We start from the raw sequence: 144,179 nt of genomic DNA, 5'->3' as shown, positions 1-144,179 counted from the left end.
AGTAGTAATTATAGTCTTGGATTAAATATATTACCTTAGTAAGAAGTATGGAATTAAGACTAATGATTTCCTGTCCTCAATTTACGTCACACATTTTACTTTTTCAAACCACGGTGTCACTTATTATGTCATTGGTGATGGCAGGATATCTCATCACCTATGCCATTGATGATGTCAATCAAGAGGTAATTAGGGATGCCATATGTGCAATCACTGTCAGTGCCTGATAGGAAGAACAAATTATGGTTTGGGTAGCTTGTGAATTTTCAGGGCTTTACAGATTTTGTATTGGAACAATACATTGTTAGATGCTAAAGTGAGGCGCTTCCCAGTTCCACACAAAAAGACATGAAATGATGTGATGCCGAAGCCGCTCATAGGCAGGCCCACTGAACACTGATAATTGCTGCATTAGTGCATTTCACTGTTTAAACAGTAGCCAGGAGGCCACTTCCTTCCTTGCATTAGGACCCATGATACTGGTTACCTTTGTCCCTGTATTTTAAAACAAACAAGCTGCAACTAGTGAAACTCCATGCTGTCCATCATAATCACCAGTCCACGTGCTGGGCACATTAACTGCACGGGAATTAAGTAAAAAAGATACGAAATTGTATAGTAAATCTAAATGTAGAAGTGATCATTATGTTTGTATGACAATGTTAATGTTTTCAGATGAGCACTACTATATTGTACGTCTCCTCAGTCATTGAAAACCTCATAGGCGTCCAAGAGTGCGTATGCGTTCATCAGTTAAAGTATCGACATTTGGTACTCAAAGCCTTGGAGTACCAAATGCCGATAGTCCGGTTTAATTGAGTCCAAGCTCCAAGGTAGAGCCCCTCCAGTTACCAACCCCCCTTGCTGCGGTTGTGTGTTTCCAGTTATTGTGAGGACCCCGCCCCCGCCCACCGAGCCCCCACTAGCACTACACTGTAGTGACACCCACGAGCATGTGTGTGTATGTATCAGTATCTGCGTTTTATTTAAAAAAAAATCTGTTATACATATCGCGATGTAGGTAATGGTATACTCATGCATTACAAATAAATGCGGATTTAAATTGGAATTTACATTACAACCTTTGTGTTCACCAAGGCCCTTTCCATTAGCCAAATATGTTTTATTACTACTGTCGATCAATCGCTCGCATAGATGTTGAGTGTTTCCATGTCATGAGAGTACATTTTAATCAGTCCTGAGTTTTCAACAACTAGCATGCGGGGGCTTGACGCTTCTCATGCCCCATTACAACCACTGGCCTACATGTGCTCGTATGCTAAGAGCTGTGGACTAAAAACACAGGACTGGCTAAAATTCACCCAGATGGCCAGGGGTCAATGGCCAGCTGTGCATGCCCTCACTCACCACTCATCATGGAACATCTAGTTGGGGATCTTGCACTCACCTTTGTTGCTGGAGTCAGCTTTCTGGCTGCCAAACATCCTCAGGGAGAATTTATTTTGACCCCCACTTGGAGCAAATGACGTAAATAGGTCGGTGAGTGACTGCTTTTGTCAGAGAGATCCTTTTGTTACTTGCAGTTTGTAAGTTACAATCCTAACATGCAACAGCGAACTATTAACTGTCATCTAAGAGCTGGATGCAAACTGCAAGGAAAAAATTGGAGCATTATGTTTTTTCCCCACCGTCTGTTTGATTACCCTACTGTTTCAAAAATAAATTGTTATCTTTTCATTTTCAGCACCTGACAACCTGAAACATTACCGCATTTTGGTGCCATTTCTCAGCAAACAACAAGAGGACCCCAACCTCCTTTGCTGCTCTTTCACCCCGGCTACCACCCAGCAAACACCAGTGTTAAAGGTAAGAAAACTGATGCTATACTTTTTTACATGGGAGTTAGGCCTACCTATGTATGTGGTCACTCTCAAGGCCCTCAAGCAGTGTCTTTCAGTGCCTCCAGCAACCACTATGGCAGGAGCGAGTACGGCTCTATTTTTAGAAGTCATTTGAGATGTATTAGGATAATGCACAAGATATATGTATAATGTATTTATACTGAAATTTGATATTATTGCACTGCACATTATACGTTGTACTTTGATTATTGACAGGTTTCTTTAATATATATATATTGGTAAGGCCAGCAACACACCATCATAAATACAGTACAAGAGCTGATTGCAAGGTCATTCCAGTCACGGCCACTTGAACAAAAACTACAGATAAAGCAATTAGGACCTCATCAGCCTGAAATAAACCTACAGCAAACTACCCAGGACAGAGGAAAAATGTCAAAACGTACATTCTCAAATGCATGGTACACAAAAGCTGATTGGCTTACAGGGTGCCCTATAAAAAAAGCTCTGTTCTGCTTCCCCTGCCTGCTGTTTGGCGGTGACTTTTCTTGGACACGGCAAGGATTGGTTGACCTGAAGCACATTCCTGAAAAAATAAAGAAGCATGCGCTCACAAGAAATCATCTGGAAAACCGGACAAGACTGGGAATGTTGGGGGAAGACGCACCAATTGAGCAGCAGATAAATGATGCGTATCGCAAATCCATTCAAAAACACAATGAAGCTGTTGATAAGAACAGACAAAATCTATCCAAGATCATTAATTGCATTCGTTTCTGTGGTGCATTCGAACTGGCATTGCGAGGCCATGACGAATCAGAAACTTCCTCAAAACCTGGGATCTTCCGAGGCCTAGTGGATTTAATGTCAACCATAGACCAGGATTTGGAAAGACATTTAGCACGTGCTACAGTCTTTAAGGGCACCTCTAATACAATACAAAATGAACTCCTTGACTGTATGCTCGAAATTATAAGAAGCCATATTGTGCAAGAGTTGCGAAACACAGACTTTGTGGCTATTCAGGCTGATGACACCACTGATGTGTCCACTAAAACACAGTCCACAGTGTTTCGGTACCTTGACAGTGACCGAAACGTTGTGGAGAGGTTTTATGGCTTCACGCATTTAAGAGACTCTAGTGCAGCAACCATCACTGAAGCTACACTGTGTCAACTGGACTTAATTTTCCCGGACCTGACTCAAAAACAAAAACTTATCGCACAAAGCTATGATGGTGCGTCCGTAATGAGGTTAAGCCTTAGTGGAGTACAGAAACGAATTAGAGATGTGTACCCTAATGCTCATTTTGTGCACTGTTACGCCCACCAACTCAATCTTACTATGCAACAGGCGGTATCAAAGATCTAGAGAGACACAAGTTTTCTTTCAGGATATCGGAGGCATAGCAGCATTCTTCACACATTCCCCCAAAAGAACAGAAGCCCTTCATGAGTTTGTGGACAAAAGCGTACCAAGGGGATCCTCAACTCGTTGGAACTTTCACATTCGTACAGTCAACTTAATCTTTGAACAGAGGGAGGGCCTTGAGAAATGTTTTGTCGCCATAGCATCCAGAGAAGACTTTGATCACACAAGTCAGAATGAAGCCCATGGCTTTATTAGAACACTACAAGACAAAGAGTTTCAGTTCTTACTGTTTTTATTTCATGACATAATGAGTCCTGTTGATGTGTTATATGATCAGTTGCAAAGAAAAGACATAGATACTGTCTCTGTGAAAGCCAATACATCTGCATTTGTACAAAAGATTATGAAAGTGAGAGATGGGGTTGACGATTTAGAGAGCAAACTGCCGGAGCATTCTGTTTTTGCAAACCGCAGACAAAACTTCACCTCTCTGGTTCGAATTGGAAAGGAGGTATGTGACATTGTAATTGTGCAGGCAAAAGAACGTTTTTCATTCACAAAACATTTGGTGAGTGCCACATTATTGCAAAGTAAAGAGTTTGCAAAATATGATGAATCCTTCCGGGAGCGTGCTCTGAATCAGGCTGTGGAAGCATATCCTATGCTCAAAAAAGAGCAGCTGAGAACTGAGCTATCTGTACTCTACGGAATGCCTGTGTACCGGAAGGCCACAAGCGCCTTGACTTTGATGAGTTTAATTCATAAACTCCATATGGAAAACTCACTTTCAGAGACAGTGACTTTACTAAAAATTGTGATTATGATGCCTATGACCACAGTAGAAGCTGAACGATGTTTTTCAGCCTTAAAGCGAATAAAGACATTCCTCAGGAACACCATGCCTGAGGAAAGACTTAATGCTTTGGCGATGCTCTCTGTAGAGAGCAAGCTGGTTTAAAAAATACCGGACTTCAACCTGAAAGTAATTGATAAGTGTGCTACACTGAAAGACAGACATGCGGATTTCATTTACAAAAAGTGAATGCTGCTACTTGTTTGATGATTAAAAAAAATACTGATTGAGGTACTCAGAAATGCATTGTTATCTCTGTTTTTAAAAGTTTTGTAGTGTTTGTTCTATTTGGAGACTACACAGATTTTACTGATCAAATGGCATAATAAGTCTCCCTCCGACCGGAGTGGAATGGGCTGGAGGGAAGTCACTGCTTACTAGCGGGGGAGGTGCGAGTGTTGTTGTTACCTCAACCTCTCCCTTTGTTGTTACTTTCCCAGTATCCACCTCTAAAATATCCCCTACTGGGAGATGTTTGTGTGGTGTTTTTGTATGAAGAGGAAGTAGTGTCTGTACCAATGTTCTTGGATTATCCTCTGTAGAAAGAGCGGCGAAAGGAACCACGTGTGGATGGAGACTGTTATGTTCCCATGGATTTAGCAGGCTCCGTGTCCTTTTTTATTTTGTCCAGAGTGGTGTCTACAGGCGGTCCAATAAGTTGTTGCTGATTGAACACCTGGTTGAGGATAGTTGTTTGTACCTCCTGTTTGAAGCCAGAAATGTGCAACAAAGCATGTTGTCATACTAGTGTTAAAGGCCCTAGAGGCGGTGTCTGCTGCATCAAGGGCACACTTGATTGATGCATTGGTAATTAATTTACCCTCTTGGATGAGATCATTGGCCTTGGTCTTGTATTGATCTGGTAAATGTTGCAATAGGGTTTCCAGTTGGTCATAGTGAGCATATCTAGCAAGTAATGCTTGTGTGCTGGCTATCCGCCAGGGATTAGCTGCTTGAGTAGCAACTCGTTTGCCGGAAGCATCTAATAATTTATACTTCTTGTCCGGAGGTGGTGCCTCACCAGAGGTCTGAGAATTAGCCCGTTTTCTAGCATTAGCTACCACCAGGGAATCCTAAGGGAGTTGACCTTTGATGTAGGTGGGATCATTGAGAGGAGGTTTATATTTTTTGTTAATTCTCGGATTGAGAATTCTAGCCCTAACAGGGTCTTTAAATATGTCAGGGGCATGTTTAATGACACCTTTTAACATTGGCAGGGTTTGTACAGTCTTTAGTGACTGCTCAAAAGTGTCTGAATGCATTGAAACACCATGGTATGTAGCTGCGCTATTTACCAACTTACTAAAACCAATATTGTCATCTGGGGGAGATGGCTTTGTTGGGTATGCCTGGGGATCAGGGAGGTCTGGAGGGTCGACCGAGTCATCATAATCGTCCAAGTCGTCCTGTGGTACGTCTGTTGGTATCAGGGTCTGTAAAAGGGTCATTGTTGCCTCCCCAACCCCTAAATCATCATCAACCTGTGGTAATGGTGAGTTTGGTGGAAGTATCGGAGAGTGTAGGAAGAAAAGGAGAAGAGGGTTGTATAGGTTTAGTAGCACCGTTTGTTTTCTTAACAGGCACTGCAGGAATGCCTGGTGTATCCAGTTTCCTCTTCTTGTGTGGAACAGTAGACACATGTCCGGTTTTAGGGTCTATGTGGAGTGTTTTTTTATTCGGATCGATAGGGTCCAGTCGAAAAAGTTCTTCCTCTACGGTAGACGCTTTCGGTGTCGATCTTTTCGGGTCCAAGCGAGGTTTGGATTTCTGCTCCGGAGCCTTGGAAAGTATTTTTGGAACCTTCAGCTTCGATTTGGAGGCGGAAATCTTTTTCGGTTCCGAATGTGTTGATTTCGGATCAGATGCCTTTTCTTTCGGCGTCGGGGTGGTCGATGCTTATTTCTTTCTGGGAGTAGGCTGTGCTCCCGACTTCAGTGCTGATGGAGCCTGTGGGACACTAACATGTGGCTTGCTCGGTCACGAGCAGCCTGAAGGCTTGTCCTTTGTCTTTGGAGCTGAGCCTGGGGGCGGGGCTTCTGAATATTGTTTTCGGTCAACAGGCAAAGTCTTGACCAGGGCCTTCTTTTTTGCAGGTGGGGTTGGGGTTGCGGCGGTGGTACTCACTCGTTGATCTGGAGGGATGGGGTGGTCCGAGTTGGAGTCGTCTGTTGCGGACACGATTTCCAGTTCCTCCGAATCTTCTTCCGGGACATCGGGCCTTCATCAAAAATGTCCACTGGTACCAGAGCTGCTTGCTGCGCCATGATTTGTCGTCGGGCCCGGCAATCATGGATGGTCTTTTTGAATCGAAAGGAGGCGCAGGCATGGCAATTATTCTCGTCGTGCTCTGTCGAGAGACCCAGATTACAGACCTTGTGGTGGTCACTGTGTGGAGTCCTTTCCATGAGCTGTAGGCCCGAATGGTGTCGATAGGCCCAGCGGCCCGTATCGACGACCGGAATGGGATATTTGAGGAGCGCGTTGAAGGTCACGCGATCGAGAAACAATACCGTCGAATTTTATGATGGTTGGCGCGTCGAAAAGGTTTGGAGATATGGTGCCGAACCGGAGCGCAGAAGTTACATCTGAACCCGATGGCAGAAAAAAACAATCTGAGAATGGAGTTGATGCCCATGCACACTATCGTCCAAGGGAGGAGTCACCTATCTCGTGACTACAAAAGACTTCTTCAAAGAAAACAAGGTGCAAGCATCCAAACCCAACACCAGATGGCGATCTATGCACAGAGTGTGAATTCTGCAGCTCATATGCCTCGAACAGTGGGTTTCTGTTGCAGTAACTTGGTGCAGAACAAAGTGAAGAGTCGACAAGGCACACATCCTTGTGTGCCATGCCCACAAACCACTGCCCTGGCATACATCAGTCACCTCTCTAGCTGGGTGCCCTATGCCAGTGGTGAGTGTACAGGTGCATGAGCCCTATATCCCTACAGTGCCCAAGTCTATTCCTGGGCATTGTAAGTGCAGTGCTGCCATTAAGTATATATGGTGCTGGGAGCTTGTCATTACGAACTCATCAGCACCATAATGGCTACACTGAAGACTGGGAAGTTTGGTATCAAACTTCTCAGCACATTAAACCCACACTGATGCCAGTATGGTATTTAATGTAAAATGCACAACAGAGGGCATCTTAGAGATGCCCCCTGAAACTCGACCAACTCCTAGTGACCTGACTGAGTGGCTGCTTAGGCTGCCAACACCAGACATGTTTATGGACGCCTGGGTCGAGAGCTTGCTGCTCTCGGGGGCCTGAAACAATGCACATCCTGGGAAGAGGTGCCAAGCTTCCTCCCCCAGGATAGGCAGGGTTCACGAAGGGGAAGCTTCAAAGGCATGCCACCTTTCTGAGACTCTCCAGACCATTTGCCGCTTTCAGCAATGGGTCCCCAGTGGTTCTACCCCCCACTTTGGGCGGGAGAACCAGCGGAAAAAACAAGTGCGGAAGAGAGGTGTGCCCACCTCTGCCAACTCCACCCCTAAGGTGGGGGAGGGGAGGTGAAGCACATCCTCCAGTCCCCACCATCTTGAGGATGGGGGGACCCAGCGAACCAGGGACAGGCTCCTACCCCCCTCCCACTGGAGAGTGACAGAATAAGGGGTGTACCCACCCCAGGGAAGGGACCCATTGGTCCCTGCCCTTCACCTACCTGTAACGCCCCTAAATATAGTATTTAGGGGCAGCCTGAATCTTCCTTCCTCAGGTCCAGCAACAACAAGAAAAGAAGAGAAGAAGGATGAGAAGCCGTGCAGAGCTAACAAGAGGACGAAGTAATTGTAATTGTAATTGTAAAAATTATTTATAGAGCGCTCGGACACCACTGGTTTCATGGCGCTGTAGGACAAGGAACTCAGAAGAAGGAGAAGGAGACAGGGAGAAGGAGCATGTGATCAGTCCTTATATGCTTGTCGGAACAGGTGGGGTTTTAGTAGTTTCCTGAAGGGCATGTAATAGGTGGTTGATCGAATTTCGTGAGGGAAGGTATTCCAAGTTTTAGGGGCCAGAAAAGAAAACCCGAGGCCGCCGTGTTTTTTCCGCTTAAAGGAAGGGACTGACAGGAGGTTGTGATGCAAGGAGCGCAAGTTACGAGAGGGAACATAGCGATGGATACTGGAAGTTATTAAGCCCGGACCATGGCTAGTCAAGGATTTGAAGACGGTGCAACCAAGTTTGAAAAGACCACGTTTCATCACTGGTAACCAATGGAGCTTTTTCAGTATAGGGGAGACATGTTAATGTCTAGGTTGATGAAATATGAGTCTCGCCGCTTGATTCTGCACCAGTTGTAATTGGCGGAAGTCCACTGACTTGGCCCCAGCCCTACAACCCTGTCTCCCCTTGAACCTGCTCCTGCAAAACCCCGGCCTTTCCAGCAGCCAGCACCCTCACAGACCCCAGAGGACCTGCCTGCCTTCACTTTCAAGACTGTTTCTCCTGTGAACACCTGACGTATTTAAACTGCAGCTTCTGGTGCTAGCCGGAAACCGAGAATCCAGCCCACTCCACACCCGCCGAACCCGACCCAAGCTCGAGTGGAAAAACACCACAAGGAGGTCCCCCTGGCGATCCTGACCCGAGATCCGGCGACCCATGACTTGCTTCAAGCCTCCAGAAGACGTCTGTAGCCTCAATCCAGAGGGCTCTCTCTACTGTGACCGGAGCGGGTAAGAAAATCCGACGTCCAAAGGCACCCCTACATCCGACGTCCCACGGCCTTGTGTGCCCAACCCAGCGGTGCCTAACCAACCTACAAGATCCCAACTTACCACTCGAAGTGGTGGTCGCTCCTGGAAGATCCTCGTCCACAAGCCTGCAGTGTTTCTTTGTCCCGGAGAATCTCCATTGAAATCAACAGGGGACCCGACCTCAAAACAGCCCCTGCGCCCGGCCGCCCTAGTGCCGCTGAGGGTGCACCTTTGGTCCCCAACTTGCCCTGAGCTAAACCCTAGGAGCTTTGCACCCACAATCCTGTGGCCTGCTTGCCAGCGGCCACCAAACGAAGCCCCCCTATACTCCATAGGATAACATTGGGCCTCAACACTCTGCACCCGTCCGTCCTAGTGCCGCTGAGGGTGCAACAACAGTGCATCACTGACCCTGGGAGACCCCCTGAGTCTAACCCCAGAACCTTAACTCCGACAGTCAATTACTTACCTGAGAACCGTTAACCTGTTTTCCCTCCATAGGATAACATGGACACTTTTTCTCCAAAATGTTTTGAAGTGTGGAGTTTTGAAATCTAAAAATATTTTTTTAAACTGCACAAATAACCAAAACGTGTTTACTTACCTGTTTCAAGGGAATGTCCCAGTGCTGAATCTAGGTATCCAAAGCGATACAAAAGGGGATGATGGACGGAGCGTTTGAGCAAATCAAACACTCACCCCCAGTCAACTGATCTGGGTGTAATCCATCACCATTCTTTAGCTCACTCCGCTAACCCAGTTCAGACATGGCCATACGCTAATCAGTCTGACCCTGTGCCTCATGGGAACAGTCCAGCCCGAACTGCCAAGCCATGTCTTCCCTGGAACGGAAACAAGCATCCTGGGACGGGTTTCGGGTTCATAACCCTCATCAGCCAGGCTATCTTGAATCCAGTGGCAAAGTGAGCATACCCTGCCAACTTAGGGTGAACAACGCGATACAAAAGGGGATGATGGACGGAGCGTTTGAGCAAACCAAACACTAACCCCCAGTCAACTGATCTGGGTGTAATCCATCACCATTCTTTAGCTCACTCCGCTACCCCAGTTCAGACATGGCCATATGCAAATCAGTCTGACCCTGTGCCTCATGGGAACAGTCCAGCCCGAACTGCCAAGCCATGTCTTCCCTGGACCGGAAACAAGTATCCTGGGACCGGTTTCGGGTTCATAACCCTCATCAGCCAGGCTATCTTGAATCAAGTGGCAAAGTGAGCAAGGGACTCATGTCCAAGCATACCATGCCAACTTAGGGCAAACAAAGCGATACAAAAGGGGATGATGGACGGAATCTAGGCATCCAGCACTGAGTTAGAAAAGTAACACGAAAAGTAACTTACCTTCAATTTATTGTAGAAGCCCATTCATTTCAATGTACTGCTCAAAAAAGTGTGGAGTTTTGAAAACTGAAAATATTCTTTAAAAATCATGCAAATAACCAAAACGTAATTACTTAGCTGTTTCTAGGAAATGTACCAGTGCTGAATCTAGGCATCCAGCACTGAGTTAGAAAAGTAAAGCAAACTTACCTGCAATTTAGTGAAAAAGCCTATTCATATCAATGTACTGTATTTGCTAAGTGTTGCATACTACTTCTCCCCTGTAAATCAAACAAAGTACAATTTCTACTGCATAATTGAACTTTGTTCATACAAGTAAATGATTACTGCAAAGTATTTTTATGCTTACCTGTGCCAGGCTTGCTTGGTTCTAGAAATAAAACAACAGTATATTTTTTTATACAAAAACAATTGGCCTAGAGTTCAGTTCTTGAGTGTGTGAATTCATTTGCTGACTGAGTGTGTACATCAAATGCTTAACACTGTCCTCTGATACTGCCTCACTGCTCGACCAAGCTACCACTTTAGAGAGTAAGGTTCTATCTAACTTTAACCTCTGCCGACCTCTGGAGACCCTTGGACTCTATGCACACTATACCTCACTTTGGTGCAGTATACAGAGCCAGTTTCTTACAATACCTCACTGTTATGTCTCTCTCAATTTACATGTGATGTTGTTGCCCAGTGGAAGGAGCAAGCTGCTCTGGTATTTTTTTCAACGCTGGAGTTACACAGGGAAATATAACTCTGCTGGGGTCTGTACTTCAGCATAGCATCTTGAAAGGTCAGAGTTATCACAAAATGTTTTTAACAGGGGATTTTAACACACATGTGTAGGGACATCATGCAAGGAGGAGTGGAAGCTATGGGCTGTGTACGACAAGCAGGCTTACACATGGAACATACTCCCAAGGGTGTTGAGCTTAACTCCATTTTGCTTGAATTTGATCTAACATCTGTAATAATAAGCTGCCTCCGGGGAAAACAGACATTACTCCCACCTTTATTGGGAGAGAGTGTTAGACCGTTTTTGATTTCACCTTTGTATCTACCCCCTTTTACTCTCTGGTTACCGATTTTTCTGTGCAGGCGAGTGAATGCAGTGACCACAACCCCATTTGTGTCTCAACAGGCTGACCTGAACACTCGGACACACCAAGGTGGGCGGGGGCTGGTGTCCTCCTTAAAGAGGTGGAAGCGGGAAGGAGCGTAAAGTGGGGGTGTATTGTCCCAAAGCTACTCCACGAGTCCCTTTTAACTCGGTGTCGCAGCGAGTTTGCCACCTGTCTCGACGATGAGGCAAGTGCTACGGACATCATGGGTGCATTTGGATCCATGTCTACTGTCATAAGGAACTTTCTACGGGACCTGTTAGCAACCAGGTCCAAGATGGTTTGACTCTGCGTGCTCCCAGGCTTCCAGGAACCTGAGACAGGCCTTGGGTGTTAAGCCCCGAGACCGGGTGGCAGTCAACGGACTACGAAGAGCATATAAGGATGCTCTAGCAACTCGCGAGTCTGTCCTGAAGGAGGAGGCCTTGATCAATTTGGTGGAGGCTAGTACACTGCATAATAGCTCAAAGTTCTGGGGCATTATTAACAGCCCACTTCTATCTGGAAATAATGCTAATTTACTGGATGCCCAAATCACAGAGGACGATTGGGTACATAATTTCGAGGGTATATTCCAGTCGGATACCCCTCCAATTGAGGGGCAGGAAAGGGTGGAAGGCAAGTCGGAACTTATTTTCACCATGCAAGAGGTGAGTGCCGGTATTCTGGGTCTATCTAAAAACAAGGCCCCCACGCCAGATGGGATCCCAACAGATCTCTACATCGCCCATTTAAAAACCTGGCTGCCTGTCCTCACAGCTGTTATCAATACTGCAGTCCAGATTGGCCGCACAAATTCTTGGGCTTGATCGATTCTAGTCCCGGCATTTAAAAAAGGATAACAGGACAGTACCTATTGTTATAGGCCCATTTCTCTGCTGGACTCTGTGGTGAAGATGGTGGGCCGCATGGTACTTGACACACTTGTATCATGGGTTGAGGAAAATAACTTTTTATCCGATATCCAAAACAGCATTCGCCCAGGTCGTTCCACTGTGGAACAGTGTTTAAACCTGTACATGGTTCTGAACAAATACACCGTGGCTCGTTCCAGCCCCATATACCTAGCTTTTATGGACTAGTCCTCAGCATTCGACTGTGTCAATAGGTCCAAGCTGTGCCAGTTGATGTCCTCCATTGGCATTGACAGTTACATCATTTTATTTCTGAGGGATCTTCACCGCGATAATAATCACTAGGGAAATCATTTACAGGGTAGCATAGTATCCCTCACAATAACTCCAGGAGTCACAGTCCACACAATGTACATGCGTTATTCCCCCTACTTCCATCTTTACATGTATCCCCAATCACCTGCCCAAACCTCTCCCTGCTGATGCCAATGTGGTCCTCCGTCAACCCGCAGACCATATTTTTGGCCCCTTTGAAAGTGCCCATACAATAAAAATGCTGCAGTTGTAAATACATATTAACTACCATTTGTTGTGTTTGAAACATTTTATTGAATAATAAAACCTAATAAACATAAGCAGATTATTAAAGCAAAACAGAACATCAGTTGCCATACACATAAGAGACGAAAGTTGCACATAAAAATCAACTACTGTAACACAGCAAAGTTATGTAGAGCACAATTCTTAATTTCAGGCAATCTTTAAAGTTCAACAACAGAAACATTCATAAAGAACAGGAAAGGAAAGAAAGAAGGTGGGATACAGTGGTTTCATTAATGTAATGCTTCCTACATATAGAAAAACAAAAAATAATTATGTTCCTTAAGCAATAAAGTCCTCACATTAAAATACTGAGAGAAATATATTGAACATTTCATGTGTAATTAGAATTCAATTTGAATATTTTAACCTCCTCAGCATTATTTGACTCATGAATACAACCTGAATGCTTTCTGGAAAGGAACCACCTCATGGGGTTCAAAATCACATATTTTCCAACAATAGGATTACAATGATAAATTTGAATTTGAATTCAATTTATGGATTTAGGCCTTTTTGGAGATCAACAATTTTAACCCTCGCTCGAACCTGATCCCCGGCGCACACGAATAGGTGTGGACGCCCCCGGAGACAGGGTTACAGCCGCCATCTTAGTGGAGGAAAGGGTGGCGGTCCAGTAGTTGGACGCCCCCCACCCTCCTCAGGGTTGTATATAAGAACCATGCCATTTCGTCCGCGCAGCGGGCGGGCACAGCGGGCGAGCCGGCGGCGCGCCAAAGCCAAGCCCGTCTGCGCCCGTCCACGCCGGGACCGGCCTAGGGCCACAACCCCGGGAGGATTACAGGTCGGCAACTCCTTTTCTAGGACAGATTTATTAAAATGAAGACCTCCCATACAAGGCTGTTGCTTACGACACGGATACTATCTCCCTGCTATCTAACAGTATTTGCCCCGATTGTAAATCCACTCTCCCATTTATTACAAAGTATGCCCAGTTCAATAAAATGAGGGATAAAAGAAAAACGAATATTCAGATAGGACTGATCAACGCACGATCTTTGGTTAAACTTCGACAGGAAATAGCAGACCTTATTAATGATAGGAACCTAGATATTCTGTTTGTTACAGAGACCTGGATGGACAATACCTCAGACCCTGATTTAGTGGTTGCAATTCCTATGGGATACAAGGTCTACAGACAGGATAGACAAAGAATGAAAGGTGGTGGTTTGGCAATAATTGCTCGTAACAACTTTACGGTAACAGTAACGCCCACATTGTCACCTACTTGTGAATCAATTTTGTTCACAATTTTACTTACACCTTCACATAATTTTAAAGGAGTGCTTTTGTACAGACCACCTGGATCACGCACCGGCTTTCTGACAGACTTGAATACTATGCTGGAGTCGGTAGCAATTGAGGACTCCTACACAATCTTAGGTGATTTTAATTATCACCTGGATAAGCAAGATGATAGAGAAACCTCGGACCTAATCTCAGATATGAAAGTATTAGGACTTTCCCAGTTAGTTGGTTCTCCCACGCATGAGGCTGGTCATACTTTAGATGGCCTTTTTTCCAACTACAACGGGATATCTGTACAGGATGTCCTTCCAGTCTCATGGTCAGATCATCATGTCATTCTATGTTCCGTTCCTATTAATGAGGTATTAGCAGGCAGGCCATCAGATACTTGTCGTACATCCTTTAAAGCCTGGAAGGAACTAAATACTGAAGACTTTAGAGCACTGCTTAACAACACTTGCCCGATGATTTCATCTGATCCCAACATAGCTACGAATCAATATGCTGAGTGGTTGGGTGAGGCTGTTAATGCTCTGGTACCCCTAAAAACTATATCTAGGAATAGAAAAGTCCCCTCCGCCCCTTGGTTCTCGGAAGATCTTAGGAGACAAAAACAGATTTGTAGGAATGCTGTAAGAATTTGGCGAACAAATTATGATCAAGGAAACAAACTTCGCTACAAGGAAACGCTTGGCATCTATAAGAAAATGATTACTATAGCTAAAAAACAGTTTTTTAGTAATCAAATAGAAAAGACCAAAAACTCTAGTAAACAGCTTTATGAAGTAGTGAAGAGACTAGTGGGGAAAACTTCTGATCTGGCCCCACCTCCGTCACAATCCTTTTGTGATGAACTAGCCAATTTTTTCTACATGAAGGTCAATGATATTTATATGGCCTTCTCCTCCAAGCAAACTCCCCCCTCAACCAGTACGATATCTAGGGAATGTACTCTAACTCATTTTAGAGAGGTGACAGAGCAAAAAATCCTGGCTAATATTAACACCATAAAATCAGGATCTGCCCTGGATCCATGTCCCCCAAAAATCCTCCCACCGGTCTTGGATCTGTTAATCCCTGTGGTTACACAAATTTGCAACACCATTTTTAAATCAGCAACGTTTCCCACCACCTTGAAAAATACTCTTTTAAAACCCCTCCTGGAAAAACCTCACCTGGCAAAAGATGACTTAAAAAACTATCGACCTATAGCCAGCCTCCCCTTCCTGGCTAAGGTGGTAGAGAAAGCTATGAATCACCAACTATCAGAGTATATTGAAGAACATGCCTTGCTGGATAATACCCAGTTTGAGTTCCGCAAACATCACGGCACAGAAACAGCTTTGATAAAAGCCGCTGACGATATCAGAACCATCAAAGATCAGGGAGGTACGGTAGTACTTGTACTTTTGGATTTATCCGCCGCCTTCGACACGGTCGATCATTCCATCTTGATCGACCGTGTCGGAAAGATGGGAATCCAGCAGCGAGCGAAGAATCTACTGAATTCTTTCTTGTCTGATAGGACCCAGGCAGTTACCTTGGGCCTTTTCAAATCTAGTGAGCTTTCTCTACCTTGTGGGGTGCCGCAAGGCTCATCCCTGAGTCCGACACTTTTTAATATCTATGTGTCGGACCTAGCTACTGTCATCAAGCAATATGGGATGGGCCTTACCTCTTACGCAGACGACACCCAATTGGTCATCGCCATTAATAATGATGGAGAAAATGTGGCGAAACGTTTTCAGGAGGGTATGCTGGCTATTGGGGACTGGAGGTCCGCCAGTTCCCTTAAATTAAACTCCCAAAAGACCGAGGTTGTAATTTTTGGAAACCTCTCCCCCTGCTGGTCTCCTGAGTGGTGGCCTTCATCCTTTGGAACTCCGCCACGTCCTGTCCCAAAGGTTAGGAATTTGGGAGTGGTATTTGATGATAATCTCAATTTTTCGGCTCATGCAAATCAAGTTGCAGCCACAGCTTTTCATAAGCTGAAACTCGTCAAAAAAATGACTCCATTCTTACCTGACGCTGCAGGTAAAACCCTGGGAAGTGCATTGGTATTATCGTCACTCGATTATTGTAATGGACTGTTTACTAGTGCACAAACCAGAGTCATCAATAAAATGCAATCGGTGCAGTATGCAGCAGCGAGACTGTTGACCAGAACCCCAAAATTCAAACCCATTGCTCAAACTATTCGCAACCTTCACTGGTTGACTATCAAAAATCGAGTAAAATTCAAAGCAATGTGCCTGGTTTTTAAGACTCTTCAGAACTCAGGTCCACAGTTTCTTAGGAATCAGATAACTCCATACCGTCCACTAAGACAACTGAGATCAGCCACCTTGTTTCATCTAAACGTTCCCTGCACAAGAACAGTCTCTTGGGGAGATAGACGGTTCACAGTTGCAGCATCCAGACTTTGGAATTCCCTTCCTCTGTCAATTCGGATGAGTCATACGCTGTTGTCATTCAGAAAGAACTTAAAAACGTGGCTGTTTAACCAATGAATTGGTCGATAACCTCAGTAGGGAATCATGAATTGAATTTTTAGCGCCAAGACGCCCTTGGGCATATGTTCGCGCTCTATAAATTTTAAAAATAAATAATAAATAAATAAATTTTAAATCAAGCGCACGATTACCAAAAAGGCATCCTGGCACTAGTGTCATTTGAAACCTGACAGTACGGGATATAAAATACCTAAACATTTGCCTAGCAGTTAGATGAGAACATTAAACTATGGGCTGAAAAGAAAAGGCTTAAGTTCCTTCCTGAACTTCAATAGTTTAGGCTGACCTCAAATGATTGGATAGAGTTCCACCATCTGGAGGTAGAGTAGGAGAAACGTCTCCCTCCCCAATGGACACTTTTTATTCTGGGTACACATACATGCCTAGTATTGCTGGACCATAGAGTACGTGAAGGGGCATGTCATTTGAGCATCTTGTAGGAAGCGAGGGCCAACCTGATGCAGTGTCTTATGGGCACAGCATAAGGCTTTGAATTTAAATATTTCCCTAATAGGCAGCCATTGGAGGTCTGAAATGGCTTCAAAGGCAGAGCAGAATTTGGGGAGGTTCTTCAGCACTCTTGCTGCCACATTTTGGACTGTTTGCAACTTATTGAGAAGACAAATGGGAGCCCATATAAAGATCAATAAAATAATCCATTTTAGATACAACAAGAGCCAGGATAACACTTTTCCTAAGCTTCATGGGAAGGAAGGGCAAGATTTTCATTGAGTGTTTTAACATAAGGAAACAGGAAGAGGTTACCTGATTGTAGTGGTCAATAAAAGTGAGGTTTGAGTAAAGACGACTACCCAAATTTCTAGCCTTCTGGACTGGGAGTGGAAGGGGCTAGAGACTGTGTGGCCACCAAAAGGTGATCCAGAAGGAGGAATCCTAACCAAATAGCATCCAATTAGCGATGCTAGTCATACTCGTTCTTAAATCTTTTGCCACTTTTTCAGGTTCTACAGTGACCAATACCACTATTTGAGTATAACTGGCATAAAAGAATGTAGAGAACCAACAGGATCGAACTAGTTAAATAAATTAAGTTATGTATGCATTAGGCAAAGTCAGCTTTATTGAAGATCCCCGAAACCCCACAATTAAGTGAAAAAGGAGCAGAGGTCAAATCTTCCAAAGATACCAATTGCTCTCTGTTTGACAAAAAGAACCTGGTCAGTTTGAGAGCAGTACCGTTAATGCTTACACTTTCTAAACTTCTTACCAAAGAGAAATGGTAACCGTATCAAATGTGTCCGAAAGATCCAATAGGATCAAGGCTGTATTAATCTCCTCTATCCACAATGGATCTGTTCTCTTAAGTTACTGCCGCTAAGGTTGACTCTGTACAGTAGTAGGGTCTAAACTCTACTGTTGAGTAGGATCCAGACAGTCAGTATTTTCAAAAAAGGTGGTGATCTCCTGATTCATGGCCTTTTCTTTAATTTCATAAGGAAGTGGAAAGACCGATTTGGATCTGTAGTTCTTTACATCTGAGGGATCGAGGGAAAGAGTCTTTAGAAGTGGCAAAATCGATGCCTTTTTCCAAGCTTCTGGAAAAAAGATGGACTTGAGCACCACTGTAATAACAAAGTGAGATGAGCAGAAATGGTAGCTGAAACTGAATGGAGGGCAAGAATCTGCAGGGCTCCAAATTTCATAGTGTTGATAAGATTAGAGACTTTGTCTTCAGAAAGTGGGGTGAATGTACTCATTACCAGGAAATGGTAAGTTAGTTTATTCACCGTACGTTACTCCACTGTATTTGTCCCTAAAGATTATCTGGTGTTATCTTAACATTCAGGAATATTTTATTTACTTTGGAAAAAAGAATTTGGTTAGTTCATCACAGCTTTTTGGCTAGGAGTTGCTAAATGTTTATAAGCAAATGATGAAAGTGATTTAACTGTGTTGAACAACAGACTGTAACTCTTCCTCCAAAATTGTTATTGGTGCCTACATTTTCTTTTACATTTCTTGAGATCATAGGAGTACCATGGCGTGGAAGGCGCAGACATATGGTTAGTCTTCGATCTAAAAGGCCCTACTTCACAAACTGTCTGATAACAATGCGCGAGATGATTAGCCTTGAGTAGCTCAAGATTTTCACTGATCAGAAGTAGCTCTCACTACAGAAAAGGTTGAAGATCCCTGTTGTAAACACTTAATATCCCCAAAATCAAATAATTTGAAAAATGCAAAAAAAAAAGAAATGTGCTACAAAACAAAGAGTTTCCGTTGGGCCAGTCCTGTGAAAGGGGGCTTGTTTTTACACTTGCAATAATTGTCTAGGATAGATAGGACAGGCATGATGCAAATTGTGAAAGGGAGATGGGCACACGTTACTTACACCCTTTTCAAGTGGGAGTTCAAAAATATGGATCCAGCCCACAAGGTTAGGAGTTTCCCAGAAGTGTACTGAACCTTAAAGCAGCAAGAGTATTTTGTAGATACCAGACAGCCCAAGAGCTCTAGAACCAGCAGAATCTACCCTCCAAGACTCTACACAAGAACAACAAGCACTGAAAATGCAATAGGTCTCGGATTTATTTGAGTTAGAGCAAATGGCATTGTAAATGGCAATGTCTTTTAGCCATGCGTTATGGAGTGTATGCATGTGGTGTGTAGTGGAATTATGTGGGTTGGATTGGAATTGTTACTTGTGGAATTGTGTGGCGTGAAATTGGTTCATTGCGTACAAACCATTTCAGTATGGCATCTGTGTCCACAATTTTGATGAAGTGCAATTTGTATAAGCAGGTTAGTCAAAAAGTCCACCCAGGTGTGGATATCCGATTATCAAGTAGTTACATTCCTAAAGGCAGGGGAGAGTTCACCTCGTGCAATGCAATAGGTCTCGCATTAAGTTTGAGCTATTGGCATTGCAAAATATTGCAACACCAATTGCAACAAAAGTCTATAAATTGTAGGCCAAAAAAATGTGTATTTATTTTTGTAGCAATGGTGGCATGCTGCGGAGAGCACTCCTATTATCCTTGGATTAATCCTTGTATTCTATTGTTGCTGAGACTGATAAGGGGCGTCAATCCTTGAAATTGTATGGGTTTTAGACCAACTGGAGTGTTGGTCCAGTCTCGCACTGTTCATATAGTGTTAACCACACCTTGTGTTTTTGTCAATATAAACTCCAATTAATCAAATACTTTTCTTTGATTTATTTAACATTCTGTTTTTGCGATCAAATTCATGTTATATATCACATGATATTTCCAAAAAACATTTGTTATTCAATACATTTCTTATATTCTCTCTGATAATCACATTTACTATGAATAAATCACATGCACATTTTCGGCACCTTAAGTGCCTTCCTCAGGGGCTGCCTCTACAAGAAGAAATAAAAAAGGAAAACCAATTGTTTATCATGTATGCACATGGATGCTAGAGTTTTTGAATTATAATATTATGTGCTCATACCTCCTGACTGTGTTGGGTCAACGTCTGCTATCTGTAACAAATGTATGTAAAAGTATGAATTATATGTGCCTTTTGATTTCACTGTGGAGCAATAATCACCAGTTGGTCCTAATCTTACCGTTATTATTTCGGTGAATCTGCTTATATGCTGTAACGAAAAAACATATATAGGCCGTATAGTGATAACTTGCGCTGGGTTTACAATGTTTTTATTCAAGGAATTGTTCCATGAAGGTGTATAAACATACCTGTGATTATGCGTCGTTTCTTTTTAACCTGGACAATAAAATGAATATGCGGAGTGACTCATGGATGTTTGTAAATCTCCATGTTATGTAGCAACAGGGTTATATTTTTATTCTTCACATACCTGTGATCGAATTAGTAGAATGTATCTGAAAAAGATACAAAGGAGATTCGTTTAGCTAATAACCGCCTTTCTATGTGTAATGACCGCAAATGCGCCATTTGCACGATGTTAAAGCGCTCTATGTTCGTAGTTAAAACGAACCCATATTAGTTAAACTGCGAGCGTGATGGTCTCCGCTAAAAGTAAAGTGCGCCATACCGCGATTGCTACAATAGTTACTTGTGGATGTGTTAACAAATGATGTGTGCACGGATGGCTGGTGGTAGGTGTACCTGTAGAAATTGTGCACTGATGGCTGGTGGTGTGTGTGCCTGGTGGAAGTGTGCACTGCCGGCTGATGCTGTGCGTGCCTGGTGGAAGCGTGCACTGACGGCTGGTGGCGTGTGTGCCTGGTGAAAGCGAGCATTGATGGCTGGTGGTGTGTGTGCCAGGTGAAAGCGTGCATGGACGGCTGGTGGTGTGTGCCTGGTGGAACTGTGCACTGACGTGTGGTGGTGTTTGTGCCCGGTGAAAGCGTGCACTGACGGCTGGTGGTATTTGTGCCCGATGAAAGCGTGCACTGACAACTGGTGGTGTGTATGTCTGGTGAAAGCATGCAGTGACGGATAGTGGAGTGTGTCTGGTGAAAGTGTGCACTGACGGCTGGAGGACTGTGCCTGCTGAAAATGTGCACCGCCTAGAGCACCACTCAACCCCCAAAGCCTACATCACCACTCAACCCCGACCGCGTTCAGCACCGCTCAACTTCCAACACCTACAGCACCGCTCAACCCCACCGCATACAGCACCAGTCAACACGCAACGCCTACATCACCACTCAACCCACAACGCCTACAGCGCCACTCAATCCCCACTGCGTACAGCACCACTCAACAAACAACGCCTACATCACCGCTCAATGTCAAGTCAAGTCAAGTCAAATAATTTATATAGCGCACTACATACCCAGAGGGTCTCAAGGCGCTTGATGGGGTGGGGAATTACTTGTCGAATATCCAGGTTTTCAGTTGCTTTCTGAATGCTAGATGGTTCTGAGTGAGGCGCAGAGCTCCTTCCAGACCCTCCCTGGCCACCCTCCACTGGCTGCCTATCAGTAAGAGGATACTATTCAAAGCACTCCTCTGGTGCCACAGGATTATTCACCAAAAAGCCCCCTCCTACATGTCCGATCTGGCTTTACTGTATGAGCCCAACAGATCCCTCTGATCCAAGGGAATGGGTCTGCTTAAAACATCGCTCCCAAAAAAAGCTAGAATGGGAGGTAGGTCCTTCCGCACTCTTGCAGCTAAGAAGTGGAATACCCTCCCCATGAACATCAGACAAGAAAAAAATGAGGCATCTTTCAGAAAATTGCTGAAAACCTATCTATTCACTCTCTAGTTGCGTGTCTCTCTGTCTCCACCCTCCTACAACTCTCTCTCCACAGCGCGGGGACACGCCGGGAGGCGTCACCAGGCGCTTTACAAACCCCTTTAATAATAATAATAATAATAAAGTGAGTTCCATGTTTTAGCTGCCAGGTAGGAGAAAGATCTTCCTCCCATATAGGTCTTGTTGATGCGAGGTACAGTCGCAAGGGCTTGGTTGGAGGAGCGAAGCTGGCGGGGGGGGAGGGGTGTAGAAGGAAAGTCGAGTGTTGAGGCATTCGGGTCCAAGTTCGTAGAGTGCTTTGTGTGCGTGGGTTAAGAGGCGGAATGTTATCCTCTTATTGACGGGGAGCCAGTGGAGGTCTTTCAGGTGACCAGATATGTGGTCGTTACGCGGGATGTCTAGTATGAGTCTGGCTGATGCATTCTGGATGCGTTAGAGTTTTTTCTGAAGTTTTGCGGTGGTGCCGGCGTACAGGGTGTTCCCGTAGTCTAGGCGACTCGTGACCAGTGCGTGGGTGACCGTTTTTCTGGTTTCGGTGGGGATCCAGCGAAATGTTTTTTTGAGCATGCGAAGAATGTTGAAGCAGGATGATGAAACGGCGTTGACTTGTCTGTTCATTGAGAGAGAGGAGTCCAGGATGACTCCTAGGTTCCGTGCGTGGTCCGTCGGGATGGGTGCTTTTCCAAGGGCCTCTGGCCACCAAGAGCCGTCCCAGGCGGAGGGAGAGGTACCTAAGATAAGGACTTCTGTTTTGTCTGAGTTCACTTTCAGACGGCTGTGCTTCATCCACTCGGCAACTTCTTTCATTCCTTCATGTAGGTTGGTTTTGGCGGTGGACGGGTCTTTGGTGAGTGAGAGGATCAGTTGAGTGTCATCAGCATAGGAGATGATGTTGAGGTTGTGTTGGCGTGCGATGGTCGCGAGGGGGCTCATGTATACGTTGAAGAGGGTGGGGCTGAGTGAGGATCCTTGTGGGACTCCGCAAGTGACTTCAGTGGCCTCTGACTTGAATGGTGGGAGGCGGACTTTTTGAGTTCTTCCGGCGAGGAACGAGGATATCCATTCCAGTGCTTTTCCTTGGATTCCGATGTTTCTGAGGCATTGTAGGAGGGTGCTATGACAGACTGTGTCGAAGGCTGCGGAGAGGTCAAGGAGGATGAGGGCGACTGTGTCTCCATTGTCCAGTAGAGTACGAATGTCGTCTGTAGCTGCGATGAGGGCGGTCTCAGTGCTGTGTTTGGCTCGGAAGCCGGACTGTGAGGAGTCGAGGGATTTGTTAGTTTCGAGGAAGGCGGCGAGCTGGGTGTTGACAGCTTTCTCGATGACTTTGGCCGGGAACGGTAGTAGCGAGATGGGGCGGTAGTTTTTGAGTTCGGTGGGGTCGGCTGTGGGTTTTTTCAGGAGGGCGCTGAGTTCGGCGTGTTTCCAGCTTTCCGGGAAGGTGGCGGAGTTGAAGGAGCAGTTGATGACGTTCCGGAGGTGAGGTGCTATGATGGAGTCTACTTTGTTGAAGATGTGGTGAGGGCATGGGTCTGTAGGGGAGCCAGAGTGAATGGTGTTCATCAGGCGGATGGTGTCCTCGGTGGAGATAGGGATCCACTCGTTGAGGATGTTCGAGGGGGGTGAGGGTACGGCAGAAGGTTGTGAGGGTTGGTCTCTGGGTAGGTTGTCGAAGCTGTTGTGGATGTCTGCGATTTTGTCATGGAAGAACGAGGCTAGGGAGTCGCAAAGGGTTCGCAGCGGCTAAGCTGTGGAACAGTATGCCTCTCGAAATCCGTCAAATCCCACAACTCCTCCCCTTTCGGAAACATATCAAAACCTGGTTATTCCCTTAAAATACCTAACCCTTAGCTGCTCTCTTCCGCCAGTTCCCCTTAGTCTAGAGTATTTGCTAAGCGCCAGGAAACCTGCAAGGTGTCAGCCGCGCTATACAAATGTTTTAAATAAATAAAATAAATAAATAGGGTTTGAGAGGGAGTGATGTCGGTGGAGTTGGCAGAGGGGTTGGTAAACTCTTTGACGATGTTGAAAAGTTCCTTGCTGTTGTGGGCTTTGTTGTCTAGTCGGTCTTTAAGTGCAGCTTTCTTGGCAGTCAGGATCAGATGGTGGTGTGTGTGGGTGGCGTTTTTGAAGGCATCCTTGGTGCTGGTGCTCGGGTCTTTTTTCCAGGCCTTCTCTAGGGAGCGACAGAGTTTCTTGGATTTCTTAAGATCCTCGTTGAACCAGGGAGCGTTTTTGCGGTCTGGCTTGTTTTGACGTTTTTTCAGAGGTGCTAGGTTGTCGGCGCTGTTGGTTAGCCATTGAGTGAAGTTAATGGCTGCTTGGTTGGGGTTCGAAGAGTGGGCAGGGGGGTTTTGAAGAAGCGAGGAGGAGATCTGGTCGATGGTGATTTTGTTTCAGTTTCTTCGTAGAGTGGGTTGAGGATAGTTATGGGTTGTGGCCTTTTTGTAAGCAAAGTGAACGCAGCTGTGGTCCGTCCATTGGAGAGCTGTGGTGTGACTGAAGGAGATATGTTTCCTGGAGGTGAAAATGGGGTCAAGTGTGTGGCCTGCGTGATGAGTGGGGGTGTTAACAAGTTGTTTGAGTCCAAGGTTGGCGAGGTTGTCCAGTAAGGTGGTGGTGTTGCTGTCGTTGCTCTTTTCTAGATGAAAGTTGAGGTCTCCCAGTAGAATGTAGTCCTCGGAGGGGAGGGCGTGAGGGGTGATAAAGTCAGTGATGTCTTCACTGAATTGTGCACGGGGTCCTGGTGGCCTGTAGAGGAGGGTGCCTCTGAGAGTGGTCTTGGGGTCAGTGTGGATCTGGCAGTGAAGGTGTTCGGCGCTAGTGAGGTTGACGTCTGAGCTGGTTGAGATGCGGATTGAATTCTTATGGACGATGGCGATGCCTCCTCCCGGAGCTTGAGTCAATTTAAACTTGATACAAAGTAGACAAAGAAACGCTTCACCCCACCGCGTACAGCACCACTCAACCCGCAACGCCTACATCACCACTCAACCCGCAACGCCTACAGCACCACTCAATTACCACCGCGTACAGCACCACTCAATCCCCACCGCGTATAGCACTTCTCAACCCGCATTGCCTACATCACCACTCAACCCGCAAAGCCTACAGCACCACTCAATCCCCACCACGTACAGCACCACTCAACCCGCAACGCCTACATCCCCACTCAACCGGCAATGCCTACAGCACTACTCAATCCCTACCGCGTACAGCACCACTGACACTTTGGAGGACACCTGTTCTTTCCTGCTCGAGGGTCTGGACAAAACCAATACATCACTAGACAGCGTCTCTGGGCTGTTATCTTACACTGTGTACACAAAAATGAAAGCGGAATATTGGTTTCTCCCATGCTCTCCAGACCGCCATCTTTAGTTGGGTTACGTTTCAAATGCTGTTATGCTAAGATGAGAAACATGATGAGCAAAACAATGAAGAGCAAAAAGATGGCACTGCGAAAGTCACATAATAAGGCACAGGGAGGCTATTCCTAGCTATGATTTGACTGCATTGCCCTCTCTGACTCCAACAGCTTAAACAACATTGCATCACTTGGCTAGCATCAGTCATTGAAGCTCTGCCCTGTATAATGTTAGGTTACAGTGATTCATACAGCACACATTCTGGTATTTTCAATTTAGGGAAACAACGGCTAATCTGTATCGAGAAGTGAACTGCTATGATCCACAGACAATTAAAACCCAATAGCAAAGAATAACTAAACAGAGAATATATTTTTACGTTTATATATATATTCACTGAAAAAACCATAGGTTTCACACCAGTTATAGTTAGGAATTAGCATTTAAAAAACCTATAAAATTCACTGAAAAAACCATAGGTTTCACACCAGTTATAGTTAGCTGGAAATTTTACTGATATAAAACCATTGAAATTCCCACGTTATAGTTAGTCGGACTCACTATAACTTGCGCGTGCAATGCACTGCTGATGACATCACATATTACATCACTCATGACATGGTCAGTGACATCACTCATGACATCACTGATGACATCTCAAATGACATCACTGATGACATCGTCCAGTGAATGTGTATCTTTCTGAAAAATAAATATATTTTATATATGTATATGTTAAGGTCGATGGAAGAATAAATTTTTAAATAAGTGTCTAAATGGATGTTTTTAAAAAAAAAATTGATTGGTTAACTGGCTTATTAAGTGTATCTTAGTGAATACATATATTAGCGAGTAATGTTTAAATATTTAAATATATGTATCAGTGTTTTACTTTGTGTATAAGTGGCTGCATGGGTTGGTGAGTAGCTACATGTGTGTGTATATGGGTTATTAGATGTTTTTTTAGTATCAGTATTAGTGTCTGTATGGTTTGGTGGGGCTGTTACTTAGCACATAGATGCATCAATGACTGACTCACTGTTTGTATGTGTTTTGAAGACAACATTTGTGTAGGATTGTATGGGTGGATGAGTGTGTATATGTGTGTGTTAGAGAGTGAATGCCTCTCTCACTAGTGTCTTTATGAGTAACTACATATGTTTTAATCTTGTATATATGAGCATTGATGTATATAAGTAAGTATATGTGAGAGTGAGAGATTGAAAGAGTTCCTGCTTAAATAAGTATGTGTTTCTATAAGTGATTGTTTAAGAGAGTAAGTATGTGTAAGTTTCCTTAGAAGTAATGTGCTAATGTGTGTATAGTTGTATATGCAAATAAATGGATGTTTATTAGTTTATTTGCATGTGTGAGTATATGTATGAGTAAGTTTTTGATGACTGTCGGTGTGTAACAGAATGAATAGGGGTATCACTACATATGATGAGTGAGTATATGTATGAGTGAATACATAAAACTGTTGGTGAATGTGTGAATTTGTATATAGATGGTGAAATTACTGAATTGGTTGTTGTAACTGGTATGGGTATATCCACTTTTTTGTTAATGTTAGTTTCTATTTTTGAATATGTGTTTCAAAGGTTACTTTACAGTGAAAGGAGGTCTGTCACTGTGTCACAAGGATGGTGTCATCAGTGATGTCATGAGTGATGTCACTGACCATGTCATGAGTGATGTAATATGTGATGTCATCAGCAGTGCATTGCACGCGCAAGTTATAGTGAGTCCGACTAACTATAACGTGGGAATTTCAATGGTTTTATATCAGTAAAATTTCCAGCTAACTATAACTGGTGTGAAACCTATGGTTTTTTCAGTGAATTTAATAGGTTTTTTAAATGCTAATTCCTAACTATAACCGGTGTGAAACCTATGTTTTTTTCAGTGAATTTCATAGGTTTTTTAAATGCTAATTCCTAACTATAACTGGTGTGAAACCTATGGTTTTTTCAGTGAATTTCATAGGTTTTTTAAATGCTAATTCCTAACTATAACTGGTGTGAAACCTATGGTTTTTTCAGTGAATTTCATAGGTTTTTTAAATGCTAATTCCTAACTATAAGTCTCACTTTATAAATAAGACTGTTAGACTGTTCTGGAAATGCTCTTAAAGGACACCTTTGATCAATTAATGACACTTTTTCCACAAACTGCCTTGGTATATTCCAATATATGTCAAAGACAGAAATGGAACTGGTCCAACCAATTTTGTCCACAATTTGAGAAAGCACGGAAACATGTGAATAATTCTGTTTCTGCTTACATGAGAGACTATGGAATGGGTTCAATATACAACAATAACTTGCGTTACAACATGCAAGATATTTACAGAGGAGATGGTGTGCACTTCTCAGATGAGGGGAATAGAATATTCCTCCTGAATTTAAGACTGTGTATTGGAACCTACTTGTAGGTACCTAACTCAACCACAGAACCCAAAAGCTCTTTTCAGAGCTACCCTACCTCTGATCATTCAAAACGTTTATCTTTTTCTAACTTTTTTCACTATTTTTCACCAAAGTACGCTTTCCGGTACGCTTAACGGTGCGCGTACCAGGCGCTTCCCCCGTGGAAAATTAAAGATTTTTTTTTTTTTTTTACGTTTATGAGCCTCCTAAGCCCCCCTCAGAAAACCTAGAGGGTCAAGAAGTCTCTACCGTGCCCCCTTCTACCCATACCGAACATTGTTTACCCTCCATCTTGTGTCTCGATTGTACCGAAACACAAAATGGAGGACTCCCGTAACGCTGCCGGTGCGCGTAACGGAGCGCGCACCGGTAAGCACTCGATAAAAAAAGGTGGGAAAGCAATTTACAAAAAAAAACACTGGAGACACTTTCATCAAATATAGAATAGGCCCTACTACATAGCAGTCCCTACCATTTACCCAAACTTGGTGGAATTCCATTGAGACATTTAGGCTACAGGCCTGTCTAAATATCCTGAGGTAAATTACATGACAAAAACACATATGAAATGTTAGAATTTACAACCAATTAAAAAGTTTCTCTCATTTTCTACGATTATTTCCTGACGTTTAATTGGTTAAGTACAAGAATATATATAAAAGAAGAGAGGGCAACACAGCCATTTTGACTACTGCTTCCAGAAGTACATTTGAGAACAAATTACACTGACAACTTCAACTGATTTCTCCAAGGTAAATTGTTATTATGGAAGTATATTGTACACTTTATGTTAATTTCTAAAAAAATATTCTGTTAGTTATATACTATCCCTCTGTAATAGTTATAGATTGAGATAGACTTCTCTGTAATAGTTATGGATTGAGTTAGGCTTCTCTGGTATACAGTACCCTAACTCTACTAATATAGTTAATTTGTATGCAATTTTCAGAAAGAAAATGGAAGGAGAAAATCAAGCAAATGTTACTTCTATCAAAATAAAGGTGGAAAAACCAGAAGAGCAAAAAGATGAAGTAGATTTCATGGATGACTCTTTGGATCAACAGTTAATAGAATGTTTGGAACAAATGGAATCATGTACTTATAATTATGAGGAAATTCCGGACAATATTATGTTAGAAATTTTATTAAATTATGAAAAAGAATCAGAGGAATAAATTTATATTTAATCATTTTAAATAGTTTGAGACAATATTCATTTTTATATGTAATTCATAAAGTATTACCAAAAATGTTTAAAATATAAAGTGAGACTTATAGTATACTGTTCAACTATTTTTCTGTTACATAGTAAGTTTACTCATAGTTACTACCTTTCTCCCACTATATTATCTCCTATGTATATTTTACACCTCATTTTCATAAGGGAGCAGGATAGACTACTCATGATCCCCTAGAAATTCTCAGGGAGTGCTTAAAAGATCTGTTTCTGCTTTCCAGACAGACTATGTTATGAATTCCATATACCACAAAAAATACAATAACAACATGCAAGAGGTCTACAAAGGAGATGGTGTACATTAAATTTAAGTCTCTGCATTGGTACCTACATGTAGGTACTTACATAAAATAAAATAAAAATAAAAAAACAATTAATAAACATACAATTTTTTGAAGTGATTATTTTTCCATAGTACCCTCCTTGATACGCTCCCCGGTGCGCGTACCAGGCGCTTCCCCCGCGAAAATCGAAAAAAAAAAAAAAGGTGAGACCCCGCGGGGCCCTTTATTGGCCCCCACATCAAACCTAGGGGTAAAGGGGGTGTCTACTCTGCCCCCTTATGGTCATTTCCCCCTTTGTTTTGGCCACCTCTCGTGTCTCGATCCTACCGAGAAACAAGATGGCGGCCGCTCCGGACTGTTTAGAATGTTTACAGACAACTGAGAGCCAATCAGTTTTCTGCGCGCAAGTCGCGTGGCGCGCCTGGAGCGCTCTCCGGTGCGCGCACCGGAGAGCGCCTATAGATATATATATTTTTTTGAACCTAAATTACTCAAAATCCACTGGAGCACATATCTTGAGACATAGCAAAGGCACATCGGGCTACCAGTCCCTACAATTTTGCCAAGTTTGGTGGAAATCCATTCAGCCGTTCGGGCTAAAAGTGAAATCGACCGCCCTATGGAAATTAACATGGGGAAAACGCGTTTTGGGACCCCCCGTTTATCTCGGCCCCCGCTTGACGTATCCCCCCCAAACTTTCAGGGAAGGACCGGAGCTCGACGAGGCCATTTTCAGGAAATTTTCAGGCAGATTCGTCAACCGGTGCCAAAGTTATTCCAAATAGAATTTTGATATTTAACATTGAAAAAAATCCTAACTATAACTACCTACTGGCGACCGCCAGTAGGTAATATATATATATATATATATAACCTACTGGCAGTCGCCAGTAGGTAGTTATAGTTAGGATCTACTTTCCATAGGAAATCCGCAACATTCTATTGGGAATAACTTTGGCGCCGGTGGACGAATCTTCGCGAATTTCTCACATTTGGTGGCCCGCTCCGCTCTGCTCTTTCCCTGAAAATGTGGGGGGGATTCATCAAGTGGGGGCCGAGATAAAAGGGGGGTCCCAAAACGTGTTTTCTCCATGTTAATTTCCATAGGGCGGTCAAACTCACTTTTAGCCCGAACGGCTGAATGGATTTCCACCAAACTTGGCAAAATTGTAGGGACTGGTAGCCCGATGTGCCTTTGCTATGTCTCAAGATATATGCTCCAGTGGTTTTTACGAAAATTAACTTTGAAAAAATATATATTGGGCTACATTGGGCTATATATATGTTAGAGCCCAAATGTAGCCCAAAGATGGCCACCAGAGACAAAAAAAAACAAATGTAGCCCAAATATCAGCCATATATAGCCCAACTATAGCCCAATGACAGAATGTCCCAGAGTGTTCTAAAGAACAACTAGAGCGCTAACAGTCTTACTTATAAAGTGAGACTTATAGTTAGGAATTAGCATTTAAAAAACCTTTGAAATTCACTGGGGAGAAGTGTGGCTCACCGGTTAGAGGAGGCAGACCCAGAAGCAGAGGTCGGCCCGGGACCAGGGTTTAATTCCCGACGAGGCAGGGTTTGGAGCCCAAATGTCCACGGACCTGATAATTCCCGCTTCGGTGCCTACTTGAATCAGGGGTTCACGCTCTGCAACTCTGGGCAATAGCTTGCTCAATCTCCACTACGGCCCCCGCGGCGGGATGCCTGGCTTTCACCTTGGGGGTGCCCAGCTGGGCTATCCCACAGGGAAATACCAGGACGGGTTCCCAAAGCAAGCGCAGAGATACCCTTTGTGGTGATATGTGCGCTATATAAGAAACTACATTACATTACATTACTGAAAAAACCATAGGTTTCACAACAGTTATAGTTAGGAATTAGCATTTAAAAAACTTTTGAAATTCACTGAAAAAACCATAGGTTTCACACCAGTTATAGTTAGGAATTAGCATTTAAAAAAACTATTAAATTCACTGAAAAAACCATAGGTTTCACACCAGTTATAGTTACCTGGAAATTTTACTGACATAAAACCATTGAAATTCCCACTATTAGTTAGTTGGACTCACTATAACTTGCGCGCCTGCAATGCACTGCTGATGACGTCACATATTACATCACTCATGACATGGTCAGTGACATCACTCATGACATTACTGATGACACCATCCTTGTGAGAAAGTGACAGATATCCTTTCAGTGTAATGTAACCCTTGAAACACATATTCAAAAATAGAAACTAACATTTTCAAAAAAATGGAGATACCCATACCAGTTACAACAACCAATTCAGTAATTCCACCATCTATATACACATCCACTCATTCACCAACAGTTCTATATAGTCACTCATACATATACTCACTCCTCATATGTAGTGACACACCTATACATCCTGTTACACACCGACAGTCATCCAAAAGTTACTCACACATGCAAATAAACTATTGAACATCCATTTATTTGCATATACAACTATACACACACTACCACCTTACTTCTAAGGAAACTTACACATACTTACTCACTTAAACAATCACTTATAGAAACACATACTTATTTAAACAAGAACTCTTACAATCTCTCACTCTCTCATTTACTCACTTATATACATCAATACTCACATATACTAGATTAAAACATATCTTGTTACTTATAAAGACACTAGTGAGACAGTCATTCACTCACTAACACACACATACACACTCATCCACCCATACAGTCCTGCACATATGCTGTCTTCAAAACATATACAAACCGTGAGTCAGTCACCAACCCATGCAGCCACTTATACACAAAGTGAAACACTGATATTACAATATTTAAAAGTTACTCGCTAATATATGTATTCACTAAGATACACTTAATAAGGCAGTTAACCAATCAATTCTTTAAAAAAAACATCCATTTACACACTTATTTAACCATTTATTCTTCCATTGCCCTTTACAAATACATATATAAAACATATTTATTTTTCAGAAAGACACCCATTCACTGGATGGTGTCATCAGTGATGTCATGAGTGATGTCACTGACCATGTCATGAGTGATGTAATATGTGACGTCATCAGCAGTGCATTGCAGGCGCTCAAGTTATAGTGAGTCCAACTAACTATAACGTGGGAATTTCAATGGTTTTATGTCAGTAAAATTTCCAGGTAACTATAACTGGTGTGAAACCTATGATTTTTTCAGTGAATTTAATAGGTTTTTTAAATGCTAATTCCTAACTATAACTGGTGTGAAACCTATGGTTTTTTCAGTGAATTTCTTAGGTTTTTTTAAATGCTAATTCCTAACTATAACTGGTGTGAAACCTATGGTTTTTTCAGTGAATATATATATATATATATATATATATATATATACATATATATATATATATATATATATATATATATATATATATATATATATATATATATATTGAAAAATTGGCGTCTGCTGTGAAGAGTGCTGAAAATAACATGTCACACAAATAGATATATTTTATGAAACACAGATGCCACATTCACAACCACGTGGTGCTCTGATTCCAAAGTCGAAGATAAAAAATAATTAACTACTAAAACGCTTTGTGAATCAACAAACCTGAAGAGTGTTATTTTCAGCTTCGTTATAACTTAAAGAGTTTTTAAAGGGTACTGAATTAAAGAAGGCAGGGCACAAGGATATGGGTTCCTTTCTCAACATAGCAAATTGTTGTGTGCCACAAACCCATACAATACCGGGGGGAGGAATTTCCGAAGTACAGGCTTAGTAACATTTTCACAGAATGTTTCAAAAAATGACAGGCCAGTAGGCAAGTTTCATGTTCTATGACAGTCCACACCACACTGGATGATGAAAAGATATTTTGAATCGGCACAGGTTTGTTTACAAAAATGTAAATAAACTGATGCCCTGGTCTGGTTTCAGGGACCGAGGAATGCTGACAGACCCCTACAGGTAAGCAATAGATTAGCAAATCATGGTGGGACCCACGAAACCTGCACCTGCTACACCGAAGACAAGATTCCCATCACTCCTCCCCCCAACCCACCCAGCGCAGTTGGATCCGGACTATTTTGTTACAGCCAGAATTGACAAGTCTCTCATTATTAGCATATATATGCCTTGGTAGAATAAACTAATGTATACACTACTAAATACAATAATACATCTGTAACCATAAAAAGGATATTTAAAATCAAATAGCAGCCCTTCCGTTCATTTGATGTCAACAGGTTCCATATTTCAGAATACAGGTTCAGCCACCTACAAAAGCTTTCAAATACAAAAGGCAACACTTCCGCTGATTACATGACAATATACGGGACAATGGGCGTATGCCTGGGGCAGGGAAGAGTCAGCATAATGTGGGTTACTGTCCCCTGCCCTCCGAACTCACAATCACAGAAATCAGTCCTACGGCGGCAGCTAGCAGCAAACTTGGCCAGGAATACTCTGGTAGGGAGTATGCCCAAGCAAAAAAGCAGCCAGCAGTCGGAACCGAAAAGAGCCTGGACCCTAGCAAACCAGGAACAGGTACAGTAGTTTTATCTCTGCAGTGGGAGGGGCTATCTTCCAAAACCCACGGGTTCAAATCTAGTCGGGTGGTGCGGACCCTGCAGTGTTTTTGCTATTTCGGTTTCATCCCAGAGTATATATTCCAATTGCACATCAGGCGCGTGACATCCTCTGCAGTGCCACTGTACTAGCATGATGTAAAATCTAAAACGCATTTTTAAGTCCTATAACGCACGAGAGAATCTCTCACTTTGAGCGACGGACAGAAGCTGCCACCCAGCACGGCCGGAGTGGAGAAGCTCACACGAGTCAGCCCAAGCCGGGCCTCCGCCTCCCTCCAGCGCAGCAGCCATCTGAACCCATCAAACCTCGTACAGTCACAGCAGCTTAATAAACACAGACAGGCAGTAAAAGCTACCATCTTGGCTGCCAGCAGCTGCCATCAAGACAGAACTGTTTGTTTAACCCGGCTGGGACCCCCGAGAGCTCTGACAGCCCGCTTTAGATCAGAGCCACTGCACTCCCTGCACTGCAGCGCAGAACCAGGTCACTGGACGTCGGTGCTTCTGCACCGACCCTCCACACACTGTCCACATCACAGACATCTTAAACAAGCAGCAGTGAAAGCAATCGCTTTCCCGATCGCTATTGTAAAAAAAAAAAGCGAAGCATATGTCTTCAATTATCTCGGCTGTGTTTGGCAGTGATAATTGAAGATATATGGCCTTTGGTGCGCGTAACAGACACCAATAGGCCATGGGCGGAGCTACGTGACCGCCTATTGCGTGTTCTGTTTTAAAAATACACGCACACAAAGGCCAATGAAAATGAACCTAGGAAATAACACACAGGAGCTAATTTGAATTTCCAGGTCCATTTTCAAACCCCCCGAGAAAAGGACTCTGGCTGCGTGACACTGCTGTGCAGTGTACGCTAGGCCGAAACCTAAAAAGGACTTAGACTAGCCTAGCCCTTTTCCATGTCACCCTACCCCACCCCACAGCGCTGCCACCAACCCCACCACAAAAGCCTTGAAAACCACAGCCCCTTTCCCCAAAACACTGCCATCATCTGTTCCCACAAACCACTGGCCCTTTCTGCTTGCCCTAAAGCTACTCCCCCAACACTGCAACCTACCCTCAAAACACTACATGGCTACACTGAGATCTCCTTTAGTGAGATCTCCTTCCTGAGTAAAACGTTTCTGGCTTTCCCCTACTGTATAAGGCTTTAGTCCAGTGTAAATTCTCTCATGTGAAGTAACATAGTATTCGAGACTAAACCTTATCTGACATTCAGAACACACATAAGGCTTTTTCCCCCCGTGTGAGTTCGCTCATGTCATGTGAGAAGTAATTTGTAACCAAAACTTTGCTTGCATTTCGAGCACTCATAAGGTTTTTCTCCAGAGTGGGATCTCTCATGAAGCATAACACTGTCTTTCAGATTCAAGCTTTTATGGCATAAGGATTTTCTCTAGTGTGGAGTTTCTCATGGTGAAATGGCGTTTTTCTCTGCACCAGTTATAGTTAGGAATTAGCATTTAAAAAACCTATGAAATTCACTGAAAAAACCATAGGTTTCACACCAGTTATAGTTAGGAATTAGCATTTAAAAAAACCTAAGAAATTCACTGAAAAAACCATAGGTTTCACACCAGTTATAGTTAGGAATTAGCATTTAAAAAACCTATTAAATTCACTGAAAAAATCATAGGTTTCACACCAGTTATAGTTACCTGGAAATTTTACTGACATAAAACCATTGAAATTCCCACGTTATAGTTAGTTGGACTCACTATAACTTGCGCGCCTGCAATGCACTGCTGATGACGTCACATATTACATCACTCATGACATGGTCAGTGACATCACTCATGACATTACTGATGACACCATCCTTGTGAGAAAGTGACAGATATCCTTTCAGTGTAATGTAACCCTTGAAACACATATTCAAAAATAGAAACTAACATTTTCAAAAAAATGGAGATACCCATACCAGTTACAACAACCAATTCAGTAATTCCACCATCTATATACACATCCACTCATTCACCAACAGTTCTATATAGTCACTCATACATATACTCACTCCTCATATGTAGTGACACACCTATACATCCTGTTACACACCGACAGTCATCCAAAAGTTACTCACACATGCAAATAAACTATTGAACATCCATTTATTTGCATATACAACTATACACACACTACCACCTTACTTCTAAGGAAACTTACACATACTTACTCACTTAAACAATCACTTATAGAAACACATACTTATTTAAACAAGAACTCTTACAATCTCTCACTCTCTCATTTACTCACTTATATACATCAATACTCACATATACTAGATTAAAACATATCTTGTTACTTATAAAGACACTAGTGAGACAGTCATTCACTCACTAACACACACATACACACTCATCCACCCATACAGTCCTGCACATATGCTGTCTTCAAAACATATACAAACCGTGAGTCAGTCACCAACCCATGCAGCCACTTATACACAAAGTGAAACACTGATATTACAATATTTAAAAGTTACTCGCTAATATATGTATTCACTAAGATACACTTAATAAGGCAGTTAACCAATCAATTCTTTAAAAAAACCATCCATTTACACACTTATTTAACCATTTATTCTTCCATTGCCCTTTACAAATACATATATAAAACATATTTATTTTTCAGAAAGACACCCATTCACTGGATGGTGTCATCAGTGATGTCATGAGTGATGTCACTGACCATGTCATGAGTGATGTAATATGTGACGTCATCAGCAGTGCATTGCAGGCGCTCAAGTTATAGTGAGTCCAACTAACTATAACGTGGGAATTTCAATGGTTTTATGTCAGTAAAATTTCCAGGTAACTATAACTGGTGTGAAACCTATGATTTTTTCAGTGAATTTAATAGGTTTTTTAAATGCTAATTCCTAACTATAACTGGTGTGAAACCTATGGTTTTTTCAGTGAATTTCTTAGGTTTTTTTAAATGCTAATTCCTAACTATAACTGGTGTGAAACCTATGGTTTTTTCAGTGAATATATATATATATATTTAACTGTGTTCTGTTTGGGCTCTCCCCCCCCTCATACCTGCACTTAATTCTGGAATCTTCACCACCGTTTTCGGTGGGCCCGGGTTCTGTGGGTGGTCCGGGGACTGTGAGTCGATCGGCGACCAGCGCCATCTTGGCTTGGGAACTGGCTTTCTTCGGCGGGCGCCATTTTGGAGCGTCCACGCGCTCCTCCCTCCATTCGGCGCCTATTTAAGGCATTCTTAGGCATTTTGCCGATCTGGCTAGGTGGCATTTTACCGCGCTGCGGTTTTAAGCGCTGAAACTTTTTATCTCTTATTATTGGACGCATTTAGCGCGTTTTTGCTTCGCTTTTATTTTGGCTGCATTTTTAACTGTGTTCTGTTTGGGCTCTCCCCCCCCTCATACCTGCACTTAATTCTGGAATCTTCACCACCGTTTTCGGTGGGCCCGGGTTCTGTGGGTGGTCCGGGGACTGTGAGTCGATCGGCGACCAGCGCCATCTTGGCTTGGGAACTGGCTTTCTTCGGCGGGCGCCATTTTGGAGCGTCCACGCGCTCCTCCCTCCATTCGGCGCCTATTTAAAGTGGCTCTTCCCCGCGCAGCGGGAACGCGCAGCTGGGACGCCGTCGCATGCCGGAGTCGTGCCTGAGTCCTGCCCGTCTGCGCCCGTCCGCGCCTGGACGCGCTGGGCGTTGCGGGCAGTCGGGATCCTGGTGAGTTGGTTCTGGCTCTCGTTACCATGCTGGTGTACTCTGGCGATACTCTGCGGGGTATAGGACGCTCAATTGGGAGTTGTACCCTTCCCCCAATACACCCACTAGCGGGCCCCTTTCACTGTTCATGTGGAAGGTGGTCTTTGGATCCCCCTACCCTGAGCTCACACGAAAATCCTGCGGTTTCCCTTAGTAGAAACCTCGCCGGGCACTCCCTCCGCATCTTTAGCCTGAACGCCAGGTCTCTGGTGCTGCATTACCAGGCCGTATTTGACCTGATACAGGAAGAGGCCCCGGACATCGTAGCCATCACCGAGACGTGGTTGAAGGATGACGATGTGGGCATTATCAACTTGGCTTTTCCCGCTGATTTTTCGGTTTTTACCCTTAATCGATCTACCAGAGGAGGGGGTATTGCGTTGGCCTTGCGACCTGGCCTTACTGGTAGTTGGTCTGGTCTGACCATTGCGGGATGTGAAAGTGCGGTGTTTAAAATCTCGGTCACCCCTCAGTTCACACTCTCGGGGATGGTGGTCTATCGCCCCCCTGGGAGTGATGTGGCGTTTAGAGCGGCCCTCCCCGACATGGTTAGCTCCTTGGCAGTAGGCTGCCCCAATTTTTCGATCTTGGGAGACCTCAATTTACACTTTGAGAACCTCACCTCCCCCTCGGTTAGCGGTATTCTCGCTGACCTGGAGGCCCTTCAACTGGTGCAATTGGTCCGACAGCCTACTCATACAGGCGGCCATACCTTAGATCCTTTCTTCACTAATTTGGCAGACGCTGCTGTCTCCGCCGTCACACCTCTTGGCTGGACGGACCACTCTCTGGTTTCCATTTGTACCCCTCTGCCGGGAATGATTGTTGTTCCCCCGGCTAAGATGGTTATTAGGCGGCAATGGAGTAAACTACGGCTGGAGGACCTACATCGTGCCCTCGCCGAGGAGCCTTTACATCTTCCGCTGCTGGTGGACTCAGGCTATGAGAAGTTCTGCTCCTGGATTTCCAAGGCGCTCGACGCCCTTATTCCACTTACCGCTTGCAAAGTTAGCTCCAGGGACTCCAGCCCATGGTACGATGGCGCCCTACGTTCACTCAAGGGTAGTTGTAGGCGAGCAGAGAGGGCTTGGCGGAAGGCGTACGATACCGGGAAAAAGGCTATTTATCTCGCCTCCGTCAAAGTGTACCATCGGGCTGTTTGCCAAGCTCGGGCAGCTTATTATGCTACTGAATTCGGCAACAGCTCTAACCCCTCTAAAACCATCTTTAAAGTGATGAAGGATCTCCTGGCAAAGCGTGCCTGTACCACTACGACTGGCTCCACCACTCACTGTGAGGCTCTTGCTTGTTTCTTTTTGGAAAAGGTCCAAAACATCTATCGGACGTTCCCTTGTACAGAGCCTCCAGTTGAGACCCCGATTAACATCTATGGTGATTCCACCCTGCACGTGCTGCCCCCGCTGACATCTGAGGGGTTTGACCTTCTGGCTCTGCAGGTCAAATCAGGGTCCCCCGCTGACCCACTTACTGCGACTCTCTTTAGGGAGCCGTCGTTTGTGGGACGGGCCGTGGTTCACTCCCTGATTAACATCTCTTTGGAATCAGGCACGGTACCTGCTAGCTGGAAGCGGGCAGTGGTCTCTCCCATCTTAAAGAAGCCATCTCTGGATCCAGATAAGCCTGAAAACTATCGGCCCATCTCCTTACTCCCGTGGCCGACCAAAGTGTTGGAGGCCCATGTCAACAAAGTTCTGTCGGCTCACCTTACCCATGCTAACATCTTGGATCCCACCCAGAATGGGTTCCGTGCTGGACACAGCACGGAGACCGCCCTCCTCTCCATGGCTGAACACCTTCGCACGGTGATGGATGCGGGCCAGACAGCAGCGCTCGTCTTATTGGACTTGAGCGCTGCGTTTGATACTGTCTCGCATCCTATCCTGTTGCATCGCCTGGAGGAGATTGGGCTGGGTGGATCTGCCCTCCAGTGGTTCCGGTCTTTTCTAAACGATCGTTTCTTTAGCGTTGCTGTCCCACCGTTCCAGTCCCAATTCCATCCTTTGAAACAGGGGGTGCCGCAAGGATCCTCGCTGAGTCCCACGTTGTTTAATATCTACGTGAGACCGCTGGCTGAGGTCGTCAAGCAATGGGGCATGACTATGGTCTCATATGCTGACGACACTCAGCTAGCGGTTACGATCAGCGGGGATGCGGACCGGGATGCCCCCAGGTTTCAGAGTGGACTTAGGGCGGTGGCGAGCTGGATGAAGAACAACTGTCTCCAGCTCAACGCTAAGAAAACTGAGATCATGATCGTAGGCAAGAGATCGGAGCTTTGGGGGGACAGATGGTGGCCTACGGAGCTGGGGCCGGCCCCCGCCCCGGTCACGGAATTAAAGAACTTAGGAGTATGGATGGATCCTTCCCTCAGCTATGTTGGCCATACGAAGAAAATTGCGGCCTGTTGCTTTGGCATCATACGGTCGCTTCGCCCGGTTTTGAAGTTCTTTGACCATCGCACCAGGCAGCTGATAGTCCAGGCTACAGTGTTATCCCGCCTGGACTATGCCAGCTCTCTTCTGGTAGGGTCCAACGTGGCTGAGGTTACCCGCCTCCAACGCGTCCAGAACGCTGGGGCGAGAGCCATTGTTGGCCTTCCCCGTACTTGCTCTGCCTCCAGCACTTTGAGATCACTGCACTGGTTGCCTATCAAAGCCAGAATTCAGTTTAAAGTGCTGTGTATGGCGTTCAAGATCTTGAAGGGAGCAGGTCCCCCCATTCTTGCGGACCTTCTGTCATGGTATGTGCCCACTCGGACCCTGAGATCCTTGGGTCAGGCACTTACTGTGGTTCCCCGATATAGGCTGTGTCGAGCTGGTGGCCGTTCCTTCCGGGTCAGAGCAGCCGAGCTCTGGAACTCCCTTCCTGTAGAGTTGCGACTGTTAGATGATCTGCTAGTTTTTCGTAAAGCCTTGAAAACCGTTTTGTTTTAATAAATTCACTTTTTTTCCTCTGTTCTGTTTTCTGTGGTGTTGCATCTTTACCTGCCATGCGCCTGGACGCCCCTTAGCTGGGGCAGCAGTGCGCATTACAAATGTATGTAACATAACATAACATAACATATATATATATATATATATATATATATATATATATATATATATATATATATATATATATATATATATTGAAAAATTGGCGTCTGCTGTGAAGAGTGCTGAAAATAACATGTCACACAAATAGATATATTTTATGAAACACAGATGCCACATTCACAACCACGTGGTGCTCTGATTCCAAAGTCGAAGATAAAAAATAATTAACTACTAAAACGCTTTGTGAATCAACAAACCTGAAGAGTGTTATTTTCAGCTTCGTTATAACTTAAAGAGTTTTTAAAGGGTACTGAATTAAAGAAGGCAGGGCACAAGGATATGGGTTCCTTTCTCAACATAGCAAATTGTTGTGTGCCACAAACCCATACAATACCGGGGGGAGGAATTTCCGAAGTACAGGCTTAGTAACATTTTCACAGAATGTTTCAAAAAATGACAGGCCAGTAGGCAAGTTTCATGTTCTATGACAGTCCACACCACACTGGATGATGAAAAGATATTTTGAATCGGCACAGGTTTGTTTACAAAAATGTAAATAAACTGATGCCCTGGTCTGGTTTCAGGGACCGAGGAATGCTGACAGACCCCTACAGGTAAGCAATAGATTAGCAAATCATGGTGGGACCCACGAAACCTGCACCTGCTACACCGAAGACAAGATTCCCATCACTCCTCCCCCCAACCCACCCAGCGCAGTTGGATCCGGACTATTTTGTTACAGCCAGAATTGACAAGTCTCTCATTATTAGCATATATATGCCTTGGTAGAATAAACTAATGTATACACTACTAAATACAATAATACATCTGTAACCATAAAAAGGATATTTAAAATCAAATAGCAGCCCTTCCGTTCATTTGATGTCAACAGGTTCCATATTTCAGAATACAGGTTCAGCCACCTACAAAAGCTTTCAAATACAAAAGGCAACACTTCCGCTGATTACATGACAATATACGGGACAATGGGCGTATGCCTGGGGCAGGGAAGAGTCAGCATAATGTGGGTTACTGTCCCCTGCCCTCCGAACTCACAATCACAGAAATCAGTCCTACGGCGGCAGCTAGCAGCAAACTTGGCCAGGAATACTCTGGTAGGGAGTATGCCCAAGCAAAAAAGCAGCCAGCAGTCGGAACCGAAAAGAGCCTGGACCCTAGCAAACCAGGAACAGGTACAGTAGTTTTATCTCTGCAGTGGGAGGGGCTATCTTCCAAAACCCACGGGTTCAAATCTAGTCGGGTGGTGCGGACCCTGCAGTGTTTTTGCTATTTCGGTTTCATCCCAGAGTATATATTCCAATTGCACATCAGGCGCGTGACATCCTCTGCAGTGCCACTGTACTAGCATGATGTAAAATCTAAAACGCATTTTTAAGTCCTATAACGCACGAGAGAATCTCTCACTTTGAGCGACGGACAGAAGCTGCCACCCAGCACGGCCGGAGTGGAGAAGCTCACACGAGTCAGCCCAAGCCGGGCCTCCGCCTCCCTCCAGCGCAGCAGCCATCTGAACCCATCAAACCTCGTACAGTCACAGCAGCTTAATAAACACAGACAGGCAGTAAAAGCTACCATCTTGGCTGCCAGCAGCTGCCATCAAGACAGAACTGTTTGTTTAACCCGGCTGGGACCCCCGAGAGCTCTGACAGCCCGCTTTAGATCAGAGCCACTGCACTCCCTGCACTGCAGCGCAGAACCAGGTCACTGGACGTCGGTGCTTCTGCACCGACCCTCCACACACTGTCCACATCACAGACATCTTAAACAAGCAGCAGTGAAAGCAATCGCTTTCCCGATCGCTATTGTAAAAAAAAAAGCGAAGCATATGTCTTCAATTATCTCGGCTGTGTTTGGCAGTGATAATTGAAGATATATGGCCTTTGGTGCGCGTAACAGACACCAATAGGCCATGGGCGGAGCTACGTGACCGCCTATTGCGTGTTCTGTTTTAAAAATACACGCACACAAAGGCCAATGAAAATGAACCTAGGAAATAACACACAGGAGCTAATTTGAATTTCCAGGTCCATTTTCAAACCCCCCGAGAAAAGGACTCTGGCTGCGTGACACTGCTGTGCAGTGTACGCTAGGCCGAAACCTAAAAAGGACTTAGACTAGCCTAGCCCTTTTCCATGTCACCCTACCCCACCCCACAGCGCTGCCACCAACCCCACCACAAAAGCCTTGAAAACCACAGCCCCTTTCCCCAAAACACTGCCATCATCTGTTCCCACAAACCACTGGCCCTTTCTGCTTGCCCTAAAGCTACTCCCCCAACACTGCAACCTACCCTCAAAACACTACATGGCTACACTGAGATCTCCTTTAGTGAGATCTCCTTCCTGAGTAAAACGTTTCTGGCTTTCCCCTACTGTATAAGGCTTTAGTCCAGTGTAAATTCTCTCATGTGAAGTAACATAGTATTCGAGACTAAACCTTATCTGACATTCAGAACACACATAAGGCTTTTTCCCCCCGTGTGAGTTCGCTCATGTCATGTGAGAAGTAATTTGTAACCAAAACTTTGCTTGCATTTCGAGCACTCATAAGGTTTTTCTCCAGAGTGGGATCTCTCATGAAGCATAACACTGTCTTTCAGATTCAAGCTTTTATGGCATAAGGATTTTCTCCAGTGTGGAGTTTCTCATGGCGAGATAGCGTTTTTCTCTGCAGCTGTTCTGGAATTCAGAACACTCATGAGATTTTTGATCAGTATGGAGCCGCTTATGGTTAGTGAGGCTGTGCCAAATAAATAGGAATTTCTGGCATTCACAACAGAAATTGAACATGAACAAAAACTAAACAAGGCAATAAAATCATTACAAATGGTGAAGCGTCCTGTGAGGAAGGAAATGCGTATCAGTTTGATACAATCGGCAATACGGGATGGGGGGAAGCAAGGGGAATTGCAAGCCAGGAAACATTATAGCTGAAACATTAGTAGGAATGTCGGTTCAGGGGGAAGGTGGAGTATCCGAGACGTCTGTGAAGGGAGGTGTACATATTTCACCACAATAGGAGTTCCACTGGCCCCAGACTTGCCCCCATTTTTTGGGTCTGCCGCGCGCCACATATACTGTCTTCTCTCTAAACATGCACCAGTCCATATTCACATTCCATGCCAAGATCGTGGGCGGTCTCTGAGATCAGAATGTAAATGTAAGAGGAGCACTCACAATATAATCATAAGAGCATCTATAAACTACCTAATCTAAGGGTGCAGCACTACTGAAATGTGTTGGCTAGCACAAGAAATTAAGTGACAACTAAGTAGTCAAGTCAAGTCATAGAATTTATATAGCGCGCTACATACCCAGAGGGTTTCAAGGCGCTTAGGAAGGGGAGGAGGATTACTTGTCAAATATCCACGTTTTAAGTTGCTTTCTGAATGCTAGGTGGTTCTGGGTAAGGCGAAGGTAAGCGGGGAGTGAGTTCCATGTTATAGCAGCCAGGTATGAAAAGGATCTGCCTCCCATGGTGGTCTTGTTGATGCGAGGTACAGTGGCGAGGGCTTGGCTGGAAGAACGTAGTTGGCGGGAGGGGGTGTAGAAGGACAGTCGTGAGTTGAGGCATTCTGGTCCGATGTCGTAGAGTGATTTGTGTGCGTGGGTAAGCAGTCGGAAAGTGATCCTCTTATTGACGGGTAGCCAGTGGAGGACTTTAAGGTGACCAGAGATGTGTTCGTTGCGCGGGATGTCTAATATGAGCCTGGCTGAGGCGTTTTGGATTCGTTGGAGTTTCTTCTGGAGTTTTGCGGTTGTACCTGCGTAGAGGGTGTTTCCGTAGTCCAGTCGGCTCGTGACTAGAGCGTGGGTGACTGTTTTCCTTGTTTCGGAGGGGATCCAGCAAAATGTTTTTCTGAGCATGCGAAGAATGTTGAAGCAGGAGGAGGATACGGCGCTGACTTGTCTGTTCATTGAGAGTGAAGAATCCAGGATGACGCCTAGGTTTCGTGCGTGGTCTGTCGGGATGGGTGCTTTTCCGAGGGCTTCCGGCCACCAGGAGTCGTCCCATGCAGAGGGGGATGTACCTAAGATGAGGACTTCTGTTTTGTCTGAGTTCAGTTTCAGACGGCTTTGTTTCATCCATTCGGCAACTTCTTTCATTCCTTCGTGTAGGTTAGTTTTGGCGGTGCTGGGGTCGTTGGTGAGAGAAAGGATCAGTTGAGTGTCATCCGCGTAAGAGATGATGTTGAGGTTGTGTTGGCGTGCGATGGCCGCGAGGGGGCTCATGTATACGTTGAAGAGGGTGGGGCTGAGTGAGGATCCTTGTGGTACGCCGCAGATGACTTCAGAGGCCTCGGACTTGAATGGTGGAAGGCGGACTCTCTGGGTTCTTTCGATGAGGAACGAGGTGATCCATTCAAGGGCTTTTCCTTGGATTCCGATGTTATTGAGGCGTTGTAAAAGGGTGCTGTGGCAGACTGTGTCGAATGCTGCAGAGAGGTCAAGGAGGATGAGGGCGACTGTGTCTCCATTGTCCAGTAGAGTTCGAATGTCGTCTGTTGCTGCGATGAGGGCGGTCTCAGTGCTGTGTTTTGCTCGGAAACCAGATTGAGAAGGGTCGAGGGATTTGTTGGCTTCGAGGAAGGCGGCGAGCTGGTTGTTGACAGCTTTCTCGATGACTTTGGCCGGGAATGGAAGAAGCGAGATGGGGCGGTAATTTTTGAGTTCGGTGGGGACCGCTGTGGGTTTTTTCAGAAGGGCGGTGAGTTCAGCGTGTTTCCAGTCTTCCGGGAAGGTGGCGGAGTTGAAGGAGCAGTTGATGACGTCTCGGAGGTGCGGTGCTATGACGGAGTCTGCTTTGTTGAAGATGTGGTGAGGGCATGGGTCTGTGGGGGATCCTGAGTGGATGGAGTTCATCAGGCGGATGGTGTCCTCAGTGGAGATTGGGTTCCAGTCGTTAAGGGTGTTCACGGGGGGAGGATGATCAGCAAATGGTAGGGTGGGTTGGTTTCCGGGTTGGTTGTCAAAGCTGTTGTGGATGTCTGCAATCTTGTTGTGGAAAAATGAGGCTAGGGAGTCGCAGAGGGTTTGAGAGGGGGTGATGTCGTTGGAGTTGGCCGAGGGATTGGAAAATTCCTTGACGATGTTGAAAAGTTCCTTGCTGTTGTGGGCGTTGTTGTCAAGTCGATCCTTGAATGCTGTTTTCTTGGCTTTTCGGATTAGTTGGTGGTGAGTGCGGGTGGCGTTTTTGAAGGCGGCCTTGGTGCTAGTGGTTGGATCTTTTTTCCAGGCCTTTTCAAGGGAGCGGCAGACTTTCTTGGACTTCTTGAGATCATCGTTGAACCATGAGGCCTTTTTGCTGCCAGGTTTGCTTTGACGTTTTTTCAGTGGTGCTAAGGTGTCGGCGGTGTTGGATAACCATAGGGTGAGGTTGGCGGCGGCTTCGTTAGCGTTAGAAGAGAGGGCTGGGGTGTTTCGAAGGAGCGATGCGGAGATTTGGTCCGTGGTGATTTTGTTCCAGTTTCTTTGCAGGGTAGGTTGGAGGTGGATGCTGGGTTTTGGTTTGTTGTAGGTGAAGTGAACGCAGCTGTGGTCAGTCCAAAGGAGGTCCGTAGTGTGGCTGAAGGAGACATGATTGCTGGATGTGAAGATGGGGTCGAGTGTGTGACCTGCGATGTGGGTGGGGGAAGTGACTAGTTGTTTAAGTCCGAGGTTGGCGAGGTTGTCCAAGAGGGTGGCGGTGTTGCGGTCGTTGATCTTTTCAAGGTGAAAGTTGAGGTCTCCCAGAAGGATGTAGTCTTTGGAGGGGAGCGCGTGTGGGGTGATGAAGTCCGTGATGTCTTCACTGAATTTTGCGCGGGGTCCTGGTGGTCTGTAGAGGAGGGTGCCTCTGAGAGTGGTTTTGGGGTCGATGTGGATCTGGAAGTGAAGGTGTTCGGAGTTAGCGAGGTTGGCGTCAGAGCTGGATGAGATGCGGATTGATTTCTTATGGACGATGGAGATTCCTCCTCCTGTGTGGCTGGTACGGTCTTTGCGAGTGATCTTATAGTCTTCAGGGATGGCAATGGTGATGTCTGGTGCGGAGGAAGCATTCATCCATGTTTCCGTTAGGAAGGCGATGTCCGGAGAAATGGTGTCTAGTAGATTCCATAGGTCAATGGCGTGCCTGTGGACCGAGCGGGTGTTGAGGAGGATGCACTGTAGGTGGTTGGGGTCAGGAATCTGTGTTGTGGTCGTATCGATAATGTTGTCGGTGGCGATGAATTTGCAGGAGTAGCAAGAGAAAGGTCCATGGGTGTGTCCAGGAGCGGCTTGGACGCAGTTGGGGGCGCGACCGGGGTTAAGGGCTAGGAGGGTGGCGGCATCGTAGGTAATGCGGGGGGGCTGAGAGGGACGGGGGCCAGGGGGTCTGGCGCTGGGCGCGGTCCAGGCGCGGACGGGCGTAGACGGGCTTACCTTTGGCGCACCTTCGGCGCGGGTTGGGCGCGGTCGCTGCGCGTAAACGCTGCGCGCGGGTACAACTGACATATATGGATAGTGGGGGGGGGGGGCGAGGGCGTCTCAGCTGGGAGGCGGGGCGGGCCACGAAGGAGGACAACAACGATCAAAATGGCAGCGGAGGGGTCAGCGGAGCGGAGCGCTTGGGGCGGAATGCACAAATACAGCAATTATGTATGCACAGACACAAACGCGCTTTCAAAATGTCAAATATGCAAAGCGGCAAGCGGGGCAGACTGCAGGCAGTAATGAGGGCAGACAAAAGCTGAATAACGATACCACAGTGCACCAGGGAGGCAGGGGAGCGACCACTCGGCTGGAGGGCGAAGCGAGTCACAGCGTGTTCTGGACACGGAGCGCTCTATCTAGGCAGTGGGAGGGCGTCTCAGCTGGGAGGCGGGGCGGGCCACGAAGGAGGACAACAACGATCAAAATGGCAGCGGAAGGGTCAGCGGAGCGGAGCGCTTGGGGCGGAATGCACAAATACAGCAATTATGTATGCACAGACACAAACGCGCTTTCAAAATGTCAAATATGCAAAGCGGCAAGCGGGGCAGACTGCAGGCAGTAATGAGGGCAGACAAAAGCTGAATAACGATACCACAGTGCACCAGGGAGGCAGGGGAGCGACCACTCGGCTGGAGGGCGAAGCGAGTCACAGCGCGTTCTGGACACGGAGCGCTCTATCTAGGCAGTGGGAGGGCGTCTCAGCTGGGAGGCGGGGCGGGCCACGAAGGAGGACAACAACGATCAAAATGGCAGCGGAGGGGTCAGCGGAGCGGAGCGCTTGGGGCGGAATGCACAAATTCAGCAATTATGTATGCACAGACACAAACACGCTTTCAAAATGTCAAATATGCAAAGCGGCAAGCGGGGCAGACTGCAGGCAGTAATGAGGGCAGACAAAAGCTGAATAACGATACCACAGTGCACCAGGGAGGCAGGGGAGCGACCACTCGGCTGGAGGGCGAAGCGAGTCACAGCGCGTTCTGGACACGGAGCGCTCTATCTAGGCAGTGGGAGGGCGTCTCAGCTGGGAGGCGGGGCGGGCCACGAAGGAGGACAACAACGATCAAAATGGCAGCGGAGGGGTCAGCGGAGCGGAGCGCTTGGGGCGGAATGCACAAATACAGCAATTATGTATGCACAGACACAAACGCGCTTTCAAAATGTCAAATATGCAAAGCGGCAAGCGGGGCAGACTGCAGGCAGTAATGAGGGCAGACAAAAGCTGAATAACGATACCACAGTGCACCAGGGAGGCAGGGGAGCGACCACTCGGCTGGAGGGCGAAGCGAGTCACAAGTAGGAGAAAACCTACTTGTAGTGCGCACTGTTCCTACTGGAAAAATCCTTTTTCCAACAATTTGAAAAAAACTACTGTTCAGATTAATCAATACTCAATGAATACTATATAGTTTCTCGTTCTATTATTTAATTCATAGAACTTTTATGCAACATGTATACATTAATACATTCTACTCATGTATATTAATGTTTATCTATTGGTTCTGAAGAACAATAAATCTCTGTTTACATGAAAATAAGACTTTGTATACAACGTATATTCTCTTTACATGTCTCTGGGCATTTCAAATAAATTGATCATGGGTGATACACGGAATGATATAAGTTGATAATCTTGAAAATCAAAGCCCAATGCATTTCGGGACCCGGAGGTACCCTTCCGCTGGGGCGAAATCCTAAAACATACAGAAGAACTAATCAGTACAAAGTGGAAAAATATTTACAGCTTTATAAGAGATATTTAGGACGTGAAAGACACTAAAGGGGAAACAATGATATATGGTGGTATTAAACATTGTACATTGGAAATAAAGTTGAAAACTGAATATGTATTCTAGCAAGCTTAATCTACTTAACCAGGTATAAAATACATCACATCATATGTTGATCACATCGAACCTTCTGAAGGGTATTGCGCTCATATTACAAATACACCATGCAAGTAAACAGATATAAGCCTAATATGTCGTGGACATGATGTCGGACCCAGTTTAAATGCGTTCAGTGCACATAAAATTCTCATCATTCAAACTCTGAGTAAACTCAATCTCATGAGGAAACCACATTATAACATGCTTATGTGATGCAAATGTTAATATAAACCCTAAAAGAATATACAGCATCAAGAATATCATCATTAAAATGCACAGGAAGCATCGTGATGTACTAATTAATGTAATACTTTGTGTATGATCACAGTTTCATGTATGCATCTGTAGACTGGATGAGTGTGGAAAATGGTATGCTACTACTGGGTTAACTTAACTCCCGATAAAAAACCTGTAGGAGAGTGAAAAACGGAACATTTTATGTAGGCATATTGCTCTACGTCTAACTACCAAACATGTAAAGGGAGATGAATATGTACCTGTGGCATACAGAAATGCTTAGAACCTGTTGTTGTGGTGTTCTCTGATTGTGCATTAGAGGCATTTACAGTGGAAGTGGTAGGAATTGCTGGTGATTTTGCTATGGGTTGTCGCGATGCAGAGATGTCTTGGTCTGTAGTTATACTTTCTTCACTTGAAGTCATTTTGTTTGTGCGAAAACACGTCTCCTAGCATATATCTCTACCCACGTGTAGACCTCGTTTAATTTATAATCTATAGTATCGCGTCGATACTTCCTGATCTTGCCTTCCTGTAATTCACGATTATATTGATCCAATTTTGCATTAAGTTCTTCTAGGGTGGTATCCCAAATAGTCGGATCAATTGCAGATGATAAGTCTCTTTTGAGGTTAAAAATTTCCTCATCTAAGTCCTTGATGGTACGTGACAGTTCGGTCTCTGAGATCCCCACAACTGTGCAATATCTCTCTTGGCAATCATATTCCCGAGGGTCACCCACTGAGTCTGCGCAACATCATAATCAGTCGGCTCCCAAACATTCAACAAACAACGCCTAGCTTCAGGCAACAACGCAACACCCGTGACCTCTTTCATCACAGCATGCACTCGACTCCAGAACCGCACAACCGCCGGGCACTCCCAGAGTATATGGAGGAAAGTGCCCGTTAGGCCGCATCCAAGCTTACACAACCCATCCAAAGAGTATCCCATACGAATCAGGCGAGGACCAGTCACATAAATCCGGTGGAGGACTTTAAGCTGTACGAGCCGGAGACAGCACTGAATAATTTTGATGGTGTATTTTCTTATGGCGCTTGTAACCATCTCTACCTCTGAAACTTTTCTGGCATTCAGAGCACTGATAAGGATTTTCCCCAGTGTGGGTTCTTATATGCTGAGTGAGTCTATTTCTTTGACTGTAACATTTGTGGCATTCAGAACACTGATAAGGTTTTTCCCCAGTGTGGGCTCTTATATGATGAATGAGACGGCTTTTGTCACTGAAACATTTCTGGCATTCAGAGCACTGATAAGGTTTTTCCCCAGTGTGGGTTCTTATATGATGAATGAGACTGTATTTTACACTGAAACATTTGTGGCATTCAGAGCACTGATAAGGTTTTTCCCCAGTGTGGGTTCTTATATGATGAATGAGACTGTTTTTTTGACTGAAACAATTGTCGCATTCAGAGCACTGATAACGTTTTACCCTAGTGTGGAATCTGACATGTGCAGTTAGAAGTGATTTAAGTTTGAACTCTTTTGGGCATTCAGAGCACTGATAAGGTTTTTCCCCAGTGTGGGTTATTGTATGTTGAGAAAGACTTCTTTTGTCTCGGAAACATTTCTGGCATTCAGAGCACTGATAACGGTTTTCCCCAGTGTGGATCTTTATATGATGTGTGAGACTCCTTTTTTCACTGAAACATTTGTGGCATTCAGTGCACTGATAACGGTTTTCCCCAGTGTGAATCTTTATATGATGTGTGAGACTACTTTTTTCACTGAAACATTTGTGGCATTCAGTGCACTGATAACGGTTTTCCCCAGTGTGGATCTTTATATGATGTGTGAGAATCCTTTTTGTACTGAAACATTTGTGGCATTCAGAGCACTGATAAGGTTTTTCCCCAGTGTGGAATCTCAAATGTTCAGTTAGAAGTGATTTACAATTGAAATGTTTTGGGCATTCAGAGCACTGATAAGGGTTTTCCCCAGAGTGGATTCTTCTATGCAGAGTGAGATTGTGTTTGTAAATGAAAGATTTCTGGCATTCAGAGCACTGGTAAGGTTTATCCCCAGTGTGGGCTCTTCTATGCTGAGTGAGAATGTTTTTTTGACTGAAACATTTCTGGCATTCAGAGCACTGGTAAGGTTTTTGGCCAGAGTGGGTTATTACATGTCGAGAAAGACTTGGTTTGTTCCAAAACCTTTTCTGGCATTCAGAGCACTGATAAGGTTTTTCCCCAGTGTGGATTCTCATATGAATAGTGAGATAAGATTTACGGCTGAAACTTTTTTGGCATTCAGCGCACTGGTAAAGTTTTTCCACAGAGTGGGTTAATGCATGTCGATATAGACTCGCTTTGATACTAAACTTTTTCTGGCATTTAGAGCACTGATAAGGTTTTTCCCCTGTGTGGATTCTCATATGCTCAGTGAGATAAGATTTACGCCTGAAACTTTTATGGCATACTTTGCACGGAGAGTGATTTCCCCCAGTGTGGATTCTCATATGCTCAGTGAGATAAGATTTACGCCTGAAACTTTTTTGGCATACATTGCACTGAGAGTGGTTTCCCCCAGTGTGCATTCTGTCAAATTCTGTGAGATAAGATTTATAGCTGTATCTTTTTTGGCACAAGTAACTTTTTTCCCCAATTTCAGTTATTTTGCCTTGATTGAGGCGGGTTTGAACACTGAATTTGTTCTAACAGTCCGTGTTTTTAGAAGGTGTATTCCTAGGGTTAATATCTCTATGTTTAGTTTTCTCTTACTATTATGCCACGGTAAGAGTGAACCTGATTTTAGAGTCGGGCTTGTTTAGATATTGTTCAGCATTTATCTCTAAAAGAAATTGTGTGTAATCTTCTTAACACTTGAATTGAGCAAAATATGTCTGGAAGCAGCCCTGTAACACCGGTTGAAATTGTTCTAGTAGATACAAGTCTTTAAGTAATAGCCTCTCCGGCAGTAAATTATTTTGTGACTGATGTTTCTCTCCAATCTATTTGTATAGGTTCTTAGCAATGCAGTAATGAGGTGTTGGTCTGATATTTAATGATTAAACTGATAAGTACCTTTTTGCACCGACGTAAAGGTAGTAACTGAGGGTGTTAGAACATGCACAGTACTATTGTGGATCACCAGTAGCAGAAAATCAGTTCCTTTTATCCTTTCTATGTTTGGTGTAAGGTTAAGGTTTGTAGTTCCAAAGACGAGGATTTATTTACATTACCTATAGCGCAACGGTGCTCATCTAATCCATTTTTATAATTAACAGTTTTACATATCACTCATGCACAGCAGATAATGTTGAGGCGATTTAAATAGAATTACAGAACAGTACACAATAAAAAGGAAACAATCTGAGATGGTCATGAACACAATAAAGTGGTGAATTTTTAAGGTTTTCGCAAGAGTGAGCAGAGTGGGCCGTGGTGTTCTATCCAGAGGCAGATAGTCTCAAACTTGTGTAACTGGTTAACAATGGTTGTTGAACAAAGGTGATTTTTCAATCTTTTGCTTGTCAATGTGTCAGCTTCAGAGTCTTCTTTCAGCGTCTTTTCTTTGATGGTATGTAGAAGATACCTTTTGTTATAACTTTCTTTTATGCAGTGTGTGCTTCCTCTCTAGAATTACAAGATGCTTTAGATGAACGTTATTCTGCAATGCTGAGGCAATTTGTCTTTCTGATAATATTTCAGATGAGGTTGCTGAAGTGGTCTTTCTACATTATTTCTGATGCTGTGTGCACAGATATGGTTTTGCTCTGGGTTAATGAAATGCAAAATTAGAGACTTCACTTACAGGTATATTACTGTCCTCGCCACACCTAGGTTTTTGGAAATTATTTAAAAATAGAATGCTGGATGTCCTTCAATTTTTCAAAATAATCCTTCTTATGGCACTGAAATTCAGTTGCTTATTGCTAAATCTTGCTTTCTTCGTCCGTAATTTCAATCACCTATAGTATTAAAATGAAATAGTTAATACATGTACATTTCCAAAAATATAATTACAAGCCAAATTAATGCAGAATTTGGAAAATGTTGAGCTGTTTTTCCAGACAGAGCAGAGTGTAGAATGGTAGCATGAGAGTACTTGGATGTAGGAGGGAGGATGTGTAGAATTTTCAACATTTTATTAAGCTCACAAAGGATACATGTACCCTATGAAGTTGTAACATAGAACCCCAAAGGCAGATATTAAAGTCATATGGACTGGCACCAAACAGCTAATATAAAAATATATACTATTAATTAATTTGTAATGCAGATTTCTGGGACTGGAATTACTCCCCCACGGACAACAGGCATTTTCCCCTGCCCTGAGTTACCACCTACTTGTATCTGGTATCCTGACTTTTGAGTTTTGGCCTCAGCCTCAAGCAAACCTATTATGGGCTGCGAGGACTATGCCTAGACCAATCCCTCAAATATGGTCCAGAGTATGAATCAGTAGCAATGAAATGAAGCCGTACTTTCATGTGTTCATTTTATTCCACCTGATTATCAGTTGTTAGGTTTTTCTGCACCTGGATTTACTGGGTGCAGAAAACCAGGACACAATTTTTTTCCAGACAGAAAAATTAGACTGCAAAGACGCATAAGACTCTGGGTGCAGCAGAAGCAGCCAAGACTTATGCTGTGTTTTTTTACTAACTGGGAGAAACACACAATTCTTCCCTCTGCTGGTGTTCACAGTCGTTGTCGGCCTGTGATTCGGCATTGAGTGCAAAGCGTACCGAGTATTGCTGAGGGGCCGAGCCGAGGGGGAGTTGACGAGCAAGTGGAGCGCATTTGTTTTGTGACCGGTTCCTGCTCCCGAAGGTTTCTCCCGCTTCATTCGTGTCCTGTTATGCGGGCGCTTTAAGTTCTATGGATCTGCTGTGGGGGCAGGAACGGCCGCTGCCGGCAACGCGGTCCTAAGGCGCTGCTAGTGCTGCTGGTGCGGTGGCCGCTGCAGAGGTCAAAAGAGCCTTGGCCTGCGGTGCTGCTGGTGCGGTGGCTGCAGAAGGGCACAGAGGAGAATAGAGGAGCACAGAGGAGAATAGAGGAGCACAGAGGAGCCTTGGCCTGCCACCTGATTTTACGTATTTACTAAGCATTGAGCAGAGCAGACAGAGCTGAGCTGAGGAGTGGAGGGAAGTGCCCACATCTGCCGTCTGTAGTGGGACTAGCTCTGGATTCCGCTCTTGCTCCTGAACGATTGCCAGCATTCTCCCTTGTACTCTTGTCATAGATGAATAGCAACGAACAAGCAATGAACAGTGAGTGGTGAGTAACAAGTGGCAAGAGGTGTGTGGCGTGTGACGAGTAGCTAAGATTGATCGGTCCCTAAGTCGCTGAGCCATTGGAGTCTGTAATACAAAATTTGAGAAATTATGGAAAGGGGAAAGTGACAATAGACTTAGACCCTCTTGAAGCACCCCTCGGCACCTGAATTACTCTGCATACCTAGACTACAGCCCTACCCGGTGCCCGGATGTTAATCAATCGGTTAATTAATTAATTAATTAATTAAGTAACCAGAAGACTGGCAGATTCTGTACGGAGGTGTGCTTTGTGGGTGTTTTCCCTTGGAGGTGTTTGGTGGTGTTTTTGTCCTATCAAAGCACCCTTTGGTCTTGTCACTGGCCTGTTTGATTCTCTGAAAGGAGCAAGACTTCTTCTCCTTAGAGGGTGTATTATGAGCTCAGGAAAGTAGTGGCCACCTTTCCCTCATATCAAAAGGAAAAGAAAATTACAACAAACACCGATATTAGATATGTTTAAAATAAAACAGGCAGTTGACATATAGTCCTTTAAATCATCTAAGGTCTATACATTTGGGAAACTGGGAAAGTCGCTGTCAAAGTTTGATTTTATGAAAGATTCAACTGATGCTATGCTAACATTGCTAACTAACCCATGTGATCTTCAAACTCCAATTAAACCACTGAGTAGAACAAATATTATATCCCCTAAGCAAGGAGTAAGTGAACCAGGCCACCCTGAGGCTGAAGCTGAAGTCGAACGAATGTCAAATTCAACTAAGGACCAAGTCAACCATTGGGGTCAAATAACGGACCTAGAGACGTTAACTATTCCACTTACTGGTCGTTCACAACAAAAGGACCCAAAATGCACAAATCTAACAATGGGAGATACTCAGCACTTACTACCAACTTAGGCAGCCAATGCCAATAGAAGTGCAAGTAAAAATCAGAAAAGCTAACGGTATAGGGGAACCATCTAATTTGGGCCAAATAAATCAACGAGACCAAGAAGCTCCAAATGAACTAGATGGTGGGGTGAAAATCATATGGGAAGCCAATACCCCACTGAAGTCGGATCTTACTCTGTCTAAAATGAATTCAGTTCAAAAACAGGACCAGCCGAAATGTAATCAAAATAACGGATCTCAAATTAATAACACCAGCAACCCAGAAACTCTGCAGCGTTGGAGTACTGCGTATGAAAAAGACATTTTGAATAGTAGTCCACAATTCATTAATTCTTGTGACAAGGGACATGATTTTCAAGGACCACAAAAAGAGAAGTAGAAGGACCTATCATTCATAAATGGGCAACACCATAACCCAGGTACTCAGGTACCAGGAAGTGGGAACGCAGCAGCAATTTGGTATTTATTCTTCAAAACCTCGCAATTAACTCTGGAAGCTTTAACATATCAGTCCAACAAAAAGGAGGTCCAAATAGATCTCTTGAGCGCTACGGCATCCTCTGTTGCTGGAACTGAGCAGAAGATAACAACACAAAATAATCTAATAGTAAGGGCACAATCTCAGCCAATATCTACGTATGCAGAGTGTAATTGTGCCCCACTAATTAAGCTGGCTACCATTCCGGATATTTAAAAAACAATAATTGACGATGTAAAAGTGAATTTTCCTAATGTGGGAATTCAGCCCATCAAGACCGACTGCCCCTCTAAAGATACAATAAAATGTAAAGACAATACTGTTGTTGTTAAAGAAAAAATAGATGATAAAACAAAAGATCAAGAAGTGATAAACCTATGCTCGACACAATCAACAATGACAGACGCAGCTCCGGAAGTTCATCTATCAAAAAGACAGAGGAAAAAACGGAAAGCAAGAAATAAAGCTTCTAAAACTTTTTTAAAAAACAAATGCATCAGATATAGTGAGATTGAACACTGGAAACAACCTTGACTAAATATCATATTGTGAAGGTGAGGATAAACACATGTCTCCAACAAAACCCTTTTACCCTCTATTTAATAAGGATCTATCGGAGGTACAAGCAGTTATGAAAAATAAATGCCTAAACAAGCAAGCTGATAGTATAAAAATTATAGAGAATGGGAACATTCAGTCCTTAGAAAAGCTGCAAGTGGAGGAATGTAATAAACAGGTGGAGAATAAGCCATCACAATTGGAAACAAATAGAGCAAAGAGTGAGAGTATCAGAGGGGATGAAACGAATAGAGATTTGTTAAAAACCTGGAAGGATATTAAATTACCACAAGATCTGGGAATCGAAACGAAGCAGTTACATAAACATTGACAATTATGGTCTCAAACTGTTAGTAATCATAATGGAAGGTTAATTGAGCATGCTGAAGGTGAAAATAGCCTGGAACAAATTACATTAAATAACCCAGATCAAAAAGAAGGAGTGGTGCAGGTAATTTTTGCGATGGAATATAAATCTAGGGGTAATAATGATATCTTGACTCGTGGAAAACATATTAAAATTGTGTAATGCAGTACCCTCATTAAAGGAAATTAAATGTACCGACATAGAATCAATTGAATTCCTCACAATCAAGAATAATCGTGAATCGACATTAGTAATTTGGACATCTTCTACTGCCGCCACCCTTATTATGCAAGAACATAATCGCTTTCAGGACTGGGGAATAAAAATAACAACTCCCCTGCAACGTCCTTTTGTTTCAACAAAATTACAAAATCATACCCAAATGAGAACCGAGAATAATAAGAAATACTCAATATTAAAAAAAAACATAGGTATGACCAACGGTCGTCTTTTAAAATCATTAGAGGAACAAACAGGAGACCTATTATTTGACACTGTCAAATTAGGTTGGCTAACAGCAGCACTCCATAATGTCAGGCAGGATTGACATCTACAATCTGAAGTTCCTTTAAGGGGGCCAACAATTGTGAACGAAAGGGTCAGATTATGTTCGTGGAATATAAATGGGGTTCAAGCAAAGATTCAGAATAACCAACTAGCTACTTTGTGCTGATTTCAGAACATTTGTTTACAAGAGACTTGGGCTTTAGTTCCTTTTAGATTGGAAGGGTATAGGGTTATTACTCATTAGCTAAGAGAACAAGTAACTATGGCAGACCTTGTGGGGGTTTGGCTATTTTTATATCAACGTAGCTAAAAATGGAAAGTGAAATGGACGTCCCAAGTCAAAACGATTATCTAACTGTCAAAATATGATACAAAGAACAAAATATAATTAAATCTCTTGTATTAATCAACGTATATAATTACAAAGAGCAATTGCGACCAATTTGATGATTATAATTTTGCAGCAACTGGACAATGACATCCAACCTGAGATTATTATTACCGGTGATTATAACATGAATATGCTATGATCTTACGATAGAGATGTTGAAATACAATGGCAAAATTACTTATGGTCAATTTCAAGTTTTTCATCAACTATGGGTATGTGGGAACAAAAGATGAAAACATCGGCAAGACTCTTGTAAAAGAATGAGAAACCATTGGTCTAAGAGTCCTAAATGGGCGATTTCCTCAAGATTCGCCACCAGCATGGACTTTTCAAGCAGGGGATCATAGGTCTAGAATAGATTATACAATAGCATCGTTGAATCATTTTCATTTTATTTCTATCAAGGAAATCAACCTGACACTGGCAAATAATGCAAATGTTTGGATTTTACTGCAATAGTATCCTAAACAGACACACTAGTTGAGCTTACCTTGCGCACGATCTGTAGCACACCTCTGGCATACCGCAGGCACTCATTGAAATAAACCCGAGCCACTTTAAAAACGGCATTAAAAACTAACAAGCAAATATTCCAAGCTTTCTAAAATTATGAAATTTACTTTGTTTAATTCACAAGTTTTATACAGCTCCTGTTACAAAATGAAACAATATTCACTGTCCACGTCCATCTATTTGCCCTTTAAAGCCCACAGCTCTGACACATAGATAGTCTGAAAGAATCGCAATCAAACAACATGGAGGAGGTAACAAAGCAGTTGTAGTGAACAGATTAATGTAATGTTAGGAGTCCCTTTGGGAACGAGCAAACTCTCCTTTAAAAAATACAAATACAAATTAAATTCCAGTGCTTCAAATCAACTTGTTACAAAGAGAAAACCCACAGTGTTCTGGCAAACTCAAATCTTTCATTTTATGATGAACAGAAAGTACAAACCTGATTCACTTTAATACAGTCAACATTACACACATTTTTTATTCAAATAGTTTGTTGACTTGAAATTTTAACCAGTGGTTTCAATTTCAAACATGTGTAAGAACCAGAGTTCAACAGAATCATTTCATATTTTTTATCATACTCGATGTGTGTCCAACTTGTTATCAGACTTCATAAATAATGTTTTTGTAAGCTCCTTGGCATGTTTATATTCCATATAAATTCTTGGTCATTGAAGTACCCTAATTTTATGGAAGTTACAACTATGGTGAGTGAAAGGATATCGCTAGTACACTGTGGACACTGATGGAAATCCATGCCCATTTTATTATTTGTTTTTAATATTGTTCACCTCTACCCATTACAACATACGTTATAATCTAAAGCTGAAACACATTTTAGAAACTGAAACAGAAATTTGAGGAATAGAAACCAAATAAAATATACATTATATCAAATATTTCAGTTCATGGCGGCTAAGGCTGTGGTGACACTTGAGCCTTTCTCATAGACCTCAAGGCCTTTTCTCGCAGGTGTTATTCTAAATCATCAAGCTTTTCCTCACCATCACTTTCAGAACCCTTTATAGGTAAATTATCATCGTCCATTTCTCCTCTTTCCAACAATGAAGCAGGAGGGCTAGGTGCCCTCTCTGCATTAGAACCCCTTTCTTTCTTGTGCTTCTTGTTTTTCTTGTGCTTTTTAACCTTATTTTTCTTCCTGCCACCCTCTTGGTCAGAAGTCCTTACAGGAGACGGACTTGGTGAAGCACTTTGAGCTTTCTTTGCTGGTGGTGCGGGTGACCACGTTGGCGAGGGAGATCGTGATCTTTATGGTGATGGAGGTGGGAGCATCATTTTAGGTGGTGGCTCTGGTGATCCTGAGGCGGATCTAGACGAAGACACTCTCCTCACAGGCAGCGGACTAGGAGAAGCCCTTTTAATCTTCTTAGGTTCATGTGTCCATGACACTCTCCTGATGGGCCTAGTGATTGGAGATGGTGATTGCTGTCTTCTTGGGGGTGAAGGAGAAGGTCCTCTGCGAAGAGGGGGAGAAGGAGTTGGAGAGATACGGGGAGGTCTTGACCGAGGGGAAGGCGAATGCCTTTTGTTCTGCAGTGGGGATCGCATTTCACGGTTTGACCTGCTTGGAGGGGATGCTTTTCTATGTTTTGAAGATAACGAAGGAGAGTGTCTCTTTGCCACTAGAGAAATTCTTTGTTTTGGAGGTGGATATCGAGAAATGCTATGTTTTGGAAGTGGAGATGAAGATAGTCTTCTTTTAAGAAGTGATGGAGGTGCGGGTGTAACAGTTCTTCTTTTGGGAGGCGGTGAAGGAGTATACCTTCTCTGTATTGGTGGAGAATACCTTCTTGGAGAAGGGGAGCACCTCCGTGGAGGAGGAAATGGTGTCCTGCACCTGCGAGGTGAAGGTGATCGACGTCGTCGTGGAGGAGGTGGAGGTGAAGGAGTTTGGCGCCTTCTTACTGGAGGTGGGGATGGGCTTCTTCGTCGTCTTTTAGGCACAGGAGACTGACACCTCTTTCCCATTTGCTGCATTGTAGGAGAGAACTCTTTTTGACATCTTCGTGAAGGTGATGAAGTCCTTGAGCCTGAATGACGTCTGCGACGTGCCATTTCACCATTTTTCACATTTCTTTTAGGTCTCTCTTCAGAAGAGGATGATGAACCAGAATCTGTACCAGATGAAGACTGCCTATTTTGTCATTTATACTGCCATCTTTGTCACAGAATCTGCTGCTGCCATTCTACTCCCTTCGTCATCTTCAGATTCTGACAATTCCACTCTTTTCGTTTTTGGAGCTTGGGTTGGTGAAGATCTTTTTTCTAGGATTTTGCGTTTTGGTCCTGGAGACACCGAGCTGCGACCTTTCCTTTGATAACTGGATTGCTGAGGCGAGGGAGATCTGGGTTCTTTTTGAGGGGGGCTAGGAGGTGGAGATGGCCTGTGCCGCCTTCTAGGGGGGCATCCAGAAGGTGACCCGCGGGGCTTTTGAGGAGGACATGATGAAATTCGCTTTGATGGTTTCTTTGGAGGAGGCGGAGTCTTTGAACGTGAAGAAGAGGAAGACGAACTGCTGCCAGATAAAGAAGCTGATGAATGGCGTCTTCTTCTGACTGGGGTTCTACTTCTCCTGTGTTTAGGAGGAGGTGGAGGGCGCCTGGGAGGACTACGTTGGCGAGGAGACGACCTTCGCCTTGGGCTTGAGCGCCTCCTCGGTGAATAGGACCTGGAGCGTGACCTGTGGTGCCGCTGAGATCTGGAATGAGGAGGTGAATGTGACCTTGACCGGGACTTAGAACGTGATCGAGAACTGGCCTGGGGCTTCTTCTCCATCTCTATTTTAATACTTTGCTCTGGGGGTGGTTCTTGCTTGATGTCTGGGGTAGGTTCATGTTGCATAACTTTAATAATGTCACTGGTTGAAGTTGCTTCCTGAACAGAAGGCTCCCTTATTAACATAGAAGGCTCAGGTTTGGGAGGTTCTGGTTCTCTCTTTTCAGGCATAGGACTAGGACTGCGACTCTTTGATCTGTGCCGAGGAGATCGTGAATGGCTGTGTTTTCGCTCTCTTCTTCCAGGAGATCTTCCCCACGGGGAAGACGACCTGGATTTGCGTCTTCTCGGACTTCTGGATCTTCGGTCCCAACCCCTCATTTCTCGATCTTCTTTGTCCTTTTTATATCTTTCTCTTCATCTTGCTTCTTTAAAAACGCCAGCTTTTCTTGCTCAATCTCTCTCTGTTTAATTTCCTCTTTCTTCAGTTCCAGAAAAGCAGTGGGTATGCCATCAATATTTTCTTGAGCACTCAAAAGAAGCGGCCAAAGCTCTCCCATGAATTCTCTGGCATTCTTACCATTTAAAAACCCAGTAAATTAACACATTGTCTTCGAATCCCAGAATTTCAGTAATTCGCTTAGTTATTAATGGCTTGATAACTTCCATATTAACCGTGACCATGTCTACCTTTGTTTCCAGGCATTCTGCAAATTTTAGCTGTTCAAAAGCTTCTTCTGTTTGTTGCTGAAACGATTCTCTTGCTCGGCACTTGTACCGCGGAAGCAGCCCGCGTCCATCTTGCCTCTCTAGGAGAGCTCTCGAGGTCCCACAATGCAGCGTGAACGGGAGGCAATTTCATAATCTATTTCATAAAATTTTGTCTTATCAGATAGAGGGAATAAATATAAGCAACAACAATCAACAAATAATTGAGTTAAACCTAAATGGCCTAAGATATGAAAACTATACAACACTTCCGGGTGAAATAACAACAGTAAAATATAAGAAACTTAATTGGTCAGATAACAACAAAGATTCTATTACAAACACTGCGCAGGCAATTGTTGATTTTCACTTCGAAGGAGATTATTCGAATGCTGTAGAAAAATGGTCTCTCTTCACAAAGCAATTAATTACCAGTCAATCTCAATAATATGCTAATAAAGATCAGTGGAGGAAAAAAAACAGCATGTTCATTGGTGAAAATGTTGTTTGAAAGCCATCAATTCAAAAAAAAAAATTTACAGAATCATGAGATTGGTAAAAAAGTTCCCAGTTAATTTAATTTACAGAGTAAAGCTTAAAAAGATAAATACAGGAGTAAGGAGAATGGTCTGGAAGGACAAAATGAAAGAAAAGCAATAGTTGTGGGCAAAAGCTATATATGCTTGCAAAAGGAGTAATTCAAGTGCCGCTTGTGTGGAGGGACGAGAGGACCAGGGGAGTGACAAGAAGCCCTCCGCCAGCCTCGACCCAGAATGTGACGTAGGTGGTCCGCCGACCCATGTGGCGCCGCCAGGGCTGATAGACCTCCGTTGAGGCAGCCGCCTGCGTGGAGGGCCGAGAGGGGAACAAAGGGTCCCCGTCCAGCCTCGACCCAGAGCGGGACGTGGGGGTCTACTGACACCTGTGGCGCAGCTCAGCCATGGACAAGGCCGTCGCCTGTCTAGAGGGCCGAGTGGGGCTCGGGAATGCAACCCGAGCCCCGCGGACCTCCCGCGACACTACAGGGACTCCCACAGGAGTTTGAGGCGAGGCAGAGGTGCCGTGGTCTGAAGGAGGGACCCCGAAGGAGCCGAGCCAGTTGGCACTGGGGCGAAGCGGAGGGCCCCGCGCAATGCAAGGGATTCGCCGACGTCCCAGAAGGGGAAGGAGGAGGAGACGCCAACGAGGCCTGCAAAGCCGCTGTATATGTCTCCATCTGGGTTCTCGACGCCCCCCTCACCGGGAAACGGTGGATAGGAGAACGACACGCGGGCCGCATCACCAGCGGAGAGCCCACGCCCCCGGCAGTCCGAACACCAGCACCCGGGGACAAGCTGCGACACTTATCCACCGGGGAGCGACGCTCGTGCGACATCGGAGAGGGTTGAGGATGCTGATGAGGACGGCCGCTTCTGAAACCGTCTGCGGAGGCTGATCGAGGGGATGAAGCCGATCTTGAGAGATGCTGCCGAGAGTAGTTGCTTCCAGCGCTCCAGCCGCGACCTCTGCTTTAACAGTTGGCACGCCTCACAATCAGTGGTGCTGTGATCTTCCCCTAACTCCACATGCATCCTCAGCCTCCTAAAGCATTTTATTCATTCATTTGTATTTCTTTTTTCCTGTCATGGGGATGACTGCTCAGATATCCTAACAAGTAGGATCTTTTGAATTCTGCATGAACCGATTTACTAATGTTCCTAGTTGAAAATGTCATTTAGAAGTTAAATATATGTTTCTGATGTGAGGTAGGGTGGGTATGTGTGAGAATGCGTGCGAGGGAGAGTGTGTGTGTCTGTGTCTGTCTGTCTATGTCTGAGTGTGTGTGAGTACTTGAGCGTGGGGAGTCGACTCTCACTATACTATACCAAAAAGAGGTATAGTGTGCAAAGAGTCCAGTGGATCACCCAGAGATTTTACAGAGGCTAAAGTAGATAATATTGTCTCTCCTTAAGGATGAATACAGGTACTTGGCCCGTGATAATGCTAAAAGACAATTGGCCAATACCCAGAGTAGAATATATGAGCATGGTGATAAGGCGGGGAAGCTGATTGCTTGGTTGGAGAGGGGGGATTGGGCGTCCCGGCTAGTTCTGGTGCTGCGGTCCCCCGGGGCTGACAGGGTCACTGACCTGCAAGAAATTGTGAAGGTCTTCGGCAGATATTATGAGAAGGTCTACGCGGGCGAGTGTCCTTATTCGGAGGCCGAGAAAGCAGATATGATTAGGGATATCCCGATGCCTATTCTTTCAGACGACGACAGGGGATTCCTCGATTCTCCCCTCACCAATGATGAGGTGGCGCAGGCGATCAGGGGGGGTTCGTTCAGGTAAAGCGTCAGGCCCGAATGGGCTTCCTATTGAGCTTTACAAAGTCAATGCGAATAAGCTGGCTCCCTTTGTCAAGGGTATGTATGTGGAGAGTAGGGGGAGAGGACGGCTTCCATGTGATCAGCGTGTGGCGAATATTATTGTCCTCCATAAGGAGGGTAAGCCGAGGACTGAGTGTTCATCCTACAGGCCGATCTCTTTGTTGAATGCCGAACCTAAAATTTTGGTGAAGTTGTTGGCAAACCGCCTGGTTAAGGTGATTACTACACTGGTGCATCCCGACCAATCGGGTTTTATGCCCCGCCGTAACACAGCTCTCAACTTGCGCATGCTACACGGGGTAATTGGTGGGGCTTCGCAAATACACGAGCCGACAATATTGCTCTCTTTGGATGCCACTGTGGCCTTCGACAGGGTGGAGTGGCCTTATCTGTTTGCTGCCCTTGGTAAGTTGGGGATAGGCCCGGAGTTCATTTCTTGGGTTCGCCTCCTGTATTCTGGTCCACTGGCCCAAGTAGTCATCAATAATCACACGTCGTCAGATTTCGTGTTGGTGAGAGGCACCAGGCAGGGCTGTCCTCTCTCCCTGTTGTTTTTTGCACTGGCGCTTGAGCCGCTAGCGGCCTGGGTTCGTTGGGATAGGTCGATCAGGGGGCTCCGATGGACGCCAGACTGGGAGGACAAGATATCTCTCTATGCAGATGATATTCTTTTGTATTTGTCCTCTCCTCGAGCTTCGCTTTTGGCATTTCTGGATGTCCTGGAGGTTTTCAGTAGGTACTCAGGCTTTTCTATTAATTTGACGAAGTTGGTCCTGTTTGTATTGAGCGGTGATCCCCCGGAGGTCCCCCCGCGCTGTCCGGTTAAGTTGGAGGTCGCGGGTTTTAAATATCTAGGCATTTTTATATCCTTGGACCCCCGTAGCAGGTACTCTAATAACCTGTTGCCTCCGTTGGTTCGGCTCAGGCGTGATGTGGAACGCTGGAGGTCACTTCCTCTTTCCCTTCTTGGCCGAGCTGTTTTGTTCAAAATGATGGCTCTTCCTCATTTTCTTTATGCACTCCAGAATTCTATGGACCCGGTTCAGTAGTCGTACTTTAAGGAGGTCGAATCTCTCCAGAGACAACTTCTCTGGGAGGGGAGGCCCCGAATTGCGTATGCGAAATTGACGCTGCCGTGGTATAATGGCGGGATTGGCCTGCCCAATATCAGGAAGTATTATTGGGCGTCACAGCTGGTGGCGGTTAACCAGGCTGTGTATGGCTCGCCACTAGACCCCGGCTACATTATGGACCGTGGCCAGATTCCTGGAGGGGACTTTACTAGGGCGCTGTATGCTAGGCGAGGACGTTTTCCGACGGTGGGACCAACGGCGGTGGCTGTTGGGGTCTGGCATGAGGCTAACCGCTCCCTTGGGTGGGAGGGGAAGATCACGTTGGCAACACCCCTCTGGAACTCGGAACGTTTGGGCAGCCTATGGAAATCAAAGGGTTTCGATAAATGGGACCTAATTGGGATCTCCTGAGTTGGGGATCTATGGGGAAAGGATGGTATCCTCCCATTTGAGACCCTGCAGGAACGATATCAGATGCACGGGAGCGAGAGGTTTCGCTATCTTCAGATTAGGCATGCGCTGCTAGCTAATATCCCCCTTGGCGTGGCGCCTCCGGCGGCCTCCCCGCTGGAGGATCGTGTACTAGATGGTCATCTTCCGACGAAAACGATTTCTCTGATCTACAAAAAACTAATTAACCATGCGGAGGATCCCTTGGTGGCCCTGAGAGACCAGTGGACGGCGGATGGTTTGCTCCTGGATGAGGAGGACTGGAGGGAGGCAGTGGCCTCTCCGAGGGTCGTTGCCATTCAGATGAGGCTTCGGCTGGTCCAATTAAAGATTCTCCATCGCTGTTACGTGACCGGCCCCCGGTTGGTAAGAATGGGTTTGGCTGTGAGTGGCGAGTGCAGGTGAGGGGGTGGTGAGTCAGGAACTTTTTTTCATGTATTGTGGGATTGTGCTCTCATTCAGGGGTATTGGTCAGCTATTCATGCCATGGTGAGGGAGGTGTGGGGAGTGGGGTTTGAGTTGGAAGCGAGGCGTTGCATCCTGAATGTCTGGGACCCGACTGATTTTACGTCTTATGGAAAGACGTGGGCCACACTGGCTTGTAGTATTGCGAAGCGTAATATAGCTCAGCTGTGGGGGGCAGTTCAGAAACCGACAGTCGGGAAATGGATGGATGATTTGGATTGGTGCATGTTCAGAGATAGGGCTGTGGATGTGGCACGGGGTAGGCCCCAGAAATGGGGGAAGATTTGGGGGCCCTGGAATGCTTACAGGGGTGAAATATGCACTCCCCCGGTGGCCATGGAAGACCCGGAGGTGCTGGTGGATCCCTGATCCCGAATATAAATCTTATTGTTGATCCTTATGGAACGAGAAGATGTGAACAGATTTGTAATGCAGATTGCGGCTCAGTGCATTTATTGTAAGTGTATTATTTTTGTTTGTGTTTAATAAAAAGAATTTTTAAAAAAAATAACATCTGCGACAAAGTGCCCTCTTGTGGTGCCGGCCAGGCATTGTAGTGGTGGTGAGGAGTATAGCCCAATGATGAAGCATGTCACCTTCAGGTGAGTAAACGCAACTTGTCTTAAAAGCACATGCTTCCTAGGGTGTCTGCGTTCAGTTACGGATAATGTCTCTGGAACGAACCTCTGGAACAGTATACTGTAATTTGACTGTTTTATTTTAACAAATGTACATAGCAGATATTGGCCCTTCCTTGTTTCACAAAAATGATCGGATACCTGCCTTCGAGCGCACTTCTTACAGACGAGTATGGGGTTATCATGTTGCTGCTACAAGCTCCTTACCTGTGCGAGTTATCAGGATCGATGCAGGGAGCAGACCCAAACTAGCCACACATGGAGATCAATGACAAATACTGAAGAATTAACCGAGCTTCCAAGCTGGTGACCATTACATAATTGACCTTGAAAATAAAAGACACGTTTTTAGTATTCTGGTGACTCATGACCATAAAAAACAAAGATTATAAATTCAATATTGTGTCAAATACTTAAAAAATGGAACTGGGTGTGCTGAATCGGATGTTGTCCCAGGTCATGTGTGACACCTACCACCACTATTGCTTATGTGAGTTGTATTTTTTATTTATTTATTTATTTTAAAAAAAGTTTTATATAGCGCTGGCTAAACCCGGAGGTATCAGAGCGCTTTACATGAGCATCAGATCATAGTTACAGGTTACATCATTACAAAGGTTACACAGTTCTTAGAGAATGGCAACATAGTTACATGTAAGGTCGAGATAAACAATAAGCACAAATACGTAAGGGGAAAAGCAGGCAAGGTGAGAGATTACGGGGAGGGGGGTTGGAGCACGGGAAGTAGACAGATAATGAGGACGGGAAAGGGGAGGGGTGGGTGAGAGACACAGCATGGGAAGAGGAGAGGAAGGGTGTTGGGGACACAAACCGGTAGACGAGTCAAGGCAACGTCCAAAGTCCAGTAAGGTGTGATCCCAAGGCAAACAAGGGGAGAGATTCAGGGGAGAGAGGATAGGAGCTAGGGAAAAGACATTAAGGAGAGACGAAAAGAAGTCTGCCTAAAGACCGACTGGGTAGGTGACGACCAAGGAGGGAATCCACGGCCCATCTCCTCTATAGCTAAACCAAGTAGCTCCATCGGGAGTCAGACAAAATAGTTCAGTCTCAATACATTGAGAGAGGAGGGAAGGAGAGACATAAATAGAGGGAGGATGCGGTAGGAGACGACAGGAGAGACGAAAGGAAGTGTAACTATGTGGTTCAACAATAAACCAGAAAAGATCAACAAGTAAACATTATATCAAACAATCAGCAATACAATTAGGGGAGGAGAGAAAGGAGAGAGAAAGTAGTGGGGGGTAGAGGAGGAGGGAAAGTGAGGATAAGGGAAGAGACAACCGTAGAGACGAAAGGAAGTCTGTCTAAAAACCGACTGGGTAGGTGACGACCAAGGAGGGAATCCAGGGCCCATCTCCTCTATAGCTAAAACCAGGTAGCTCCATCGGGCATCAGACAAAATAGTTCAGTCTCAGGTGGCGAGGGAAGAGGTTCACAGAAAAACAGGGTGGGGACAAAGGACAGGCGCAAGCGAGGGCAGAGGACAGAAGCTGGAAAGAGTAGGATCAGAGGGGGGGGGGAGGTTGGGGGAAGTGGAAGCACATATTTCAGCAGCCGCAGGTTCATTTCTTTTATATAGCGCTGGCTAGACCCGGAGGTATCAGAGCGCTTTACATGAGAGTCAACAATGTAACAGAAAAAGTTCAACAATCACACAAACCATTCAAAACATAAGCAATACAATTAGGAGAGGAGAGAAGAGAGAGGAAAGAGAAAAGTAGTGGAGGGGCAGGGGAGGTGAGAAAGGGAGGAAAAGGAGAGACGAAAAGAAGTCTGTCAAAAGACCGACTGGGTAGGTGCCGACTAAGGAGGGAATTGACCACGGCCCATCTCCCCTATAGCTAAACCAAGTAGCTCCATCGGGCATCAGACAAAATAGTTCAGTCTCAAATAAATTGAGAGAGGAGAGAAGGAGAGATATAGATAGAGGGAGGATGCTGGAGGAGCCGACAGGCGAGAAGAAAGGAGGTGCAACAATGTGGTTCAACAATATACCAGAAAAAGATCAACAAGTAAACATAATATCAAACAATCAGCAATACATTAGGAGAAGAGAGAAAGGAGAGAGAAAGCAGTGGGGGGTAGGAGAGGTGAGAAAGGGAGGAAAAGGAGAGACAAAAAGAAGTCTGTCAAAAGACCGACTGGGTAGGTGACGACTAAGGAGGGAATCGACCACGGCCCATCTCCCCTATAGCTAAACCAAGTAGCTCCATCGGGCATCAGACAAAATAGTTCAGTCTCAAATAAATTGAGAGAGGAGAGAAGGAGAGATATAGATAGAGGGAGGATGCTGGAGGAGCCGACAGGCGAGAAGAAAGGAGGTGCAACAATGTGGTTCAACAATATACCAGAAAAAGATCAACAAGTAAACATAATATCAAACAATCAGCAATACATTAGGAGAAGAGAGAAAGGAGAGAGAAAGCAGTGGGGGGTAGGAGAGGTGAGAAAGTGAGGATAAGGGAAGACACAACCATAGAGACGAAAGGAAGTCTGTCTAAGGACCGACTGGGTAGGTGACAACCAAGGAGCGATGTTGGTTAAAATCAGAGGCCTGGCGGAGATGAAGCATGACATGGCTCTGCTTAGCAGTGAGATGAATGACAGTTCCCCAGCCCTTCCATTTTTTGACCTACAGAGGCTCGTTGGCCATTTATATTTTTTTGCAACGACAAAGAAACTTATATTGCAGCTTGTGTCAACTGAAGAGATTAAACGTCTGGGCGTGTTTCATTAACTACTGACAAACATGGACAATCAAGAACATGAGTTTCTGGAAAACTATCAAGCACCCAATCAGAATCAGCCACCTTCACACTCAGGAATTCTTGAGGCTTTGGAGAGGGTGAATTGCTTATGGTATAAGAGGAACACTAAATCGACTCAAAGCTCACTTCTCAGGGATGTACTGAACTGCCAGCCTCATGGCACACTTAGCCAGCTTTTCACCTCCTCCTCCTCAAACTGTTGACCAGCTATCAGGGCAAATGAGCCTGCAGCAAAGCATCGCTGGCTTGGTTCCACACCGGACCAGGCAAGGTGGTCAACTCCATACTCCTCCAAGTCAGCAAGCACTCTGGTCGAGCCAGTCCTAACCCACATGAATGTTCCCCATCACAACTATTTTAATGGTACTAAGTTATGTTTCTGCCAAATGATTGAGTCAAAAATTGAAAGGTTTTACTATGAAGAGCTGAAAGAGAAATCATGAAGTTTTTCAATATTTCTGAGTCTGCAACAGTACACAGGAGCATTATTTCTCTACAGCAGCAAATCATGTATGTGCCCTGTAGAAAGCATGTTTGAATGAAACATTGAATGCATTGCAGCCAAAAATCCATGCAACAACATAGAGTGCAAGATATTTTGTGTTATTATTCGAGCAGAACGAAATGCCATTCCTAATGTGTACGTAATTTTAAAGACAACCCCAGATAAATGTAGGGTCAGTGTTGTTCTTCTGCCTGTTAAAAGGCTATCTCCATTAATGTGCCAGGAAATAAAACACTATGAGAAATCCTACTCTATGGCAGGGTGCTGCCTGCTACTATATTGCAGGTTACTTCCAACATAATCTGATTTATACATACATACTCCAGGGTGCTGCCAGCTATCGGGTCTGCACACAGCAGACTGGAGCCACTCAGGAAGGAGGTAGGCTCTACATTTCATCTTAAGCCCTTAGGTTACATTCACAGCCTGATGGGTCTGGAGAACTTTTTTCCTCGCTCTAACTGCGCCGAGCAGATGGACTTAGCCCAACATAGGCTGTGCTGTGTGCTGGGTGATGCCTGGCATCTTATTTTCGTTGGCGGGAGGATGAAGCTCTGATAGGAGCTACTACAAGAAGAGCAGAGAAACAGGACCACAGATCGCCACAGAGCGACAACTGCCCAGAAGCTGAAGAAAGAACTGTGAAACAGCAAACCTCCTCCACCCTGGAGATTCTCCAGGGTAAGCAAATGATGGTAATGACATGGAAACTGCAGCATTAAGGTCACACACAACAACATTGTTCCCTTTAAACCACAGGTAACAGCCTACAAGAAAAAACTAAACAAAAAGCAACAAAACTAGAAAATGCATTTCCAAATACTGCAAAAGAGTTAATACAAATGAACAATATTAAACTTTGTTGATACCTTAGTAATGTGCTCACTTCTTGGCTTCAATCCATCTGCAGTGATAACGCTCTGAAAGGAGAAAATACTACTGTGAGTCTCAGAGTCTTCAGTGTTACTGGTCTCAGTCACGAAGACTGTGGTGTCAGAAGATAACTTTCTCTTATTTGGCTTTATAGTTCCACCAGTCACGCCATCGCTTTTAGCAGACATGCTACTGTCAGCGGCATCATAACTTCAGGCAGATCAGCAGAGCGGATATCACCACTCACATTGGGTGAACAGACTCGTCTCTGCTACATACATCCACTCTGTTCTCAAATTTGCTTGGGCTGTCAAAATACAAAGAGCTGCAATATATTCTTCACACTTTCCTGACTACCTTGTTTTAAAGGGGTGTGACATTCAAGCGTGATTCTTGGTTCATCTGCAAGCTGAATATTTTGTAGAGGTTCTATTGCCGCACAATACTAGTCCCACATTCCAGTTTGTCCACAGGGTGTTTCAACCCTGGTAGGTTATCAACTGCCTGTTTTGCAGATAATTTCAGATAGTTTCTGTAAGAAACTGAATTATTATTTGTTGTAGATGAGGAACAATCACAACCATTGTCAGAGTGAACTTTCAAAGCCGTTCAATTAATCTAGGATCAACCCCCTGGTACCTAAGCACCGAACAGGCAGGCTTAACTTAAGGTAATATGTAAAATATTTATGCAGAAACCAAAAAAGTAAAAGTCAAAATGCAAAACAATAAAAAACCCAAACGGAAATAGAAAAATTTAAGTAAAATGTATTGAACAAAATGACACTAAAATGACAAAATCCATTAAGGGGAATGAGATATGAACTGTAACACTGTAACAATCACAAGGGGCCAATGGATGAGGGGCCCGGGCATGGATTAGTCACTCTGGAGTTGACTGCCAAGTCAGAGGAAACCGGAGGCCATGCCTGCAAGCACAAAGTGCAGGAATTAGAATTAGTGGTCCAAGAAGACATCTAGTGCTCCAAGCTCAGATAGGGCTGCTGGCCTACAGGGGGATTTACGACAGGTTCGGGCGCAAAGTACTTAGACTATTGAGAACAAGCAGCAGATGCCCAGCAGGGCAATAGCAGATGGTCGATGGCAGCAAGGCCCAGGCGAGACGGAAAGGGAGTGACACCTCTGGCCCTCACCATCATGCAACAGTGTATTGGAGCTCAGCGGGAGGACAAAACCCGATGAAAGCCACCCACTGGGGCTGGGACCCCCACAACAAGGCAGGCCGGTCTGGTGGTGTGGTAAGAGATATAGCAGCCATGTCCTCAGAGAGAAGCAAGAAGGATCAGAATCTAAAAAATATGCTGACCAAGCTCCTGATGACCGGCAGAGGAGAAGGGAGGATCTCCCCAATGACACAAATTAGCCAAGATGCAGACACCTCTGAAGCCCCAGTTACCCGCGCCTTTTTAGAGTCGCTATTTGGTGCATTACGAGGTGACTTGCAGATGCTGAAAAGGGACATAGCGGGGGAGATGAAGGAGATAACCGATGGAGGCCACACGTTACCAAACGGCATCAACGTCCCGCCTTATGATAAGGCCGGACGTCGATGCCATTTGGGACCGCGTGGCCTCCATTGAGGATCAGGAGCAAGCCCGGGAAGAGGAGATGGAGCATCTACAGCAAGAGACACTCGGGCTCAAGGCTCAACATAGCAATCTCCAGGCACACACAGAAGACCTGGAGAATCTGTCTTGGCGAAACAACATCCGCGTTAAGGGAGTTCCCCCTAAAGAAGAAGGGCCAGACATCACACAAGACCTGCAGGGTCTCTTCAGGAACATACTGGGTGCCCCCACCGAATATGTTGGCTTACATTCCAGACTTTCAACTAAAAGAGTGAATACTACGTGCTGCCAGGGACAAGCAACACTAAGATATTAGGCCGACTCCATAGCTTTGTACCAGGACCTGGCTCTAATACCCCTTCAAAAGTGTTGGGTGTTCCGAGTGGCAACCACGCGTCTTCGAAATCAAGGAATACTGTATTCTTTGGGTCACCCTGATTTTCATATGGCAGGGCAAACTCCTCCAGCTCAGATCCATGCAGGACACTTGCCAGGTGCTGGGCGTCGAGAATATAATCCAGAAGGAGACAGAGGGCCCACAGACCAAAACTCCTCGAGAAAGATGGCATAAGCTCTACAGGAGGCATAGCACAGAGCGAGCGACGAGACCGGACCCCAAGACCATGGCACAAGAAAGAATGGTAGTGCTGGAGACATTGTCGAAGGAGACATTCTCTCATGATGACACCGTGAACGACTGAGGGATAGATAAGTGACATTTGTAAGGCTGGGTGGGCGGCGAAGAAGTCTGCGGGGAGCGTAGAGACACGGGGAGTGTAGAGACACGGGGAACTGGCCACACACGTTCCCAACTATTCCGACTTCCAAGGACGCACACGCATGAAAGGCGGGCCCTGGACAATTTGAGGTTAATGGGTTTCTAAGTTGGGGTTAGGGAGGGGAGGGGAGGGTGGAGAACGGGTATGCAGGTTAAAGGCATTGAAGAGAGGATCAAAGTGCAATGAAGGCCAGGCAGACGTTGGGAGCTCAGGGGGAAGAGGGATCACAGGGACCCAAATACTGGCCGAAGCTAGTGCACTCACTATGACACACTATTTCCCAGCCCACACTGAAAATTCTCACTCTCAATGCGAGAGGTCTCAACAATCCCAATAAAAGGAGGTCCATCCTTTTCTACCTGGATAACATGGAGGCAGATGTGTGCCTCCTCCAGGAGACACAGCTCCTCTCCAAAGATTGGCACAGGAACTATCTTGCTGGCTCTGGGAATTGGCTGAACCACAAGAGTCAAAAAGAGGAACTATCTTGTGTAAAACAGAGACCATCTGCTCTCTGGCTTGCAGTCAAGGACAAGTGGATGAGAGCAGCAGATCAGCACAGGAGAAGAGAACATGTAGTTAAAGTAGGAGGCGGGTGGAAGAGAGCAGCAGATCAGCATAGGAGAAGAGAACAGGGAGTTAGAGAAAGAGGCGGTGGAAGAGAACAGCAGATTAGCGCAGGAGAAGAAAACAGGGAGTTAAGGAAGGAGGCAGGGTGGAAGAGAGCAGAAGATCAGCACAGGCGAAGAGAAGAGAACAGGGAGTTAGAGAAGGGGGCAGGGTGGAAGAGAGCAGCGGAGGGCATGAGGGTGGTAGAGTGGTAGAGTGAGGGCGGTATAGTGAGGGTGGTAGAGTGAGGGCGGTAGAGTGTGGGCGGTAGAGTGGTAGAGAGGGCGTGAGGGCGGTAGAGTGGTAGAGTGAGGGCGGTAGAGTGGTAGAGTGAGGGCAGTAGAGTGGTAGAGTGAGGGCAGTAGAGTGAGGGCGTGAGGGTGGTAGAGTGGTAGAGTGAGGGCGGTATAGTGAGGGCAGAGTGAAGGCCGTAGAGTGGTAGAGAGGGTGGTAGAGTGAGGGCGGTAGAGTGGTAGAGTGAGGGCAGTAGAGTGAGGGTGGTAGAGTGGTAGAGTGAGGGCGGTAGAGGGGTAGAGTGAGGGCGGTAGAGGGGTAGAGTGAGGGCAGTAGAGTGAGGGTGGTAGAGTGAGGTCAGTAGAGTGGTAGAGTGAGGGCAGTAGAGTGAGGGTGGTAGAGTGAGGGCGGTAGAGTGGTACAGTGAGGGTGGTAGTGTGAGGGCGGTAGAGTGGTAGAGTGAGGGCGGTAGAGTGAAGGCGGTAGAGTGAGGGTAGTAGAGTGGTAGAGTGAGGGCGGTAGAGTGGTAGAGTAAGGGCGGTTGAGTGAGGGCGGTAGAGTGGTAGACTGAGGGCGGTAGAGTGAGGGCGGTAAAGTGGTAGAGTGAGGGCAGTAGAGTGGTAGAGTGAGGGCAGTAGAGTGAAGGCGGTAGAGTGAGGGCAGTAGAGTGGTAGACTGAGGGCGGTAGAGTGAAGGCGGTAGAGTGAGGGCAGTAGAATGGTAGAGTGAGAGCGGTAGAGTGGTAGAGTGAGGGCGGTAGAGTGGTAGAGTGAGGGTGGTAGAGTGAAGGCGGTAGAGTGAGGGCAGTAGAGTGGTAGAGTGAGGGTGGTAGAGTGAGGGCGGTTGAGTGAGGGCGGTAGGGCGGTAGAGTGAGGGCGGTATAGTGGTAGAGTGAGGGCAGTAGAGTGGTATAGTGAGGGCAGTAGAGAGGTAGTGTGAGGGCGGTAGAGTGGTAGAGTGAGGGTGGTAGAGTGGTAGAGTGAGGGCAGTAGAGTGGTAGAGTGAGGGCGGTAGAGTGAGGGCAGTAGATTGGTAGAGTCAGAGGTGTTGTTAGGGGTACCTGTCAGACAGTGCTTTATGAGTTGAATATGCGCTGAGATGGTTTCCTGAGGTGGGAAAGCTGGTATGTGTAAAGCAGTGTCCCCAGAGGTGGTAATGGGGCACGTGCAAAGCAAAACTTCCAGAGTGACATTTGTGATTAAGTTGTCCCCTTCTTCACATTACATAGTGCTTCGCTTAACATTTTTGTCTCTTGTGGTACAGGATGAATTCATGAAAAGAAACCGTGAATTGGAGCACCTCCATCGTAGCAAAATGTCAAAAATAAAACTCAGGAGATTAACAACATCCACGAAACCAACAGAGTCCTGAGAGGTTGGAGAAGTTTTTGAAAAGAAATGAAATGTGAATAAACAAGGGAGGGTCAGTAGTGTGTTGACGAAGGAGAAGAGAAGTGGGGGCAGAGCGTTGAGTAGGGCTAGCAGCAGTGCGAGGAGGAAGGGGAGCAGTAGCACATGGAGGAAAGGGGAAAAGCATTGCCACTAGGTGTTGGAGAGCAACAAAGGAGACGGTGGGGGGAACAATGGTTAGTCGGCGGGTGAGGAAGCAACCGAGGTGCTTGAGACTGACCAGCTGCACGAAGAGGAAGAAAGTATTCGCAGAACTTTAAAAACCGTAACATGTTCCTTGGAAAATGCATTTACAGTGAAGAAATTTGTGAACGTGTTTGGGTTAAGTTTTAAGTGAATTTTACGTTACCCTACAGTAAAGTTACTGACCTTGTAGAATATAAGAGAGCCAGACTGCAGAAAGAAATAAAACAAACAAGTGGGGGGCTGCTGGTGGACACTCATGGAGTGCTTAAACAACAAAAAAAAGTGCTTGGCGCGGCGCAGCCTGCAGTGGCCCGGAGAGGACAAGTAGTTCACACAATCTGAACACATACAATATTAAATGTACGAAAGCAGCATGTGTCAGTGTTCATACAACAAAAAAAAGTGCTTGGCACGGCGCATCCTGCAGTGGCCTACAGTGGCCTGGAGAGGACAAGTAGTTCACGCAATCTGAACACATACAATATTAAATGTACAAAAGCAGCATGTGTCAGTGTTCATACAGCGTGCTCAGCTGGCTACTGCATGCAAATGAGATATGCGTCACTGTTTCCCTTAACAGATCAAGAACATCGCCGAAAGAAAAAACAAGAAAGGCCAGAGCTGCACAAAAAAGCGAGTCTAACAGAGGGCAGAAGGGCAGAAACACGGGAAAAAACGAGTCTAATAGGGGCAGAAAGGCACAAAAGCTAGACTAACAGGGGCAGAAAAAACGCAAAATGAAAGCCTTTGATGCAGCAGGGGGCAGAGCGGATCCCTTTGAAGTGAAGCTGCTGGCCGCACCAAGCTGGGGAAGCAACAGATGGCTGGCTTTGATGTGGTGATGCCAGGCAGGCAGGCGGATAGAAGCGCGTGCACTGGACACATGCACTTCTGGAAATCCGCATTTTTGAGAGCTTAGTTTAGCTCTTAGTTTAGCCCCAATAGTCTCTTCCTATTCATTCCTTGCAGAATGGAATAGGACGAGACCTAAAAAACATTTGTTCAAAAAGCTTTACATTTAAAATGCGATTGTCTTAGAAGCATTCAGAGTAATTTTAAAAGCGATACATTCAATCATTCAAAATACTCTGGCTTAAAAAGACTGTGCAAACAAGTAAGTTCTCAGTTAGTATTCTCTGGTACCGTGGGTCTGACCTGTGTCAGTTTCTCTGATTCTACCTGTTACTCTTGTTAAGCCATGGCAGCTTCTTGAGCTGTGCAGGGTGTGGGCATCTTGAAGGGCAGCCCCAGCTCTACCCCTCCCAATCCCCCCAATGAACGCGCTACGGCTTAGCAAGAGAAACAGGAAGAATCTGATCTGAGCCTCTTGTCACCATACATTAGGAATAAACAGACTTGCTGAATAAATGTTGAAAAAATGTAACAGACTCACTCAGTAACTCGAATGACTCAGCGAGCCTGTCTGCTCTGACACTTCTGGAAAGTTAGGGAAGGATTAGCAGAATGAGCAGCTTCTACTCCCATGGGACCACCGAGAGCAAAGGAGATACAGTGGCCCCGGCTTAACCCCGACCCCTTTTTGAAGAATATTGAAATACACATGTAGCTGCGGCGGTCGCCGGGAGGATCTAGATCAGTGATACTCAAAGTACGGCCCGGGGGCCGCATAAGGCCCTCCAGGTCTTTACATGCGGCGCCTGGGCAGCACCAGCACTGGGCTGCCGTTTACTCGACTCAGCACTAACATGAAAAAAAAACGTATGTATACAGCAAACACTTATTTAAAGGTTAATTGCAGTTAGGAAAAGGAGGTAACTAGGCCTTTAACTTTAGGAACACCTTCATTCTGGCATCAGTGCGGGCCTCGGTCACACCATAGACCAAACTTTGAGGCCCCCGGGAAAATGTTTGTGAGTACCCGTGACCTAGATCATCAAAAGGCGGGAGTAGTTAGACAGGAGGACAAAACAGAAGCATGAATCTCTAAAAGGCACAAATAGGAACCAATGAAAACAAGCATTGTCATAGCCAATAGGTTGCACCTTTGGGACCTTATAATTGTTTAGCCATGCAACAGTTGATGTTGTTTCACCAAGGATATTGTGCTGGATAACTAAACACTTATAAGGTCCCAGAGGCGAGACCTACTGGCTATGCCAATGCTTGTTTACCTGATGGGCATTGGCTGACCGCTACCTGGTTACTGAGGCCCTAGTGAGGTTGAGGCATATTAGGGGGAGTTTTAGCCACATCAGATGATGCTGTGCAGGCCCAGGCCCAGGTACAATGAGGCGCAGTCGCTGCTGCCTGGGAGTGTGTTCTTTCACTTTCAATTGACGGGACTGCCCCCCTTTACTCTGGTGAAAGCCAAAAACGGAATTCAAGTCGATCTTCTCCAGTCCTGTCAAGTATCACGCATCACATGTGACAATCACGCATTTCAGAGTGGTGTTCCGCAACACCGCACTGAAATGCATTGTCGCGCATTTACAGCTCGCCAGCTGTGTGCCACCGGCGGCGCCTGTACACGCCACCTGTGCGCCGGCTCTGCTTCTCTGAGAGAGGTGGTGCCAGCCAGCAGCTGCTTGCTGGGCTCTGAGTCAGAGTTCATAAATAGTTAAAGAAGATCCACTGACTGCTCTAAGCTCTGGGGCAGCTGCGAGCGCCACAATGTATCTGCCCAGGCAGCTTGTGCAGTCTCGTGCCTGGCTCTAGGCAGGCTGCATTGTAATTATCTCCTGCGGCGCCCCGCGGCTAAACGGACACACAGTGCGCTGCCAATTACCGGGGGCGGGGCCTACCCTCAGCAGTCGTTGCTCCTGGCTGTCAATCACACTGCGGCACTGTAGGGGGTGGCCGGGATCATTATCCAGATGTGACCGCCGTAGTCCCAGTGGTTGCTCCTGCTGTGGAATATCCGGATGTGACATGCTCTCTGCCTCGGCTCCCTCACGTCCTGGGACACAGGAGGAAGGAAGTGAGGTTGGTCAGAAGTGGCAGGGGACTCGAATCTGAGTCGAGTGAATCCTGCAGTGTCTGAGCATATTTGTTTGCAATGGTAGGTGACCGTAGAGCCTGAGGAGGAATGGACTCGAATCTGAGTCGAGTGAATCCAGTAGGGTCTGCGCATATTTGTTTGCAATGGTAGGGGACCGTAGAGCCTGAGGAGGAATGGACTCGAATCTGAGGCGAGTGAATCCTGCAGGGTCTGCGCATATTTGTTTGCAATGGTAGGTGACCGTAGAGCCTGAGGAGGAATGGACTTGAATCTGAGTCGAGTGAATCCTGCAGCGTCTGCGCATATTTGTTTGCAATGGTAGGTGACCGTAGAGCCTGAGGAGGAATGGACTCGAATCTGAGGCGAGTGAATCCTGCAGGGTCTGCGCATATTTGTTTGCAATGGTAGGGGACCGTAGAGCCTGAGGAGGAATGGACTCGAATCTGAGTCGAGTGAATCCTGCAGCGTATGCGCATATTTGTTTGCAATGGTAGGTGACCGTAGAGCCGGAGAAGGAATGGACTCGAATCTGAGTCGAGTGAATCCTGCAGTGTCTGCGCATATTTGTTTGCAATGGTAGGTGACCGTAGAGCCTGAGGAGGAATGGACTTGAATCTGAGGCGAGTGAATCCTGCAGGGTCTGCGCATATTTGTTTGCAATGGTAGGGGACCGTAGAGCCTGAGGAGGAATGGACTCGAATCTGAGGCGAGTGAATCCTGCAGTGTCTGTGCATATTTGTTTGCAATGGTAGGTGACCGTAGAGCCTGAGGAGGAATGGACTCGAATCTGAGTCGAGTGAATCCTGCAGGGTCTGCACATATTTGTTTGCAATGGTAGGTGACCGTAGAGCCTGAGGAGGAATGGACTCGAATCTGAGGCGAGTGAATCCTGCAGCGTCTGCGCATATTTGTTTGCAATGGTAGGGGACCGTAGAGCCTGAGGAGGAATGGACTTGAATCTGAGGCGAGTGAATCCTGCAGGGTCTGCGCATATTTGTTTGCAACGGTAGGTGACCGTACAGCCTGAGGAGGAATGGACTTGAATCTGAGGCGAGTGAATCCTGCAGGGTCTACGCATATTGGTTTGCAATGGTAGGTGACCGTAGAGTCTGAGGAGGAATGGACTCGAATCTGAGTCGAGTGAATCCTGCAGCGTCTGAGCATATTTGTTTGCAATGGTAGGTGACCGTAGAGCCTGAGGAGGAATGGACTCGAATCTGAGGCGAGTGAATCCTGCAGGGTCTGCGCATATTTGTTTGCAATGGTAGGTGACCGTAGAGCCTGAGGAGGAATGGACTTGAATCTGAGGCGAGTGAATCCTGCAGGGTCTGCGCATATTTGTTTGCAATGGAAGGTGACCGTAGAGCCTGAGGAGGAATGGACTCGAATCTGAGGCGAGTGAATCCTGCAGCGTCTGAGCATATTTGTTTGCAATGGTAGGTGACCGTAGAGCCTGAGGAGGAATGGACTTGAATCTGAGTCGAGTGAATCCTGCAGGGTCTGCGCATATTTGTTTGCAATGGTAGGGGACCGTAGAGCCTGAGGAGGAATGGACTTGAATCTGAGTCGAGTGAATCCTGCAGGGTCTGCGCATATTTGTTTGCAACGGTAGGTGACCGTAGAGCCTGAGGAGGAATGGACTCGAATCTGAGGCAAGTGAATCCTGCAGGGTCTGCGCATATTTGTTTGCAATGGTAAGTGATCGTAGAGCCTGAGGAGGAATGGACTTGAATCTGAGGCGAGTGAATCCTGCAGGGTCTGCGCATATTTGTTTGCAATGGTAGGTGACCATAGAGCCTGAGGAGGAATGGACTCGAATCTGAGGCGAGTGAATCCTGCGGCGTCTGCGCATATTTGTTTGCAATGGTAGGTGACCGTAGAGCCTGAGGAGGAATGGACTTGAATCTGAGGCGAGTGAATCCTGCAGCGTCTGAGCATATTTGTTTGCAATGGTAGGTGACCGTAGAGCCTGAGGAGGAATGTACCGTTTTTTTTTGGGCCGGTGGCTGTATTACGATGAAAATAAGGTTGACTTGTTCTGACAGCTTGTAAGTGAACGCAGTGCATGGTCTCGTACGTTTTTTGCAAACTGCATTAGGACCAAGCATGGCAGTTATTGTGTGTTTTTTTGCAGGTGTAGAAAGTATTGTTACTTTTTATATTTGTATGTTACGGCGTTGTGATCGGTTGCACGTTGTTGGTAGTGTCTCACAGAGAGCAGTTAATAAAAGCAGATTCGCTGCGTTTACCTAATAGGCTTTGACCATATTTAATCGCACTTACACGTCTATCAGTAAGCCTCAAAGATACCCGTTTTTTTCGTTGCATTCTTCCTCTTCTCGGAACTAATGATCATCACCCGGCTCTAGATGGGAGAGGGAGCAGATGTGGCTCATTTGCTGCCACATTCACAGCGGTAGTTGTTGACCCAAGCTCTGGCTTTGGTCAACCACAGCAGCTGTTCAATGTGGCTGCTTAGAAAATAAGCACACTGCACCCAAATACCTTAACTGTAAAGTAGTGTTTAAGACGTTTTTCATCTGTGACGAACACTTGCTCTAATATATATGATTATGAATTTAGCTTTAAGAGTTTACCCACAGGTGTGTATGTATGATTGTGTGTATATCTATCTCCTACTGGCGGTTGCAAATAAGTTAACTGTGTAGCTTCGGTGAGCCGGACCATTACACTGTGGCTGCTCACTTTACTGGTGTGACATTTTAAAGTAATACTGCCTGCCGTGCTGTGGTCGCTGTGTGTGTCACAGCATCTCCTGAGGCTTGCCCAGAAATCAGGCTTCCATGCCACTACTGACTGTGTCGGCCAGAGTCCTAAAGTCAGCTGACTAATTCATTTGTGGTAGAGGCCCGACGCAGCTGAGCTCTGTGTTAAGGCCTCTCACATTCTGTTGTATAGTCCTGTGATTCTGCCGTCTAAACCCAAGTCCTTGCTCTTGTTTGCTGGTAATTCTTAGCGGAGCCATGTGAGTCCTGCTTTCTAGATGTCCGCATTTTATTGTTTTCTAGTGGTGATGTCTGAGGCTGGTATTAGTAGTTACTTCACAAGCCATACATTAATACTGCTTACAGCATTCGCCTATGAATATGGTTGCCCCTGCAGTGGCAGCCTTACTAACTCTGTTGTTCACCCCACTCCAAGTGACCTGTCATGTACAACAAACACCACCCGATAAAAGTGTTTTGTTTTAAACTCCTTGTTTCACCATGCTCCTTATCTTTTATTGTGGCATTTTTTCCGCCTTTTTATCCTTATTCGCCTTATGTGCCATCCAAAATTCACAAGTTTATTATATGATCAGCATTGTACAAGAGAAGCAATTAAATAGCAATACAAGAAAACACATACTTCCTATCACTTTTATGAAATATGTAAGTAAAGAAGACTCGGTGTCAAGAACAGGAGAATGGTCACGGTCTTCAATGCTATGTCATGTGAAGTGATGCCCGCCCTCTTTCATAGCAGCCAATCTTATGTGTGACATTTTGATAATTTCATTATAATTATGAGTTACCCACGCAGGCGTTTCTTTCTCATTGCTCAAATAGGTCTAATTTCTGATATTTATACATTTCCCTCGTCCTCATGGCTTGATTTTTTTGCTCGCAAGAAAGAGTCACTCATAGTTGTTGAAATGTCACTCATAATTATCCTGAAGTTATGAAAATGTCACAAATAACAATCTGAAACCTTGGCAGCTATGCTTCTCATCACAGGCTTTTCAGGCGAAAAAAATGTCAATGTTTGCTGAGGCCTTCAAAAGAGTGACCCAACTCCAGCAGTGAGGGCCAATGAGCATTGTTGATACAAAATAATCATCGATCGATGCAGACAACAACAACAAACATGAACCCCGGAGAGCAGGCTCGAGACCCTCCAGCAGCAGACAATCTGTGTATCTCTGGACCTCACCTGGGGTTCAATGTGGGTCCTGTGCTCCCTGCTCTGGGTCTTGACCTCACCTGGGGTTCAATGTGGGTCCTGTGCTCCCTGCTGTGGGTCTTGACCTCACCTGGGGTTCAATGTGGGGCCTGTTGTGCTCCCTGCTGTGGGTCTTGACCTCACCTGGGGTTCAATGTGGGGCCTGTTGTGCTCCCTGCTGTGGGTCTTGACCTCACCTGGGGTTCAATGTGGGTCCTGTGCTCCCTGCTGTGGGTCTTGACCTCACCTGGGGTTCAATGTGGGGCCTGTTGTGCTCCCTGCTGTGGGTATTGACCTCACCTGGGGTTTCATGTGGGGCCTGTTGTGCTCCCTGCTGTGGGTATTGACCTCACCTGGGGTTTCATGTGGGGCCTGTTGTGCTCCCTGCTGTGGGTCTTGACCTCACCTGGGGTTCAATGTGGGGCCTGGGCTCCCTGCTGTGGGTCTTGACCTCACCTGGGGTTCAATGTGGGGCCTGTTGTGCTCCCTGCTGTGGGTCTTGACCTCACCTGGGGTTCAATGTTGGGCCTGTGCTCCCTGCTGTGAGTCTTGACCTCACCTGGGGTTCAATGTGGGGCCTGTTGTGCTCCCTGCTGTGGGTCTTGACCTCACCTGGGGTTCAATGTTGGGCCTGTGCTCCCTGCTGTGAGTCTTGACCTCACCTGGGGTTCAATGTGGGGCCTGTTGTGCTCCCTGTTGTGGGTCTTGACCTCACCTGGGGTTTCATATGGGGCCTGTTGTGCTCCCTGCTGTGGGTCTTGACCTCACCTGGGGTTCAATGTGGGGCCTGTTGTGCTCCCTGCTGTGGGTCTTGACCTCACCTGGGGTTCAATGTGGGGCCTGTCGTGCTCCCTGCTGTGGGTCTTGACCTCACCTGGGGTTCAATGTGGGGCCTGTTGTGCTCCCTGCTGTGGGTCTTGGGGTTCAATGTGGGGCCTGTTGTGCTCCCTGCTGTGGGTCTTGACCTCACCTGGGGTTCAAGGTGGGGCCTGTTGTGCTCCCTGCTGTGGGTCATGACCTCGCCTGGGGTTCAATGTGGGGCCTGTTGTGCTCCCTGCTGTGGGTCTTGACCTCACCTGGGGTTCAATGTGGGGCCTGTTGTGCTCCCTGCTGTGGGTCATGACCTCGCCTGGGGTTCAATGTGGGGCCTGTTGGGCTCCCTGCTGTGGGTCTTGACCTCACCTGGGGTTTCCTGTGGGGCCTGTTGTGCTCCCTGCTGTGGGTCTTGACCTCACCTGGGGTTCAATGTGGGGCCTGTTGTGCTCCCTGCTGTGGGTCTTGACCTCACCTGGGGTTCAATGTGGGGCCTGTTGTGCTCCCTGCTGAGACTGAGGCCACGACTGAACCATGAGCGCGGGGTTAAAAGGGGGCCGCATCATAGACAACTGCGCATGCGCTGGGGATAGACACTGCTTCCCAGAGTGCAGATTAAAGAGACCTTGGATTAACTGCGCATGCGCCAAGAACGGATAGCATGTAAGAAAGATTTCTTTCTTTCGTTCACAGCACAATAAAGGGCGACAGCTCAGGCCTGCGCGGGGGCACAATGAATGAGAGACAACTGCCTTCCGCCGCGGAGCACGAGGCGCCTCGCGCCACAGCACGCGCTGAGATATATTGAAGTGCAAAGCTCCCCAGTTCGGCTCCTCTATGTGGGGGGTAGTGTCTTTGCTCTGCGCAGGCGCAGTGACACTGAGTATCCTTTGTCCAGGGTGGCCACAGTCTGTTCCCCGTGCAAGGACCTAACTCGGGTCCCGGAAGTAGTGTCTTCGCTTCGCACATGCGCAGCTGTGGCGCGCGGTCCTGGTGTGATGGATGTTTACTTCGCGCGTGCGATGGTGGCTCGTGGGGAATAACACACCGGGCCCCACACACTCCTCACAGGCATTCGGGCCCCCGGTGCCGGACTCAGGCAGGCTGCCCCTCTCTCCCCCAGGGCCTGCAGCCCCCACGGGCCGGTGCTCAAGCAGAGGTGAGGGAGGCCTCTGACCCCGCGCGCTGCATGTCACATCCAATGTCCAGACGTTGAATGAAGAGCATCAATGCAGCTGCACCAGCAGGGGGAGCTGCACTGAGGGCGGTGGAAGCTGAAGGGGATCCCTGCAGGGTCTGTGTGTGACCTCGAGGATGCATTGGAGACCAGGAGCATGGATTGAAGCGCTGTGAAGTCCTGGCCTCTGCAGCACTATGAGCATGCATGGCACTATTTCAAATAGTATCACACAGAGTGCAAGAGAGGCCACCATAAGAATGAGCACAAACAACCAGGGACTATAACAGCACCTCCCCGACCACAGAGTGCAAGAGAGGCGACCCCCCACCCACAGAGTGGAAGAGAGGCGGCCGCAGAAATGTGCACAAATAACCAGGGACTATAACAACACCCTCCCTACCCACAGAGTGTAAGAGAGGCGGCCATAAGAATGAGCACAAATAACCAGGGACTATAACAGCACCTCCCCGACCACAGAGTGGAAGAGAGGCGGCCATAAGAATGAGCACAAATAACCAGGGATTATAACAGCACCCTTCCCACCCACAGAGTGTAAGAGAGGCCACCATAAGAATGAGCAAAAATAAACAGGGACTATAACAACGCCCTCCCTACTCACAGAGTGTAAGAGAGGCCACCATAAGAATGAGCACAAATAACCAGGGACTATAACAGCACCCTCCCCACCCACAGAGTGTAAGAGAGGCGACCGTAGAAATGGGATAGTGTCTGCTGTGTAAATGTATGCATGTTGGATGGTGTCTGCTGTATCAAATGTATGCATGTGGGATGGTGTCTGCTGAGTCAAATGTATGCATGTGGGATGGTGTCTGCTGTATTAAATGTATGCATGTGGGATGGTTTCTGCTGTGTTAAATGTATGCATGTGGGATGGTGTCTGCTGTGTAAATGTACGCATGTGGGATGGTTTCTGCTGTGTTAAATGTATGCATGTGGGATGGTGTCTGCTGTGTTAAATGTATGCATGTGGGATGGTTTTTTTCCAAGGGGCACTTGGAAAAAAGAGTGTCTGGGCATGCCTGAGAACTACCACTTGTCAACACGCCGAGAAACGCCGAAATCGCCGACGCCCTGACTTGAGAATTGCCACTCTCCCTGCGGCCTCCCTGTGTCCCAGGAGGGATTGACCGCCGAGGCCAGCGCTAACAGCTTGCAGCTCCCGCTTCGCGGGAGCCGCTGCGCGGAGCCAAGGCGTGGGGTTGAGGCTGCAGGACAGGTCGTCATCAAGCAACTACCATTACCGGGAGGATAAGAAGAACAGCGGAAGGTAACTGGGGGCGCGTGAGGCAGGGACTCCATTGACCAGGAGTCCCCGCTCTGCACAGGTGTGCACGGCCGCGCCCCCAGCAAGCCACGCCCCCGGCCGGCCAATCTCCGTTAAAGAGCGCACCCTGCCAATAATCTGTGGGATTGTCTTTCCAGAACTACCACTTGTCAACACGCCGAGAAACGCCGAAATCGCCGACGCCCTGACTTGAGAATTGCCACTCTCCCTGCGGCCTCCCTGTGTCCCAGGAGGGATTGACCGCCGAGGCCAGCGCTAACAGCTTGCAGCTCCCGCTTCGCGGGAGCCGCTGCGCGGAGCCAAGGCGTGGGGTTGAGGCTGCAGGACAGGTCGTCATCAAGCAACTACCATTACCGGGAGGATAAGAAGAACAGCGGAAGGTAACTGGGGGCGCGTGAGGCAGGGACTCCATTGACCAGGAGTCCCCGCGCTGCACAGGTGTGCACGGCCGCGCCCCCAGCAAGCCACGCCCCCGGCCGGCCAATCTCCGTTAAAGAGCGCACCCTGCCAATAATCTGTGGGATTGTCTTTCCAGAACTACCACTTGTCAACACGCCGAGAAACGCCGAAATCGCCGACGCCCTGACTTGAGAATTGCCACTCTCCCTGCGGCCTCCCTGTGTCCCAGGAGGGATTGACCGCCGAGGCCAGCGCTAACAGCTTGCAGCTCCCGCTTCGCGGGAGCCGCTGCGCGGAGCCAAGGCGTGGGGTTGAGGCTGCAGGACAGGTCGTCATCAAGCAACTACCATTACCGGGAGGATAAGAAGAACAGCGGAAGGTAACTGGGGGCGCGTGAGGCAGGGACTCCATTGACCAGGAGTCCCCGCGCTGCACAGGTGTGCACGGCCGCGCCCCCAGCAAGCCACGCCCCCGGCCGCAACAACCTCCACAAATAGAGGACGGCAACGCGTAGCGGGACGCGAGCGGGACGCCGAGCGAAGCCCGGGCAAAGGGCGGGCCCTCTGTGGCCCTCAGGGGCCTGAGGCGGCCGGGACGGGCTACCACCCTAAGAATATTCCCACTCCAGTACCTCTGAAGAGCTAAGGGGATGCAACCACTGTTCAACGATGACCAAAACAACTAAAACACCAATGGCGACTAGATCTACCAGTAGGCTAAAAACAGTGAGTACACCTTTGCCCACTATAACCGCCATAGATAAAATGCTTCAAAAAACCATCAATGTTGTGGCGGATGCTATTCAGGACACTGAGAGGAGACTCTCCCTGACACCTAATCTATGCTTCCCTGACCTGTCCTCTCATACTACCTATGACGATCCAAATATGGATGACACTATCTCATCCCAGGAGTCTTTACTCACACAATCGTTCTCGGAATTACCTGGATCACACATTAAAGAAAAACCCACTAACTCTTCATTCTTGGAATCATCAGCTAATAATCAGGATAATAGCATCATGGTCATATCTAATAGTGCAAAAAATGACCAGCAGACAATAGATATTCCCTTGTTATCGGAAGCTGGGACCGAGGAAAATGCCCTACCGGTCATTGTCTTAACAGAATCTCAACCACCAACGCTACATAAATCGCCAAAGATTAAACGGAAGAAGCCCAGAATCAAACCCCCTACGCGGAAAATCCACCTACCTTCTGGTAAACCCAAACGATCACTTAAAGACATGTGGCAGAAGAAAGGCCCAGTAGAACCCACTGGACCAAAACGTGGGGGACCCCTTCCAACCTCCCCAGATCTATACGACTCAGACGGTAAAGCTAAATCTAATTCAGGAACTCCTGTAGTTAATGAGGAAACAGGTCATATTGATAAGAAGAGTACCTTAAGCTTCCCCTTCATGAGAGAGATTGAAACTTTAATTAAAACACTTCTTCAACCTATTAGTCATCAGATAGATACCATAGAAAAGGCTTTGAGTAAATTTGAGAGGACCCAAAATGATATATCCTCCAGTATTCTTAGATTGCTCAACACAACTAACAAGCCCTCTCTTTTTGTTCCTTCATCAACTACACTTAATGTAAAAAATTCCAAAAAAACTGGCAACCCAGTAAAGAACACAGGAAAACAAAATAAACCCCAATCAAAGGGCTTACCCACATCAGACCAAACTATAAAGTCTCAAACAGTCCCCAAACCCACTGCGAACACAACGACTTCTACAACCAATGAACCAAATAATCAAATGGATGAAGATGACGAGGCCAGTGAGTGGGCTGCAGAGGGACATCCACCTAATACCAACACAGACGCACCAAAGAACAAGAATTGCACGGCGTCTCCTAAAACTAAAACTAATACTCAATTAAAAGAAATAGGAGCTCATCCTGCCAAACCTACCACCACAAGCTCACTATTACATATTAACCTTCCTCCACAGGCTAACCCCTACACGATAGTCATGATTGGGGTGCCCAAAGTCGACGATAACAGGGAGGAAACGCGGGAGGAATTGAAGAATAAAGTCATGCAATGGCTTTCTACACATAGGCCTCTCCCTCAAAATATAATAGGTACTATACTTCAAGTCAAAAGGGTAGAGTGGGTGGGCACTCGCTTTAAATCCACAGATGGTGACTGCATCGTGGTCACCTTTAAACATCTAGGACCGGCAAAATTTATCGCAGATTGGAGGAGTTCGGGGACAAACAGCTTGATTAGGACTATGGGATTAAGCTATTTCTATCCAGCCCGCTCAGATTCACGTAGGAATAAACCCAAATATAACTACACCCAAGAAGGACGGCATATGACACAATCTAATTTCCAACCCTGGCTGGCCCCTGTTCTACCCAGACTTGATAGTCAAATGGGTTTAGATCTCCACTCATATACTCACCCATGGGGAACCAAAGTATACAACCAGCAACCAATTGAGACAGCTGCACGGCAAAGGCACGGTTTTTACCACGCCTATAACCCTGCGACTGTACAATTTGAGGAGTACGGGTTTCCTACTGCCAATAGATATGATGCTCTTTACCACTACGATCATTTAGACGAGGTTGACTGACTGTCATCTGATCCATTCCTTGAAACTCTTTTTGTTAAAGCAAGGAATTCTTCCGAAAATGATACAAACGCTGTGAAAACAGCCACCTCCCATCTAGTTTGTGCAGTAAATTCCACCCCCACAACGACATCGAGCTGCACAGTCAGTCCCCGAGCACATCAAGCTCTTGCTCCGTCAGTGAATGAAGTATGTAGTCCATCTAAGATCATGGCTTTACAACCGAATCCATTACCTGAGAACCCAAGGTCTAAGCACATGACAGGGACAATCCAAGAACCGTGCTCCCTCTCTAACATAAACCCAGGACCTAAATCTGAGGAGACTATTTCTAACCCTATCAAAATTTTGTCCTGGAATATTGCTGGACTGGCCTCTAAAATCGATGACCCACTATGGGTGGCTTTCGTTAGGAAGTACACCATCTTGTGTTTTCAAGAAACCTGGATGACCAATGGTAACACCTTCATCGAGGGATTCCAAAGTTTCTTTGTCCACGCATCCCCCTCACCTAGTGGCAGGGCAAAGGGGGGCCTGGCAATATTTATCAGTCTGTCCCTTAAAATGCTGATTAATTATGTGCAAGTGGATAGCAGGAATATTCAGATTGTTACACTCAGAAGGGGGAAAAAAGACATAACGCTGATTAATTTCTATAACTCTGTTGCAAACCCAAGTGACTGTAACATCGACAACCTTGCAAATTGTCTAGCTGAAAATCTGACAAAACTACCACAGGACAAAATACTCCTCGGCGACTTCAATACGCATATTTGCGGTAACCCTCTCCTGACAACCTTGGGATCGTTGGGCTGTGAGCTTAAAACAGGTCTCCATTTCACACACTGCCACCGTGGATCAAAACTGAACACCTTAATGGATTCCATGAACATGATCTTGGCACTATCTCTGAAAGAGGACTCTTTCACCTATGAAAATCCCTCTTACAAAGGATCTGAGTCAGGGTCCATCATAGACCATATCCTTCTTTCTGCAGGTGTGGCCCAAAAGGTCCTTAAGTTTGATATCCTCATGAGCACCTATAGTGATCACAACCCCTTACACCTCGAACTACAATGCGATCCTTCCGTACTCCAAAATAATATCAAGGATCCAGGGATACTTAAGCCGGTAAATAACAACCGTCGCTTGAAATGGAACCTGGTAAATAGTGATAAGTTGTATGAGATTGTCGCCAAAGACTGCGAATCTGAACTTAAGCTCTGTGCCACCGACTCTACTTCACCTGAATGCGTCCTATCCGCCTTTGCAGTGGTGTCTAGAAGGATAGAAAAATTTCTGACTATAACTGCCAAGGGATCAACTGCTCAATACCCACGATGGTTTGATCATGCCTGTTCTTCTGCCAACCGCAAATTAAAGGTTGCTCTCAAAAATAAACCGAGAGATTTAGCACTGGTAAAGGCCCTCCGAGCAGACTATAAAAATGCAATTGCCTCTTGCAAAAAATCAATAAAAATTAAAACATGGGAATCTTTGCTCGACCCCTCTATTCTGGGCAATAGCGCAAAGTTCTGGAAAATAATTAATAAACCTCTTTTTGATGACCCGACCGCTGACAGTCTCGGCACAGTCATACCAGAGAATGACTGGATCACCCATTTTGGATCTATCTTTAAGAGTGAAGCACCAAAGTCAAAAAAATTACCTCATTTCCCTGAAAGCAGCCCTCTACACTTCTCCTCTAAAGAAATTGAGCTAGGGATTCTTGGTCTCTCTAGCAACAAAGCACCGGGCCCTGATGGTCTTCCACCAGACCTATTTAAATCCAACATCGCCTTATGGGCTCCAATTCTTACAACAGTTATTAACGCCGGGGCTGAAGTGGGAGCGCCTAAATCTTGGGGTGCATCCACTATTGTCCCGGTTTACAAAAAGGGCGATAGAACAAAAGCAGTTTGCTATAGACCAATCTCCCTGATAAACTCTGTTGCGAAGGTAGTGGGAGGGGTTCTTTTAAATCGGATGAATGCTTGGGCCAAACAAAATAACATAATGACCCCGGCACAGTATGGATTCAGACCGGGTCATGCAACAACTACACAGTGTCTGAATCTATACCTAATAAGTGGTAAATACACCCAAGCCAGAGGTGGAACATTGTATATGGCCTTTATGGACCTTTCCTCTGCCTTCGACTGCGTCGAGAGGAGCAAACTATGGGAAATCTTGCATAATATGGGTGTGGAAAATAACCTAATCAATTTCCTGGCCAATCTACATAATGACACACGTGCCAATGTACGGTACACAAAAGACCTAAAAGTTACGAGAGAGTTTAATATTAACCGGGGCGTCAGACAGGGCTGTATTTTAGCACCTTTTCTTTTTAATTTGTACATCAATGGACTCGAGGATCATTTGGTAAAAACGGACACAGATTACCCTCGTATTGGGAAAACAGGGGTGCCGGTCCTACTTTATGCGGACGACGCCGTTTTGATATCCAGAACCGCATTAGGACTTCAGAAGTTGTTGGATTCTTTCTTCCAATTCATGACCTCACGTGATCTGAATATTAATAACTCCAAATCTTTCATAATGACGGTTGGAAAACCCCCCAAAAAACGATACCCCTTTTCAGTCAACGGAGAAAGCATACCGTTGACAAAAACATTTTCATACTTAGGAGTACTATTCGATCACAAACTTTCTTGGGGTCCTGCTATAAATAAAAAGAAAGGCGAGTTACTAAGAACCAACTTCGGAATATTGGACTTTGCACGCAAATTAGGTAACACCCCAGTGTCCGCTATACTGAAATTATATCAGGCAAAAAGCGTAGCGGTGGCATGTTATGGGAGCGAGTTGTGGGGTTTCTCACCAGTAGAAGCCTTGGGTACACTAGAAAATAACTTTTTAAAACAGGTTTTGAGCTTACCCAAAAGCACCGCTAATTTCTCTGTACATGAGGAACTGGGTATACCATACCTAGGAGATAGAATTGCTGCAAACCCTTTACTCTGTTGGCTAAACTGTTGGCGCAATGCACTTATACCCCTGACGCATAGCATCCTCGCTGAAGCCCTCACCTGGGAAGGACATCTTAAAATACCCTGGATGAACTATATTAGAAACTGTTGCAAAGACCTGGGTAGATTGGACTTATATCTAACACCACAGCATGCTACAAAGAAGGATGTTGATTTTGTAAGAAACACTTTCATGTTAAAGCGACAACTTGTCAGGGAAGACACCGAGATGAAGAAGTCCAGTGTTAGGAATCATACACTAATAAAGACATGTGTGTTCTGTGAACCATACTTATCATGGAACATCTCCAGATACGACCGTTTTCTGTTGAGCAGATTCCGATTTGGTCTTTACCATTTGATTTTAGCCGTGCCAAGTGGAGCACACAGAGGTCAAGTGTTGCCAGCTTGTGGCTGCGACAACATGTCTCCACAAGACCTGGCTCACTTTTTATTTCTGTGTCCTTATTATTCTAGTCCAAGACAAATGTTTTTAAAACCCTTGCTTAAAAAGTTGAATTTTGTACAGATTAAGCCTGCACTTTTATATCTTCAGATGCTGCCTAATGACAGTACCTTTTTTATCTGTAAGTTTTTAAAAACAGCCCGGAAGTTCAGATTAAGCATGGAAGGATGATCCCAAGATGGCTTGCACTAAATATGATATTATGTCTTGAACAGGCATTTTTATTCTCCGTTGGCCTACTGCATTTTTAACTCACTGCATTTTTAACTTTTTGGTGAACTGCCTACTTTTAAAAAAATTGGTTATAAAAATCTTGAATGAATTGTATAACAATGTATTTCTGTGCTTTTATGACTGCTTTTCTGACAGTCGAATAAAGGATTTTTGAATTGAATTGTATGCATGTGGGATGGTGTCTGCTGTATCAAATGTATGCATGTGGGATGGTGTCTGCTGTGTTAAATGTATGCATGTGGGATGGTGTCTGCTGTGTTAAATGTATGCATGCGGGATGGTGTCTGCTGTGTCAAATGTATGCATTGGGATGGTGTCTGCTGTATCAAATGTATGCATGTGGGATGGTGTCTGCTGTATCAAATGTATGCATGTGGGATGGTGTGTGCGGTGTCAAATGTATGCATGTGGGATGGTGTCTGCTGTGTCAAATGTATGCATTGGGATGGTGTCTGCTGTGTTAAATGTATGCATGTGGGATGGTGTCTGCTGTGTTAAATGTATGCATGTGGGATGGTGTCGGCTGTGTCAAATGTATGCATTTGGGTGGTGTCTGCTGTGTTAAATGTATGCATGTGGGATGGTGTCTGCTGTGTTAAATGTATTCATGTGGGATGGTGTCTGCTGTGTCAAATGTATGCATGTGGAATGGTGTCTGCTGTGTCAAATGTATGCATGTGGGATGGTGTCTGCTGTGTAAATGTATGCATGTGGGATGGTGTCTGCTGTGTCAAATGTATGCATGTGGGTTGGTGTCTGCTGTGTCAAATGTATACATGTGGGATGGTGTCTGCTGTGTTAAATGTATGCATGTGGGATGGTGTCTGCTGTGTTAAATGTATGCATGTGGGATGATGTCTGCTGTGTCAAATGCATGCATGTGGGTTGGTGTCTGCTGTGTCAAATGTATACATGTGGGATGGTGTCTGCTGTGTAAAATGTATGCATGTGGGATGGTGTCTGCTGTGCCAAATGTATGCATGTGGGATGGTTTCTGCTGTGTTAAATGTTCAGCATGTTCTTTAGCCAGACCTCGAACAGAAATGAAAAACAAAGTTAGTTTGTCATTCAGTTTGGCCAGTCTCGGAGAGGCCTGATTTATGGTATAATCTCCAAATTGCACTTGCTATGCTATGAACTTTGTTTTTTAGCCTAGCGTGCTGTCATGAATAATCCAATCAGTTAGATCTTCTGAGCAGCTGCAGTGCCTGCTTGCCTTATGTTACTGAGAGCTGCAGTCACGCAGTCTGTCTCTGGTTAGTGCCTTTCCATTTCTGCTGCTTTGTAGTAGTTTACAGATCTTTTTAGAGGTTCCTATTACTCAAATGAGTGTCATTTCTGATTTTTATATGTTTCCCTCATCTTTATCACATGATTTTGCTCATGGTAAAGTGTCACTCATAGATGTTCAAATGTCACTCATAATTACAATGAACTTATGAAAATGTCACACATTGCAACATGAAACCTTGACAGCTATGAAATAGTGAAATAACTTGCAATGCACTCTAATCCTTCATATACATAAATTAATAGTTTACTACTTGTCCTGGTAGAGCCTAACCGCATGTCTGCGTTTGTGTTATACCAGGTTCTCCACCTTTTCAATAGTTAGAGCTACTTCTGATCGAAGAGAATCAGATCGAAGAGAATCATCCTAATCTACTGCCTATATTATGTGGCTTCGCTAAGGGTAGATAAATGCCAAGCAACTTAATTTCTGCCCTAGAGCGCCCAGTCCTGCTGCAGTAAGTACATGATTTACAAAAAGGGGGTGGTGATGAACAGAGTGTCTGAGTTAAACAGACCACTCTTACCCAGTCCAAAGATCAGGGCTTGATCCATCACTGTTATTTATCTCACTGCCCCATCCCAGCTCAGAACCTGGCTATATGCAAATCAGTCTGTCCCTGGCCCAGTGCATCATGGGAACAGGGCAGACTAAACTACCAAGCCAATTCTTCACCAGAAAGGAGACAAGCTACCGGGGACCGGTTTCTGGCATTTCAGCCTTCTTCGGCCCGGCTTGCTTGAATCCTGATGGAGCAGTGAGAAAGGGACTCATGTCTGAGTATACCCTGCCACACCTGTAGTGGCCAAAAACGATTTACAAAAAGGGGGTGGTGATGAACAGAGTGTCTGAGTTAAACAGACCACTCTTACCCAGTCCAAAGATCAGGGCTTGATCCATCACTGTTATTTATCTCACTGCCCCATCCCAGCTCAGATATATATAATATTTTTGTCCACCCTAAGCGTGGAAGGGTATTCTCAGATGTGAGACCCTTGCTCATTGCACCATCAGGATTCAAGCAAACCGGGCCGAAGACGGCTGTAATGCCAGAAACCGGTCCCCGGGAGCTTGTTTCCTTCCCAGTGTAAGAATTGGCTTTTGTAGTTTGGTTTGCCCTGTTCCCATCATGCACTGGGATAGGAACAGACTAATTTGCATACAGCCAGGTTCTGAAACTGGGATGGTGCAGTGAGCTAAAAAACGGTGTTGGATCTAGCCCTGATCTCTTGACTGGGTGAGAGCTTTCTGCTTAATTCAGAGACTCTGTCCCTCATCACCCCTTGTTGTAAATATGCAGTAAGTACATAGCATTTGTGGGACAGGGTTAGGAAAGGTTTACCTGTAGGGCCCCTAAGCCTTTGTAACTCTATTAGGAACCTGTGGGTTCCTCAGAAGTCACAAACAGGTGACATCTGGTTACACGTAACACTTTTTATAATAATAAGGGCGTAAACACAGCATAAACAAAGTGTAGATTAAACCGCAGGGTATAAATACACCTACACACACACACACACACCAAGTTTTAACCTGTACTAAACACACAATCCTCAATAACAGGTAGATAATACAAAGACTGATGGGCATAATTAAGCAGACCTAAAGATACATGCATAGCACGGACAAGATGAAGGTCTTGATTTAAAGTTTGGTGAGCAGGGTACTCCTTCACAAGAGTGGTGGAGTATCCTGTCCAACAAATGGATGGTCTGCCTGACCTAGTGCAAGTCAGGTGGATTGTTTTACATCCAGCCTGACTTGAGTTCCGTCACTGTAAATACATCAGACGGCCCTTCCTCTCTAGATCAGGCTGCCTGTATTTTTCTCTTATTCAGGACCACCAGGGAAAACGTGGCGGTCATGAACAGAAAAACTCTAAAATGAACGCCACTCCCAGGGGTGGGAGGGTCAGTAGTTATTTGTTTTTAAAAACAAACACCCACTTTGGGAGCGTGTTTTAAAAAAATACCTGTGTACAATGGACAAGGAAGGAACAAGGAGACTCAGTTTGATTTTCATATGTGCTCAAGGCATCATTTTTATCAGCATTTCAAGACTTCCCAGCAAGATATTAGGTGCCCTTCTCTCAGTGGTTTTCGAAAAAATGGAAAACATAAATTGAATTGTTTGTCAACCACTTTGCTTTTACTCACTGTATATAATAATTCACCAATACACTTTGCGCCGTCCACGCTGCTCTCACTGTCACTTGTGTCGCCGTAGTGCCACTCACTTTTTGCACTCGTGCACCTTGTACAACTTTGGGCTGTCACTTGTTATTTATAAATTGCAGTGCTGATACTAACTGTAATTATCTTTGCCCTACATTCCGTGAAATGCTGATAAAAATGATGCCTTGAGCACATATGAAAATCAAACTGAGTCTCCTTGTTCCTTCATGGATAATACTGTATAGATATCCTTTATATTTGTCTGCAAATAATACCAGTTGGGATATTGTCCATTGTACACAATTGTTCACCCCAATCCCAACAAGGTTGATGGGTTTTTACTCCTGTTTCTTTTCCACAATAAAAAAATACCAGCGTTGGTGAGTGGCCACCTGAAACATGGCAGCCGCTCACCAATCTTTCCATGCCTTCAGAGAAACCACAGTGGCTCCTCTGAATGGACGGAGTGCCCCCCAGGGCCAGCGGAAATCTCTACACAAGACAGGCGGCCCGTTGGACCTAAAATCAGGTCCAGAGTATTGATCACTGGCAAATAGAAGAGTAGAGAAAAGAAAAAGATAATAAGAAAGCTGTCTGTATGTGATTTACTGTATACGAATAAGTAAATGACAAGACACTGGTGTGTCTCTTGCCACAGCTTGACAAACCCAAGCAAGAGGTTTTCTTTCCAGCCTCTATGTTCAGTCCAGTTCCGGAGGCACGGTGTAGGCAGGGGCTACTGGGTTGAGGTCATTTTCCTTTGATGTCCCGAGACCTATCCCAGAATGACTGTGCAAACTGGGCTGAGTAAATCCTTTTTGTACTTGACTCTCAAGGTAGCGAGGGCGAGCAGTTACAGATTTCCCAGCTTGGTAATGTCGGCTGCTTGAACTCAGCGCTGAGCAATAAATCAAGAGTCTTAATAAAATGAATGACCGGCACACTGCTTATCTTGCCAAAAAAAAAGTACTTTACTCTCTCAATTGCACCCAATACTACATACTACATAATCAAAAACAAGTCAATAGCTCTAGCCTCTAAGTTGGCAGGTGCTGCTGTCCCTCATGGCTATCCCTCTCCTCCCTAGAGGCATGAATATAGTACAGGTGCAGTTCATTCAACCTCATACACAAGTGCTCTGTTAGACCTGGCGCCATTGGCATGGGTCTCCCTTCCATTTTTCACTGTTGCCTCCTGTATTTTTGCTATGTTTTTGCTGGTCTAGATACTTTGGGCACGTTGCCACTGCTATTCATTGCCAAAGTGCAAGTGCTCCCTCTTGTAAATTGTTGCAATGGATTAGTGACTCCATGATTGGCTTCCTTGATTTACTTGCCAGACGCTAGTACAGTGCACCATGTGTGCCCAGGGTCTGTAAATCAAATGCTGCTGGTGGGCTTGCAGCACTGGTTGTGCCACCCACAGAAGCAGCTTGTAAAATGTGACTCAGGCCTGCCATTGCAGAGCCTGTGTGCAGTCTGGGGCTGCCATGTTGACTTGGCAAGTGAACCCACTTGCCAGTCTCTAAACCTTTCCTTTCTTCATATTAGTCACCCCTAAGGTAGGTCCAAGGTACCCCCATGGGCAGGGTGGATTGTATGTAAAAGGAAAGACATGCCCTAATAGGTGTGGTATGTCCTGATAGTGAATTACAGCCAATTTCGTTTTTCATGTTGCAAGGCTACCTGCTCCCATAGGCCAGAATGGGTAGTTTTGTTATAACATTTTATAATCCTAACTGACCCAGGGAACTAGAAATTCGTGTTTAGTATGCCTGAACTCAGAATGATAAAATACATCTTTTAGTGAAAGTGGTTTTAACATTCTTTGTTTGAAAGTACCACTTTTAGAAAGTAGGTATTTTCTTGCCTAACCATCCAGCCTGCCTCTGCTAGTTTGTGTATTCTGTGAGAAGTTAGCCTGGCATATGATGTCCACTAGTTCTAGCGGGCACCTTGCATCAGTCTAATCAACACTTATTGATAATGGTTGTAAAGTCAACCTTATAGAAAGCTATCCTAGTGGTAGCATGGACCAGCAGTCATCAGCCTAAGACTTCTGTAGGCGAGTTAAACGAGTTGTTTTACCATTTATAATCTCTTGAGTACCAAATGAAAGCACACCACACAAAGTATATATCAAATATATATGTATTTATTCTAAACACAACCCCTCTGCACTCTTTATGAGGTCAGAGGTCAAAGTACATTACAAGAATCTCAATCAGCATACGATAAGTTGCACAAATACAGTTATGCCCTAGGGACCTCACTAACCATATACTAAAATAGTGGTATAAGAATCACGTGAGGATTAGAAAGCAGGCCTCGGGCCTGTGGAATCGCTGGGGCTACTCTAAACAACCAAAGGTTAGGAAGTAGGAGGCCCACGGGAGACGCGTGCAGTGTCTAAACACAGCCGCGGGTTACCATTGACTTTCTATGGGAAACAAAGAAGTTTCAAATATAAAATGTAAGGACACTTCCGGATGCACTTGGATGGAACCCTTTTAAACTAGGACTCTTCGAGAGTCAAGACCCACGGGAGCACCGGAGTACTCATGTTACCTCACCCAGGGAAGTCGGGTGCATAGGTACCTTTTCGTGTCGGGTTTCGTCGTCGTTTTCTATGGAGACCTGTAAAGAAGTGCTGCAGGCGACCAAAGGAAAAGTGTCCGGGTGGATCCAAGGGTGGATCGAAGATCTGTAGAACCTGAAAGCAGAGGGGACAGAGTCTGGGTCACTAGCCAGTGACCAGGAAGGTACCAGGAAGGAACCAGGTGATGTTGGGTGCAATCGAAGTGAAGAAGGTGAGCTTGTTTCTTCAGCCACATGTTCCAGGAGGCATGGACGATGACCAGGTGCTGGATTCGAGCTGTCCCACGAAGGATCTAGTTGACTGCGGTGTCGTTATCCGGATTGGACCCAACAAGCCTTGGTAACCGCAACCCACGCAGGAAGGTGAGATGAGCTCTGTTGCAGACCAGCAAGGTCTGGGCGCTTCTCCTTAGTAGGGAAGCAGGAGCAAGCCTGGAGCAACCAGGAAAGCAAGTTAGTTGTTAAAGGAAGTCTTCCAGGGACTCACTAGCCAACGGACTAGGAACCGGAAGGACGCATCGAGCAGAAATGCAAAGAGGGGCCCACGGGACACTCGTGGAGTGTGCGGGTTTGAGCTTCGGTGCAAATGGCACTCGGGGCTGGGGCTTCAAGTACCCCAATGCACAACCTCGAGTTACCTCAGGAGTCGATGCAGTGAGCAAAATGCAGGATGTCCAGGAGTTCCGGTCCCACGTCTCTCGTGTCCATCACAGGTCTCAGCTTTGCTGGGATCGAAGGTCGGGGTCAGAGAAGTCTGGAAGTCTGTGTCCTGTGTCACAGTCTCTTTAGGATCCGTCGGGAGCCTCGAAACTGCAGACCGGCAAAGTTGCTTGTGGTGCCTGTTTGAACAGGGTGGTCACTCCTTGACCACAAGGGAGATGTCCTCAGTCTTCCAGTTAGAATGGAATGTCGAAGTTCCGGGATTTCAGCATCAAAGTGTCGTCCAGGTGAATCTAAAGTCCTAGGGACACAGCTCCTATACTTATACTAAGTTAGGGGGCCGGACTACCTGCTAGGTCCCTCCTATGGGTGGAAATGGGGAGGAGGTGGTTACACCCCCTTCCCTTTGTCCAGTTTCGCGCCAGAGCTGGGGCTGTACGCCCCAGCAGCCGGTTTGAACTGGACTATGCATCGAGCACCTTGTGTGCCCCAGGCAGTGTCTGGAAAAGCATTCCCTGAATGCAACCCTACCTGCCCCGATACACTACAGGCTGTCTGGAGAGGTGCTGGCACCTCCCCTGACAGGAAACCTATTGTCCAGGCCTCCCCTGCCGGAGTTTCGTCCAGCAGCAGAAGGGCAGACTTGTGTCTGTGGCAGCAGCATCCATTTTGTGATGCCAGGGCTCTGTTTAACTTTAACCAGGTAAACCAGTAACTACATGCCTTCTCCCTCTAGAAGGGTGGAATGCTACCCCCGCCGCCAGGAGTGGGGGGGGGGGGCACCTTACACAACATGTTTTGATAAAGCCAAACCAAAGTTAGCATTAACCGCGAGAATTATAATGCACTTAAGAGTATATGGTATGGCTATATCATAGAACAGCTATAAGGAGATGGTTCCGAAAGCTGCAGAGGGGCTCAGCTCATGCTAGAGCACCCTCTCACATAAAACCAAGCACTCTGCCTCCAGAATTGTCAAGGCCTGCCATAGTAGTGACTTATAGGTGCATATGTGTCTATATGTGAAGGTGGGTATAGGTATACTATATCCCAGTAAGGGGTGATTACACCACCTTACCCAGGCTGAGGGAACAGACCTGTGGTGTCAGTTTGGAGGGCCGGCCAGGGGTGGCACAATACATGCTGCAGCCCCTAGTAGGCCTTGGATGCACCTATGCCCTGGGTACCTATGGTACACTATACAGGGGCTCACAAAAGTGACCCAATACCCAATCTGGTATGTACCTAAAGTACATGGTAACAATATAGAGAGAGTGCAGCTAGGCTGTGGTCCTGATTAGCAGGGCCACAGGCAGCCTAGAGTCGAAAAACCAGTGAAGCACAGCAAAAAGTGGGGGTAACCATAGGAAGCAGACCCTTCTCTCCTACATATTCCATGTCTGGTTTGTGAGTGACAGGGACTGGGGTGGCTCCAGGAGGCAGGGTGAGTCAGCACTAGGCTGAATAGACCTATCTGCATTTGGAGTGGTGGGAAGAGTAGCACCTGGGCCTGAATAGGGCTGTGCCTGCCTTCCACAATGCTGGCTCCACCTCCTGTGTGGCGACTGATGACCCTGGCCCGCAATGACAAAGGAAGAAGTTGTGCACTGGCCGAGTGCACCCAGAACTGGTTTGGGCTGGACACAGGCACCCTCTGCCTTCAGAGGACACAGGATTTTGCAGTATAAATATTAGGGTCCATACCCCAGAACTTTGGATCACTTCTGGGAATCAAGACAAACCTTTGCCAAGGAGAAGAACCAAGGAAGCTGAAGGAGAAGTGTTGTTGGGGTTGGCCTGCAGTGGTTGCTTTATTGCCAAGGAGAGGAGAAAAGGAACTTTGTGTGTACTTTTACTATCTTGAAGAAGATCTCAAAGGGCTTGATGCTTGAAGCTGAGCTTGCCTCCTGTTCTGAAGTCTCAGGGACACAAAGACTTCACCACCAGCTCCCCTTGAATTTTCTTGCTGGGAATTCTACTTGCCGAGAGGTACCTACTGTTGTTTGGGCCCTCTGAGAAGACTGCGGGTCGCTTGGAGCTGGAAGCGCGACGCAACAAGGAGAATCGTGTCGCCCCCACAGCTGTCGCCGAAGAAGCATGCCGCCACCGCAGCTGCTCGCCGTCACATCACAGACGAAGGTTGTCGCATCACCGGAGAAGCGTTTTGTCACAGTCGAATCACCGGAGAAGCGTGTTGCAGGGCCTGTCGCTGGTCAGAAGTTACTGAGTTCGCCGTCGGGCGTGCACGCATCGCATCCAACGTTGTCGCATCACATGAAGGACGCAATTTTATTGCACCGGATTGTCGCGTCGCGTCGTCACCGGGCTGCAGTAAGAAACGACGCATCAACTCCCCACATAGTAAGGAAGCGAACTCCCCTGCTCAGTAGTAAGGAACCAACGCATCCTCCCTCATGAGTGTAAGGAATGGTGCATCATCTTCCCTGCGATCCTTTTGCTTGTTTTGCGTGACGCATCTAAGGTACTTTGAGAGCAAAGTGTCGCAGTTACCATCTACATTGAATTAAGCTATTTCTACCATTTTAAAGTCTATTTTCGATTACAGTATTGTGGATTTTTGTTGTTTGGTCTTTAAATCTATTAAGTCTATTAAAGGTTACTTATTTTTCCTTACTGGTGTGGTGTCCATTTGTTGTGTTTTCACTGTATATCCTGTATGTGTTTACACATGCTTTACACACTGCCTCTGAGATAAACCTGTCTGCTCGTGTCAAGCTACCAAGGGGGTGAGCAGAGGTAATCTTAGAAGTGTAGCCCCTTACCCTGACTAGAAACAAGGGTCCCTATTTGGTCAAAGGTACCTACCTCTTCCAACTAGAGATCCCCATTTCTAACATTGGTGGTCAGCGCTGAGGATTTGGACTTGCATTTGTGACTCATACACAGTGATTGATGTACACTACTAGTGAGTGCAGACCATAACACAACCCCATACTTTTTGGTAGAATTTTCCTTGGAACTTCTTTTTGAGAACTACCAACTGTTTTTCACCATGAGCAAAGCAGCATCCATTGCATCTGTTGACATTGATTTTAAAGACGTGTCTTACCTCAAAGCTGCTTGCTGGAAATTTAAAGTCTCTATGAAAGCCTCACCAAGAAAGAGGTATACCAGAAGGCGCTGAAGGCCTGGGTAAAATGTAGGAATGCCATTGAGCGTCCTGAAGAGCCTAGGGAGGAGGTAGAGAATTTAGATGGGCAGCTAGAGGGCCCAGTGGGCCTGGATGGGAGGAAAGTGCCTTCCAGAGCAGGCAGCAGTGTTTCTTCAAAGGACCTGTCCCCAAGAGAGTTGGAGGACAAGGAGAGAGATAGAGTGTATAAGATGGAGGTGGCCAAACTCAAAATAGACGGGCAGATGGAGTTGGAGAATAAGAAATTGGCCTTGGCGGAGGAACAAAGAATTCATTTGGAGCATGCGAGAATGTTGAGGGAATTGGAATTGAAAGCTAAGACTTTAGAAATTTCTCCCTTTGGTGGCAGCGCACCGTCCATGCCTGTAGAATTGAGTGTTTATTCCTAAGGACGTCATTAAGGAGTTTCATAAGAATGAAGATATTGGGCAATGGTTTAAGGCCTATGAGGTAGCTATGACATCCTGAGAAGGATTGGGGAGCGTTGTGGGTGCGGTTTCTCAGTGATGGGCGGGATACCTTATTGGATTTGCCTTCTGAAGATCAGACTTCCTATGTGAACATAAAAGAAGCCTTAATATCCAGGTATGGTTTGACCCCAGAGCTTTATAGACAAAGGTTTAGGAATTGTAAGAAACTGGAGTATAGCACTTGGGTAGAATATGTTTCTTTCTTTGGCAGAGCATTGGATTGTTTGGTGAAGGGTAGCAAAGTGAATGATTTTGAAGCACTCTATAATTTGATTGCATGGGAGCACGTGTCCAATAATTGTTTTCCACAGCTACGCCAGCACCTTATTGATAGCAAGCTGACTAACCCTCGGAAGCTTGCTAATGAAGCGGGCTGCTGGTTGAGTACCCGGGTCATGTGGAGACTTCGCCAAAGGTGGGCAGGGTCCCCAGCAGAATCAATTAATAAATCAATCAATCATTTGTAAAGCGCACAACATACCCGCGAGGGTCTCAAGGCGCTGGGGGGGGCTGCTACTGATCGAACAGCCAGGTCTTGAGTATCCTCCTGAAGGTCAGCAGGTCTTGGGTCTGTCGTAGGCTCAGAGGGAGGGTGTTCCATGTCTTGGCAGCGAGGTGGGAGAAGGATCTCCCACCGGTGGTTGTTATTCGGATGCGCGGGACATTGGCGAGTGAGAGGTCAGCGGAGCGTAGCTGGCGGTTGGGGATGTAGAAGGAGAGCCGTCTGTTGAGGTAGGCTGGGCCGGTCTTGTGGAGTGCCTTATGTGCGTGGGTAAGGAGCTTGAAGGATATCCTCTTGTTGATGGGGAGCCAGTGCAGGTTTCTCAGGTGGGGGGGTGATGTGGCCGTGGCATGGTACGTCGAGGATCAGTCCTGCCGAGGCATTTTGGATGCGTTGTAGTCGTTTGATGAGCTTGGTCTGAGCTCCCACGTAGGGGACGTTTCTGTAGTCGAGTCTGCTGCTGACGAGGGCCTGGGTGTCTTTCTTGCATCCGTCGGGATCCGTCAGTAGATCTTGCGGAGCATGCTGAGGGTTTTGAAGCAGGAGGAGGAGATGGCGTTGACTTGCTTAGTCATTGAGAGCTTGAGTCGAGGGTGATCCCCAGGTTGCGCGCGTGGTCGGTGGGTGTCGGGGCAGCCCCCAGTGCCGTCGGCCACCAGGAGTCGTCCCACGATGAAGGGTTGGAGACGAGGAAGAGGACCTCCGTCTTGTCCACTCGGCGATGGCCATCATTCCTTCATGGAGGTTGTCTTTGGCGATGGCGGGGTCCTTGGTGAGGGAGAGGATCAGCTGAGTGTCATCGGTGTAGGAGATTATGTTGTGGTCAGGCTACGTAAATGTTGAACAGCGTCGGGCTGAGGGAGGATCCCTGGGGTACACCGCAGATGATCTCGGAGGCTTTGGAACAGAATGGGATGAGGCGGACGCTCTGGGTTCTGCCGGAGAGGAAGGAGGTGGTCCAATCCAGAGCCTTGTCTCGGATCCCTGCGGCGTGGAGGCGTTCGTGTAGTGTGCAGTGGCAGATGGTGTCAGAAGAGTGTGGGGGACAAGGGTAAACAGAGGAAGTTCCAGAAAGGGCCCCAAAGTAATACCCAAGAGAACCAAGGGATGGGTGCTCAGCCTCCCCTGAGAAGAAGTCAGGGGCCATGACAGGTAAACATGTTCATAGGGGACCCCTGAAATGTTTTTTGTGTGTTGAAGAGGGCCACCGTTTCTATGATCCTCAGTGCCCACAGAGATGTAAGACAGCGCCCACTGGTGCACCGCCCCTGCAGATGGCTAGTGTAGCCCTGGGTGAGGAGATGGGAGCCCAAGGTGGGTGGGGTGCCGCAGAGATGTCCCCAGTCTCTTTAGGAGACTGTGAGGTGGTCCCCAGGACCCAGTTGCCTTATAACACTAAAATGTTCAGGCAGTGGGTGATCATCAATGGCCATAGAGTGGAGGCTCTTAGAGACACCGGAGCCAGTGTGACAGCTGTCAGTTGTCGGCTGGTGTCAGGGGACCTCCTTGAGCTGACCCATTGGCAGCAGGAAGGGGGACCCTCCAGGGAAGAGTTCTGTGAGGAGCAGAAAAAGTGCCCTTCTCTTGCGGGTTTGCGGCAACAGGCTGCATACCAGGCAGCAGGTTATCAGTCTGGATCACATTGGATCTACTGGGAGAAAGGTTTCCTGTATAGTGAGCCTAAGGTTGCTGAGCCTGGGTCAGCCCGTGTGCTGGTCGCACCCATGCGCTTCAGAGCATTCCTACTGGGTTTGCCAATGCCCCCACCCTAATTAAAATTTGCCCAAAAAATCCCTGGCGTCTACTGGGCTTTTTGCCCCCCGGGGGGGGGGGCAGATTGGGGGCTACTGCACCATCTGCCCACCCTGGGGGGTCAGGAACACTATTTTTTTGCGGGGGAGGGAGTGGGGGCATGGGCATGCCCGTTTTGGAAGCCCTCACCCTAATTCAAATTTGCCCTAAAAAAATCCCTGGCGTCTTGTGGGCTTTTTGCCCCCCCAGGGGGGGTAAAAAGACTAAATGACACCCGAAAAATTTGGGGGGAGCAAAAGCCCTTGCCCAAGGGGCCCCTCCCTGGTGTCTAGTGGGTGGATCCCTTTCCAATGATACATTTCCCGTCTTTCTACGTGCCCAGGGGGCTGAGATAGCCCCCTGAGCCAATAGAAAGTGAAACTGAAATGAGCCTACAGGCTCATTTCAGTTTCTGTGCAATAACAACAGCACAACATGCATGCTGATTGTCATAGCACAGAATTCAGGGAGGGAGCCTCAGGAGCTGGGGAAGCTCTACCCCAGCTCCCAAGCTCACAGGGGAATAATAGAAATCCCTCTGCTGTCTGCAGCAGAGGGATTTTGTGCCCCTAGCCTCATGACGAAATGGTTCCGTCATGAGCACAGGGACACCGATGCTCATGACGGAACCATTCCGTCATGAGCATCCAAGGGGTTAAGTAGCAGGCAGAAAAGAAGCAATGTACCACCAACGAGCAAGAGCACATGGGAAAACCCACCAAAGTCTCTGGAAAAATAGAATGAATAAAAGCAGGTATAACACCAAATATAGTCTGAAATGATGACACCAGGCCGGTTCCCACAAGTTTGAAAAAATGAGCCAGTCCTTCGGTGTCAGACGCATTAAATATTTGGTGTATTAACTCCCCAAAATGGAGCAGGAGATTTGTATTCAGCAGTGACTTAATCTCACTTGAAGTTCTAGTTTCTAGCCACCTGCAATTTGAAGGTCTCTAGCGACTTCTTGTTGAAACAATAGTGCTTTGAGTCTGCTTAACTTGTTGAAGTCTGTCTTCAAAGTTGGAATTGAGGGCCACAGCGAGGTATCAAAAACTTCCCTGTGTAGGTGGAAAGAGAACATTGCTGCAACATGTAACACATTGGGAAATGGTTACTATATATAGGATGGCTGCCCGTAAGCCGCAACAATTATGGTTATTCAGGATAAGATAACTACCATTAGAAAGTAAAGTTAGCGTGGGAATTATCGTAGGGACTGGAGTCCCTTCTAAAAAACATGCCAAATTAGGAGCTGACACGTTGCAAGCGCCATGCAATTTAACTTGTTTACATACTTAGGAATTTCCTACGGTAGAATCACAGTCCTCCACTGTAAGGTAATGATATAACCCCTTGTATTAACCAGACCGAAGATTCGGTCTCAGCTATAGTGAAAGGTAACTGATCCAACTTTTCAATGTGTAGCATAGTGTATGTTGCGTTTTTCATAGACACAAGTTTCTGTTTATCTGTCAGATTCAATGGTAAAAAATAAGGCAGAATCATTCAAATATTCCCATGGAACTTTTCCATTCTTCAACATTTGCAATGTCCAACCAAACTGCATTACAGACTGTAATTGATTTTGACCATGGTATAGCACAGATACATCATTTTGAACGATGTCAATCACAGATGAAACAATTTTATCCAGTGTATAAATCCAAGAAGACAAAGTGTTAATGCTATAATCAAACACATCAAGAAATTTGCATAAATTATCCTGATCACATTTTTTTCTTTTTTTTTTGTCCTCGGTGCAAAAGGTGAGATGGAGGAAGACAGCTATCCCTCTTTTCGGAACTTTACCAGCTAGGGAATTTTCTCGCCTCATCTGGTAGATGGAAGAGCTTCTCATCTTGAGGTAAGTTTGTGTCTTACGATCTACAAATTTACCGGTAAAGTCCACCATGGTATCAATCCCAATTTTTTTTTATTGCATTATGTGTAATCCTTGGACATCCCTTCCTACCCTACCTCTACTCTCCGTCTTGGAGTTTGTTCCCATATCGCCCAGAATTTCGTTCGGTTACTTCCTTCTCTGCTAAAGTACTATTTCTTAATCTTACACACTGAGGTCAGCCAGTCCTGTAATGTCGAAGGGGGTGGGGGTTGCAAGTATCTACTTTATACATATCTCCCGTCTGGCGAGAAGAATTAGTACAAACAATAGTTTATTTTGCTTTTCGTTTAAACAAGGTACAGCCCGCTTTCACTCATAGTTCCAAAAATAGTTATATCTATGCTTACCTCAATGTCTTGTCCCAAGACTTCACTTATAACATTACCCACGTTGGACCAGAATAGATGGAGTGGGGGGCACTGCCGAAACATATGGATGTTGTTTGTATTTATTTCTCCACACTTTGGACATCTTTTCACCACTTACTTGTTCATCTTTGTCAGCCTTTCTGGCGACCAGTATGCCCTCTGTAGTGTAAAAATATGTTTTTTCCTAAGAGGTGCAGATTTTATTACACGCCATAATGTAGAAAAGGATACTTGCATAGATGTTGTTAGTCCTGTGATGGCAGGTCTTTCTTCCATAACTCTAGTGGTAGAGTAAGATCTCCTGCTTGGATCATAAGTCGATACCATTTTGATACTTCCTTTCGCACTGGATCACTTTGTAGTTCTTGCTCTAGCTCCATATTCTCATCCTGATATTTCTCCATGCCTTTTGCCCAGCTTGTCAGTTGGTAATACTTGAATCTTTGAAGTTCCCACCCGTACTCGCTAGTAGAGACTCCCAGCTTGTCAAAGCTCCTGCTTGTATTAGCTGTCCCCACTTTGCTACACCTGCGTTCTTTATGGGGACTGCCAGAACGTCTTTCAGACATTCTGGGCTACCTGGGGATTCCCAGATAGGTGCAAAGGTACTATAGTATGGAATTTCTAGTACTTGCTTAACCTGGTACCAGAATTAAAGGCTGCACCTAAAACTTCCAGCTTGATTATTTTTTAAGTACTTTGGGTGGCCAAATTTGTATAGACAGAAGTCCCCTTCCACTATCACTTTGTAATACGGGGCATAGAGAGAATGTTCCTTGAGTAGTACCCTGATATTGTTGAACTGGGAAACCCTGTAGTAATATAGAAGGTCAGGCTAGCGATACCTCCTTGATCTTCTCTCCTACGTAGTTTTTTCAGGCGATTCTTACTCTTTTCTAGGTTCATATGAAACGTTTAGTTCACCGTGTATCTTTTTGATCCACTGCAGTTTAAATTCTAGAGGAATAGTATTAAAAATAAAAGAGAATTTGGGTATGATAGCCATCTTAATTGCGTTGGATCTCCCCATGAAAGACAATGGTAAACCACTTCAGGTTCTTAGCAGCTTACTTGTCTCTTTCACTTTAATCTCGAAGTTTACTTGCGCAATTTTGTCAATGTTTTTTAGTATCTCTATTCCCAGATACTTAATTCTATTCTTTACTAAGGGAGATGGTATAGGGGTATTCCAGTCCATGATTTCCGTTTTTTGGTGGTTGACTTGGTACCCCGAAACCTCTCCAAATTCATTTTGCAGTTTTGTAATATTAGGTAAGGATACCTTCAGGTTACAAGTAAACACCATTAAGTCATCTTCATATAATGCCACTTTCTTTTCCCATCCTTGAAAGTTAAACAGGGTTATTCCTTGTGAAGATCTTATGGCGTTAGCCAAGGGCTCAATATATAGGTTGATTAAAAAAGGCGAAAGTGGACAACCTTGGTTAGTGCCTCTTCTGATTTTTATTTCTTTAGTAAGGCTGACATTTATCAGAATTTTTGCCACTGGGGATGTCAAGTTCAAGTCAAGTTTCAAAGCTTTATTCGACTTTTGTCATAAAAGCATTCACCTAACCCTAATACAATAAATACTACAGATAAAATACTTTCTAAAAATACATATTAAACATAAATAGTCGAATAAAATACATATTAAAATACAAGACATTTCCACAATTCATATAAAATATTATTCTACAAGATATAGTAATTCATATGACGAGATAGGGGAATAGTAATAGACAAAATTCATTATGATGTGATAGACATTAGCGAACGAGTACGGATTGTCCATGCCCAAGCCAGAAATTTTGCTACACCAACCACAAACACAGTGGAACAATCGGATTCAAGCATCCTGAGGGCTACCGATTGGCTACGAGTGCCCATATTTAGGCACACTGGCTTTAACCATTTGCGTCTTGGCTAGAATACAGTGGACAGCAGAACAACAAATGGGAAATATGCTCGGTTTGTTCTTTGCAATGGTGACAATGTTCATCCCAAGCTGGGGACCAGTGTTTCTTAAAAGCATTCACTGGTAATGTACCTATGCGAAATTGGAAATATAATTTTCTATCATACGGTCGTTCGATGACATCCCAAAATAGTTCGCATGAGGGGTACATTTTTATGTCCAGAAAGCGAGTTGTTAGTTTTGATCTGGAACCATTACAAAACATTGTAAAATACACCATTTCCCAATATAGTTCTTTCAACTGTACTTTCGAGGGGAAACTAGCAACGTCTTTAGTATCCCATAGATGTTCCAATTTCAGCTTTACAAGTAGTCCACGGAGTTCCTTTAGCCATGGGATACAATGAAAACAATCGAACTTAACAACATCCATCAAGGCTGCGGCATAGTGGCTTAGTTCAGGAGTCACCATAAGACGCCTCCAGTATAAAAGAGGCCGTAGCCTAGCTATGTCCTCTATATTTTTCCTACCAAGATCCAATTTTAATGGAGTTATGGGTGTGCTTTGTGGAACCATTACAAGTCCTCGCAAAAATCTATTTTCTGCACGTCCCAGTTCACCCAGGTTTGAAAACCCCCACAGTTCAGATCCGTATAAACAGGCCCCCAATACTTTCATGTTATAAATTTCGAGTGCACAATTTACCGGCTTAGTTAGCGAGGCTCGATGTTTTAAAGCAATTGCGCCTGCTAGCTGTCTAAACTTCAGTACTGTTGTATTAATGTGCGATTTCCAATTCATATTTTCCTGTAGAATGATGCCTAAGTAGGAAAAAGAATCCACCCTTTCTAAGGGAGTACCTTTGTATTTTATTACACCCTTAAAGGTGGACTGCTGGTTAAGGCACATGAATTTGGTTTTGGTAGTATTCAATTAAAGGCCCCTGCCATCACAAAATTCACCAAAGGCATCAACCACTTTTTGGAGACCGCTGGGGGTGCGTGAAAGTAAGAGCGTGTCGTCCGCGAACATCAAGACAGGGACGTGGGAACCTGCTATAATTGGGGCGTCGCTAGGGGTTTTCTGTAGGTATTCGACAATGCCGTTTATATAAATTGAAAATAGTGTCGGCGCTAGGACGCACCCTTGTCTCACCCCGCGCTCTACTGGAAAGGGATCTGTTACTTCTCCTTGCTTGCCCCACCTGATTTTGGCAAAATTATTTTCGTGGAGACGAACAAGGAGAGTAAGGAGTTCCTGGCTTAGGCCTGCATCCACCAGGGTCTGCCACAGTTTTTCTCTGGGGACCAGGTCGAAGGCTGCTTTTAGGTCCACAAAAACTGCATACAATGTCCCCTTCTTTAGTGTAACGTTTCTCCAAATAGATAGTTAGGAAGTGTAAAACTTGGTCTACGCTACTGGTTAAGGGGCGAAACCCTGCCTGGTATGATGACAGTATGTTCTTTTCATCGATCCATTGTTGCAGTTTATTTTGGACTAGGCGACCCATCAGTTTTTGAGCTGTGTCAATCAGACTATTGGGTCTATAATTTTTAGCCAGAGTTTTATCACCTTTTTTGAATATAGGGATAATTTCAGCTCCCTTCCATGAGACAGGTACTTCCCCTCCCATTGCCACGGCATTGGCCAACATTGTGAAATAACTACACCAGGAATTCCGGTCCGATAGGAATATGTCAGCCGGAATTCCATCCATGCCCGGCGCTTTGCCTCCCGCTACACAATCCAATACATTGCTTACATCCTTTTCAACAAATATTGGATTTTTGAAATAAACATGTGGGGGGGGATGGTCATGGGTGGAGGCTGGATTTCGGGCATACTGTGGTTGGAAAAACTCTACCCAATTGTTTTTCGCGACATGATTCAGGGGCTGTGCAGCAATCCCTCCCTTCTCCCATTTTACTGAGGCCCAGAAACGTTTAGAATCCTTGGCAGCACAGGCCTCCTTTAGTTCATGCCAGCAATCCTCATCCCAGCATTTCTTGGCCTGTTTTTGGGTCTGTCTATAAAGATTTCTTGCCAACCTAACTGTTATTGCATTTCCAGTTCTCAATTCCGTGCTTAGATTATGTCGTGCTATCCTACAACTCTTGTCGTACCATCCTTGACTCTTTTGATCCTTTTTCTTTTTATTGGGAACTACAGTTTTGATAAAGAAACTTTGGATTTTACAGAATAGGTTCTCATGGGCCTCCATCATGTAGTGTTTGAAGTCAAACTCCCCACAGTGGGACTTGATCTTGATGACTTCATCCGCTACTAGTTGTTTGAGGACCTCCAATTTAGATACATCTTCTAGTAACATACTCCACTTCAGGTGGCGATGATTATTTGAGCACACAACATCTTGTGTCACCATTTCATTTTTACTGGAGTGCTCCATGGCTTCTTGATAGGAGTGAAGGGTTAGGCATAGGGGGTTATGGTCACTTTCTAGTTTGTCTTTCACTACCATATCTACCAGTTTGCTCCAAGCCCTTACATCCAATAATAAGTAGTCAATTCTGCTAGCTGCTCGGCCATTGTCAAATGTATTTTTCCCTATTAGATCAGAGGGTGACCGTCCATTTACTGCTCTTAACCCTCTTGAAAGACAGAGACTCTTTAGCTGAATTGCTACTGTGCTCCATTTCCTGATAGCAGGTACCTCCAAGTGAGGTATTCCCCATTTAGCATCCTCCTCTTCGGCCAGGATCCTATCCTCTTCACCCAAGGGTTCAAAGGTGGTATTGAAATCCCCGCCTACTATTACGTGAGGTGTTAGTGATAAAATTTCGATGTGATGCTCTAGGGTTGTTATGACCTCTGACGATTTACCCCCACCAACTCCCCTGGCATAGACATTAAACAGGGCAAGTTGTTGGCCGTTATCCCAGCTGACATCAAGGGCTAAGATGTCATTGGAAGGTATGGACCTTTGCTTAATTGTGCAATTCAATGTCTGACGTATCCATATTAGCAGGCCCCCAGAGGGACGACCCACTCGCTTTCTAATTGCAGGCATATGGAAATTCAAATACCCCTGCCGGTAGGTTGGGGTCAGTGACCAAGTTTCTTGCAGCATAATGATATCGTATTGGTCAATGAAATCAACCCATTCCGGAGTATTTATCTTGTTTACTATGCCGGCTATATTCCAAGAGACAAGGGACATTAATAGCGTGTCTTGTTGATGTTGTATCTGGCCCATTTCAGGTGCATTTACAACTTCTTCAGTTTCTGCGTTTAATATTACTCCATCCCTCAATATTGAGATCCTCTTGATTACCTCTGTTGCTCTATTTGGACCCTCTATGTCTGTATTTAACTCTTCAGGAGCAGGGGTTTGGGATTCCCTAAGACCTATTGTCTGCTTTCCTGCTAAGTGCTCATTTAAGTTTCCTGTCCTTCCATTCTTAGGGAGCAACTGCCTTTTAGGGGGTGCAGAGACACAGCTTACGAGTCAGTCGCATTCATTTAGGTCGGATAAGGCAGAATAATGATTTTCCAAGTTTAGCCCCCACTCACATGTGGGGCCATTCCTAGCCCTTCTGTTTCCCACAACTGTCCACTTGGTTCTCAGTATACTTGGTTTTGCTACAAGACCTCTTCTGCTGTAAAAGAAATCCAGCGTTAGTGGTATAATTTCCGCTGTTCTGTGCTGAGGAGGAAAAATATTTCGCAAGGCATCTGGTAATACTTCAGGGCCCTTGAAGTTTAAAACCACACAATCCCCTTGGAATTTTTTTGTTTTAGTCCCTATCCACTTTACCCGTCTCGCTGTTAACAGATCATCTGATAGCTTTTCTTTGCCCCAGGGAGATATATGCATATTAATACTCAGCCACTATAGTGCCTTGTTTCGTAGAGAATCCGGAGACTCAATCTGCCCTAATTTCAATGGTGGAGCGTTAGCAAGCACTAAAATCAGTGGTGAGGCCTCTACAATTAATTCGACAGGACTGGATTCTGTATTGAAATCGACGGTTGTGGTGTTGCCTAGAATTTTCACAGGTTCTGTGGTTGAGGGGTTGTTGGGGTTATCACCAGGTCTGGACCTAATTAACTGGATTGGGGCAAGTATGTCTTCTGTTCCTTCATTCGTATTTCCCTCTGGCATGTTTCCTGCGTCTTGTTTTTCCTCAAGTTTATTTATTATTAGATTTGGAATTTCCCCCACACCATCGTTTGTTTTTTCAGGAGGGTCTCTAATTTGTTGACTTTATTAGTAAGGTGGTCTATTTTGGATATAAGAGGTTTTATTAACCCAGATATCTTAGACTCCAGCATACCCATAAGCTTCTTTGATATCATATCCTCCCAGGCTGTGCTGTCATTCCCTTCCTCCCTTATTTCTTCTACAGCCCTTCTATGTGTTCTTCTGGTGGGGTTGCTGGTTTGTTCTTACTGGACCGCAATCCATCTCTTTTAGGCGGAACCTTAGTGGTCCCTCTTTTAGCTCTTGGTGCGGGGACAGGAGTAGGTGGGGAGATGCTCTCAGTGTCTAACTCTACACTATTACCAGAAATGTTTAACTCTTCTACAGTTAATAAGTCGGCAATAGAATCGGGTTGTGGAGCAATAGATGCCGTAGAAACATTTGTCATTGAACAATCATTAGTTTCCTCAATAAGGTCAATAGTGTTTGTATCATCACAGACAGATTGGGATACACCTAGCGGTTCAATTTGGGCACATGGTGGAGTGTCCATAAGTCCCAACGAAGACCTACGATCGCTATTAATTTTGGCCACCACCTGGACTAAATAGTTGTCCATGGTATTGGCCGGAGTGACGGGGGTTTTCTGTCTCGACATATTAACCGATCAAGCACGGTACAATACAGCAGCTAGATTGAAATGCAACAATAGTAATAGACAGGCTTATGTGGAGCCCTAAAATATATATGTCGCCTTACCACAGTCTCACTTGGGCTCGGGGGCAAAGAGGGGTGGCCCAGTCCAGTCTATCACAGTCTAGAACGGGCTAAAACGGGCCCGCCCTTGGCCCGGGCTTCGCCCGGCGTCCCGCGAGACGGGGATGACTGGTAATTTATGTGCCTCCTGGCGCGCAATTGACGCGGGTTGCGTCCCTGGTCCGCACTCCGCTCGGCGGCCTCGCCCCGAGATGGAACAGGGGTCAGGCGGCGGGAGGCCAAGAAGCACAGCAGGCTGCAGGGTCAGGAAAGTGCTCTGTAATCAGCAACAGGGTCCAGGCAGCAGCGGAATCGCCTCAAAGTAAGTCCCCCACTGGTGATGTGTATATGTTTATTACTGCTTTAAAAAAATTCGCTCCTAAGCCAAATTATGTTATTACTTTGCAAAGAAACATCCAGTTTACTCGGGCAAAGGCCTTCGCGGCGTCAAAAGTAAGAATTGTGAGAGGAATATTCTCTTGAGTGGCAATGTCAATCAATTTGTGTGTATTGCCATGCAGCTGTCTCCCCTTAATGAATCCTTTCTGGTCTCCATGGCTCAAATTGCTTGTAGTAAGACCTAATATTGTTGCCAAGATCTGCGTGCAAATTTTATAATCCTTGTTTATGAGGGATATAGGTCTGTTTGATTCACACTTCAAAGGGTCTTTTCCTGGCTTTGGGATTAGAGTAATAGTGGCATCATTCAAGGAATTTGAAAGAATAAACCCTTTGAGAAAGATCTTGTTTATCTGAATAACCAATATGGGGCCCAGTATTTCTTTTAACCCCTTGGCGCGCGGCGCTAATTCCACGGCTGTGCTGGAGGGTGAGAGCACGATGCCATGCTCGTGACGGAACCAGGCCGTCATGAGTCACGGGCGAGCTGTGCTCATGACGGCGTGGTTCCATCACTACTCCGCCCACTTACTAATTCACCCGTACAGGTGGGGATTCAGTGACATGTGGGCGAAGCGGCCGCAGCATGGAAGAACCACGCCGTAATCAGCACACGCCGCCCGTGGCTCATGATGGTGTGGTTCCATCATAAGCAGGGAAGGGGTTTAGACCATATGTAACTCATTTGGTAGTGGATATGGGCCCGCTGCCTTCCCTCTTTTTAGTTTTTTCAACACCTCAATCACTTCTTCTGTGGTTATTTTTGAGTTGAGTGTTTCCCTATCTTCTGCTTCCAAAGTAGGGACACCCGACTTGCTCAGGTAGGAGTCAACTTGTTTGTTAGACTCCTCCAGAACCTCATTATATAGAGATAGAAAAAAATCAGTGCACACCTTCTCGATCCCTGAGTCATCTACTTCCTGTTTACCCAGATTTTCTCTTTGTATTTTACATGCTAGGCGTTTCCCACTGCCTTCCGCATATTCGTAGGTCAATAGCTTACCATTGTTTGCTGATTGTTTCATCTAGTATATTAGTCAAATCATTTTTTTTTCTCATGTAAATCTTCTATTTTTTCCTGATCTTGTATGTCTAGAATTCTGGCTTTTAGTTGGCAAATTTTGTGTCTAACCATCTTATTCCTTAAAGCAGCCAAACCAATTAAAGCCTCCCTAATCGCTGCTTTATAGGCATCCCAGACTTTTGTTTAGGGGTTTGGCTGTTAATATTGATTTTAAAGTATTCTTCGGTTATTGATTTCAGCTTGCCTATGATCTGCTGATCTAGAAAAAGGGTGCATCTACGGTCCATCTGGATGTTACCTGGGATTTCCCTGTTTTTATTGCCATGTAGACTAGGGAGTGGTCAGATAAATGTAAGGGTATATGTTCAACCTTTTTAACTTTATTATTTAAGATTTTATCTATTAGGAAAAAGTCAATCCTCGATGCATGACCTTACTCTTTAGGTCGTGCATGCGCTGCTCGCCTTGGCGAGAGCTATAGTTGTTGTTTTTCTGTCTGTGTTCTTTGGAAGCTGGGTTTGTGTCCACCCTGTCTCCTTTAGGCCCTGCCCACCCTGACTGGAGATTCTGCTCACGCACGGCATCAATGCAACACAGGACCTTCAGGCAGTCTCCTAACACAGTCCGCCCTCACGCCCGCAGCCTACCCATTCACCGCTGTGTCCCACATGTGCAGCCAAGTCCTCCAGCAGTGCAACAGGTCTGCTGCCGAAGCCCTGGAGCAGCGCTTCCGATGCTTCTTTTTCGGCGTGCCTGCCCAGACATGGCATGTGCACGCGCCTGGACTCCTCTTTGCTGTCTCTTCTTTGCCCTGCCTGCACGTGACTGGACAGGGCATGTGCATGTGCCTGGACTCCTCTTTGCCGTCTCCTCTTTGCCGTGCCTGCAAGCGCCCGGACAGGGCATGTGCACCCGCCTGGACTCCTCTTTGTCTCCTCATGTTTGCTTTGCGGGCTCGGCACGCTTTCATTTTTTCTTCTCAGGAGGCATTAGCCCAAACACAGTGGCTTAAAAGGCGGCAGCGCAAGAGGCCATCCTTTTTGTTCTATTTTGAAAAGTTGTTTTCCATGCAGCAAATCCGCCTGCTTGGAACCTTGCCACTGCATGCCACTTAAAACCACCATCAGCCAAATGATAGCACAACATAAACCGCATTAATCCCGGAAATCGACTTCAGTTGCGGCGCCACGAAGACATTTAAACCTGGACAAAACCATTACAAACACCTATATAGTTCCTGTAGTGGCCAAGTTGGTGGAGCTGCAGGTCCTGAGCTGTGACAAAGTAAGTAGGGAAACGGGGGACACCGCTGCCAATCCCAAACCTGCGGGACTTGCACTGGTGACTACCACACGGTCACATCCCTCTCTCCACCCCCCCTTTAATCATTACCTTTTAATCATAACTAGAGTGAGGCTGTAAGCCGGACCCACCCCAGGGGCTCATGGAGTCAGACTATTTGAACATAAGGGAAGGCCTTTTTGTTTTCCATGTTTCATGAGCACTAAAGTCACCAATTGACCACATTGACATTTTCAAAGTGATAGCACGGTACCCCATAATCCCAAAACGGCAACTAAGTATCACATGCCGAGACGTACAGCATTATTCCGACTAAAGGCACGACGATACTAAGTCACGTTGAAATTTACAGTGCCTTATCGTATTTCTTACTCTTGATGTATGTGTGTCTTTCTATGTTTGTCCATTTTGTACCTTTGCAGGTAAAACTCTAGAGGAAACCACCCTCTTACACTTCTCGCACCTTAGCATGTGCGTCACATAGCAGCCTGTACACACTCTGTAGACTCCTGTTTTAATTCACAAACTCAAATAATGGTCCTGATGAAAGCCAGTTATACCACAAGGCCTGTCTGAAAGTAGTTGACCACACTGCATGTGAGAGCCCATGATTACCTCCAAATCACATCCATAGCATTTCTTTTAAATACTGCGAAGAGCCCACAAATAAAAAACCACTGTGGACCGTGGGACCATTTGGACAGTTTTTTATTCCACACTCCCAACACCATCACTGCACACTCACCTACCACAGTCCGCTCCGCTGTAAACACATCCCAGCACACCCGAGGCACATTCGGTGCCCTTGGTGTGGCCCAATGATGAAGCATGCCACCAACTAGGTTGGTGGGTGAAGGCCTTCATATAAAACAAAATGTAATTTTCCCAGCCGCTTGTGAGCCCCCTGTAAGCGATCTTGGCAGAGGCTCTCCATGACCAGTGCAGCTCTTTAGCTGCTGCCCACACGCCGCCTCTGTGTACGCGCATTCCCACAATTTCTCGAGGGTCAGGTATACTGAGCGTAAACCCGGTGGAAGCATTAGAAAAGCGTAACTGACACGCATTGGTACTTATTGGCCACATCCACTAGCCAAATTGATTACTGTCTGAGGAGTTAATAGTACCATCCCAAACGTATGGAATAGTTGCAAATGGAACTTGATCAGGAGATAAGTGATATGAATATTGTGAAGGAAAACCTTGTGGGAACTCCGTTCCGTTCTTCGTCGCAGCAATAGCCGCAAGAATATCACTATCCATTATAGACATGGACCTCGTAACTGCTGCTACTGAACATGTGTTAACTGCCGATTTGGTTGCCTCATCAGCCAAAGAATTACCAACAGCATGTGCTCCCACACGCTGATGGCCAAGTGTAAGTGACAAACGTTCCTTAAGTTCGGCCACTCAAACCCAAAGCGTTTAATGCTTTATTGCGCTACCTTTAGAGTGTCAATACTCATTCTGAGACCAAAAGAATACATTTTCATTGGAAGCCTGCATACAGTAGAAGGAATCGCACACAACAAGAGTGGGTACATCAAGATCAGTGAATTCTAGAGGTAGTGACTGTGTGTTCACATTGGAAGATTTAAACTCACCATCAACAATTGAGCCTGCCACTATAGCGTAGGCGGCTGAATAAGCATGCTCAGACCAAATGGCTGGCTGAGCAGAACCGTCAGTATGGATGATACATATGTACTGATCAAGAGGAAGCAAAGACAATGGAGGAGGATGAGCATGTTCATATTGTAAAAACTCCTGTGTCTGCAAAGAGGGATCAAAGATAAACGTGACATCAGCCGATGTCAAGGAAATTGCCCATTGTATACAATAGGGGATGTAAAGCTTTAGAATTTGGAACACTCGTCTTTGTCACTGCTTCCAAAGCAGGTACTGGCGAGACCATAAGAATGTGTTTTCCCTACGCCAGAGAACGTTCTTTCAGAATCGCCATCTACACAGCCGTCAAAGATTTTTTAACCCTGGAAAAGCGCATTTCTGCTGATGTGTAGATTTGCAAACTATTGGTACTGTCTCACACTCACTGAACGTTAAATAAGTGAAACCTACAGTCCCTTTTCGGATGCCAGCTGGAAGACGAGAAAGTGGGTTGTATCAACGTGTAAAGCAGTTTTATATGCTGGGCATAATCAGGACTATATGTCCTCCCAAAGTTTAAAAATCCCAGCAAGGATTGCAGTTTTTTCAAAGTAGATGGAGGTTGCAATTGTGCATAGTTCTCCAGAAAGTGGAGGGCCAACCCCCTACCTTCATTATTCAGTTGGTATCCCAGGAAAAGCACCGACAAGAAGGCGATATGGAATTTTGCAAAGTTGAATTTGTTACCCAAGTTGGCAATACTCAGTATGATACGATCTACGTGCACAAGATGCGGTAATAATTCATCATCCATCAACTAGATGTCATTGAATTAACCGATTCTAATTATATTAGCCATTTTTGTGCTTCTGGACATTTGTTAAAAAGATTTCAATTTTGGTTCTTTTGGACATGTGTCAGAAACTTGAAATGGTTTATGTCATCCTGATTTGATTCCAACTATGTTAGCCATTCAGGTTCTTTTGGGCATTTGCAAAAAATTTGAGTATGTTGTTGTATTTCTATCTAGGACCCTAATTTCATATTCCCGATTCATGCCCTTATGTGGTTATAACAAATAATATCTTTATAAAGGCATAGGAATCATATCCATATTTAGTAATAGCCCATGCAGTCCAAACACGGCAAGGCTACTCCCATAGACTCCTAGAAAGCACAACGCGTCCTTTAAACAAACCAAAACCTCCAGCAGCCCGGGAATTCCCCCTGCTTTTGTTTTGATTTGCACAAGAACTCCTGGAGTCCAGAAAGAACTGTTAGTTCTTAGTGACGTCTTATGTCCAACCTTACGTCAAACCCGGCACCTTTCAGGTATAAATATACCAATGTTGCCTTAAGCAAACACACGGTGGTTGAGAACAGAGCGACGTTTTACTTGCCCGGGAGCCCAGCTGTTGCTAGAGCCAAAGGAAACCGTCCCTCCCTTCGACGCACTGAGAGAGACGCTGTCTTTTTCTCCAGCCGAGAAAATCCAGCTCCGGTGTTCCCAAGTCACCCTTGTGGGTTGCTGGGAGATCGAGTCCTGAGAAGCGAGATACAAGACCTCCTTCATTCTATAACCAAGGTACGGAGCTGATTAAAACCTTAGAGAGAATTCTTGATTCCGATTCTTGGCAAAAACCTAACTTAACTTAAAACTGCAACTTACTTACTCCTTCCCACGTATTAGGCTTAGGTCAGGTACACCGGGGTAGGCGTATCTTAGAAGCACCAGTTGAGTTCATTAGTCAATGTTTTTATGTATGTATATATTTTATCCATTTTAAAGTATCATATGGCTAAGAAACCATATCAATGCTTTTACAGTGTTATTTCATAATACTACTTTTACTGTACGCACTTTACTTTATAATAAGTATTGCAATTGTGGCAATTCATTTATCTTGCATAAGAAAGAAGACTGCTCAATAAAATAACACCTTTTATTGAAAACGCCCGTCTCTCTATTTCTCTGCACTCTGTGAAATTAAGCATGCACGATTGACTGAGTGAAATAGTTGTCTATTGTTTTCACACGAATCTAGAGATATACTCTTTATTCTGAGGGAGCAAAGTTGTCATGTTTATGCGGTTGTCAGAAACGAATCCCTTCTTGTCTAAATCAGGACGGTTAACCCTTTCCTGAACATTCAAGAACGTTTTTAGTGACCTCTGAGCTAGCTGGCAAAACTAATTAAGTCTAACATAGTCAGTAGAGACGTAGATGACCTCAGTCCTACGTCTACACTGATGTTTATGTTATTCCAATGCGCAGAGCCTATTGGGAATATAGGAACTTCACTACATGGCGCCCAACGTTTGGTAAAGGCGATAATGTAACGCAAGACACTAGAGTAACTCAGTCGTGCTTTTCACACAGACCCCTTTTTCCGTAAAAACTCCAAAAGACGTCTGGAGTTGGTAAAAAGGTTAATATCCGCCTGAACTTAGTAGGACGAGAATCCTATGTATTCGTTTTTGGTATAGTCAACGTTGAAGGATAGAGTGTTCCAAAATATTGTGCACCTAATCTTTGTTTCCTTGAAACTTGCTCTGCAACATAAACATTTTTGGTCAATAAAATGACGGAAAGTGAAGAAGAAAGAGATAGAGAAGCTTTAGCAACTCAACTCATAGCGGAAGACACAAGTCTCCGGCAAGAAGACCCGAATGCTATAATCATTCCGGTCAATATAAGAAAAACTATAACTCTTAAACTTATAGAAAATGGACTATCACCAAGAGGTGGTACGGTCATATTCGTGATAGAGGCACATGAGTATCGGCAGACAGAGTTATTCTATTCATGGATACATTTTCCAGCAGCACACGCTGTGACAAAAGATTTCCACTATTACAAAATAGAGGAACCTCCGGATGTATACACTCCTTTCGAGGACGTTGAAATCCCACTAACTTACAAAGAGCACCTGCTCTGGTTTAATGGTGCCCTAAAACATCAAAATCACATCACCAGGCATGGTCCACTAGGTAGACCAGGAGCCACGTGGCCGGTTCTAGCCAGCTACACACCACATCCCGACATTGAAACAATGTCAAGCGAAGAACTCCTTGTTAAACTAAAAGAATTAACAAAGGCATATAGAGAATTAGTTCAATTGGTAAGGGACGATATAACGTACCTGCAGAAATTGAAGGAGACAGATACAACAGACCAACCATTTGAACTTGCCAGAATCATAGAAAAATCCTATGAAGAACTAGGAAGAGATAGTTTGGGTGGGAATCCAATAAAACCCCAACAAACTGAAAATCCTGAAAAAACATTTATTAAAAATAATCTAAACACTCCAAAAAAGAGTTGGGATGGTAATAAACAATCCACTCCCAAGGAAAAACGATTCCAGTCCAGAGGAAGGTCTCCTCAACGGAGAGAAAGATCTCCTGGCCGAGAAGGCAAGTCTCCCCAAAGGGAACCCTCTGAGAAAAGATACAACCTTGGAGATAGGGATAAATTGAGAAAACCTGATAGATATCAAGATATTGATACAGGTCCCTCTCGATCTTTTCAGACTTCCTCACAGAAATCGGAAAGAAGAGGACGGTCAGAACACAAAGAAGTCCAAAGACCAGGAACCTTCTCTCAAAGTAAAAATTACATTATCCAAAGAAGAAGGTAGCCAGTATTAAAATTAAACATGCCGAGGATTCTGAGGACACAACTGAAAACGGAGAGTGGGCCCAGACAATGCCAGACAGTGCAGCAGAAGTGACCATAGCTTGCAAGATCCTGATGAATCTTCTGGAGACAGTGGACACGAATGAATACATTCAGGTGGAAACTGCAGACATGCGAGTTAGCGTGCCCCATAAACTATATGAAATAACATTAAGTATAGAGGGATATAAAACTAGGAAAATAAAAGGTCTCTTTTAGGAGAATCTATCTAAAGGCTATGACATCCTGTTAGCTGAAAAAGACTGGCCACCAGAGTTTGTCAGGGAGTGCCCTCATGGCGAAGAAATGATTATGCCTGCCTTCTCGAATCACATTCCAATTCATAAAAAATACACATTCACACTGCTTTATACAAAAATCATGTAGGATGGGATGAGGACTCTCCTCCCCACAAAAATGCAGTTAAAAAATCAACCCACTGCACAAAGGCAGTACCCAGTTAAACAAGAAGCTAAAAAGCAAGTCAGGGAGATCTTAGATCAACTTGAATATCAAGGGGTGATTGAAACATGCACCGCACAAATGAACAATCCTTTGTTTCCTGTCTCGAAGCCAGACGATTCATATCGTCTAGTTTTGGACTACAGACATTTAAACTCCTGCTGCAAAACTTTTGCAGTACAAAACTCACATAGTGCAGTACTAATGAACAACATCGTGCGCAAAAAATATAAAACGACATTAGATATCTCTAATGGATTCTTCTGTCAAAACATTGCACCTGAAAGCAGGTATTTGACCGCTTTCTCAATAATGGGGTCGCAAAAACAATGTTGGCGACTCCCACAGGGATTCAAGAATAGCCCAGGATTATTCTCAGCAGGGGTAACAGAGTTACTACAAATATATGATGATGAGGCATTATCCTATGTCGATGACATCTATCTTACAGACGATGACCTGGAGACTCACTTAAAAAAGAGTGAACACCATAATACTTGGGTTCGCATTAGAGGGTTACAAATTCAACTTTAAAAAGTCAAGAATTGCCCATCTAACAGTCCTATTTTAAGGATATGAATTATCAAGTGAAGGCAAAAGTCTGGCAGACAACTTCCTAGAGAAGTGTGCAGTACTCCAAGCACCAAAAACGCTGAAAAATTTACAATCAATACTAGGTTTCCTGAATTTCGGTAGAACATACATTCTGAATTATGCAGAGAGGGTTAAACCTCTCTGTGAATTAATAAAACCTGATTTCAAACCAATAAATTGGACTCAGAAACACACAGAAATTTTAAGATCATTACAAACAGACATGTTAGCTAAAACAAAATTGTAAACTCGCGAAAACGTACGCAAACTTGTAATCCGAGTCATCCCAGGAAGATGCGGATTCACATACCTGACCTCTAATGAGGGGGAAACGGTGCCAATAGCTTACAAATCACACTTGTACACACAAGCTGAAATGAAATTCAGTTCAACTGAAAAAATTCTAATAGCGGTTCAAACTGCTGTAGCAAAAGAAAGAGCCCTAGCCCAAGGCAAAAGAATATCTGTTTTTACAGCAGAATCAGCCCTTGAGGCATTAACAAGTCCACACAATCTGAATACAGTGGCATTAGATCCAAAATGTATACAATGGGAAAACTCTCTTGCTGCAGAAGATGTGAAATACTATTTTGACCCGAAAATGAAAAAACGAAACGATCTAGAATATCAAGAATATCCTCTGCCAATCAAAATTCTGCCTCTCGAACAATATACCTTTGTAATCCATATGGACAGATTTGCACACCATCACGGTGTAGAGAAAAAATCCTACAATGCAGCGTGCATGATTGTTAAAGGTCGCTGGCGCTCTGGTAAATTCAGACCGATGATTACCAAAACTGAATCACTCAGAAACTGTTCAGCTCAGCGAGATGAAATAAGATCTTTAAAGATGGCGCTTGAAAATGCCGATCACGAATTCCCCATACTGATAGTGTGCGATTCGCATTACTGCGCCAAGTCATACCATAGTGATATGCAGACATGGAGCAAAAACGGTTACAAAGATGACACAGGTGCCACAATAAAGCATAAAACGCTTTGGGAACAAGTAGTTCTTTTGCAGAAAGAACTACAAAAGACTCACGTGATACATACACTGAGTCTTCAACGTGATGGCGTTCACGTTGTAGGGAATTCATTGGCTAACAGAGCCTCGGCGGCAGCGGTTCAACCGGCTTCCATAGCCACAAAAAAGCGCTCTAAAAAACACATAGATGGAGAAACCATGCTGGCGGTAAAAGTGTCATTAAAAGGTGATTATGCAGCATTACCTCTCAACTATCCACTCAGTAATACATACATAATTGATGCAAACTCCGTTCCTTTTGCTCAAATCCCTGGAGTGGGGGATAGAGTGATTCCAAACACGAACCGGAGAGTTTTCTTGACTGAAGACGCGCACATGGGTTTGGGTCTAAGGCACCAAGAGATCTTGAAATCTCTAATAGAATTACAATCAGAATACTGGTGGCCGGGGATGAGCTTGCAAATTTACAAATTTGCAATGGATTGTCCAGACTGCAACAGAGATCGCAGTTGTGAACTGGACCAGACTATTGCAAGGACACCTTTTATTAGAAAGCATCAGGCGATCTATACGCAGAAGTCCAGCCGGAGAAATGCGTCCCCATAATTATTAAGACTAGATTCACTTAAAAATGTGGCCCCAGCACTCGGCTGACTCAGAACTGTTATAAAAGATTTGCGAGTCTTTATCGGCACATACGCAAATGGCATGCTAAATTCTGATCAGGGTCCTGCGTTTAGCTCTCGAGCTTACAAAGAGGCCGTGAACAGCATGGGCATTGCATTGCGGTACTCTTCTCCCTTCCATCCTGAGGGAAATGCGGTTGTGGAAAGAAAAAACCGTGACATAAAGCAATCTATAACGGCGAGGGTATTAGGTTCGGGTGATGGGTGGGTCAAACATCTAATAAGTGTCCAACGTAGTCTTAATAACATGCCAAGAAATTCTCTAGGAGGTATCAGTCCGTATGAACTTTTGTTTGGTGCTAGAATGATTATCCAGGATTTGGATCGTCACACTTCAGTGGTAGAAGAAAAAACCTTTGATATCAAAGATCGTTTGGCTGTTTTACAGGACTTGAATGAAACAAGAAAGAGTCTAAGTAACATAAAGTTAAGCCAACAACCACTGAAGAACCACCTGTCCCAGCAAGACCTGTCTGGATTCCAAAGATTGGGGATCTGGTCAGAGAAAAAATCGCGGTGAAGAAGGAATTTGGACCTTCATACAGAAAAGCAGTACCTGTCTTAGCTGTCAGCGGAACAAGATCAGTAGTACTACCGCCACTTGCTGGTAAAAAGGAAAACAGAATTGTTTCCATTGACCTGGTGAAACCACAAACATGTGCCCGATAATAAATAGCAGGCCCAGTGGACTCCCAAGAAATAGCAGAAGACCAAACTTTGCTACAATCTAAGAGGTTCAAACTGAGAGACTAATCACATTTGAAAAACCTGCAGTAAATAAAAAAGGACTATGCAACAAAGCCATGGAACTTGTGCCTCTTGAAACCCAAATTGCTACAATTCATGATGATACACCAATCTACAACGATGTAGCCTCAGACTATACAAATGTAACAAAAGAAAATGCAAAGATCAATGGAAATCTGGAAGCAATCCCACCAATTGACAGAACTGCATCTGGCTACTTTATCAACTTTGATGACTTTTCCGATGATCCAAGTGAACATGGAGACAGGCCAGCAACAAAAACTTTCAAAGAAAAAATAACCGAGCTTTTTCACCAACTAAAAGAAACATATCTGATTTCACAATGGATTGAATTTTGGACTATGTTAGGTGTACTTTTCCTCCTGCTTTGGCTCATCATGGTTTTATGCTTGGGTAAATTCATTGATGTAAAATATAGTACAATGGACACAGCAAGAGAGAACATCCACTTGGTCCTAAAGTCTCACAGATCCTCTCACATCGAGAAAAGAGAACTATCATCAGTGAACATCACAGCCAATCCAATACCTGGTGGTAAAGCATGGACAGAACGGACTATGAAATCTATGGCCCGATTGAGCTCTTGAATTATCCACACCAGTTTAAGGTTTCCTTAAGTGACTTTGTGATACTAAGTTCTTTCTCTGATGATTGGGATTTTGAAAATATTAATAATATGATGTCAGATTTAGTAATGTCAGCTAAATTCCCAGAACATGATTATTTGCAGGGTTCATTAAATTATGAAGAATTATACTGTTACAATCACTATGGTCATCACTATTTGCATAAATCTGCTCAACCTAGAAATGTTTTTACTTATAATCAATGGGAACATTGTCCAACTCCACCAAAAGGAAGTTCGAAGACATTTAATGGAAAATTTCCATACTTCTCAGGGTTTGACAACAGTTATCTAGACACGTTTTATTTTAAAATGTTAAATAAGACAGCAATGAAAACAATGTTGACAAATACTAAATTGATTTATTCTGAAAAATGTTATGACAAAATGTCAACATTTGGTTTTGAATTTTGGAAAAACAACATTGAAACAAAAACCATCTGGGGAACAAAAGACTGGCAGGTACAAGGTCTAGAATCATTATTTAGAGCCTGTATGATCCCAGAACAAATAATATTCCTGAATGATACCATTCAACAAACTACTTGTCTTGGTTTAGCTAAGATAAAAGACTTAAATAAACCGTCTATTCCGAAGCCCATACCTGACAGCAATAGTACTATGGATGTGGAAATAGACGTATCCCATATTTTTCACCAAAACAGAACAAATCCTGATTGGAAAAAATGGTTGATCTGGCCCACAGACACAAATAACTGTCAAGATAGATTCCTGAACAAAAGACAGGGGTTCAAACTGACTAGGCCAGTCCCAAGATATTCCCAGAGACAACATCCAGGGATAGTTACAACATACAGTGTAGGGAAATTATGCCTTGAGTGGCTACAGAAATCCACACTGGCTGAAATTAAGCAACACTTGACTTTACTTAAAGAAGGTGCTGACTTGCGAGATTTCATAATGGGACCTCGCAAACAGCGTCAAAAACGTTTCATAGCGCCCGGTATATACGCTGCATACAACGAAGCTTGGAAAGTAATGCAAATTGAAACAGCAGAAAAAATACGAAAAATTGATCGTATAAATTTGGAAAAATCACTTTCTGTAGTGGACTATGGGTTAACGACTCTGTCCTCCAGAATATATTCACTGGGCAGCATTGTATCATCTGCCTTTGATATAATAGAGCAAGACTTGCTAATGTTACAACATGGTGTTACAACATGGTCAGTCCTAATTGCGTTCTATTGTACAGCTAGGCTGGACGTTGCAAAACCTACGTTCAGGCCACGTGCCATGGCGTCTAATCAACATAACGTCATTATTTTCTATCTTTAACCTTACTGATAAACAAATCAGTTTGGCACAAAAAGGAGCAGACTGTTCGATTCTGAGCACTAAAAAACTTGAGAGATTACCATTGACAATGTCAGAGAGACCTGTCATTGAATGGATTATACTCGGAACAATTACAATTCCGATAACAACTTTGCAGTTTAAATATTGCCAAGAATATATACCAGCAGGCCAGTATAAAAGGCTGGGTAAAGGATACATCAAATCAACCTGGGATTTACCTTACACACACAAATGTTATAGTGAAGGGAAAAAGGAGGTATTCCTTAGTGGTAATAATTGTAAAAAATCACTAAGCGGTACACTTCTGTGTCAAGGTATTAACTTGCATGAGCCTGCGAAGGGTCTTAAAATAACCTTTCATGTCACCTACAAGGCACTCCTGCAACACAGATAGAGCCATTTTTCAGACAGCTATCCAACGGCAGCTACATTCTAATAAATTACCACAGCTGTTGTGGAATGGTTCAAGGAGAATCCTATCTCGTAACTGTTACTTCCAGGGTCATTTGCTGTATGCAAGTATTGTATCCAAACAGCAATCCAGACATGGAGGTGGCAATATGGCCTTATGTGAATATCTCTTCTATTCGAATTGATACTTTAAGCAGAATGAAGTCTATTCTTTTACAGACTACTGTGCCTTTGACCTCGTCCAAAGAAACATATGATCTGCAAGTTGCAAGGACATCGGCAGAGATACATACCCTTTTATCGACAAATTGCCCCGTGCATTTCGTAGAAATGTTAAGTCAAATTTTAAACATGTCTGATACCAGTGGCATCGCACATGTAGCAACAGACCGCCTTCCTCCACAGACCCCATGCGGCTTCCTGGCCCAGATACAAGGTAGATCCAGATAACGGCCACTAACGCGTACCGCCACCTACAATTACACACAAAAGGGACCGCGTGCTTCTAAAGCTCAAGGCTCATTGATCCTGGGCACAACGCATGTAAGAACCAGTATTATGAGGGATTCAATACCCCGCACTACAGACCTGCAGGAGTCACCCAAGCAGTTCCCTCGAGTCCTTACTGTGCACTGTGCCTTATAGATACAAACCGTGATGTATCCTTCATAGACTTTACTCAATGTGAGGTTTTGTAATCGGGTTCACTACGCTGTATTGATGCACATAAGGGTGACAACAGGGGGAGGACATTACATTCTCCAAATCTCTACAAAGTGAATCCACTTGCAACATAACTGGCAAGTGAAAGCGCCCCTCACTCTGACTAGGATTGCAGTTGCTGCTTGAACAGGGCTCACACCCCAGTCAACCAAAACCTCAAATTCTAACAGTGGGATTATGTAGCGAATGAGAAGCAACATAACAAAATGTTGAAAGGTCAGGTTAAAAAGACCATTAACCATTGGCTGGATACAAGGTTGAGTTTACGAGAAAAAACATAGAGGGGGGAGGTTACAGAAGCAGCGGGTGATTTTACTTTGATTACTGATGACTTAGACCAAAGGGAAATAAATGCTGATAAAAATGTACAACAACAAGGATGACAAAAAAAAAGAGATGGGAGAGAAGGAGCAGGGTTATGAAGAAGAAGACCTTCTAAATGATTTGTTGGTTGAGAGAGACCGCCACTACATAATGAGGCTCGTATGGAAATGCAAACGGTGGAGAAAGGTGCAGGAGAGAGAAACGTAAGGATAGTTGAAGCAGGACTTAGCTCAGTTACCCCAGTTCAGCAAACTAAAGAGATTGATATTTTAAGATTAAAAATTTAATTAGAAGATATTATAAATGTTACGATTGTCTCAGAGATGACAATGTGGTATGATAAGAATTGAAATATTTGAATTTGGAAACATCAAAATGTGCATGTGACTCTTATGAGAAACTTGAGGATTTATCAAAAGAGCATAATGTGAATTCAGCAATATGAAGTGTGACAATTATACCATTAAGAACACATCTGAGAGAACTAATAAATACAATAAGAGATTGGGATGATGTGAAGAAATAAAAAAGAAATGGACAACGAAGGGGAGAAAATCACAAAGGAAAAATATAGAAATAGGGGTTGCTGACAAATGTGGTTCAGAGATGGAAACAGTTGTTTGAAAAACAATTTCCTTTTAGAAGTGCGTGGAGGAGCGTATGTGTATGTGCTGTGGTCGAGAGCTGATCTTTTTACATTCACAACAAATTTCCACAAGCTTAGAATGAACCAGAAGAGTGGTGCTCGGAGGTGAAGAAGATTGTAACTGGTTTGAAGGTGCTGTGGATGGGTTTGAATCTGGTCTTTAAAACTATTGTCCGAAGAGATTTCTGTAATGAGTTAAATTTGGTTGTAAACTGGCCAGTTGAAGAGCCACAGAGTGAAGCGCCCCAAAATAAACCAAGATTCTTTGCAAAAGTATAAAGAGTTAATCATTTAATTTAAAGACAAAGGTTTAAGCAAGTCTATTGATCAAAAATAATAAGAGCGGCACAAGTTAGTGCAGATTTACACAATATAGCAAAGTCGAAGACCGGACGAAAGTGGTTTAGTGTCTGCCTTCCTTTTAGCGTTGTATCCAGAAATGTTTTTTCTCAAGTTATTGGTATTACTAACCATGACAATAGAAATACCTAAAATAGTAATAATGTGCAGAATAATACACGCCCCTTGCCATGCTTGCAGCAAACTGGGAAACAGGAATATGATTCAGATGGCACAGAATGGGATGTCACAGCCAATGGTCCCAGCCCAACTGGTCTCTATGCCGAGCATGCAGAATCAAAGGCAGATATATTGGAGCATGCCTTCAGTCCCGATAGTCCCACAGCCCAGTGCAGAATAGAATGTCAAATTCTTACCAAATTTAGGATTTCAACAAAATCCTTTAGTGATTAATAAGGATTTTCCACAACTTGCATCTACACTTGGAATTTCTACTGGACTGAATCAGACACAATGACGGTGCTTGAGACGGGAGAAGGATTGCATGCTTGGTGCAGTCCTAGAGGTCACCCAGAACGGCCCTTTTGTAGAAGAAGTAAATGGGAATCCAGCATCTCTTTTAATCAATAAATGTGCTACCCGTTCCACAGTCAGACTGACGGGAGCTCCCAACCCACCCCTCTTATGAAAGGAGTCCAAGTTGTAGGCATTTCTAATGAACAACTAATAAGCTGCAAGCAAATGTTCCCGTACAAATTGGGTCAATAATGAATGGCCACAAACTTAAACTGTGATTAAGAGCCAGTTATTATGCTAGGGAATTACCTTGTAAAATGACTTGTGTCATTTACTAATCACCGGATGGTGTTGGTATTCAAACACAATGAGTAGACTCTATATTACATTTGGCGGCTCAAGAGTTAATTTGTTTCCAGGCTTTACATAAGAGTATTTAACTCCAGATTTAAATTGCACGAAAAATCAAGAGGCTTGGGATTTTGCAGGAAAGAATCTGGATTGATTGGAAGTGCAGTTAACAGCCGCAAGCAGGACCACAGTGGTTAATTGTTGAACATTCACAACAATAGCTGTGAAAGGAGGCTGAAGTCGGCCGCTGGTTCTCCCTGGGCTCGGCTAAACTGCTTTTCATTATTCAGGTGAGTCGAGAGATGCAGGAGATGAGCAGAACCCTCCCTCTTCCCTCTGAGACGCCAGTGACACTGCGAGCTTCGGGAGGAGGAAGGGTGGAGGCTCCTGTGTGCCCTGCTGCAGGCTCTATCTTCTGCCTTCTCCTGCCCAATCCATATATTTAGGAGAGGCAGAGGAATAGCAAGGAAGAGGAAGTGTATAAGGACATTGTAATGTTGAGAGCAGCGGGCCTATATCAGGTTGTATAGGCTGCTGCTGCTCCGTTGTCTTCAGTGGATCTCAACATTCCGATGTTCTAAGCTTTGTCTCGTAAAGGATTTATTCCAACTTCTAGTCCTTGGGTCACCATCCTATATGGCTCATAAGACACTGACCCTCCACATCATCCCTTTAGATGATTTATTGATAAAAATGCCAACACATTGATGCCTTGCTGCTTCCATTGCTCAGCATTCAAACTCTGCATCAGCTTGAACTTGAATTGCAGTTTCTCCGAGAGCATTTTTTCTATGAATCTAAGAGTGTGGTTGACTGATTTATGAAGTGTGGGCAGAATTATGTACAAGGACTTTAACATACCTTTGTAAATAAGATTGTTTTGATTTGCAAGTTTCATGAGCTGTAAATGGAAAGATGGGGTTTATGAAGACGTGGACTGGGTTGTTAGGGTTTGTTCTCTGAAACTTTGGGTGCACTCCATATTCACAGAGACCTTTTCCATTAAGGGATCATGGTTCTTGCTGAACCAAAAAACTATTTATTCATTAACCATAGTTGCTTCACAATGGCCTCCAGAGAAGAAGAGATTCTTTTGTTTTGGAAGTTCAGGACGGTTATTTGTAAAATGTGATGAAGTGTGATTGTCGTCTGATGCAAAATTATTTCTTTACTTCCTTTCAAGGTTTTCTGGGATGACCAGGCAGTGCAGCGTGTCTGCCAACCTTGGGGGAACAAAAAATAAAAGAATTGTCAGGTAGGGATTCCTATAACTCTACGTTTCCTTTTCCCCTGTTTCTTCTTTCTCTATGCCCTTTCTTGATCTCTGTTTTTTGTCTCTTCACTTCAACATTTGGCTCCCTCTGTGCACTATTCTTGTTGTTTTCAAACTTCTAATAATCACCTGATGGAGCCACATTCTTCCTGGTACATGTTGGGGGGTGTAGTGCAGGTCTGGTTCCTTTGTAGGTCAGTTTTACCCAGCAGTTCCTTAACTATTATCACATTTGTCTCCTCCTCTACACCACGTGATAATGGTTCACCCTGATTAGAGGTGCCACGCTGTTGCGCTGCTACTGAGGTTAGAAAGTGACTGTGATTTTAAAATTGTATTGAATCATTGTGTGCGTTCTAATGGGGGAATATCTTTGAAAACTATTTTAATTGCTTACTTTTGTGGGATTACTGCATTCTGTCCAGGCCCTCTTCCGCTTTTTTTCTTCATTTCGGTGGGGGGGAGGGGGTCCTGTGGTGCTCCTTTCCCGGTCCACCACGGCTCGCCAATTGTGCGGAGGGAAGTGAATGTTTCACTCTTGCTGCTCTACTCCTCTTCCTGTCCCAGATCGATGTGCAGCGCTCTAGTTGTTCCTGACCAGTCCAGCTATTTATTCTGCATGCCGGGCAGGACATGCAGCGGATAGTGGTTCACCCTGATTAGAGGTGCCATGCTGTTGCGCTGCTACTGCGTTTAGAAAGTGACTGAACGCCAGATCTAAGATTAAATTTACGGCAAATTTAATGATTGTGTCTCCTTCTGTAGGTCTGATTGGGTATTTATTACTGAAACCTGTGCCAGAGAGTGTTCAGGTCCTGACCTGGCGGAAGCCATCTGTGGTATCTTCCTCCCTGGGGGGAAGTCTTGCCACACCATTGCACCTTCGCCCCTGCAATCACCTTGGAACGCACCGCTAGTGACGTCATTTAGAATGTCACAGCTGTGAAGGTTCCAGGGTGAGCACAGAGGCAAGAAGACGAGTTTGAAGAGCGTGCAGTCAGCGGAGGCTGGGGTCATTGTCTTTTCTACACTGCTTGTGACAATAAACGCCTATTTTATTTCAACTGTGACCGGTGTCCTTCAGATTATTCAGCCCACTACACTGGCGACGATGACGGGATACGGGCGAAAATGGAAAGAAAGGCGCGACCCCAGCACGCAAAGAAGTAAAACACGAGGCTGAACCATTGGCAAGAAAAACTAAGCAGCACCTGGCACTCTCAATAAGTATACCGGTTTTGTAAACTTACCAGGAGATGAAACGTTAGTGCTGGTGCCCTGGGACGTCGCTGTCGAGTGTCGGAGGTCCTGACTACCTTTGCTGGGTCCGTGGAGCTGCAGTCTGGCGCGAAGTGCGGAGACAATATCCAAACGAGTGACCGGTGGTGCACTGTGGGTAAAGACCTGGTCAAAGCACAGCCATCTCCTGCGTGCCCCGGTGAGTGCCACCGCAGGCCACAGAGGGTTTGTTTCCTTCCAGCGTTGGGTGAAGGAGTAGCGGACGTCAGTGCTCCACTCGTGAGGCAGTACGCAGCGGGAAGCTAATTGAGGCAATGGCATTTGGTGAGCGGACGGCGGGAGACCCATCTGGTGAGGCAGCCCTTTGCAGCCGCGAGGTGTGAGGACAGTGACAGTGCGCGCTGATAAGAGTGAAGAGCTGACAGCGGGGACCGACATCTTAGGAGTCGTAAAGGTTCGCAGAGACTGTGTGGATTCCGTGAAACACCTCCAGGACGTCGCGGCAGGGCAGGGTGCCTGGCAAGAGCCTGTGTGGGACTTCGCCCTAGTAGCAAGCGCATTAGAATGGTGGTGCGGTTGTGAGGCAGCTGGAGGCGAATCTAAAAACAGTACACCTCACATTCAGTGAATGTAGCCTGTGGTGGCTGGGGAGGTCGCTTCACTGGTCCCCAGCAAGTCCTGTTGTCTGAGGGGTACTAGAACTGCGGTAGAGAAGAGGAACACAGAATTATTGTGAGAAAGACCCTTTCAGACAAAGTGTTGAGTGTGGGACAGCGCCATCTAGTGGGCTCCAGGAAGAATGTAGTTAAATCTGTCACCTTGTGTAAAGAACTGGTTTACGGAGAAGGAGGATTCAGGGTTACACCCTAGTGTTTTTTTCTTTTGTTTGTATACTAGTATTGTTATTCCGTACACCGTACCAATACACTACCCAGGTAGAATCCAACCTATAGTAATTGTAGTCGCACAAGGAGTACCCTGCCAGCCAAGTATAAACCATGCAAAATGTCACGCCCCCCCTTTCTTTTTAAATAGTCCAGGGGAACCCACACTTAAGTGGAGCAAATAGAAGAAGGTCTTCCAGAACTATGCTGTTGTGTGTGGACCAAACTTAGGCCTAGAAAGGAAGGTAACCTTGTTAATGCACTACAGGGAGCAGAAGGGCAGGAAGTGTTAGAACACCTTCCGGAATTAAGTGCTAATGAAGCGAGGGGATTAAATGAATTTGAAATAAGTCTAAAAAAGTTAGACTTACATTACCTTCCCAAACCGAGCACCATCATGGAGCAATACCATTTTGGCAAAAGAGGGCAAAAAGAGGGGGAAACCATAGAGGAATTTGTCTCAGATTTACGCAAGCTGGCAGCTACATGCAAGTTTGGGGGAGCATGTGGGGAGAGGATCAGGGACCAGTTTGTGTTGACGTGCAGGATTGAGCGGGTGTGAGAAGAGTTGTGGTTAAAAGATGACCCGCCTCTAGGTGAGGTACTCATTGTGGCTAAACAAGTAGAGCACATGATGTAATGTGTTAGTGAATTTAAGCAAGACAGCGAAAGTAAGGTCAAAGTGAGTGAAGTGACAGCGGTAAGTGACTGTGTGTTGGCAGTAAAGGATCAGAAGACAGAGCAGAGGGAGACAAAGGGGGTTTGAGTTTTAGAGAAAACTGCTACAGGTTTGGTAAGCAAGGGAATATGGCAAGTGACAAAGATTGTCCTGCTTTGAAATCTACATGTAGCAAGTGCGGTAAAAAAGGTCACTTCAGGCAATGCTGCAGGAGCAGTCCTATTTACAGGAGGCGAGGTAAAGACAACACCACACGGGTGTGTGATGAAATTGTCCTGCAAGTACAAAGCGAACAGCTTAGCAATCTCAAAGACACAATATGGGTGGAAGAGACAGGAGTAGAGGCGATGTTTAACTCATGTTCCAAGATAACGATAATAAACGCAAAAGAATTTGAGAAGGTGGCTAGAGGGAAGCTTACATTAATGAAAATGGATGTAAGGCCGGGAGGCTACGGGGGACAACCCATCCACATGAAAGGATACTTTTGGGGCACTGTAGGCTACAAGGACAGACTGACAGTGGTAAAGATTTACGTTTCCAAAGAGGGTGACAACATACTGGGGTGGCAAGCCCAAAAAGAATTAGGCATATATCTCGACCCTAACAGAACTCCGCAGATATTAGTGAAGGAAGTAGGTGAGATGTTGGGGAAGATATAAGAAGACTTTAAAGAAGTGTTCAGTGGGGAACTAGGATGCCTAAAAAACTATTCCCACAGGATAAAATTGAAGGAGAATGCAGCGCCAGTGGTAGAAAGAGTCAGAAACCTTCCCATAGCTATTCAGGAGGTCGTGAGGGAAGAATTGAAGAAACTGTGCAACATAGGGGTCATTGGACCAGTGGAGGCTACAGAATGGCTGGCGCCCATCGTCTCAGCAAGAAAAAAAGATGGATCAGTCCGACTATGCATCAACCTCAGGGCTCTAAACAAAGAGGTCATTGTTGACAAGTTCCCACTCCCAAATATCTTACAAATGATGAGCATGTTGGCGGGAGCAAAAGTATTTTCGACGCTTGACTTGACCTCGGCCTACTTTCAGGTTAAGCTTCATGAAGACTCGCAAGAACTAACAGCGTTTGTCACACTGATGGGAGCCACAAATTCAAACGAATGCCGTTCGGCCTAGTCTCGGATGCAGCAGTATTTCAGAGAATCATGAGCAGTATCCTTAGGGGCATCCCAGGGGTCTTGTGCTATCAGGACGCCGTGCTTATCTTTGGCGTAAACAACAAGCAACATGAGACCAGATTGAGGCAAGTACTGGAGAGATTCAGAGAGCAAGGTCTCACAGTGAAGAAAGAAAAGTGCAGAATTGGCTGTGGAGAGATAGACTTCTTAGGGCACAAAGTGACAGCAGAGGGAATTCGGGTGAACTCCAAAACACCATAACCAGCTTAGTTCCTCCCAAGATCAAAGAAGAGATAAAATCATTTATGGGACTGCTGGAGTTCTACAGCAAGTTTGTACAGAATTTTGCTGGCAGAACTTATGCTATACGACTTTTGCGAAAGAAGGGCGTATGGTTCAGTTGGAGCGAAGAGTGCCAGAAAGAATTTGAAGACGTAAAAAAGCACTAGCTGAAGCTCCAAGCCTCAAATCATTCATACCGAAGAGGAAGACGGTATTGACCACGGACGCGAGCTCAAAAGGCCTGGGAGCAGTTCTCATGCAGGTGGGAGAGCGTGGAGAAAAAACTATAGCTTTCGCATCAAGATCCCTTCGTAAGGCTGAGGTAAACTACTCGGTGATAGAGAAGGAGGCACTAGCATTACACTGGGCAATGAACAAATTCCGAGACTTTCTCTGGGGAGCCAAGTTCAATCTGAGCAGACCACAAGCGGTTAGTCAAATGTTCAACAGGAAAGGGCTTGACGCGATTTCGAGTAGAATCAGGCGCTGGGTCGTAAACCTGTAGGAGTATACCTGCAATGTCGAATATGTGCCGGGAACAAGGAATCTTGCAGCCAACTGTCTCTCACGCCTCAAAGGAGCAACGAAAGAGGAAGTGGATGTAGGCGAGGTAGATAATGACGACAAAGACGAGATGCAAGTGGAAAAAGTGTGTGTAATCACCCAGGGGGCCATTGGAGAGGAAAGCTGGAAGGAGGCCCTGAGAATTGATGAGCTTTTGAAGGAGGTGTGTGAAAGGGTCAAAGAAACGGGGAAAGACAAAGACAAACAGAGTGAGACGCTACGTCCGTTCTGGATGGTCAGGATCGAATTGTCAATCACAGATTAGGGTCTGTTCCGGGGCACAAGATTAATTCCACCTAGAACACTGAGAGAGTGCCTAGTCGATTTGGCCCATGAAGGACACCTGGGGATCACAAAGACTAAACAGAGGATGAGGGCAGACTACTGGTGGCCCAACATGGATAATGAAATCGAGAGGAAAATAAGAGACTGCATACCGTGTTCAACCAGGGACAAAGTGTTGAAGCAGCACACACCTCCCATTCAGTGTAGGCCACTCCCGGTGGGTCCTTGGGTAGAGGTGGCACTGGACATTGTAGGCCCTCTGTCGGGTGAGCTTCGCACCCCTTACATTTTGGTGCTTATGGATCTCTATTCAAGGTGGCCAGAGGTGAAGATGGTGTCTGAGATCACTACCAAGGTGACCATTGAATTTCTGCAAGAACTATTCCTCAGGGAAGGTCTACCTAGCAGCCTGTTGACTGACAATGGAGTGCAACTCTGCTCAAAGGAGATGAAAGAATTCCTCGAGAAAAATGGGATCAAACACAAGCGCTGTGCACTGTACCACCCTGAGACCAATGGGATGGTCGAGCGGTTCAACAAAACCCTCAAGGAGAGCATCCAGTTAGCTAGGGCCAGTGGGTTAAATTGGAAGGAGGAGGTAGGGCAACGCTTGGAGTCCGACCGGCTGACCCCCCATCAGACAACTGGTGCCACGCGCTTTGAACTATTCCGGGCTAGAAGACCCAACACGAAGTTAGCACCGGGGTGGATAGAGTGGCACAAAGGGTGGACGGGACCCTCCAGAGAGACATTAAGGCAGGACAGGGAACGTAAAGCTATGTTGGACAGGAAGATCAGGTTTGACAAACTACACTCCGTCAAAGAGGCAGGGTTCAAGGTAGGAGATGTGGTTAAAATCAAAGCACCGACAGGCAGGGCAAACTGGTCCGAATTCACTAGGCCCACAAAAATTGTGAAATTGTTCAAAAATGCTGTTAAAACACAGGAGGGGAAATTTGGAACCTAGGAAGAGTTGTAAGTTATCATACCTCTCAAGAAGACGAGGACAATAGTGCTGAGAGAGAGGACAATTCCCTGATGAGGGGTGACCTCCCCGAGAGGGGGTGTACTGGGGAATCCTACCCTTTCCTCAGAGCTAGCCACAGGGTGGTTAATCTCCCGAAGTACCTGGAGCAATATGTTACCTGGTAGTTTGCAAATATATTCACCTGTTTTCGATTACCTGTTGTATTCTTGCATTGTGTAGAGGAGGGGGATGTGTGGTATCTTCCTCCCCGGGGGGAAGTCTTGCCACACCTTTGCACCTTCACCCCTGCAATCACCTTGGAACACACCGCTAGTGACGTCATTTAGAATGTCACAGCTGTGAAGGTTCCAGGGTGAGCGCCGAGGCGAGGAGATGAGTTTGAAGAGCGTGCAGTCAGCTGTGGCTGGGGTCATTATCTTTTCTACACTGCTTGTGACAATAAACGCCTATTTTATTTCAACTGTGACCGGTGTCCTTCAGGTTATTCAGCCCACTACACCATCCCCTCAGGGTATGCTCTGTCCAGACTTGATAGGGAAGGAAGGATGGGGGGGCGGAGGGGGGTTGGGACTACTTTATAAAGACACCTTCTCGTGCTTCACTGAGGTCCTCACCTCTTCATCAGATCCCTATCAGGCCCTATTCTTCTCCTTGAAGATCCTACCCATTGGTAGTTTTGTTCCACTACCCAGAGGAATGTTTAATCAGAACTTCAGCAATTGAATTGAGCCTTATTTGGCTAGATCCAATGTCACTCTTTTGGGTGATTTTAACTTCCATTTGGAAAAAAAACACTGTGCTCTGGAAACTATGGACTCATGCGGCCTTACTCAACTGGTGAGGAGCCCCTCTCATACGGCAGGACACATTCTGGACGGGATCTTTTCGAATGATCCTAGGATAGAGGTGAATAATCCCATTCCATTTTTTCTGCGAATTGCAGAATCCCACCCAGATCTTAATTTTAAGAACAGGGTGGAGATGAAGAGAAACCTTAGTGTAACGACCGGGTTCTAGACCAGATGGGATCAGCTCCTGAGAGCCCCTCCAACCCAGCCGGAACGTAACCACCTCCCTCCTCAAGACCCATCTATCCAGGCACCTGGGTACCTACCTGAGGATGGGGAACTCGCAATATACAAGCTCATATTATCAGAAACACCACTAAATCTATAGGGATACTAAGAATACTCACTGATTACTAAGGACATTCATGCCCTACACCACACTCATACCTCATAGTCTCGCGACCACATGGGTCCAGAATAATCTACCCTGGGGCAGTTCTGATTATTTACCATTACACACTGATTACCATCAGTGCTCACTCGACACACAATCTGGCGTGCCATACACACTGTTCACCCTCAGTGCTCACTCGACACGCAATCCGGCGTGCCATTCACACTGGGCTGCAGCCCCAGTGCTCTCTGTTTATCCGGTCCACAATCCGGCGGACCTAAACACCGTATCCCCCCGGTGCTCACTCACTTACAATCCGATCTACAATCCGGCAGATCTACACACTGACCACAATCAGTGCTCTCACTAACGCCACTTACCAATGACGACCACTTTCCTATGAATACCTTCAGCTCTCTGTCTCTCTATGTTGGGAAGTCTCTCTCACTATTCACTAGGGGTTCGCTACTACAATAATATTATGGGATGGCCTAATTATTCAGTTATCACTTACCTGATCAGGGGTAGCATCTGTTCAAACAGTAATACCTGACTAGGAGACAAGGTTACCTCCACTGTGTGGGGACAAAAGATATACACACTGTATGCAGGGATAAAAACGCTCTCTATCATAAGAACAACACATGCACACTAGTTCACTAAGAACTGGAGTATCTTTATTACAAAATGGCAATAGAATACACATACATAAATCTGCGGGGTCTCTATAACTAACAGGAACTTTTAACACACCGCTGAAAGAAAAGGATTAGACATATAGTATAAGGACAAGGTTAATATTTATAAAGTAAGGAACAAGGTCACCTTGGGAGTATGAAGTCTTGCTCTAGCTGTCATCTGGGCTCCTCTCTCGTCTGTGCCTTAGCTCGTCTTAGATTCTCTCCTGCACTCTTGGACACACATCTGTGCTGATCACTTTGCACTGGACTCCTCCCCCACGGACTCTCTCCACCTTCCAACTTCAATCTAATGGTTTCTGCCGCTCTGATAATCGTTCATTCCACTAGCTTTTTCACTCTGTTTAAATGTCTCTGTGCCAATGTCCAATTAACTCCAGCTGCTCCCACAGATTAATCCACGATATAACTTCAGTCTCTTCTAAAAGGCATTACTTCAGACTCCAGCTATGCACAACTCCTCCTGATAAGTAACTGCTTCTGACTGCTTCCTTCAGTTCCAGCTCACTGACTGTCTGTTTGTCTTCTCTCTGTTCCAAGCATCTTCTGTCTCTTCTCCTCCTGCAACTCCACTCCTCCAACTCTACCAACACTCTCCGCTCCTCCAATTCAACTCAACTGCTTCTACCACTCCAGCTCAACTCGACTAACTGACTCCGCCCAGGGGTGGGGAATTCCTATCTCCCGACGCCCGAGACATCTAGATTTCTTAGGAGGGCTAGAGGTTTTAATTTGCATTTTGTCCAAAGGACAAGTAGACAGTTTTATAGTAATAAGATACACAGCTGTTCAACCCTGTAGGTCACAGCCAGTAGATAAGTTGCTCTGAGCAGTTTATTGGCAGTGAAAAGGTCAATGCAAAACTGGGGCCTGCATTTTAATTTCCCCAGAACAGACCAATAAAATGAGAAAGCAGAGCTCAAAGTTTGAGCCAGCTGGATAAGCTTGTGTGGCTTCCAGGTTCTCCCCTGGTCCGTTTATTATCTTTAAGCATGAGACACACATCGAGCTTCTGCAGCCCCAGTACACTCGCAGCAATGACAAATAAGAGGCTGCTTTTTGTGCCTCTTGGCCTCTTGCTCTAACTTGAACTGTATGACCCCTGCCTTGTATTCTCTGCTCCACTCCTGGGCCTCATAGGCCTCCAATATCCCTGCTCATCTTCAACTCAATTTGATTTCCCTTCTTATGCACCCCATCCTTGGCACTTTGTGTTTTCGGTACACCTTATGTTACACCCGGTGCCTGAACCACTCCACCCTCCGCTGCACTCTGACATCCCTCACCCGCTCCCCTTGGCCTCTCAGATCTTACTTCATCGAGGGCTTACATTAAAGCTGATCAGTTTCCCCAGGGGCTTTCATGCAGGCCGAAGGCCACCCCCAATTCTGTTCTTGCACTAGGCCTCTCATCTCACTTTGTGCCTGCACCAGGGGCATTGTGAATACACCGCTGTAGCAACTACAGCAGCTGTAGAGTTTTTGATGGGCCTCTTCAGTCTGCAGGTCCGCAGACAAAGGCCCATAATAGACTTGAAAGGGTGGGTGGGAGAGTGAGTGAATGGGTGGATGAATAGATGCATGGATGAATAGTGAAAGGGTGGATGGATAGATGCATATATGAATAAGTGAACGGGTGGATGTATAGATGCATGGATGAATACATGGAACAGTGGATTTTAGATGCATACATTAATGAGTGAAAGGGTGAATGGATAGATGCATGTATGAATCAGTAAACGGGTGGATATATAAATGCATGGATGAATACGTGCAAGAGTGGATGATAGATGCATACATTAATGAGTGAAAGGGTGAATGGATAGATGCATGGATGAATAAGTGAGGCTGGATGGATAGTTGGATGAATGAATGGAGTGAAAGGGTGGATGTTTAGATGCATGAATGAATGAGTGAAAAGGTGGATGTATAGGTGCATGTATGAAAGAGTGGATGGATAGATGCATGTATGAATAAGTGAAAGGGTGGATGGATAGGTGCATGTATAAATAAGTGAAAGGGTGGATGTATAGATGCATGGATGAATATGTGCAAGAGTGGATGATAGATGCATACATTGAGTGTAAGGGTGAATGGATAAATATATGGATGAATGAGTGAAAGGCTGGATGGATATATGGATGAATGAAAGTGTAGTGAAAGGGAAGATACATGGATGAATGAGTGAATGGATGTAAGGATGGATGTTTGAAAGAATGGTAGGATAAGTGCAAGGGTGAAGAAGGGATGGGTGAGTGGATGGATAGGTCGAAAGTGGATTGATGAGTGAAAGGATGGACGGTTTATTGAAAGGGTGGATTAAGTGGTGAGAGAGTAGATGAATAGATGGCTGAGTGGGCGGGGATAGATGGCTGAGTGGGAATGGTGGATAGATGGCTGAGTGGAAATGGTGGATAGATGGCTGAGTGGGCGGGGATGGATGGATGGGTGGGTGGCTGGGTCGAAGGGTTGATGGATGGATGGGTGGACAGTTGAGTCTAAAGGTGGATGGAGGAATTAGTGATGGGTGGATGGATATATGAGCGAAACGGAAGATATACGGGTGAAAGGGTGGATGGACGAGCAAAAGCATAAATGGAGGAAGTGAAAGGATAGGTGGATAGATGAGTGAAAAGGAGGATAGATGGGTGGGTGGATGAGTGGAAGGATGGATGAATAGGAGTGAAGAGGAGGATGTGTAGAGTGAAAGGATGGATGGATGAGTGAAAGGAAGGCTGGATTGATCAGTTGGGTCAATAGGTTTGGAGATGGCAGGATAGCTTTGAACAGAGGCTTCATGAACACCACACTTTTCAGCTACAGTAGAGGCGGAGCTCTTGATGGGCCTCTTCTGTCTGCAGCTCGGCAGACAAAGATTCGTAATTGTGAAACGATGAATGGATGTGGGTGAAAGGATGAGTGAGTGAAAGTGTGGCTGGCTAGATGGATGGATGGATGGATGGGTTACAGGGTTTAAGGATTAGAGAGCGAAAGGATGGATGAGTGTAAAGGATAAATGGATGGATGAGTGGAAGGATGGATTGATGGATGGGTTGAAGAGTGGGTGGGAGGATGAGTGAAAGGGAGGGTGGATAGATGAGTGAAAGGGAGGGTGTATGGATGAGCAGATGGATGGATGGTTGAAATGGATAGGTTTGGAGATGGATGGGTAGGTTTGGAAATGGATGAGCGGATGGACTGACGGACGAACAGTTTGGTGAAAGGCTAATGGATAAAAGACTGAATGGGGGCCAATGTAAAGGTGAAATGCTAGATATCAGTGTGTTAAAGGATGAATGGATAGATGCTCAGATGGAAGAGACAAGAGAGTTATTCTGGCGAGGATTCCAATTAATTTTTTGCTTGCTTGGTGTCATAAGAACTTTGGATCAACATGGTGGGTATTTTAATTTTCTGGTTACTCACTTGACCTACACTATGCTCGTTTCTCTACCTTGGGATTATCAGGTAGGCGTGCTGCTGTATGCCAGCGTGTTCTTACTAGACCGTTGGTATTTGGTCTCATAAACCATATTGCCATAGAAATTCCTGGCACTGAACAAAACTACTTTATAAAAGAGCACACATGAAGCCAGCTCACAGATAGGAAGAGATAGCATTTTAATAAAAGCACAAAGTATTGGTTAACTCAGATTTAATTAGGGGCTCAGTTGTTAAAGTCACAAAGGGCACCCATGATATGACTTTGTATTCATGCAGATCTACGTTTTTCATGAATTCACATGAATTTCCTTAAGTAGGCCAGGAAACCGTAGTCCTAGAAAATCTTTGTGAATTGCATCTTAGCATGAGCAAATATGAATATGCCCCAGCGGAAATCTGTTGACTGTTTACAAGTTCACTTTTTCTCCAACCACATTTTTCCCAGCCATGGAAGAAACTTTACTTCTGCCATTGTCAGGGGTAAATTGCCGACCTTTCTCAGTATGGGAAAAGATTACAGAAGAGCTGGTGAAAAACTCCAAAATTCAAATCTTTCTATAGTAATAGCCTGACATAACCAGAAAGGCTATTATCAGAGCTCTTCTATAAAGAGATTGCAGCCATTATTTGACGGCGCACTACATGGCACCAAAGGGACAAGTGGATTTTGTTACAGGACATGTAGATTTATGAAGCTACTTGTCCCATGGACAAGTACATATTTCATAAAATTCCACACCCCTGCCGCCTCTGCACTTCACTAATATAGAATGCTCTTCTCTCATGGAAATTTCCAACAAAGGGCTGCCTCCCACCGCATTCCTGTGCCAGCCCCAGGGCCCCTTGCGCAGCCGCAGTGCGCAC

The 144,179-nt window shown here is 45.3% G+C and overlaps 1 protein-coding gene and 1 long non-coding RNA gene across 3 annotated transcripts; one reads left to right on the top strand and one right to left on the bottom strand.

The window, feature by feature from the left end:
- Positions 1-48,556: 48,556 nt before the first annotated feature.
- Positions 48,557-83,615, bottom strand: LOC147660799 (uncharacterized). Of its 2 annotated transcripts, XM_086951457.1 has the most exons (5): positions 83,500-83,615; positions 70,502-70,552; positions 66,546-66,664; positions 52,725-52,881; positions 48,557-52,546 (listed from the first exon to the last, which is right to left on the bottom strand). In XM_086951457.1, exon 5 carries the CDS (start codon positions 51,505-51,507, stop codon positions 49,948-49,950), a length of 1,560 nt encoding a protein of 519 aa, XP_086807583.1. In that variant the 5' UTR covers positions 51,508-52,546; positions 52,725-52,881; positions 66,546-66,664; positions 70,502-70,552; positions 83,500-83,615; the 3' UTR covers positions 48,557-49,947. The 2 variants fall into 2 exon arrangements, with proteins under 2 accessions (XP_086807583.1, XP_086807582.1); XM_086951456.1 differs by having other exon boundaries at positions 48,557-52,881.
- Positions 83,616-83,991: 376 nt separating this feature from the next.
- Positions 83,992-131,921, top strand: LOC147660798 (uncharacterized). Its single transcript, XR_015306184.1, has 3 exons — positions 83,992-84,183; positions 106,599-106,696; positions 131,850-131,921. It is a non-coding gene; the product is annotated as an uncharacterized LOC147660798 (long non-coding RNA).
- The last annotated feature ends 12,258 nt before the right edge of the window (positions 131,922-144,179 follow it).

This window comes from Lissotriton vulgaris, unplaced genomic scaffold (assembly GCF_964263255.1).
Source record: "Lissotriton vulgaris unplaced genomic scaffold, aLisVul1.2 SCAFFOLD_2141, whole genome shotgun sequence".
Lineage (NCBI taxonomy): Eukaryota > Metazoa > Chordata > Amphibia > Caudata > Salamandridae > Lissotriton > Lissotriton vulgaris.
The sequence above is the reverse complement of the archived record's forward strand: the minus strand, read 5'-3'. Positions and strand labels throughout refer to the sequence as shown.

Excerpts from the sequence above, each read along its gene's own strand:
- LOC147660799 (XM_086951456.1), bottom strand. The coding sequence starts at position 51,507 with ATGCACACTGGGGGAAACCACTCTCAGTGCAATGTATGCCAAAAAAGT.